The 120,630-nt window shown below is 48.2% G+C and overlaps 3 protein-coding genes and 2 pseudogenes across 3 annotated transcripts; 3 read left to right on the top strand and 2 right to left on the bottom strand.

Annotated features, from left to right (window-relative positions):
* The first annotated feature begins 951 nt into the window (after window positions 1-951).
* On the top strand, window positions 952-4,205 carry LOC125519758 (receptor-like cytosolic serine/threonine-protein kinase RBK1). The gene is made up of 7 exons (XM_048684516.1): window positions 952-1,583; window positions 2,049-2,303; window positions 2,645-2,799; window positions 2,887-2,966; window positions 3,161-3,296; window positions 3,498-3,647; window positions 3,727-4,205. The coding sequence occupies exons 1-7, from the start codon at window positions 1,178-1,180 to the stop codon at window positions 3,886-3,888; spliced, it is 1,344 nt and encodes a 447-aa protein (XP_048540473.1). The 5' UTR covers window positions 952-1,177; the 3' UTR covers window positions 3,889-4,205.
* A 211-nt stretch (window positions 4,206-4,416) lies between these two features.
* Window positions 4,417-6,647, bottom strand: LOC125519761 (fructose-1,6-bisphosphatase, chloroplastic-like). The gene is made up of 3 exons (XM_048684519.1): window positions 6,095-6,647; window positions 5,390-5,786; window positions 4,417-5,023 (listed from the first exon to the last, which is right to left on the bottom strand). The coding sequence occupies exons 1-3, from the start codon at window positions 6,512-6,514 to the stop codon at window positions 4,623-4,625; spliced, it is 1,218 nt and encodes a 405-aa protein (XP_048540476.1). The 5' UTR covers window positions 6,515-6,647; the 3' UTR covers window positions 4,417-4,622.
* LOC125519760 lies at window positions 6,557-71,516 on the top strand (annotated as a pseudogene).
* LOC125519759 (F-box protein At5g49610-like) lies at window positions 48,297-50,396 on the bottom strand. The gene is made up of 3 exons (XM_048684518.1): window positions 50,063-50,396; window positions 49,913-49,976; window positions 48,297-49,795 (listed from the first exon to the last, which is right to left on the bottom strand). The coding sequence occupies exon 3, from the start codon at window positions 49,779-49,781 to the stop codon at window positions 48,507-48,509; it is 1,275 nt and encodes a 424-aa protein (XP_048540475.1). The 5' UTR covers window positions 49,782-49,795; window positions 49,913-49,976; window positions 50,063-50,396; the 3' UTR covers window positions 48,297-48,506.
* Window positions 71,517-99,809: 28,293 nt separating the features above from the next.
* LOC125523854 lies at window positions 99,810-101,463 on the top strand (annotated as a pseudogene).
* The last annotated feature ends 19,167 nt before the right edge of the window (window positions 101,464-120,630 follow it).

The following is a 120,630-nucleotide window of genomic DNA, read 5'->3' as shown; positions in this document are numbered from 1 at the left end:
GATGATTATCGTGCTTTAGTAAGCAGATGCGGGATATCTTTTTTAGTAGTAGTAGCAATAAAAAATTAAGCTATTTTTTTTGGTCCCATTTCGATCCTCAAGAGTTTCAATTTGTGCCGCCACACGTGTTCCCAGGACTGACGGAGAGTTTAGTCTTTTTTGGAGAGATTATTGATGTCAGTTTTATGATCCTGGCTCTGTTTCTAACAGTTTTATATATTTGCTTGAGCTGTCTCTTGTATATCTCCAAATAAAAGACTGGCAGGTTGTCAAATTCACCCAAATTTAATTTACCTCATTTCAATCCCAAGAATTGAATTTGTGCCACCACACGTGCTCCAGGACTGACCAAGAGCTTAGTCTTTTTGAGGAGAGATTATTGATATCAGTTTTCGGATTCCGGCCCTATTTCCAACAGTTTTAAATTTTAGGTTGAGCTGTCTCCAGTATCTCTCCAAATAAAAGACTGCTAGCATGTCAAATTCCCCAAAAATTTCCCCATCCCCTACCAAAATCCCCGAAGTTGACATCCACATTTCTTTATCAATCCGCACCCACTTGATCCTACATGTCCCTGCATGGGTGAATTCCATTCCATTCCGTTCCGTTGCAGCCTTGGACGGGGTAGGCGCAAGGAAAGCATCAGTTTTGGAGGGGGTGGTGGTGCAGATGTCAATTTGTTAGGGGGCGGGGATCCCTGCATGGGGTTGGCAAATCAACATGGCAGCATGTGCTTTTCATCGCCGAACCAGAGGAGCACAAACGTCCCCCTATCATGAATCATCATGGAATGGAATGGAAAAATAGAATGGGGCCTTGTGTGTGACAATGATTTGTACCTTGCGGCGACGGGCAGCGGGCTTTGTCTTGTTTTTCATGGCTGGTGGTTGGTTTTGTCCATGAATAGAGACTTCGGTTTTGTTGCCATGCAGACTTGTTGTGGCTGCTCCTGCTGATTTGTGTAAATCTTGTTTTTTTGTCTGTCCGGTTAGTGCAAGGAGCGGCCCAGGAAGAGAGCAGGAGAAGCTCAGGCGAACTTGCCGATGCGGATTGCGGCAGCAGTGGTTCGGTAACTGATGCCGCTGTACCGAGTGAAGATACCAGTGAGGGGCATAGCAGTGACAGCAGCAGCAGCCAGTGTGCCGGTTCTGATGGAGGTGGCAAAGAGGTGCCTGAAATGTTCTCCAAGAGCTGCAATGATGAGAACAGCTTGTGCACCGACCAGAGCTCTCCCCGCGCCGTGCTGGACATATCGGTGTCCGGCAGCGTGGACTCTGACGAGAGCTCCTCCGTCGAGCAGCCGGCGGAGCCCAGCCGCAGCGTGCAGCCGCTGCAGTGGAGGAATTTGATCAGTGGGCTGATACTCAGCAGGAAGAAGCTGATGGCCAGGGCGGTGACGTTCCCTCAGCGGTCCAAGAGCACGGGGCTTAAAAGGTACCTGGGGAGGATGCGGAGCGGCAAGAACCAGATGGACTGCAGCGTAATCGCCCCGGAGATCTTCCCCGAGATCGAGAAGTGGAGGCCATCATGGAGGAGCTTCGACTACGACGAGCTCTGCGCTGCAACTGACAGATTCAGTTCAGGTAACATGCAACACTAACTCCTATGTTGCTGTCATTCAGTGCCCTTGATAATTGGGCTCTGTTACTATCATTGCAAAGCTTGTGGGATGTGGCTTTGCCGTAAAGAAATGGGTTTATAATTGTACTCCCATGATTTCACTGAGTGAAGGGGGTTTGAGGTCCTAATCATGAACTGTTCCTTAGGTTAATGATGGTTGTTACTGGTTGCTAGTTGGAAAATTCAAGTACCAGACCACATTATTGTCATCAGTTGTCACTCTGTACTAGTTTCTTTAGCTTGTCCAGTTTTCAAGATTGTGGTACCTCCAACAATTGTGACCATATGATGTGGAAACCTAATACTAGTTCTATTTCTTCCTTCCAAGTAGACTAAAAGTGCCATTATTGGCCAGAATTAATTACTTTTTTGTGTCTTAATTATCTCTAAACATTTTTGCCTGACATCTGAATGTACGATATTACCAGATAATTTGATCGGAAAGGGAGGGCACGCTGAGGTGTACAAAGGACAGCTTGCTGATGGACAGTTTGTGGCGGTGAAAAGGTTAACAAAAGGCGGCAACAAGGAGGACAGGATCAGCGATTTCCTATCCGAGCTTGGAATAATAGCGCACGTCAACCACCCAAACGCGGCACAGCTCTTGGGGTTCAGTGTGGAAGGGGGCTTGCACCTGGTTCTTCAGTTCTCACCACATGGAAGCTTGGCTTCTCTTCTCCATGGTACAGTCCTCTGAACAATTTGTTAGTTAGGCAATGAATGGTACAGTTGACTTGTTGCGGTGGCTTCCAAAAAAAGGAGAAATAGAGCAAATATCTTGCCATGTACGCCAACACAACGTGAACACTTAAAAAGTATCTTAAATGCTGATGTCCGTTGAGTGCATATTAAGCTCATAATTTGCATTTATGTATATACTTATTGCACCATCACTTCATGTAGTACTTCTTCAGTTGAAAACATATGCATGATCATACCCTTTTCTAATGAAAAGGACCACTCAAATAAGAGTGTACTTTAGAGGTGCTGTAATTGTAATGACTAATGGAGCTTGGCTGATCAGGTGCAAAGGGAGCCCTCAAGTGGAAGGCCCGGTTCAATATCGCACTTGGAATCGCTGAAGGGCTATTTTATCTACACGAAGGCTGCCATCGGCACATAATTCACAGAGACATCAAGGCTTCAAATATTCTTTTAACTGAAGATTATCAACCTCAGGTACGTATTACTGTTACACTAGCCCTAGCCCATTCTACTACTCCTGATGATGTAAACTGATGCATTTTTTGCTCCCTCATTGCACAGATTTCAGATTTTGGCCTTGCGAAGTGGCTTCCTGACAAATGCACCCATCAGGTTGTATTCCCCATTGAAGGCACATTCGGGTGAGTTTCATATATTTCTGAATACTGCTCCATGTTCATGATGACTTCATGCTTCCCACCAGACTGGCTGCTTGCATCAGTTGATGCAGAGCCCAGAGCTTTCCTCTTTTTTTTTGAAAAGAGAAAAAATCTTCCTAGTGGACCAAAACAATGTGTCATTGTTATTTCAACTTTGATTTTACCCCCTTTTACAGTTATATGGCCCCAGAGTACTTCATGCACGGGATCATAAATGAGAAGACGGATGTGTTTGCATACGGAGTATTGCTTCTTGAACTAGTGACAGGGCGGAAAGCCGTGGACTCTTCTAGACAGAGCCTGGTGATATGGGTGAGTATAGCAGATTGCTCTGATATACTACTTCACAAGTAGATTCCAATTAGCTCACTGAATTATTGTTTGATCATATAAATATAAATAGAGCAAACTGACTCAACTGTAGTCCTAAAATGTGCATGGAAAACATAAAGCCGGATAGTTACATACTTCTGAACCCTTTGGATTCATAAATTTCTTTTGATCATTTCAAAGGCAAAACCGCTGCTCGAGTCGAACAACATGAAGGGGCTGGTGGATCCTTCTCTTGATGTTGGATATGACCCAGAAGAGATGGCACTCACCCTGGCAGTGGCGTCCATGTGCATCCACCACAGCGCAAACTTGCGGCCTAGCATGAAATCGGTGAGTGATTTGGGTGTCCCTGTCGCCTCAAGTGCAAAATGAGTTCTGTAAACTGACGAAGTGATGCCTTTGGTTGCAGGTGGTCCGTTTCATGAAGGGAGATAGGGAATCACTCGAACTGATGGGAAAGCCTAGACCCACAAAGCCCCCAATGTTCGACTCCTGTGATTCAGAGGACTACACTCGCACGAGTTACCTCAATGATCTGGACAAGCACAAGCAGCTTGCGTTGGAGCAGTGATCTTTTTAGCCGACTTTGGACAGATTCGGCATCTTTTTGTACATCGTGACTATCTTCATTGTGATCCTCCCGCTTTCCAGAGATGTTTATAGAGTGTATGGATAGATGTGAGGGATCAATCTGTCGTTTGCCTCCCTGTCGCTGATCTAAGGTGTCATTCTTGGCTTCCAATGGTCACTGTGTGCTGTGGTACTGTGACCTGTATGGCCAGGGCCAATGATGTTGGCTGTATGCCTGTATGTCACAATTCCTCATATGGGAACATGCTTAGAGATAGAAGAGTGGAATGTATTTTGGTCATCTGCAGGGTTTATTCATGTGTCCTTTGTTATAACCTTCCATTTTCGCAGTTTTGGGCTTTCAGCACTAGTGTTTGATGAATAAGTTCAGTTGCTGCATAAAAATTGGTTACTACTACAGCTTACATGGATCTGCTAATGCAAGGGTTGCCAGAAAAATTGCCTTAAATATTTAACATTGGTCGCTCGTAAGTTATATATTCCCGAGAGTAAAATGTATGGGCGTTACAAAAAAAAAGCCATATTGCATATTTTGTTTTCACAGTGAACTACATCAAATTCTTCTGACCTCCACCGTGCAGTACTCTGCAATTGCCTAGGCAAGAAGGCAACAAAATAAAATACAGAGACAATACTGTGCTTGCAAATGTAGATTTTGCCATATACATCTGTTACCTCATTACAATACCTGAAGCTATCACCTCATGCTTAACATTAGACATCGTATCCAGGATTGACCTTCTGCTGGACATCTCCGTAGCTTTCTAGCTCAAGCATGTCCTCCATGCTCCCCAGGAACAATGGCAGCCTCTGGTGCAGCTTCACAGGCTGAATGGACAGGATTCTGGTTTTGCCATCTGAGCCTCGCCCCCCTGCCTGCTCGGCAAGGAAACTGAGAGGATTTGCCTCGTAAACCAACCGAAGGTGATCCCTCGGGTTCATTGCGACTCCACCGTATATGATCGTCCGATGAAAGTCAGCGACCAGCGAGCACACGTACCGAGCAGAGTACTTCTTGGGATGCTGCCCCTTGCCTTGTCTGATCGTGTCGATGTACTTCTTCAGGCCCTCTGGCCAGTCGAAATACCGCGCATCATTCACTGAATATATCTGTCCTGACATTGTGTCCAATTACAGATTTTGAGAGGAATATAGAAGTAACTGTCAGACCATGCATTCTTCTAAAGTTACAGGGATACTGGATAGCTGAAGTCGCAGAAGGAACAATTTCAGATTTCAGATAAGAAAAATTATCCTATAATACTACCTTCTAAAGTTACTCGTGTAGTCGTGTTGATGCCCATTGAGCACTATAAATTCAGAAGTCTGATTTGCTAAAGCTTGTAGTACCGGTGAAACTGGAACTAGGTAAAAAGAACCAATCAAGATTTGATAAGTAAGATGATCAGAAAACTAATAAATAGCGATATACATATTTTCCTATTGCGAGAAATACTGATATACATATGCATCTTACTTACCTCTGGGGGGTATTTGCATGGACGGATGCGTCAAAACAAATTCTCCTGTCGATCTATCCAATGTGAATCCATGGGTTCCTTCGCCGAAACTGATGCAGAAGATGGTGGCAGATGAATAAAGGATGTATCCAGCAGCGACCAAGCGTGAACCACTCTGCAGCGAATTGAGCTGAGCTTTCTCCTCCAAAGGGAGCTGGTCGAGTTCCACCAGCCTATCGTATATCCCGAATATCGTTCCAGTGGGGATCGACACCTCAATGTTGCGAGAGCCATCAAGCGGGTCGGTGACAACAACGTAGGGACCGTCGTCGCACATCCAAACGGGGAGATCATTTTCTTCGGATGCCACGACTGCAACTTTTCCAGAGCTTTGGAGCGACGACAGGATGATCTCGTTCTGAATTTAAAATGAAGTTAGTATTCAGGTTATTTGGATTCACTACCATTCAGGCCAAGGTGCATATATTGCCATCAGAGATATGTACAGTCTTTGAACCGAAGCAAACTAATATAGTAGCAGAAACTTGTAGCAGGAGCAAAAATGCAAATCCAGTAGCTAAAGCATTGAAACAATGCATGTATTCCCAATCCAAACCCTACATAATTCAGTGTGCCAATGCTTGAGCTCTCCAGGCCTACTGCTCTTATCAAGCGCCGATCTCGCAATGACACCAAAATCAAACAACTCGTGGAACCAGCACGCACCGACAATTCGTCGAGCGGCTTGGGCGCGTCACGCCCTGCCGCGGAAGCAGCCGTTCCACCGGCCGCCGGCTTGGCCCGCGAGAGGTCGGCGTTGCCGGGGGACGCGACGAGCGCGGCGATGCGCTTGCAGGCGGCCTGGATGTGTGCGACGAGGACGGCGAGGTCGGCGGGCGCGCCGGCCCGGCCCATGTGCTCGAGCAGCGTGGGGTGCGAGCCGTGCGACGCCATACCGCCGTCCCCGGCGCCCGCGCCCGCGCGCGGCGGCCGGGCGAGGAGGACGCTGCTGCGGCTGCGGCGTGCGAGCGCCGGGTGGAGCGGGCGGGGGCGGGAAGCAGGCGGCGGCGGTCGTCGGTTTGAAGTTGGCGGGAGCGGGAGGGGGAGGAGGAGGGGCGGGCGGAGTGTGTGAGGGGATAGCGTCATGGCTTCGCTGGCCACCACCGGTGGGTGGTGGGTGGTGCTCGATGGATGGCGATGGTGACGACCCGTGGGAGAGACGCTCCTTCACTCCCCTCCGCACGTTCTCCAGTCTCCCTCCACTCTTTTTTGTCCTCCCCCGCGGATCCCTCGCCCCATTCCTCTCCCTCCCGAGCTCCTCTTCCCCCGGAGCCTCCTCCTCCCAGCCACCGTGGCGGAGTTCGAGCGCGCGCCGTCGATCGAGCCCCGATCGACGCCCGATCCAGCTCCGGATCGGCGGAAGGCGGCGCTTCCGGCCAGAGGTCAGTGGAATTGGAGAAATTCTTCCGTGTGATCTTCCATATATACGTGCTCTGCAAACGTGCGTGGGCTGAGAACTGATAATCAGTAGATCTCGGCGCCTTGATCATCGGCTAAAACTCAGAATTTTGCTTTCTGACAGAGGGAGGGAGGAAGACCATGCGGCCGCTCTGTCTGAAGAACACGGAAGCAATGGTGCTTTTGCTGGCGCGTGAGGAAAACCATGAATCCACACGCGGCGCCGTAAGTGTCCAATGCGTGCTTTTCATGGGATGATCGACCGCGTTAGGATTGCATGCGGTATAAGCTGCTCCTGTTTATCTCTAGTTAGCTGCTAGCTAGCGCCAATTTTGCGTAGAGATGTCAATTTTACATCTTTTTCATGGCCGACCATGAACCATGAGAGGCTGACCATGAACGAGGTAGAAATTGTTCGCTACAAGTATGAACAATTTTACATCTTTTTCATGGTCGGCCTCTCTGCTTCAGCTCAAGCATGATTCTGCTATTGATGCAATAACATCAATTCTTCGGCAGCTGCTTCTCGCAAAACTCGAGAATCCCTAATTCCCATGAGAGTTCCCTGATGAAATGCTTACACCAAATAATGAGATGAGTTTAAAATTGGCTTGTTTCTAATGAGAGGCTCCACAAGCACAACTCCAAAACTATAAACATCACTCCTCCCAGTCAGTTCATACTCCCTGTCTAAGTATAACCAATCCTACCATGCATGTACAATTGTCGCCACAGGAGTATGTTCGAGTAATACAGACCTTAAATCACCCAAGTCAGATGCCTTTGTATAAAATTGTCATGTAACAATATATTGGCTGATTTGACATCCCTATGGAAAATTGGCATTGTAGCAGCTAAGTAGAGATAAGCAAGAGCAGTCGCAGTTTCTACTGCAATCCTAATGCGATCATCCCATGAAAGCAAGCACTTAACACTCGCTTAAGTGTTTGAAGGACATAGTGTTCCATTAGATATGAACTCATAGACCAGCAAAGGCACCAATGTTTCCAAACAACTACTCATAGACAATTGTTCTGGACTGACTTCCGAATTCAAGATAAAGCCTCAAACCTGGTGGATACCGGGCGTTCTCAGGCCATTTGCCGTCCGAGTCGTCGTTGACTGTTGTCCTGCTAATGGTTGGTGCAATATGTTCTCACTGCCATGTGGGCCTTTCTCTTGATCTGGCGGACAGTGTCACAGGATTACCTCGCCGGCAGGTGGTCCTTCCTCGGGCGTTGCATGTGGTTGTCTTGCCTTGCCATCATGGCTTTCGCCTCACTTGATTAACATATTGGATTTTTACAAACATTAAAAAGGTGGAGAAATAAATGCCCATGCTCAGAACTATCATGCTTAGGCTAAAATTAGCCCTGGAGTACATATTTCCTTCAAAATGTCTGCGAGCCCATCTTTAAGTGTGGATCATCAAGAACTTCTGATTTTATTGCGCAACTAGATATTACTCGCTCCATCCTATAATATAAAACGTTTTTTTTGGCACTACATTAGTGTCAAAAAACGTCTTACGTCACGGAACGGAGGGAGTACTTTTTTTTAATACTTTTGTTGCTTCTTCGCTGTCCTTACAAAGGTTAAGTAATACTCCCTCTGCCCCACAATGTAAGATGTTTCTTAATACTACACTAAAAAACGTCTTGCATTGTGGGACTGAGGGAGTATTTTTCTTTCATTCCTCCCAATAGTGAAGTGTTGAAGTGCTATATTTTATTTGTTTCCATATGAGTTCTGGAGTTGTTAGGTCATGTCCTGATTGAATATTTGTCGCGTGTTCTGTTCTTGAATAGCAAAGAGGTCTTCCCACGTGGAGAATAACGACTACTTAAATCTTGTTGATTGACAATCTAATAGAGTTTTATATGCATATGCATATTAATTAATGTATGCTCGCTGCAGATTTATCTTCTATGTGTTGGAAATATGAGCAATTTACCAAATGATTTTATTAACAGAAATACTAGATAAAGCATGACTAATATAGTAGAGATAAAACAAGTCATGCGTTCTGACAGAGAGAAGGTAAATAGCTTCTGCATATATGAACCGTAGCCTATCATATCTAAACCAGACAGTATAGCAAGTAGCATATATGAAGTAGAACCTATCACGTGTAGGACAAGGACTAGAACAAGGAACTGCGGCAGAACCTTTAACAGGAAATGACTCGAATAGTGGTCAGTCGAGCCACAGGTGAGTAAGTATCAAAGAAGTCTTCACCTTCCTTTTGGGTATATAACCCTTAGCCACGAGCCGAGCCTTGTACTTTTCAATAGTACCATCAGGCCTAAGCTTCTTCTTGAATACCCATTTGCATCCTATAGGTTTGCACCCATAAGGACGATCAGTTATCTCCGAAGTTTCATTTGCCAAGATGGAATCCATCTCGCTACGAACCGCTTCCTTCCAGTAGTCAGCATCTTCAGATGCATAGGCCTCTGAAATAGAACTGGGAGTGTCATCTATGAGGTACACAAGAAAATCATCACCAAAGGACTTTGCAGTCCTCTGTCTCTTGCTCCTAATAGGAACTTCATTGTTCTCCTCCACAGGACTTTCAAAGTGTTCCATCGAAATTGTGGGTTCGGTAATTGTAACTGGTTCCTGATTCGATGAACTAGGCATCTCCTGATTAGATGAGGTAGCCATATCCTTCATGGGAAAGATATCTTCAAAGAAAGTCGCATCATTCGACTCCATGATCGTACCGACATGTATGTCAGGTACCTCAGATTTTACAACCAAGAATCTATAGCCAATGCTATGAAAAGCATATCCCAGGAAAACACAATCCACAGTCTTTGGTCCAAGTTTCCGCTTCTTTGGAATTGGAACATTGACTTTCGCCAAACAACCCCATGTTCGTAGATAAGAGAGTTTTAACTTTTTCTTCTCCCATTCCTCGAATGGAGTTATCTCTTTGTTCTTTGTGGGGACTCGGTTCAGGACATGACATGCTGTCAATATCGTCTCCCCACCATGCCTTGGAGAGACCCGATGTGTCTAACATGGCGTTAACCAAATCAGTTAGAGTACGGTTCTTTCTTTCGGCCATCCCATTTGACTGAGGTGAGTAGGGAGGCGTCCTCTCATGGATTATACCATGTTCCGCACAAAAAGCATCAAACTCATTGGAAAAATACTATCCACCACGGTCGGACCTAAGCCTCTTGATTTTTCGGTCAAGTTGGTTTTCCACTTCAGCTTTGTAGATCTTGAAAAAGTTCAAAGCCTCATCCATAGATTTCAGAAGATACACACGACATTATCTAGTGGAGTCATCAATTAACGTCATGAAATATTTCTTTCCACCTTTTGTCAACACATCATTCATTTCACATAGATCTGAATGTATGAGCTCTAGTGGTGCAAGGTTTCTTATTTCCGCAGTCGTGTGAGACTTACGAGGTTGCTTAGCTTGTACACACACTTGACACTGAGATCCCTTGACGATGGAGAAACTAGGGATTAAGTTCAACTTCGCTAGTCGTGACATGCAACCAAAGTTAACATGACAAAGACGTGAATGCCACACGTTGGATTCACTATTGTTGCAAATATGATTAACAACTTTATTGCAAACGGCTGATAAGGATAAACGAAACAAGCCTCCTGACTCATAGCCTTTACCAACAAAGGTTCCATACTTGGATATTACAAATTTATTTGACTCAAAGGCAAGCTTGTAGCCATCTCTACACAGAAGAGATCCGCTAACAAGATTTTTATTGACGGAGGGGACATAATGCACGTTCTTCAGCCGCACGATCTTCCCCGAAGTAAACTTCAGATCGACCGTGCCAACACCACGAACAGAAGCACTTGAACCGTTGCCCATCAGCACGGTTGAAGTCCTTGCGGCCTGATAAGACAAAAACATGGAAATATCACCGCATACATGCACATTAGCACCCTGTCAATCAACCAGTCAGGAGAATGACATACTGAAAGAATAGTGGGAAATATACCATACCCAGCATCCTTCATGTCAGTGTCTCCAATGACAACATTAGCGGTCTTGCCGCCTTTCCCAGAATGACGCTTGTCATAGCGATTAGGGCAACTAGGAGCCCAATGATCAGGATCCCCACACACATGACAAGCACCTTTCTTCTTGTCATTCTTCTTCTTGAAGTTCGTGTGTTGCACAGCCTTGTTCTTCTCCTCAAACTTTGCTTTACCATCAAACTTGCCCTTGTTCTTGAACTTGTGGGGCTGGAAGTTCTGCTTCTGTACCACATTGGCACTAGATCCTCCCTCAATACCTCGAGCACGTGTGTCCTTTGCTCTCGCCTTTTCTTCCACATCAAGAGTGCCAATGAGATCCGGAACGGAAAACTCCTGCCTCTTATGCTTCAGTAAGGTAGCAAAGTTCCTCCACGAAGGAGGAAGCTTAGTGATGATACCTCCGGCAACAAACTTGTCCGGTAGCATACAACTGAAGTGCTCAAGTTCTCTAGCAAATGACTGTATCTCATGAGCTTGCTCAACCACGGAGCGCTCTTCAGTCATCCTGTAATCATAGAATTGATCCATGATGTACAGCTCAGTGCCAGCATTCGAGACCCCAAACTTGGCCTCGAGTGCATCCCACATATCTTTTCCATTATCAATTGACGCATAAGCATCAACTATGTTCTCACCAAGAACTCTCAAGAGAGCAGCCTTAAACAAAGTATCCATTTTCTGAAAAGCTTGTGCCTGTTGAGCATCAAGCTCTCCTTCAGGTTTGCCGAGAGTGGCGTCATAGCAACTCATGGTTTGAAACCATAAGACTGCTCTCACACGCCACCTCTTATAGTGGATACCCTCAAACATAGGAGGTCTCATGGAAGCAGCAAAACCACTTGGGGTAAATTGCCTATAATAAGGTTTTTGGATTGTTGGAAATATGAGCAATTTACCAAATGATTTTATTAACAGAAATACTAGATAAAGCATGACTAATATAGTAGAGATAAAACAAGTCATGAGTTCTGACAGAGAGAAGGTAAATAGCTTCTGCATATATGAACCGTAGCCTATCATATCTAAACCAGACAGTATAGCAAGTAGCATATATGAAGTAGAACCTATCATGTGTAGGACAAGGACTAGAACAAGGAACTGCGGCAGAACCTTTAACAGGAAAGACAAGAACACGTACGGGACAGCAGCAGCAGAAGCGCTGGACTTGGGGTCGGTGTCCTCGCCTGCCATGTCGTCGAGGAGGTCGTGGACGTCGGGGAAGAAGTCGTCGTCGGGGAAGTAGTCGTCGGCGACCGGATCGTCCGTGATGAAGCGGCCAGTAGTCGCGCTGAGCGCTCCCCAAAAACCTTATCACCCTTCTCCCGTACAGGACTCAAAAGGTGCGGTTTCGGAGGCCTACTGTCCCGACCTGCGGTGCACGCCGCAAGACGGGATGCGGAAGAACGTAGCAGCAGCGCAGTGCTCAGGAACTTGTGGCGAGAGGAGGAAGAGATTCTGGTGCGTCTCTCTGAGAGGAGCGACCTCCCTTTTATAGGCGCAAGAGAAGGAGGCAAGAGGCTGCGCCGGGAGCTGAAGGGAACGCGGGAGATGAAACGAACAGACAGCAGCCGAAGAGTGCAGCGTTCGTATTCAATATCCACTACAGCAAAAACTTTCCAGCTCCCGAGTGACCTTTCGTGCCACTGTTTGGGTGCTTGCTTAAGTCCGTACAAAGACTTCAGCAACTTGCACACTTTCCCTTCCTGACCATCTAGTACAAACCCATCTGGTTGTTCCATATAAATTTCCTCGTCCAACTCTCCATTTAGGAAAGGAGTCTTAACATCCATTTGATGAACGAGAAGACCATGCGAGGCAGCTAGTGAAAGTAGAACTCGAATAGTGGTCAGTTGAGCCACAGGTGAGTAAGTATCAAAGAAGTCTTCACCTTCCTTTTGGGTATAACCCTTAGCCACGAGCCGAGCCTTGTACTTTTCAATAGTACCATCAGGCCTAAGCTTCTTCTTGAATACCCATTTGCATCCTATAGGTTTGCACCCATAAGGACGATCAGTTATCTCCCAAGTTTCATTTGCCAAGATGGAATCCATCTCGCTACGAACCGCTTCCTTCCAGTAGTCAGCATCTTCAGATGCATAGGCCTCTGAAATAGAACTGGGAGTGTCATCTATGAGGTACACAAGAAAATCATCACCAAAGGACTTTGCAGTCCTCTGTCTCTTGCTCCTAATAGGAACTTCATTGTTCTCCTCCACAGGACTTTCAAAGTGTTCCATCGAAATTGTGGGTTCGGTAATTGTAACTGGTTCCTGATTCGATGAACTAGGCATCTCCTGATTAGATGAGGTAGCCATATCCTTCATGGGAAAGATATCTTCAAAGAAAGTCGCATCATTCGACTCCATATGATCGTACCGACATGTATGTCAGGTACCTCAGATTTTACAACCAAGAATCTATAGCCAATGCTATGAAAAGCATATCCCAGGAAAACACAATCCACAGTCTTTGGTCCAAGTTTCCGCTTCTTTGGAATTGGAACATTGACTTTCGCCAAACAACCCCATGTTCGTAGATAAGAGAGTTTTAACTTTTTCTTCTCCCATTCCTCGAATGGAGTTATCTCTTTGTTCTTTGTGGGGACTCGGTTCAGGACATGACATGCTGTCAATATCGTCTCCCCACCATGCCTTGGAGAGACCCGATGTGTCTAACATGGCGTTAACCAAATCAGTTAGAGTACGGTTCTTTCTTTCGGCCATCCCATTTGACTGAGGTGAGTAGGGAGGCGTCCTCTCATGGATTATACCATGCTCCACACAAAAAGCATCAAACTCATTGGAAAAATACTCTCCACCACGGTTGGACCTGAGCCTCTTGATTTTTCAATCAAGTTGGTTTTCCACTTCAGCTTTGTAGATCTTGAAAAAGTTCAAAGCCTCATCCTTAGATTTCAGAAGATACACACGGCAGTATCTAGTGGAGTCATCAATTAACGTCATGAAATATTTCTTTCCACCTTTTGTCAACACACCATTTGTCGGTGTCAAAACCGGCGAATCTCGGGTAGTGGGTCCCGAACTGTGCGTCTAGGCCGGATGGTAACAGGAGGCAGGGAACACGATGTTTTACCCAGGTTCGGGCCCTCTTGGTGGAGGTAAAACTCTACGTCCTGCTTGATTAATATTGATGATATGGGTAGTACAAGAGTAGATCTACCACGAGATTAAGGAGGCTAAACCCTAGAAGCTAGCCTATGGTATGATTATTGTATATGGAGTTGATTGCCTACGGACTACAACCCTCCGGTTTATATAGACACCGGATAGGGTTAGGGTTACATAGAGTCGGTTACAATGGTAGGAGATCTTGAATATCCGCATCGCCTCCACGCCAAGGAAAGTCCCATCCGGACACGGGACGAAGTCTTCAATCTTGTATCTTCATAGTCCTGGAGTCCGGCTGAAGGTATAGTCCGGCTACCCGAACACCCCCTAATCCAGGACTCCCTCAGTAGCCCCCGAACCAGGCTTCAATGACGACGAGTCCGGCGCGCAGATTGTTCGGCATTGCAAGGCGGGTTCTTCTCCAAATCTTGTGTACCTGTAGGAATAATGTCCGATTTTTGTAATGTAGTGCTCCTCGGCTTCCACGCCCAATAATGGCCGTCTTCCACGTGTCAAACGAATGCGAAAAGCCGGGGCATTTTTACATCCACACCCCTAGCCGTATAAACGAGCCGCCTATTTAACGGGATGGGGATTTAGGTCCAAACCACATCTTCTCCTTTCGCGAGTTATCATCAGAGCGCTTCCAGCAAAGGTCCATTCCAACATGACCAGCCGTCGCAGCTCCTCCCCTCGCCCCTCCGGTCCCAAACCCGGGGACTGGGAGAGTTGCACCATCCCGCATAGCGAGTTAGTGTCGCTTCAGGCCAAGGGATTTCTCCCTCAGGCATACATGGTCCCGGTCCGAGCCGGTCTCGCCTACAATGGCGGAAAACAAGCGGAGAGCACCCCCAATCCTTCTAAAGGAGAGCGGGTGTGCCTCGTCCCCTATCTAATAAGGGGACTGGGGTTTCCAATTCATCCATTTCTCCACGGGCTTCTGGAGTTCTATGGCCTCCAACTGCACAATCTCACTCCCGCCTCCGTATTGCATATTGCGGGTTTCGTCGCCCTTTGCAGGCTATTTTTAGGCGTTGAGGCTCATTTCACGCTGTGGAAGAGGTTATTCTGCCTGGTGCCTCGTTCTCAAGAGGGGTCTATATACCAAGTGGGCGGAGCCGAAGTATGGCGCATCGCCGGGACCGGATACCTATCCGGAACCCCAAAGAAGGCGTCCGAGGACTGGCCTTCGGAATGGTTTTACATAGATGATGTCCCGCTACCGGACCCTATCCGGGTCGGTCTCCCTGAGTTCAATAGTGCTCCATTGAAGAAACGCTTGAGCTGGCGTCCGCGGAGCTCTCAGAGAGAAAGTGACAGAGACGTCCTTTACCTGATGGGCCGGATAAGACTGTTGGCTCATTCCGGACTAACCATGATTGGAGTCATGGCCGCATGCATTATGCGGGGGGTGCAGCTGCTTCAATATAGAGGCCACCCCATGTGGGATTTCAACGGGGAGGATGACGCCACACGTTACGGTCGTAAGGGGCCGGCCTCAGCCGCCGCCTTAGTAAAGATCTTATCCTCTTTGTACAAGGGAGAAAAGGAGGAATTCCTCCGCGTCAACCCGCGGGCCGGATTCAGTATGTACGATCCTCCAAGTTGGGTAAGTGAACAATTGCGCTTGCCCGTTTGTTTTATACTCCCATGGTTAGATAGGTAGTCTAATGACTTCAATGCAGGAACTTGCGACAGGAGGTAAAGGATATAAACAGCCGCCCTCCACAGCCCGAGGACCCAGAACGGTCCCTCAATCCGGACTCCGAAGAGGATCCGGACATATCGGTGGAGCTTATCGACGGGGTGTTCCATCAGCTAAGCAAGGACAATACCTTGGTAGCCATTACGGCGGATTACCCAGGGTTAATCCCGGCCTCCCAGGTGACAGAAACCGGGGTCTTATTCCCTTGAAAGAGATTCCACCCTCACGTAGCCCGGTGTTTCTGATGACAACCGTGTTTTGCAGGGGAGATTTCGAGGCAGGAGGCCGAACCTGCGGCGGCTAGCCAACGAGGGGCCGCAGGGCCCCGTGGGGCAAAAAGGAATGTAGTCCGGACTGAGATGCCGGCGCAAAGGTATAGTGCACCCTCTGTTTCCCTGGTTTATTCTGTCAGGGCATATTAACGTTCGTGCTATCTTCAGAACGAAGAGACCTCGCCGGACTACATCCGGAGAGGTTGCCAATCGCGCCTCCACCAGCCAGGCTCCAACGTCTGGCCAGGAAGCGGAGGCGAGCACAAGGCGCGCACCGGACGCTCCTCCGACAGAGGATGCGGACAGGCTGTCTGCCACAAATTCTGAAGTGGAGAGTGCCATGAACCACAGGCGTCGCCGGACAATTCTACGCGACGCTTGTTTCTCCCAAGAGGCTTTAGATGCCTTTAATTCGGGAGATGCGTACCTCCGTGCCGCTCAAAATGGTTTAGCCAGAGCCACGGAGCAGTATGTAAAAGACATACGGGTAAGAAAATTTTGGTTAAATATATATATGCCAGTAGCCCCCGAGACTTGAAGCAGTTAGAGCAACTGATTTAAGGATCATTAATATGCAGGTTCTTACAGAGAAGAATACCGTACTGTCCCAGGAGCTGGAAAAGTGCAAGGCCCAACTAGAGGCCGCACTAGCCGTAGCAGGGGAGCCCAAAGAGACCCCCTCAGGTAAGATACACTTCGAAAGATTAGTATTGTGCGGTGTGGGTGCAAATCTGACAAATCATATTGCAGATGGCGCCGGACTCGATCCGGACAAGCAACAACTCTTACGCTGTAGCGACCCGACCCGAATGGGTCAAGTCTCTGTGCTTAAGTGTCATCCCTGGATCGATATGCTGACACACACAGTACTCGAAGGATTTATAACAGAGGTAAATCACATGTATAAAGTAACGTAAATACTATTACCTCAATCCATATAGCGGAAGCAACAAGGTTGTGGATTCCCATCAACACCAACGGCAAAGTTGAGTGTAGAAATCGTAACCCTAACGTATCACTAACTCGTCGTAAGAAACCTGCAACATGAGACGTTGCAGCCCGAATCGGGTCAGTACATTGAATGTACTGGCAAATTCACTGCCTGCAATGATGATAGAAGATGATTCGCACTCAAAATCTTGATAGATCTACTCGTCACACTCCGTTCAATCTATCGATCAAGCAATAGTAACCACACATAAGCAATCACTCAAAAGATCAGAAAGATCGAAGAAAATTCGGAAAACATCAAAACCAAGCAAATAACTCTTGCAACATAAAACAATTTCTAACAGTACCAAAATTAAGTGAATTTGGCCTTATCAGAAAGTTTAGGTCAAGAGCTTCGATTTGCAAAAAGAATCAACTCAAACGGAGCTACGAAACTCAAGTTATGATCAAACGAAGTTTGAATTCAAATCTGATCTAATTCAAATTTTAAACTTTTCAAAAACATGTTTGAGTTGGATTACTGGATAGAGGAGATCATAACGAAGAAGTGGGCGTTGGTTTCGTTGGATTTGGACTAACGAGTAAAAAGTTATGAGGGTTTGAAGTACAGGGACTAATCTGTGAAGAAATTTATCGCAAATAGGTCCCTGGCCGAAAATAACAGAAAAAGAAAAAGTCTAAATAGCGAGTGTTCATTACCGAACGCTAGCGAACGAAAAATCGTTCGCTGCGAAGACCTAACCAGAGAGCATTTACTAAATAACTTGATTTAAAAGGAAACCGGGTTTTAAAACAGAAAACCAAAGAAAAACCTAAACCCCCCCCCCAAAATAAACCGGACCTGGCGGTTTACCGGATTAGCGGTTCAGGTAGGGAAAACCGAACGGCGACGATCGACGGCAGCAGCGGCTCCGGCGATGGTTGGCGGTGGCGCGGGACGGCGGCGCTGGCGGCGGAGAGGTGCGGTGAGGTGGCGAGGTCGCAGCGGCGGGCAACGGCGGCGCAGGCGGCGGATCCAGGCGCGGCGGAGGCGTGCAACGCAAAGAGGCGGCGGCTAAGTGCGGCGGCGGCGACGGCAGGCGAGGCGAGGCGGCGCGGCGAGGAAGGAGGAGACAGGGCCCGGGGCGGTGCATTTATAGGTGGGGGGAGGAGGCGCGGTTGGGGGGGTAGGAGGAGGAGTCCCGGCGGGAGAAGGCTCGGTGGAGCCGTGGCGGCGGGATCCGCTGGAATCTCGCGCGGCGGGTGACGGGGCGGGCGCGCTGGCTGGGTTGGCCTGGCAGGCTAAGCTGGGCCGGCCCAGTTCGTGGAGAGAGTTTTTTTAAATAACACAGACTGGAAAGAAGAAAAAACAAAATAAAATAAAATATTATATAGGCATATAATATAACAAAATTTTCAGAAAAAGATTATCTACAACGTGAACATTTTTCTAGCATTAAATAAAATACGCACAAATTCTAATAATTCAAAGAGTGCTACTAGTCTATTAAAATCCAACAAAAATCATTTTAAAAATACCAAAACGATTTCAAATTAATTTTTCTCCAATTTTCTATTGTAGGGAATCATGTTACCCTAATTTCCATATATTTTATTTTTGGAGAAAAATAATTTGAATAAAACTCAAATAACTCCAAAATGAAAATAAATTCAAAAGAACTTTGAATTTAATTCTTTGAAACTCCCAACTCATATTTCATAATTTGAAGAAGTCATTTTATCTTCTCTCGTGAAAATCATAAAGTTTATGAATTGAAATATTTCCAAATGAAATCCAATTATTTTCAAATACCCTTTCATTTAATTTAAATGGAAGAAGTCATATCATCTTCGCTCAAGGGTTTTGTATTTGTAAAGAATTTGAATTGATGGAGATCAGAAAGCAAATATGAAAGTTTGGGAAAGTCCTTTTATTCCCTCTCATTTAACTTTCAAAAAGTTTCGAATTCACTCACTTTCAGACAATCAATCAAACAATCAGTCAAATCTATCTTTTTATTATAACATTCCAAAATTTAGAATTTTGGGATGTTACAAACCTACCACCCTTAAAATGAATCTCGTCCTCGAGATTCGGAGAGGTTAGCAAGAAAATAGGTTTAGGGTTTGGGGTTCTCCTCAAAATCCATCAATCATCACAGGGGTCTGGGGTGCTACCACCCTTAGAAGCATGGTTACAGCTCCATCAAAAACTCATATACTTCATCCATATTGTTAACAGTGTCGGTCTTCTCAAATCCTCGGAAAATTCCTTCTCTGGTTCATCCGGTAGTGGCATAACCTTTTCCTAAATTCTTCTGTCCTTTCCTCTTGGTAAGGTTATTCCGAGTTTGGGTCTTCTTAGCTGACTAGTCTGGCGCCAAAACTAAACAACTATCGATATCTCATGGTGGTCAACAATTTATGGTTTCTCCTGCAGGAAATGGGTCTGGGTTGATCCTCACCGTATAACCTACGGTTGGCAAAAAGCTGCCGTGTACAAGGGAAAAATTCTTATACCATTCTAAGGTTTAAACAAGGTTTAATATTGTTGTCTCTCTACTATAGGCAAGTCACTCAGATTTACCATCCCATATATCAAGGCGAATAATAAGAGTAAGTCGGTATGGTGATCAATCCATCCCGCACCCAAATCATTACCTTGTATATGGTTTAGCGAATCTCGCATTCTAACACTCGGTCATCCTCACAAGCATTGCAGAATTTCTCTCGTCGATGAACGAAGTTCGGATAAATCCATAGATTCTGCAAGCCAAACAAACATCTATCGTTCCTTCACCACTATCAGGTTTTGCGTTACTCCTATAAGATCGTCTATCGATAAGGGCATATCCCCTTCTAGGGTTTTTTTCCTTCAGCAAGAGTGTGTTTGCTTCTTGGCAGGTCCTGGGACCTGTGGGTTATGGCACACCTCATCACTTGTAGTCATTGAACTTATCATCGGGCAACTTATCGTTATTCCAACATCCAACTTCCAGCTTCCTAGAATACTTAGAATCCATCCAATTGTATTGTCTTCTTCCTTCTATTGGCTCCAAACGAAACGTGATTACTCACACTCATCATGGAATTTCCCATTGATCCATATTTCCAACATCATACCTCCTTTATATCCAATAGTACTTCATCTTTTCATCCTCGTGGGGTATCCCTCATACCGAGATAAAAACTTATACTTATGAAGTCCAATTCCACTTCATGGAACATCATTATCCTTTCCAGGGTCAAGCGTCCTTACAAGGGAATACTGGCCATCTCTGCATGGCACTTCTTCAACTGGGAAACGTGAAACACATCATGAACTCCTAATAGTCCTTCGGATGACTCCAACTTGTTGGCCACTTCTCCCATACGCTCCATAACTCGGTATGGTCCTACAATTCTCGGGGCTAACTGTCCCTTAACTCCAAATCGTTTAACTCCTCGCAAAGGGGTCACACGAAGACATGCTCTGTCTCCAATTTCATAGACTACCTCCTTGAGTTTTTGAGTCTACGTAACTCTTCTGCCTGGACTGAGCTACCTTCAGTCTATCTTGAACATTCTCTTCTGACTCCTTGATCACATTTGATCCAAACAACTGACGGTCTCCAACTTCATCCAACATACTCTTGGGGTATCACACATATCGAGACAAAACTCGTATTCATTTTGTCCGAAATCCATTACAGGGTACTACCACCCTTAAAATGCACAAATCTTCCATAGACCATATTTCTCTTATCCTCAGTATGGTCAAAATTCTCCTTCATAGAGTAACAACTCATAAAATCCATATCAGTACCAACGATGCTAACTTTATTCATTCTCAAGTGATTACAATTTCTCGCTTTTCCATTACAGGTCTCAACTCAACACCTCAATATAAAAGAAAAATGTTCTCACTTCTACTACTCCATTTCTTTTGTTGCAAACTCAACTATCTAGCACAAGTTTCCTTCTCCTTGGGGCATTCTCTAGCAAAGTGCCCTGCTCCTTTACAACTAAAACACATTACTTCTGACAAGTTTCGAGGTTTCCTTTTTGGGCAATTGTTGAGGTAGTGCCCTGACTCCTTGCACTTATAACAAGTGACATGACTCAGAACCTTCCTGAAATCCAATCTACTTCTCTTTCTGGACTTTTCTATTCCCATCAGAGCTTCTATCTCCTGTGGGTCATATTCTACTTCCTCTGTCGGGAATTCTACTAGATCCCCATTCAAACAATTTTGGGAGATGTGTCCTTCTTCTCCACATGAATAGCAAGACTTAATGCAGGGTTTACTCGAGTCCTCTTTAGATGTGTCCTCCTTCATCACAATTTCTTCTAAAATTTCCATGAGGGCTCCTTTCATTTCTTATTTCTTCTGCTGGACGATTCGTTGTACCATGGGGTAAATGTGACACTTAGCAGGATAGTGGGTAGTCCCTTCACACATGAAACAAGTAATCTGCCTAATTGGGCATTCTTCAACTGGGTGACTTCCTTCGCAATTAGGGCATTCATCCTTGTGTTCTTTATGGGTGTGTCCTATTTCTCCACAAATCTTGCATGCACAAGGTTTCTTCATATCCTTTCCATAAGGCTTCAACTTCTGGGACACAAACTGAGACTTTAGCAAGGTCAACTTAAATTCTTTCCAAGTGGTTACTCCTTGCCATCCATTGATGGTTTGATACATCCTCCACCAAGTAGCAACACCTCTTTCAAAGCATTGAAGAGCATGCTGGGCCATATCCTTTCTGACTATAGGGTTGTTCTCCATATGATCCTCCATGTTCTGAATCCATTGGTCTGTCTCCAATTGACTCATTGGTCCCGAATATACAAGCTCATCTCCACTCATCCTCTATTGGGTCCATGGGTTTTGGGGTGAGATAAGAGAGAGGGAGAGGGACGCACACAATACAAACAAAAGTTTTGAAAAGACAGATTTTTTTTATTGTGGCTGGCGGGAAACAACAAACAAATGACAGCTCACAATCGTCGCATCTAACGTAGGTGTATAACAGGGGTTTGGTCTTCTAAGGTCAATAAATCTTCAACGTCTCCAAATTCTTCAAACCTTGTTCATGCCTCCAATGGCTTCTTCCGATCATGCTTGTCTTCTCAAGTTCTTTTGCCAGATCATCTCTGTTGACGTGAAATCTCTCGTGACATCCTTTAATATTCCGGAGTTGCATTTCAAACTTCCGGGTTTCAACATCCTTGACATGAGCCATGATCATACTGTCTTTTAGTTCTTGACAATTCTCCGGTATCTCGAGGTTGTAGCTTCTCCAGCTTGGCTACTCTCATCTTCAGGATCCTGAGTTCCTCATGAAATACTTCTTGTCTAATACGACTTCCTGGGGCTCCATTTTAAACTTCTTGATGTACTACTCCAGATCCTGGTGATACACCGGCTAGGGCTAAAACTTCATCTTACTAATAGGTGCTCCATCAGCCTTCTTCCATCAAATCCATTCTGAAGAAATGCATCCTTAACTCAACACGGTGACAATAGCATCAGCGGGCGATGACATCACGGATAACCGTGTTTCCCTTGTCATTGCCATGAGCTATCTTCCATAATTGATATCCCCTGCCTTAGGGTTTTCTTTGACAAAAATTCGAGTTCTCATGCTCCTTGTTTCAGTCTTTCTCCAATACACCTTGATCTCGGGTATTGACAACTTCCATAATCTGTTAAGTTCCATCAGGGTAGCCTTCCTAGGTCTTACAAATCTGGGGATTCTTCAGAGCCTTCAAATTCTACTTGTCTTCGGTCTTCAACCGTTGTAGTTTCCACTATTCAGATGCACGGAAAATACTCTTCATTTCGAAGTGGTCTTTGTTGTCTGATATCTTGTACTTCTTGGAGTGGTCTCATCAGTCGAATCTTCGTGTGGTCAAAAGGGGAAAGGGGTATGGTCTCACAAAAGGGAATTTTTGAATAAGCTCAGAAGAGAAGAGAGGTAAAAGATCTTTTTGAAAGGGAAAGTTGTAGAGAAAAATCTTTGCTATGGGCTTGCCAGTTTCTAGGGTCACGTCCTATAGTCAACATGTGCTCTGATACCATCTTGTAGCGACCCGACCCGAATGGGTCAAGTCTCTGTGCTTAAGTGTCATCCCTGGATTGGTATGCTAACACACACAGTACTCGAAGGATTTATAACAGAGGTAAATCACATGTATAAAGTAACGTAAATACTATTACCTCAATCCATATAGCGGAAGCAACAAGGTTGTGGATTCCCATCAACACCAACGGCAAAGTTGAGTGTAGAAATCGTAACCCTAACGTATCACTTACTCGTCGTAAGAAACCTGCAACATGAGACGTTGCAGCCCAAATCGGGTCAGTACATTGAATGTACTGGCAAATTCACACCATAGAGAAAAATGATGAACAATGGCTATCACTATGTGCATATTTGGCTGGTGGAAAAGCTCTATGGTTATAAGGTTTTTGCGTAAAGCCAATTTTTCCCTACTGCAAAGGAATAAATTTATTTAACTATCATGGTGGTTGTTGAACATTGAGAATGGTTGACAGCATTCTCAATCCCAATTGAGTAACATCATTAAACCCAACAATATTCATTAGAAGTAACGTGATGAGATTCACATGATATTCAAGTACTAGATACTCAAGTTGTCCATAACCGGGGACACGGCTAATCATGATTAGTTTGTACACTCTGCAGAGGTTTGCGCACTTTTCCCCACATGACTCGATCGCCTCCGTTTGTTTTCTCGCACTACACGGTGTTTGAGAAACGGATGACCGAGACACAGTCTTTCAGAAGCGCTAGCACCTTACATGTGGGGTAGACCGTACCACCTACAACCCCTACATCTGCTAGTCCACCCCGTAAGAGTTCGCACAACTTAGTCAACTATGCCAGAGCCCATAGTAGCATGTGACTGCACACGGAAGTTTCTAGCATGAATTATCTTATGATCCCTTTGAGCCTGGGTGGCGGTCCAAAATAAAACAGGCAAGTCCTGATAGACATCAGGTGCCTCAATCCACCCAGACGTGTGTTTAAGTGGCCACCTTAGATAAACCATTAAAAATTATCAACTCACATCTGTCATGGATATCACTCACCCAATCCACGTCTACTAGCATAGCATGGCATAATAAGCAAACGTAGAAGTAACTCCCAAAGGTTTGATAATAATACAGGTAATAGGTACTACCTCATCTACTTCCCATCCCACAATTTAATTAGATCCTAACCATGCAATGTGTGAGGATTGATCTAATGCAATAAAACTGGGTTGCAGAAAAGATATGATCAAAGTGTGAACTTGCCTGCAATGTTGATGAAGATGATTCGCACTCAAAACTCTTGATAGATCTACTCGTCACACTCCAGTCAATCTATCGAAATCAAGCAATAGTAACCACACATAAGCAATCACTCAAAAGATCAGAAAGAATGAAGAAAACAATTCGGAAAACATCGAAACCAAGCAAATAACTCTTGCAACATAAAACAATTTCTAACAGTACCAAAATTATGTGAATTTGGCCTTATTAGAATGTTTAGGTCAAGAGCTTCAATTTGCAAAAAGAATCAACTCAAACGGAGCTACGAAACTCAAGTTATGATCAAACGAAGTTTGAATTCAAATCTGCTCTAATTCAAATTTTAAACTTTTCAAAAACATGTTTGAGTTGGATTAATGGATAGAGGAGATCATAACGAAGACGTGAGCGTTGGTTTCGTTGGATTTGGACTAACGAGTAAAAAGTTATGAGGGTTTGAAGTACAGGGACTAATCTGTGAAGAAATTTATCGCAAATAGGTCCCTGGCTGAAAATAACAGAAAAAGAAAAAGTCTAAATAGTGAGTGTTCATTACCGAACGCTAGCGAACGAAAAATCGTTCGCTGCGAAGACCTAACCAGAGAGCATTTACTAAATAACTTGATTTAAAAGGAAACCGGGTTTTAAAACAGAAAACCAAAGAAAAACCTAAACCCCCCCCCCAAAATAAACCGGACCTGGCGGTTTACCGGATTAGCGGTTCAGGTAGGAAAAACCTAACGGCGATGATCGACGGCAGCAGCGGCTCCGGCGATGGTTGGGGGTGGCGCGGGACGGCGGCGCTGGCGGCGGAGAGGTGCGGCGAGGTGGCGAGGTCGCAGCGGCGGGCAACGGCGGCGCAGGCGGCGGATCCAGGCATGCGGCGCAAAGAGGCGGCGGCGGCTAAGTGCGGTGGCGGCGACGGCAGGCGAGGCGAGGCGGCGCGGCGAGGAGAGGAGAGACGGGGCCCGGGGCGGTGCCCTTTATAGGTGGGGAGGGGAGGCGCGGCTTGGGGAAGGGGTAGGAGGAGGAGTCCGGCGGGGAGAAGGCTCCGGTGAGCCGTGGCGGCGGCGGACTCCCGCCTGGAATCGGTCGCGCGGGGGTGACGGGGCGGCGCGCTGGGCTGGGTTGGCCTGGCGGCTAGCTGGGCCGGCCCAGTTCGGTGGAGAGAGTGTTTTTTTAAATAAACACAGACATGGAAAGAAAGAAAAACAAAATAAAATAAAATATTATATAGGCATATAATATAACAAAATTTTCAGAAAAAGATTATCTACAACGTGAACATTTTTCTAGCATTAAATAAAATACGCACAAATTCTAATAATTCAAAGAGTGCTACTGGTCTATTAAAATCCAACAAAAATCATTTTAAAAATACCAAAATGATTTCAAATTAATTTTTCTCCAATTTTCTATTGTAGGGAATCATGTTACCCTAATTTCCATATATTTTATTTTTGGAGAAAAATAATTTGAATAAAACTCAAATAACTCCAAAATGAAAATAAATTCAAAAAACTTTGAATTTAATACTTTGAAACTCCCAACTCATATTTCATAATTTCAAGAAGTCATTTTATCTTCTCTTGTGAAAATCATAAAGTTTATGAATTGAAATATTTCCAAATGAAATCCAATTATTTTCAAATACCCTTTCATTTAATTTAAATGGAAGAAGTCATATCATCTTCGCTCAAGGGTTTTGTATTTGAAAAGAATTTGAATTCATGGAGATCAGAAAGCAAATATGAAAGTTTGGGAAAGTCCTTTTATTCCCTCTCATTTAACTTTCAAAAAGTTTCGAATTCACTCACTTTCAGACAATCAATCAAACAATCAGTCAAATCTATCTTTTTATTATAACATTTCCAAAATTTAGAATTTTGGGATGTTACATACGCCGGCTAAAGGCCGGTGAGAGTATGTTGACAAAGGTGAGGCGAGAGAAGAATGATCTTCAGGATGCCAATTCCAAGCTGGACGTCGAACTTAAAGATGTTCGTGGCCAGCTGTCGGACTCCACGAAGGAGAACCAGCGGCTTCGACGCGGCATTTTTAGTAAGTGCTTGAACGAACTTTGAAAAAAGAGTTCGGCGAGGAAGTCGACTAACAGAGTAATGTCTGTAGGTATGCTCACAGGTCGTCCTGCGGAGGAGATGCCCGGTTCTACGGGTGACCTTCTTCCCGAACTCTTGCAACTTCACGAGCGAATTCGGCGGGCGATGCGGGGTATTGCCCAAGCCTTATGGCCTGTCCACTTCGTGCCCGAGGGCCTTGGAGAGCTTGCGGAGAAGCTGAAGGGAGCTCGGCGGCGCTTTCGGTTGTGGAAGATATCGGCCTGTCGACAAGGCGCTAGGGAGGCCTGGGCCATGGTGAAGACCCGTTTTACGAAGTCTGACCCAAACCACATGACCGAGGTCGGACCCGTGGGGCCTGACGGGAAGGAGATCCCTCTAAGCTTAGTATACGGCCAAGTAGAGTTGGCCGCGAAGTATTCCCAGCAGGACTGTAAATTAGATAGCCTGTTAGATGGTATAGAAGAGGAATACAATCAGTCAGAATGACTGTGTAATTTTGAATTGACATGTGTAATGCCTTCTAGCCGGATTGTAGATCGTTTGTCGTTGCCGACCTTTTCGCTTCAACCTCGGGACCTGATGGTCCGGAGTGTGTCCGAATACCCTAGCGGTTATATAAGAACCGGGGTATGCGTGGAGACCAGGCGTAGGGGTCATCAGTGCTTTATCAGACAAGTGCCCAACTAGTTATGTTATATTACATGGTTAGTAAGAAACATCTTCCAGAGAGAATAGTTCCGTTAAGGGTTCCTTTCGCTGGGAGGCATGCCCTAAGGTGCATTCCGGACTGCGTGAAGAGAGGCAGAAAAAAGCATCCGGGGGCGCATAAAATGAGTAAAAAGATCATCTTTTATTTCACCGACCGAATATTTCCTAAGAACGCTAGCTTTCGGCTTCACCCAGTCTGAGGTACACATCCGGCTGACCCGGCAGTAACAATCGTAGAGGTGCTCCCTTTACCTCCTAGCCGAACAATCGGGAACGTAGGGGTAAGCACAGGAGACAGGCAACCCAGCTTGGCCAAAACTTAAGTCATATCGATGCATATAATGGTGAAGAAAAAAGGTACATGCAGAAGTTTGACGCATGTGTTGGGCGTGCAGCCCGTATAAATAAGCTTCTGTTAAAGAAGCCCCCAGGTTTAATGAGCGCGAGTGGCGCGTCACTAGATGAGCCTTTAAGGGCTATGAAAGAAAAAAAAGGGAAGGAGAGAAATGTAAGACAGAAAAATACAAAAAAGGGATGGACAGAGGAAGGAGACGAACACAGAGTCCGGCGCTAGGCATAGAATCTTCGGAGACGGGTGGCGTTCCACGGGTTCGGCTCGAGTCGGTTGTTCGACGCGTCTCGCAGGCGGTACGCCCCACCATTCAGGACTTGGTCGATTATGAATGGACCTTCCCACTTGGTCTTGAGTTTGTCCTTTTTCTTATCTGGCAGGCGTAGAACTAGTTCGCCAACATTGTAATTTTTGGCCCGTACTTCTCTGCTTTGGTATCTTCGGGCCTGCTGTTGATAAAATGCGGAACGGGCTTTTGCCACATCGCGCTCCTCCTCCAAGGCGTCCAAGTTGTCCTGCCGATCGAGCTCGGCTTCTCTTTCTTCGTACATGCGCACTCTAGGTGAGTCATGAATTATGTCGCAGGGCAGAACTGCTTCTGCGCCGTACAGCATAAAAAATGGTGTGTATCCGGTGGTGTGATTTGGCGTGGTCCGCAGCCCCCATAGCATGGAGTCGAGCTCCTCTACCCAGTGCGTGTTAGATTCCTTGAGGGACCGCACCAGTCTAGGTCTAATGCCGCTCATGATAAGACCATTTGCACGTTCGACCTGGCCGTTGGTTTGTGGGTGATAGACGGAAGCATAATCGAGCTTGATGCCCATGTTTTTGCACCAGAGTTTTACCTCGTCGGCGGTAAAGTTTGTACCGTTGTCGGTTATGATGTTGTGGGGGACGCCATAACGGTGTACAACCCCGGATATGAAGTCTATCACAGGTCCGGATTCGGCCGTTTTAACAGGCTTGGCTTCTATCCATTTGGTGAACTTATCCACCATGACCAGTAAGTATTTTTTCCTATGGGTTCCACCTTTAAGGGGTCCGACCATGTCAAGCCCCCAGACCGCAAAAGGCCAGGTGATGGGTATAGTTTGGAGTGCGGTTGGTGGCATATGGCTTTGGTTGGCAAAAAGTTGGCAACCAGGGCATCATTGGACTAGGTCCTGAGTGTCTGCTCGGGCCGTCGGCCAGTAAAAGCCTGTACGGAAAGCCTTGCTAACAAGGGACCGAGCAGCGGCGTGGTGACCACCGAGTCCGGCATGAATTTCAGCCAGGAGGTTCCGCCCTTCCTCTTCGGAGATGCACCTTTGCAGGACTCCAGTAGTGCTTTTCTTATAAAGTTCTCCCTCATGGACTCTGTAGGCCTTAGATCGCCGCACTATGCAGCGGGCCTCGTTTTGGTCCTCCGGGAGTTCCTGCCTAGTAAGGTAGGCTAGGACATTGTTCTATCCATGGGGCGATAACCGCCATTATTACGTGGGCTGAAGGTGTAATTTCGTTGGCAGAGCCTCCAATTGTGTCAGATTGTTCGGCGTCGAGTGGTGCGGCTGGGTTCGGGCTGTTATTTGCGGGTTCCCCCTCCCATGTTACGGATGGCTTGAACAATCTTTCCAAAAAGACGTTGGGGGGGACTGCATCGCGTTTTGCTCTGATGCGTGCTAGGCCGTCCGCCGCTTGATTTTTTTCTCGGGCTATATGGTGAAACTCCAGCCCTTCGAACCGAGCTGACATTTTTAGGACGGCGTCGCGGTAAGCTGCCATTTTTGGGTCCTTGGCATCAAAGTCTCCATTTATTTGGGATATCACGAGGTTTGAATCCCCGCGTACCTCTAGGCGCTGGATACCCATGGATACTGCTATCCGGAGGCCATGTAGGAGGGCCTCATATTCGGCTGCATTGTTGGAATCCGTGTACATGATCTGGAGCACATATTAGACTGTGTCTCCTGTGGGGGACGTCAGGACGACGCCGGCCCCCAGTCCGGCCAACATTTTGGAGCCGTCGAAATGCATAATCCAGTTTGAATATGTGCCGTACTCTTTAGGGAGCTCGGCCTCCGTCCATTCTGTGACGAAGTCGGCCAAAACTTGCAATTTAATAGCTCGCCGTGGCTTATAGGTTATATCGAACAGGAGAAGCTCGATGGCCCATTTGCAATCCGTCCCGTTGCATCGCGGTTGTTGATAATATCGTTTAGTGGCACTTCCGAGGCTACTGTTATGGAACACTCTTGAAAGTAGTGTCGTAGCTTCCGGGATGCCATGAATACCGCGTATGCAATCTTTTGATAATGCGGGTACCGTGATTTGCATGGAGTGAGGACAGTGGACACGTAGTAGACCGGCCTTTGAAGGGGGAATTTGTGTCCGTCCGTTTCCCGCTCGACAACGAGCACTGCGCTGACAACTTGGTGTGTTGCTGCAATGTACAATAACATTGGTTCGCCGGTGATTGGCGCGGCCAGGACTGGGTTTGTTGCCAATATGGCTTTTATTTCATCAAATCCAGCCGTGGCGGCATCCGTCCACTCGAAGTGTTCGGTGCGCCGAAGGAGGCGATAAAGGGGTAGTGCCTTTTCTCCCAAGCGGGAGATGAAGCGGCTTAAAGCCGCCACGCATCCGGTTAATTTTTGTATTTGTTTAAGGTCCTTTGGGACATCCAATTGTGACAAAGCTCGGATCTTGGCTGGGTTTGCTTCAATTCCTCTACCGGATACAATGAAGCCCAAGAGCTTTCCGGCTGGAACGCCGAAGACGCATTTTTCTGGGTTGAGCTTGATGTCATATTTTCGGAGGTTATCGAATGTAAGCCTCAAGTCATTTACTAGGGATTCGAAATGTCTTGATTTGACGACCACATCATCCACATACGCCTCCACTGTTTTGCCGATCTGGTTTGCCAGACATGTCTGGATCATCCGCTGATATGTTGCGCCGGCGTTTTTCAGGCCGAAGGGCATTGTGTTGAAGCATAATGGGCCGTATGGTGTGATGAATGCTGTTGCAGCTTGGTCTGATTCTGCCATCTTGATTTGATGGTAACCGGAGTATGCGTCGAGGAAACACAACAAATCGTGTCCCGCGGTGGCATCGATAATTTGATCGATACGGGGGAGGGGGAAGGGATCCTTTGGGTAAGCCTTGTTAAGGTCTTTAAAATCGACACACAGGCGCCAGGATTTGTCCTTGTTTGGTACCATCACCAGGTTTGCTAGCCAGTCCGGATGTTTTATGTCTCTGATGAATCCGGCCTCTAATAGCTTGGCTAGCTCCTCTCCCATAGCCTGTCTCTTGGGTTCGGAAAAACACCGAAGGGCTTGTTTGACAGGTTTAAATCCTTTTAGGATATTTAAGCTGTGTTCGGCCAGCCTGCGTGGGATCCCTGGCATGTCTGAAGGGTGCCAGGCGAAGATGTCCCAGTTCTCTCATAGGAACTCTCGCAGTGCGGCGTCTGCATCAGGGGTCAGTCGTGCCCCGATGGAAGCTGTTTTATTGGGGTCCGTTGGATGGACCTGGAATTTGACTATTTCGTCAGCTGGCTTGAAGGACATGGATTTGGATCTCTTATCGAGTATCACATCATCCCTGTTAACCGTGGAGCGCAGCGCAGTCAGTTCCTCGGCCGCTAAGGCTTCGGATAGCGCCTCAAGGGCTAATGCGGCCGTCTTGTTTTCGGCGCGGAGTGCTATGTCCGGATCACTAGTTAGAGTGATAATTCCATTCGGCCCGGGCATCTTAAGCTTCATGTACCCGTAATGGGGTATTGCTTGGAAGATTGTGAATGCTTCCCGCCCTAGTAAAGCGTGATATCCTCTCTTAAACGGGGCCACCTGAAACGTGACTTCTTCGGACCTGTAATTATCCGGCGTGTCGAACACCACATCTAGTGTGATTTTTCCTGTGCAACGCGCTTCCCGACTGGGGATTATTCCTCTAAAGGTTGTGCTGCTTCGCTCGACGCGGTTCCAGTCTATTTCCATTTTTTGAAGGGTTTCCTCATAAATGAGGTTCAGTCCGCTGCCTCCATCCATGAGCACCTTGGTGAGGTGAAAGCCGTCCACTATGGGACTGAGGACCAACGCGGCTGGTGCTCGGGCTGTTCGGAATCTAGGTTCATCACTTGAGTTGAAGGTAATGGCAGTGTCGCTCCATGGATTTATTCTTGCAACTTGATAGACTTCGCCGAGGCTGCGGAGTGTTCTTTTTCGCACATTGTTTGATGCGAAAGTCTCGAAGACTGGGAGAACGGTACTGGTGTCCTTGGGCTGGCTTTCTGCGGCCTCCGGAATTAAGAGGTTCTCGCCGATTTTGGCCACCTGCCAGAGTATCGAACATGCTCTAAGGCTGTGAGTTGGTGTGGCGACCTCTGTACTGTGAATTCTACAGGGTCCATCAAGCCATCTTTCCAGTACGGTTCCATGCTCTGTAGAGGGTTTTGGCTTTTTGGTGTTTATCCCGGGTGTCCTGTGATAATGCACCTTCTTAGTTCGGACGGGATTACTATTCAAGGCCGGATTATCCCAAAAATTTATTTCGGTTTTCCAGGCGCTTTCCATCGCACAGTGTTTTTGTACTATGGATGCCAAGTCAGCGAAGCGTGTGATATCACGACGACTTACGGCGTTAAGGATTCCCTTGTCCGTGCAATTACTGCAGAAAATTGAGATTGCGTCTTCCTCGCGGCAATCCTTTATCCTGTTCATAACCAGGAGGAATTTGGTCCAGTAATGATGTACTGTTTCCTCGGGCCTCTGCCTGATTTGGGAGAGATCGCTTATGATCGGGTGGGCGGGTGTCGTTGAATCTGAAACCTCACCCAATCCAAGATTCGGAGGCCGAAGAGTTTCCGAACTCTGAAGTTCGGATTCTTGGATGTTGTCCAGTGAATCTGGCCCGTTGCCTGATCCTAAGCTCAGATCTTGAGTTACATATCCCCCTCCGCGGGTATCCGGCTTGGAAGGGTCGGGAATTCGGACGTAGATAGTCCTTAAAATAGATGAAGGGTCGCCGCACTGCGTCTCTACCACGGCAACGTGGTGGGTGACTTGGGGAGAGTTAATTTCTCTTAGATCGGGTTTAAGCCCAACCTGGTCGTAATCCGTAGCGACCCCTAGGGCGGCGATGCGACCCAAGAGCTTGTTTACGGAAGAGAGCTCCATTGGATCTAGCTGCTCGACGAGCTCCGAGCTGACGTGTAGGTTGCTTTTGATGACCCGAGAGGTCACCGTCGGCGCAACAGCCGAACAGGCGGTCATGAGGAAACCACCTAGCCGGAGGGTTTGGCCGACAGCCAAGGCTCCCTTAGCAATGGCGCTGTCTTTAAAGATGGGAGGAGGCATCCTTCCTAATTGTGATGGCATAGAGGAACTCTCAATGAAAGCAGCAATGTCGGTGTCAAAACCGGCGGATCTCGGGTAGTGGGTCCCGAACTGTGCGTCTAGGCCGGATAATAACAGGAGGGAGGGAACACGATGTTTTACCCAGGTTCGGGCCCTCTTGATGGAGGTAAAACCCTACGTCCTGCTTGATTAATATTGATGATATGGGTAGTACAAGAGTAGATCTACCACGAGATTAAGGAGGCTAAACCCTAGAAGCTAGCCTATGGTATGATTGTTCTATATGGAGTTGATCGCCTACGGACTACAACCCTCCGGTTTATATAGACACCGGATAGGGTTAGGGTTACATAGAGTCGGTTACAATGGTAGGAGATCTTGAATATCCGCATCGCCAAGCTTGCCTTCCACGCCAAGGAAAGTCCATCCGGACACGGGACGAAGTCTTCAATCTTGTATCTTCATAGTCCTGGAGTCCGGCTGAAGGTATAGTCCGGCTACCCGAACACCCCCTAATCCAGGACTCCCTCACCATTCATTTCACATAGATCTGAATGTATGAGCTCTAGTGGTGCAAGATTTCTTATTTCCGCAGTCGTGTGAGACTTACGAGGTTGCTTAGCTTGCACACACACTTGACACTTAGATCCCTTGACGGTGGTGAAACTAGGGATTAAGTTCAACTTCGCTAGTCGCGACATGCAAGATTTTTATTGACGGAGGGGACATAATGCACGTTCTTCAGCCGCACGATCTTCCCCGAAGTAAACTTCAGATTGACCGTGCCAACACCACGAACAGAAGCACTTGAACCGTTGTCCATCAGCACGGTTGAAGTCCTTGCGGTCTGATAAGACAAAAACATGGAAATATCACCGCATACATGCACATTAGCACGTGTGTCAATCAACCAGTCAGGAGAATGACATATTGAAAGAACAGTGGGAAATATACCATACCCAGCATCCTTCATGTTAGTGTCCCCAATGACAACATTAGCGGTCTTGCCGCCTTTCCCAGGATGACGCTTGTCATAGCGATTAGGGCAACTAGGATCCCAATGATCAGGATCCCCACACACATGACAAGCACCTTTCTTCTTGTCATTCTTCTTCTTGAAGTTCGTGTGTTGCACAGCCTTGTTCTTCTCCTCAAACTTTGCTTTACCATCAAACTTGCCCTTGTTCTTGAACTTGTGGGGTTGGAAGTTCTGCTTCTGTACCACATTGGCACTAGATCCTCCCTCAATACCTCGAGCATGTGTGTCCTTTGCTCTCGTCTTTTCTTCCACATCAAGACTGCCAATGAGATCCGGAACGGAAAACTCCTGCCTCTTATGCTTCAGTAAGGTAGCAAAGTTCCTCCACGAAGGAGGAAGCTTAGTGATGATACCTCCGGCAACAAACTTGTCCGGTAGCATACAACTGAAGTGCTCAAGTTCTCTAGCAAATGACTGTATCTCATGAGCTTGCTCAACCACGGAGCGCTCTTCAGTCATCCTGTAATCATAGAATTTCTCCATGATGCACAGCTCAGTGCCAGCATCGGAGACCCCAAACTTGGCCTCAAGTGCATCCCACATATCTTTTCCATTATCAATTGACGCATAAGCATCAACTATGTTCTCACCAAGAACACTCAAGAGAGCAGCCTTAAACAGAGTATCCATTTTCTGAAAAGCTTGTGCCTGTTGAGCATCAAGCTCTCCTTCAGGTTTGCCGAGAGTGGCGTCATAGCAACTCATGGTTTGAAACCATAAGACTGCTCTCACGCGCCACCTCTTATAGTGGATACCCTCAAACATAGGAGGTCTCATGGAAGCAGCAAAACCACCTGGGGTAAATTGCCTATAATAAGGTTTTTGGATTGTTGGAAATATGAGCAATTTACCAAATGATTTTATTGACAGAAATACTAGATAAAGCATGACTAATATAGTAGAGATAAAACAAGTCATGCGTTCTGACAGAGAGAAGGTAAATAGCTTCTGCATATATGAACCGTAGCCTATCATATCTAAACCAGACAGTATAGCAAGTAGCATATATGAAGTAGAACCTATCATGTGTAGGACAAGGACTAGAACAAGGAACTGCGGCAGAACCTTTAACAGGAAAGACAAGAACACGTACGGGACAGCAGCAGCAGAAGCGCTGGACTTGGGGTCGGTGTCCTCGCCTGCCATGTCGTCGAGGAGGTCGTGGACGTCGGGGAAGAAGTCGTCGTCGGGGAAGTAGTCATCGACGACCAGATCGTCCGTGATGAAGAAGCCAGTGGTCGCGCTGAGCGCTCCCCAAAAACCTTATAACCCTTCTCCCGTACAGGACTCAAAAGGTGCGGTTTCGGAGGCCTACTGTCCCGACCTGCGGTGCACGCCGCAAGACGGGATGGGGAAGAATGTAGCAGCAGCGCAATGCTCAGGAACTTGTGGCGAGAGGAGGAAGAGATTCTGGTGCGTCTCTCTGAGAGGAGCGACCTCCCTTTTATAGGCGCAAGAGAAGGAGGCAAGAGGCTGCGCCGGGAGCTGAAGGGAACGTGGGAGATGAAACGAACAGACAACAGCCGAAGAGTGCAGCATTCGTATTCAATATCCACTACAGCAAAAACTTTCCAGCTCCTGAGTGACGTTTCGTATACCCGTAGTGCGTGGCAAAAATTTAGATATCGGCTCGGCTCATTCCCGCAACCCGTGGCGCGGCGCGTCGTGACGAGGCGTGGCGTGGCGTGGCGAGGCGGGCGGCGGAGGAGGAGCGCGCGTGGATATCCCTCTTGTTCTCATGCTCGTACAAGTGGGGAAAGAACCTCCCTTATAAGGAGGTCCAACTCCCACTAAACTAGGAATGTGGGACTAAACTTTAGTAGTATCCCTTGCCTTGCACAAATGGGCTAAGTGGGCCTCTAGGATTTATTAGGAATTTCTGAAATAGTTATTGGGCTGCCCAAAATAGACTAAATTCCAGCAATCCCCCACCAGATCCCAGAGGCACACAGAAATTTGCCTTTGGTTCCAAAACACTGTTTTATATATCGGTACTGCAGTGGAGACCGTTAAGTTGAACTTCCACCTAGAACTCTATGCTACACTAGTAAGCAACTTGAACAGTGGACTGGGCCTTGAACTGCAAGTTTTCTGCGAATCTAGCTTCACATAAAGCCTTGACCAATACGTGGCTACCGTGGATCTTCCCCGCGGGTGGAGCTTATGCGTCATACTCCGTGACCTTTCATGAGTTTACTGAAGAGAACCCTACTCTCATAGATTGCGACGTTTGACAATTAGACTCATATAGGTGTGTTCTTCAAAAGATCTTCTGCAGGATAACATCTCTGCTTAAATAAGCCACTTAGAACACATTAAGATATACATCAACCTGCCATGCAAATTAGGAGAGTATTGCATCTTCATGGAGTGGTATTATAAATAGTAAGGATACTCTCCTCTCAGTTGACCAACAGCTTGCCTTCCACATCTAATTCACGGGATCTCCGATCACAAAGAATAGGTTACCACTTTGAACAACTCATATTGTGGGTCTCATACCCATCTCCCTCGATGCATTATCTATCACATTACATGATAGACCCTTAGTAAAAGGATCTTCCAGATTTTTAGACGTTTGGATATAATCCAACGCAATAACTCTGGAGTTTTTCATTTTCCTAACAGACTCTAACCTTCTCTGAACGTGTCTTGATGACTTCATGTTATCCTTTGAACTGCTCACTTTCGTGATCACAGTTTGATTGTCGCAGTTCATAAGGACACCCGGTACAGGTTTCTCAACAACCGGCAAGTCATTCAAGAGCCAGCGAAGCCAATCTGCTTCAACCGTAGCTGTATCTAGTGCTGTGAGTTCTGCTTCCATTGTTGGCCTCGTTAAGATGGTCTGCTTGCAAGACTTCCAAGAAACAGCGCCACCTCCATGAGTGAATACATAACCGCTCGTGGCCTTTATCTCATCAGCATCTGAGATCCAGTTTGAGTCACTATACCCTTCAAGCACCTTTGGATGCCCGGTGTAGTGAATTCCATAATTTGCAGTGCCTTTCAAATAACGCAAAACTCTTTCTAGAGCTTTCCAATGCACATCTCCTGGTTTTGAAACAAACCGACTCAGTTTGCTAACAGCAAAAGAGATGTCAGGTCTTGTAGCACTGGCTAAGTACATAAGCGAGCCAATAATCTGAGAATACTTCAATTGGTCTCTAGAAATTCTTTGATTCTTTCGAAGCAACACACTAGCATCATATGGTGTTGGAGAGGGCTTGCAGTCACTATAGCCAAAGCGACTCAAGATCTTTTCCACATAGTGAGATTGAAGCAATGTAATCCCACCATCATTGTCTCTCAACAACTTGATGTTCAGAATGACATCAGCCACTCCTAAATCCTTCATCTCAAAACAACAAGATAGGAAATCCTTGACCTCCTTAATAACATTCAGATTGGTTCCGAAAATCAGTATGTCATCAACATACAAGCACAGGATAACTCCCTCGCCCCCACCATGGCGATAGTACACACATTTGTCAGCTTCATTCACAACAAAGCCTGCAGCTGTTAAAGTTCTTTCAAACTTCTCATGCCACTGGTTGGGTGCTTGCTTAAGTCCGTACAAAGACTTCAGCAACTTGCACACTTTCCCTTCCTGACCATCTAGTACAAACCCATCTGGTTGTTCCATATAAATTTCCTCGTCCAACTCTCCATTTAGGAAAGTAGTCTTAACATCCATTTGATGAACGAGAAGACCATGCGAGGCAGCTAGTGAAAGTAGAACTCGAATGGTGGTCAGTCGAGCCACAGGTGAGTAAGTATCAAAGAATTTTTCACCTTCCTTTTGGGTATAACCCTTAGCCACGAGCCGAGCCTTGTACTTTTCAATAGTACCATCAGGCCTAAGCTTCTTCTTGAATACCCATTTGCATCCTATAGGTTTGCAACCATAAGGACGATCAGTTATCTCCCAAGTTTCATTTGCCAAGATGGAATCCATCTCGCTACGAACCGCTTCCTTCCAGTAGTCAGCATCTTCAGATGCATAGGCCTCTGAAATAGAACTGGGAGTGTCATCTATGAGGTACACAAGAAAATCATCACCAAAGGACTTTGCAGTCCTCTGTCTCTTGCTCCTAATAGGAACTTCATTGTTCTCCTCCACAGGACTTTCAAAGTGTTCCATCAAAATTGTGGGTTCGGTAATTGTAACTGGTTCCTGATTCGATGAACTAGGCATCTCCTGATTAGATGAGGTAGCCATATCCTTCATGGGAAAGATATCTTCAAAAAAGTCGCATCATTCGACTCCATGATCGTACCGACATGTATGTCAGGTACCTCAGATTTTACAACCAAGAATCTACAGCCAATGCTTTGAAAAGCATATCCCAGGAAAACACAATCCACAGTCTTTGGTCCAAGTTTCCGCTTCTTTGGAATTGGAACATTGACTTTCGCCAAACAACCCCATGTTCGTAGATAAGAGAGTTTTAACCTTTTCTTCTCCCATTCCTCGGATGGAGATATCTCTTTGTTCTTTGTGGGGACTCGGTTCAGGACATGACATGCTGTCAATATCGCCTCCCCCCACCATGCCTTGGAGAGACTCGATGTGTCTAACATGGCGTTAACCAAATCAGTTAGAGTATGGTTCTTTCTTTCGGCCATCCCATTTGACTGAGGTGAGTAGGGAGGCATCCTCTCATGGATTATACCATGTTCCGCACAAAAAGCATCAAACTCATTGGAAAAATACTCTCCACCACGGTCGGACCTAAGCCTCTTGATTTTTCGATCAAGTTGGGTTTCCACTTCAGCTTTGTAGATCTTGAAAAAGTTCAAAGCCTCATCCTTAGATTTCAGAAGATACACACGGCAGTATCTAGTGGAGTCATCAATTAATGTCATGAAATATTTCTTTCCACCTTTTGTCAACACACCATTCATTTCACACAGATCTGAATGTATGAGCTCTAGTGGTGCAAGATTTCTTATTTCCGCAGTCGTTTGAGACTTACGAGGTTGCTTAGCTTGCACACACACTTGACACTTAGATCCCTTGACGGTGGTGAAACTAGGGATTAAGTTCAACTTCGCTAGTCGCGACATGCAACCAAAGTTAACATGACAAAGATGTGAATGCCACACATTGGATTCACTATTGTTGCAAATATGATTAACAACTTTATTGCAAACGTCTGATAAGGATAAACGAAACAAGCCTCCTGACTCATAGCCTTTACCAACAAAGGTTCCATACTTGGATATTACAAATTTATTCGACTCAAAGACAAGCTTGTAGCCATCTCTACATAGAAGAGATCCGCTAACAAGATTTTTATTGACGGAGGGGACATAATGCACGTTCTTCAGCCACATGATCTTCCCCGAAGTAAACTTCAGATCGACCGTGCCAACACCACGAACAGAAGCACTTGAACCGTTGCCCATCAGCACGGTTGAAGTCCTTGCAGTTTGATAAGACGAAAACATGGAAATATCACCGCATACATGCACATTAGCACCCGTGTCAATCAACCTATCAGGAGAATGACATACTGAAAGAATAGTGGGAAATATACCATACCCAGCATCCTTCATGTTAGTGTCTCCAATGACAACATTAGCGGTCTTGCCGCCTTTCCCAGGATGACACTTGTCATAGCGATTAGGGCAACTAGGAGCCCAATGATCAGGATCCCCACACACATGACAAGCACCTTTCTTATTGCCATTCTTCTTCTTGAAGTTCGTGTGTTGCACAGCCTTGTTCTTCTCCTCAAACTTTGCTTTACCATCAAACTTGCCCTTGTTCTTGAACTTGTGGGGCTGGAAGTTCTGCTTCTGTACCACATTGGCACTAGATCCTCCCTCAATACCTCGAGCACGTGTGTCCTTTGCTCTCGTCTTTTCTTCCACATCAAGACTGCCAATGAGATCCGGAACGGAAAACTCCTGCCTCTTATGCTTCAGTAAGGTAGCAAAGTTCCTCCACGAAGGAGGAAGCTTAGTGATGATACCTCCGGCAACAAACTTGTCCGGTAGCATACAACTGAAGTGCTCAAGTTCTCTAGCAAATGACTGTATCTCATGAGCTTGCTCAACCACGGAGCGCTCTTCAGTCATCCTGTAATCATAGAATTGCTCCATGATGTACAGCTCAGTGCCAGCATCCGAGACCCCAAACTTGGCCTCGAGTGCATCCCACATATCTTTTCCATTATCAATTGACGCATAAGCATCAACTATGTTCTCACCAAGAACACTCAAGAGAGCAGCCTTAAACAGAGTATCCATTTTCTGAAAAGCTTGTGCCTATTGAGCATCAAGCTCTCCTTCAGGTTTGTCGAGAGTGGCGTCATAGCAACTCATGGTTTGAAATCATGAGACTGCTCTCACGCGCCACCTCTTATAGTGGATACCCTCAAACATAGGAGGTCTCATGGAAGCAGCAAAACCACTTGGGGTAAATTGCCTATAATAAGGTTTTTGGATTGTTGGAAATATGAGCAATTTACCAAATGATTTTATTAACAGAAATACTAGATAAAGCATGACTAATATAGTAGAGATAAAACAAGTCATGCGTTCTGACAGAGAGAAGGTAAATAGCTTCTGCATATATGAACCGTAGCCTATCATATCTAAACCAGACAGTATAGCAAGTAGCATATATGAAGTAGAACCTATCATGTGTAGGACAAGGACTAGAACAAGGAACTGCGGCAGAACCTTTAACAGGAAAGACAAGAACACGTACGGGACAGCAGCGGCAGAAGCGCTGGACTTGGGGTCGGTGTCCTCGCCTGCCATGTCGTCGAGGAGGTCGTGGACGTCGGGGAAGAAGTCGTCGTCGGGGAAGTAGTTGTCGGCGACCGGATCGTCCGTGATGAAGCAGCCAATAGTCGCGTTGAGCGCTCCCCAAAAACCTTATCACCCTTCTCCCGTACAGGACTCAAAAGGTACGGTTTCAGAGGCCTACTATCCCGACCTGCGGCGCACGCTGCAAGACGGGATGGGGAAGAACGTAGCAGCAGCGCAGTGCTCAGGAACTTGTGGCGAGAGGAGGAAGAGATTCTGGTGCGTCTCTCTGAGAGGAGCGACCTCCCTTTTATAGGCAGAAGAGAAGGAGGCAAGAGGCTGCGCCGGAAGCTGAAGGGAATGCGGGAGATGAAATGAACAGACAGCAGCCGAAGAGTGCAGCGTTCGTATTCAATATCCACTACAGCAAAAACTTTCCAGCTCCCGAGTGACCTTTCGTATAACCGTAGTGCGTGGCAAAAATTTAGATATCGGCTCGGCTCATTCCCGCAACCCGCGGCACGTCGTGACGAGGCGTGGCGTGGCGTGGCGAGGCGGGCGGCGGAGGAGGAGCGCGCGTGGATATCCCTCTTGTTCTCATGCTCGTACAAGTGGGGAAAGAACCTCCCTTATAAGGAGGTCCAACTCCCACTAAACTAGCAATGTGGGACTAAACTTTAGTAGTATCCCTTGACTTGCACAAATGGGCTAAGTGGGCCTCTAGGATTTATTAGGAATTTCTGAAATAGTTATTGGGCTGCCCAAAATAGACTAAATTCCAGCAATCCCCCACCAGATCCCAGAGGCACACAGAAATTTGCCTTTGGTTCCAAAACACTGTTTTATATACCGGTACTGCAATGGAGACTGTTAAGTTGAACTTCCACCTAGAACTCTATGCTACACTAGTAAGCAACTTGAACAGTGGACTGGGCCTTGAACTGCTAGTTTTCTGCGAATCTAGCTTCACATAAAGCCTTGACCGATATGTGGATACCGTGGATCTTCCCCGCGGGTGGAGCTTATGCGTCATACTCCGTGACCTTTCATGAGTTTACTGAAGAGAACCCTACTCTCATAGATTGCGACGTTTGACAATTAGACTCATATAGGTGTGTTCTTCAAAAGATCTTCTGCAGGATAACATCTCTGCTTAAATAAGCCACTTAGAACACATTAAGATATACATCAACCTGCCATGCAGATTAGGAGAGTATTGCATCTTCATGGAGTGGTATTATAAATAGTAAGGATACTCTCCTCTCAGTTGACCAACAGCTTGCCTTCCACATCTAATTCACGGGATCTCTGATCACAAAGAATAGGTTACCACTTTGAACAACTCATATTGTGGGTCTCATACCCATCTCCCTCGATGCATTATCTATCACATTACATGATAGACCCTTAGTAAAAGGATCTTCCAGATTTTTAGACGTTTGGATATAATCCAACGCAATAACTCTGGAGTTTTTCATTTTCCTAACAGACTCTAACCTTCTCTGAACGTGTCTTGATGACTTCATGTTATCCTTTGAACTGCTCACTTTCGTGATCACAGTTTGATTGTCGCAGTTCATAAGGACACCCGGTACAGGTTTCTCAACAACCGGCAAGTCATTCAAGAGCCAGCGAAGCCAATCTGCTTCAACCGTAGCTGTATCTAGTGCTGTGAGTTCTGCTTCCATTGTTGACCTCGTTAAGATGGTCTGCTTGCAAGACTTCCAAGAAACAGCGCCACCTCCATGAGTGAATACATAACCGCTCGTGGCCTTTATCTCATCAGCATCTGAGATACAGTTTGAGTCACTATACCCTTCAAGCACCTTTGGATGCCCGGTGTAGTGAATTCCATAATTTGCAGTGCCTTTCAAATAACGCAAAACTCTTTCTAGAGCTTTCCAATGCACATCTCCTGGTTTTGAAACAAACCGACTCAGTTTGCTAACAGCAAAAGAGATGTCAGGTCTTGTAGCACTGGCTAAGTACATAAGCGAGCCAATAATCTGAGAATACTTCAATTGGTCTCTAGCAATTCTTCGATTCTTTCGAATCAAGACACTAGCATCATATGGTGTTGGAGAGGGCTTGCAGTCACTATAGCCAAAGCGACTCAAGATCTTTTCCATATAGTGAGATTGAAGCAATGTAATCCCACCATCATCGTTTCTCAACAACTTGATGTTCAGAATGACATCAGCCACTCCTAAATCCTTCATCTCAAAACAACGAGATAGGAAATCCTTGACCTCCTTAATAACATTCAGATTGGTTCCGAAAATCAGTATGTCATCAACATACAAGCACAGGATAACTCCCTCGCCCCCACCATGGCGATAGTACACACATTTGTTAGCTTCATTCACAACAAAGCCTGTAGCTGTTAAAGTTCTTTCAAACTTCTCATGCCACTGTTTGGGTGCTTGCTTAAGTCCGTACAAAGACTTCAGCAACTTGCACACTTTCCCTTCCTGACCATCTAGTACAAACCCATCTGGTTGTTCCATATAAATTTCCTCGTCCAACTCTCCATTTAGGAAAGCAGTCTTAACATCCATTTGATGAACGAGAAGACCATGCGAGGCAGCTAGTGAAAGTAGAACTCGAATAGTGGTCAGTCGAGCCACAAGTGAGTAAGTATCAAAGAAGTCTTCACCTTCCTTTTGGGTATAACCCTTAGCCACGAGCCGAGCCTTGTACTTTTCAATAGTACCATCAGGCCTAAGCTTCTTCTTGAATACCCATTTGCATCCTATAGGTTTGCACCCATAAGGACGACCAGTTATCTCCCAAGTTTCATTTGCCAAGATGGAATCCATCTCGCTACGATCCGCTTCCTTCCAGTAGTCAGCATCTTCAGATGCATAGGCCTCTGAAATAGAACTGGGAGTGTCATCTATGAGGTACACAAGAAAATCATCACCAAAGGACTTTGCAGTCCTCTGTCTCTTGCTCCTACTAGGAACTTCATTGTTCTCCTCCACAGGACTTTCAAAGTGTTCCATCAAAATTGTGGGTTCGGTAATTGTAACTGGTTCCTAATTCGATGAACTAGGCATCTCCTGATTAGATGAGGTAGCCATATCCTTCATGGGAAAGATATCTTCAAAGAAAGTCGCATCATTCGACTCCATGATCGTACCGACATGTATGTCAGGTACCTCAGATTTTACAACCAAGAATCTATAGCCAATACTATGAAAAGCATATCCCAGGAAAACACAATTCACAGTCTTTGGTCCAAGTTTCCACTTCTTTGGAATTGGAACATTGACTTTCGCCAAACAACCCCATGTTCGTAGATACGAGAGTTTTAACCTTTTCTTCTCTCATTCCTCGAATGGAGTTATCTCTTTGTTCTTTGTGGGGACTCGGTTCAGGACATGACATGTTGTCAATATCGCCTCCCCCCACCATGCCTTGGAGAGACCCGATGTGTCTAACATGGCGTTAACCAAATCAGTTAGAGTACGGTTCTTTCTTTCGGCCATCCCATTTGACTGAGGTGAGTAGGGAGGCGTCCTCTCATGGATTATACCATGTTCCGCACAAAAAGCATCAAACTCATTGGAAAAATACTCTCCACCACGGTCGGACCTAAGCCTCTTGATTTTTCGATCAAGTTGGGTTTCCACTTCAGCTTTGTAGATCTTGAAAAAGTTCAAAGCCTCATCCTTAGATTTCAGAAGATACACACGACAGTATCTAGTGGAGTCATCAATTAATGTCATGAAATATTTCTTTCCACCTTTTGTCAACACATCATTCATTTCACATAGATCTGAATGTATGAGCTCTAGTGGTGCAAGATTTCTTATTTCCGCAGTCGTTTGAGACTTACGAGGTTGCTTAGCTTGCACACACACTTGACACTTAGATCCCTTGACGGTGGTGAAACTAGGGATTAAGTTCAACTTCGCTAGTCGCGACATGCAACCAAAGTTAACATGACAAACACGTGAATGCCACACATTGGATTCACTATTGTTGCAAATATGATTAACAACTTTATTGCAAACGTCTGATAAGGATAAACGAAACAAGCCTCCTGACTCATAGCCTTTACCAACAAAGGCTCCATACTTGGATATTACAAATTTATTCGACTCAAAGACAAGCTTGTAGCCATCTCTACACAGAAGAGATCCGCTAACAAGATTTTTATTGACGGAGGGGACATAATGCACGTTCTTCAGCCGCACGATCTTCCCTGAAGTAAACTTCAGATCGACCGTGCCAACACCACGAACAGAAGCACTTGAACCGTTGCCCATCAGCACGGTTGAAGTCCTTGCGGTCTGATAAGACAAAAACATGGAAATATCACCGCATACATGCACATTAGCACCCGTGTCAATCAACCAGTCAGGGGAATGACATACTGAAAGAATAGTGGGAAATATACCATACCCAGCATCCTTCATGTTAGTTTCTCCAATGACAACATTAGCGGTCTTGCCGCCTTTCCCAGGATGACGCTTGTCATAGCGATTAGGGCAACTAGGAGCCCAATGATCAGGATCCCCACACACATGACAAGCACCTTTCTTCTTGTCATTCTTCTTCTTGAAGTTCGTGTGTTGCACAGCCTTGTTCTTCTTCTCAAACTTTGCTTTACCATCAAACTTGCCCTTGTTCTTGAACTTGTGGGGCTGGAAGTTCTGCTTCTGTACCACATTGGCACTAGATCCTCCCTCAATACCTCGAGCACGTGTGTCCTTTGCTCTCGTCTTTTCTTCCACATCAAGACTGCCAATGAGATCCGGAACGGAAAACTCCTGCCTCTTATGCTTCAGTAAGGTAGCAAAGTTCCTCCACGAAGGAGGAAGCTTAGTGATGATACCTCCGGCAACAAACTTGTCCGGTAGCATACAACTGAAGTGCTCAAGTTCTCTAGCAAATGACTGTATCTCATGAGCTTGCTCAACCACGGAGCGCTCTTCAGTCATCCTGTAATCATAGAATTGCTCCATGATGTACAGCTCAGTGCCAGCATCCGAGACCCCAAACTTGGCCTCGAGTGCATCCCACATATCTTTTCCATTATCAATTGACGCATAAGCATCAACTATGTTCTCACCAAAAACACTCAAGAGAGCAGCCTTAAACAGAGTACTGCTCTCACGCGCCACCTTGCCTATAATAAGGTTTTTGAATTGTTGGAAATATGAGCAATTTACTAAATGATTTTATTAACAGAAATACTAGATATAGCATGACTAATATAGTAGAGATAAAACAAGTCATGCGGCGCCGGGAGCTGAAGGGAACGCGGGAGATGAAACGAATAGACAGCAGCCGAAGAGTGCAGCCCCGGTCGGGGCGGGCGGCGGAGGAGGAGGAGCGCGCGTGGATATCCTTCTTGTTCTCATGCTCGTACAAGTGGGGAAAGAACCTCCCTTATAAGGAGGTCCAACTCCCACTAAACTAGCAATGTGGGACTAAACTTTAGTAGTATCCCTTGCCTTGCACAAATGGGCTAAGTGGGCCTCTAGGATTTATTAGGAATTTCTGAAATAGTTATTGGGCTGCTCAAAATAGACTAAATTCCAGCACTATGTATATGATCTTTATTGATTTCATGAGAAGGGTTTGCACATTTGGACGTATAGTGCTGTCGCTCCCCAACAGAGGTGAGCTAATTGATCTTGGACTTGAGTTTTTCTGGTATTCTAGCCAGGGATTCTGCAATTACAAGAAGGATACTTCTATGGTGAACTAGCACAAACAGCTCAGACTTGAATTCAGTGTCCATGCTAAACAATCATTTAATTGCCATTCTATTAGTTCTGTTTTCGGTGGAAGTATGAAAAATTGATCATCCTGAGTACTCCGCCACCCGCCTCTGTTGTGGTCCGTAGAGAAACAGTTTTTTCTCCGTATATGATGGCTCTTGTAATAAATGTTGGTTTCAGGAAACCCCCATCAAATAATCTTCTAAAATGACTTAATATCCTCACAGAACGCGGTAAAAAAGCTCGGTCTATGCCTTTTGGGAACTTCTATGACTACTGAATATCCTGACGAGACTGACGGACATAGTGACTGAATTCAGCTCTATTTCAGGCCAATCGGTAGGGCGCTTGGTCGAGGGCTGGCCATAGGCTAAATGCATATGTTGGTCTACTATGATGATGCGCCCGTGGTAAGCTGCTTCACATCTTCTGCTTATGTAGAATGTTGTGTTTGTGTCAGCCGAAACTGATGCAAAACCATGTGTGTGCTTCGTGTCTGTAGTCAACTGAAATTAGCTCTGTCGTGCCACTAGTGCAATGCAGATTTGGTTATGACCAGATTTGATTCCCCTTTCTTGCAACTGAACCTACCTACCTAGTTGCATTCAATTTACATATCATGATAAATTTGCTTATACACGTGCCAATAAATAAATCATCATTTGATCATATCATATGTGCCACCCAAAAAATGCTATATGCCACTTCGAAAGCAGAAGTGCTCTGCTCTGCGCCCACGACCATCCAGAACTGACATGATCTACTAGTATAGTACTTATCAAAAAGAAGAGCTAATAACATAAGACAATGCTCTGGTAGTAGTACTAACAAAAACGAAGAGCTAAGAAAAAGAAGACGGAACATATATCACAGATTGATTTGTATCCAACCCTCCACAAACTAAACTTCAGGCAAGCATGAAAATACTGGATACCAATTGATTTGTATCCCAAATTTGGTGATGCCGCGAGAAACGTGTGGAAGGGCAACAGATAAAAGATTCCTGCCTTGAGAGGTCGATCATTTTTGTCAACAACTAGATTGCAAATACAAAAGCGTGTACCCAGTTTATACCAGCATTTTTCATGTTGGGAAGACATCATATATTTTCTTTTTTATAAAGATGCAGACATGCACAACAAATTTCAGTGCTTACTAAATCCGGGAGTGTGCTTGGGTAGAAAATACCGCAGGCTTCCAACATTGTTAGGATATAAGCAACGGGGAATGCACAAGCTTGCACTGATATATCCCCCAAGATACGTTTGATTTTGAACCACAATCTTTTTCTCAAAGCTAGCCATGATGAAGTGCTTTTTGAGGGAAAGTACTGAATTTCACTGGTATGGTTGATTGATCAAAAACAGCACTCAAGTGGCTGGATTTTCCATGCAATCTCAGACATGAACCACATGAAAGTATATTTAAACCTACAAATCTTTATCTAGACAAAGATGAACCGGACAACCAGCACACTGAACTTGATCCGAGAGAGCACATTACTAACGTGTTTCTACCCGAAAAGCACCAGATCCTGAACATGAAAGCAGCACGTAACAAAGACAGGAGAGATGACCAAAGTCAAGGGAGCAAATTGGTTGCCCAAAATTTCAACAATGACCATACTTAATTAATCAGGCACAACAAATTGGTGCTAATTAAGTGACAAATACACACAGCTACACAATGCACGCATGCCTGACAAAAATGTTTCAACAAAAAAAGCAGGAGCAGCTAGTTCTAATTAAGTGGCCAAACTGGGTTAACAACGAGGAACAAATTGGGGCCAATCAAGTATTAATAAATACACACAGCTAGGCAATGCAAGTATGTCTGACAAGAATACTTCAACCAAAAAGAGCTGAGCCAGTAGGTGGTAATATATTGATCACCAAACATAGCCTATCAGCTGTGGAAGGAAAGATCCAGACTAACCATTTCAAAAACTAAAAATGCCATTTGTCTGACAAGAGCGTTTTTCTCAAAGAGGAGCATGAGCAAGAGTCCAAGTCTGAATCTCTTATTTTAATGACAATGCGGTTCATGCTTCTTAACACTGCAAACTGAAAGTAAATGTTGGGCACAAACAGTAGAGATATATATAATAGCATAGATAGATACTCTTGTTCAGCACATTATAACAGTGTTCAAGGCATCATAATAGGCGACAACTGATGATAGCATAGGTGCTACTGGGACTAATAATACTTACGAAGAGCTAAGAACAGAAGGCATGACTCATACAGGATAGGTAGATGCTCCAAGGGCAAAACAAACCAGAAAGAAACCCCGAACTATCTTCAGAAGTCATGCTCTGTGGAGAATGGAAAATCCTCATCTTCTCCTTGCATCTCACTGGACGGAACCGGCATAATGCTCTCTTGGAGGCGATGGTCGGTAAGCTCCATACAATACTGTTTCTTACCAATGGTCACCAGTCCTAAGAACTTGCCGTCAGTGTCGCAACGCAAGACATGTTTATCATTAAAGCTGACGAGCAGCTCGCGCTCATTAAGCGGAGTCATCCCACTGAGAAATCTCACTGTTGAATCAAGTGGTAGATTCCTTTTACTTGTCTCTTTGGGAGAAGCTGAATCAAGTAGCCGTGACGCCTCTATCATTGACACGTCGATCCGGTACTTGAAGGCCCAGGTTTCAGCCTCGTAGTCCTGCATCACCCAAACATCCATGGCGGTGGTGGCGGTGTTGAGATGAGCCGACGTGCCTAGAAAAGCAGGCGTGCCCTCCATGTCAAACAACCTGTTCATGATGCTGTTGTGGGCAGGGTTTCTCATCCAGCGGAATGACTCGGCTTCTGTGTCGAACACAATAATGTCCCCGGTGCTGCTGCTGCCAGGAAGATTGGACTTGTACAAAAACCAGTGCAGATTGCCACGGTAGTGGACTGGTGAGGACCGGCATAGCGCACAGAGTAAGGAGCGCGTTTGTTCCGGGGAAGGCGAAGGCAGTGTTGGCATGACGACTTGGATGCTCCTCGACTCGTTGGCTCCCACGGTGAGGACGTACAATGTGGCTTCTTTCTTGTCAATATGGGACAAGAGCAGCCTGTATTTCCTGGTTGATTTGTGCTGGTAGAGGCCGTGTATGCAGATGTGATTGATGCTGGAGGAGCGCGGCAGAGGAGGGCGAGGAAATGGCAGGTGAGCGTGCTTGCGGGTGGTCGGGTTGCAGATGTAGAACCGGTCTCCCCGCGAGACGATGAGGAAGCCGTCGCTGGAGGCATGGAGGCGAATCTCGCAGCAAGATTTACGGCAACTGCAGAGGAAGGGCCAGATCTGCTGGCCGGTGGCTCCGGCGGCAGCAGCGTCACGGAGGGTGACGAAACTGGCTAGCAGCCCGTTCCCGTCGATGATGGGGAGCGACGGCTGCCGGCGGCGGTACTCGGCCATGAATTCCGGCGTGAATGTGGCGCTGCGCCACGACGTGCGGACCATGCGGCAGCGCCTGATGTCCTTGGGCGGCAGCGTGATGAGGATCTTGCCGAAGATGATGTCGTCGGGCAGGTCGTCGATCACGGCCGCGCCTCTCCTGTCCGGCATCCTGCTCCGTCGCATCGGGTTCGGGTCACCTGAAAGGAGAAGCGGCAGCCGTAAGAAACTCCCCAAGACGGAGCGCTGCGCCGGCGGTTTCGGCGGCCGGATTCAATCGAGGGAACAAGTTGGCGAGGAATGAGAGACGGGTTTACCCTGGGAGACGGCGGCGAGCAATGGCAGCCGGTGCTTCCCTCCGCCGGATCCGGTTCCGGTGAACTGAAAAGAAGCAGCAAATCAATCTTTCCGCTCAACAAAGATGGTACAGACAGGTAAAACGCGCTGAGCAAGGCCATCCTGCTCACCTCCGCGCGCGGCAGGAAGACGGTGCTCGATCCGGCGAGAAACTCCCGGTGAGATAGTGTGGGGAACGGTGGTCAAACTAGCTGCCTCTCCTTGCAGTGGCCAGTGGAAACGGCAGAGAGCCAGCTGCTTTGATGGTAGTGAGATGAGACAGGACATCGAAGTTAGACAGGCCACATTTAGTACAGCTTCATTTACTGGCTCGGTGACAGAGATGATGGGACGACACGGCTCCTAGCCTTGTATAGGAGTGTAGAAAAATGGGACCGCCTAGATGTCAATCGACTGAAATTCGGGGTCAATCACTTTTTCCTAGCAAAGGGATATACTTTATTTTACTCTGCGTTTTAGATTTGTGTCAAATTAAACATGATCCAGTTTGATTTAATTTATATTAAAAAATATTAGCACAATATGAAACTACATTTCATAACAATCCAACATTACTGATTTGGTATTGTGAATGTTGACTTTTTTTTATATGTTTGATCAAAGTAAAAATAGACATTGGTATAACCCTTATTGACAAACCGTGACAAAATTTGCACACGGCTTACACAAAAATTACGTTTCGTATATTATGCAAGAATAAGCATATAATAGTAGAATTTTCAAAAAAATGAAGGAAACTTCATTATTGGCATTGGTATAACCCTTAAATAAAAAAGGAAATAAAAAATAGAAATAATGAATTTTTCAAACAAAGAATGAATTAGTGCCATTATTATTACCCCTAAAGAAAAAATGAAACAGAAACTTTGGAAAAATCAAAATAATAAAGTTCCCTGAATAAGAATCAATTAGTGGCACCGATATTACACTTTAAAACAAAAAAATGAAATAAAAATGACAACAAATTCAAAAATATGTAGTTTCAAATAAATAAAACCGAATAAAATTAAGAGCATGTAATTTTCTAAAAAAGTATGAATTACTGGCATTGGTATTATTCTTTAAGAAGAAGAAAATGATCACAAAATCTAAAACTGACAATGAAAATTTTCCAGACAGATAAACTCGACAAAGCGAAGGATTTTTTTTTCTATGGGACTGGCTACGTGCCCGTTGACTGATTCTGTTTTTAGAGTCCGTCATTTTTTCTTTATAAGTAGGATCCATTGTGCGGTGGCAGCGCTTGGCCTGGCGGCGAGTACAACTGTTTGCATGCATGTCATGCATGAATGATGGTGGGTCCCACCTACATGCATCCATTCACACTTTTTGCCGGATGAAAATGAGTACATGCATCTAGAAAAAAGAGAATTTAGCTAGAAATTACCACAAAAATTAGAAACAACCGGCTGTTAATCTGGTGGGCCCGTAACTTAAAACGTAAAATTGACTGATGGGATCTAAGTCATAGAAAAGCCTAGGCTGGCATTAATTTAGCCTTCCCACGTCTCTATCATAAAAGGAAGGCTAAAAAAACTGGGCCTTTTGATTCACCTATCTCATAGATTAATGGACGTGTCTAATGGGTGGCCGGCTGCCCACTAGTGCAACCGAGCGGCCGGCTGAAAAGGGAAACCTTCTGTCCCCCACAAAACAGAAAAAGAATGGGCCATCAAACCGACCGATCGACCGGCCACCAAACAAACCGATCGAGCGGCCATCAAACAGAAAATGCCTCACGTGGCCATCTGTCGGGGGTTTGGTGCGACATATGCCAACGGATGGCTTATCATGGTGGGGGCGAGTAGAACGTCGTCGGTGCCTAGAAACGGGATGAGGCGAAGACATGCACGCCAGCGAATCTTACCCAGCTTCGGAGCTCTCCGGGGAGATAATACCCCTACTGCTGTTCTGCGGGGTCTCGGCATGATCACTATGGCCAAAGTGTTTACACGGTTGCTCCTTAAGCTGTTTCCTGGTGGTAGGAGAGGGCAAGACTAGCTCTCTCCCTTCTATATGATCTGGTCTAGAGCTAATGGGTTCCAACCCTTTGCATGGGTGCCCTGGGGGTTTATATAGGCCTAACCCCCAGGGGTACAATGGTAATCCGGCAGGACGCGGGCCCAGCCGTCAGTGCCTCTGGCCTTCGTCTTCTCTGCCGACCGTTGGAGCCCGCCGACTGGCGGGCCCCGCCGACTGGCGGGCCCTGCCGACTGGCCTGGTACGGAGCCGACAGGCCGCGTCCGCCGCGGGCGGGTCTCGCCGGCTGCTGATTACTGTAGTCGTGCTTCTGATGACGCGGGCTTGATCATGAGGTCGTGGCAACAGCCCCGCCGCCTGGCGGGTGATCACTGTTGCCACTCCCCATCACGTCTTGATTAATGGCGCATGGGCCCCGGGGGAGGGCTCGGCCGACTCTCCCGGGCCGACTCCCGACGGGTCCGACTGGTGGTTCTCCTGCCGTCTCCCGAGGTCTCACTGACTGGTGGGGCCTGCTGCCTCCAGGCCGTACAGACAAGTCGTCGTGGGTGCAGGATTCGGCCCTGCGGTGCTGATGTCAGGGCCGGTATGGCAACAGTGCCACGCCGCGCGGAGATCTTCCGGGGTACGGCGTGCTGTGGCCATGCCTGCCCTTGGTGAGGGGCGGGGGTGGGCTTCGCTGTAGCCATGCCCCAGCATCGTCCCCTTTGATGAGGTCATGGGGTTTGTTGGAGTCGCGGGCCGACTCCCCAAAGCCGGCTTCTCTGGAAGTCGTCCCTGGGACTCGGCCGTGAGCGGGCAGTCGGTCGCCTTGCCGTCGACTCCTCAGGAGGCGGCTCTTTGTCCTGGGGTCTTGAGGGGCGCAGCCTGCCCCGATGCCTTGAAAGGTTATGGGATTCGGGTTGGCCTACCCGTGGCCCATTACTCCGACAGTAGTCCCCGAAGCTGGTGAGGCGCCACGGACGATCGGCCGAGAAGCCTCAGCAGTTTCTCTTTCCGGGTGCTCAACACATGGTCTTTGATTGACTTCTGCCGGGCCGACTAGAAGGAGTCGGACTTGCTCAACTCGGACTCACTTAATTCCGACTCTCTCAGTATTTCGAACGTCGCGGCGGGATTTAAGTGGCGTGCTAGCTAAGCCTCCAGTCCGCCGCCCGTTCTAGGCCTGTCACGCGAGGGCACGTGGCTAGGCCGTCCTGTCAGCCTACGCGCGCGATGGGACAGGCCCATAGGCGGGGCCCGCCACTACCGCGCCTCGGCGCCCGAGCGGATCCGCTGCGGCCCCGGTGTACGGTTGGGATTCCCGTGGAGTTACTGCACGTAGTAACTTTATCGTGGATCATGGGGTCCTGGGGTTGTGGGCGCAGTAAATCCCCACGTCCGCCCCCTCGGCTTCGCAGCCCACGAGGCTATAAGTAGGGGGAAGAGGGGGGCACGCGCGCCTCCTTCCCACTACTCCTCGTTCTCTTCCTCCTTGCTGCTCCTCGCTCTCCTCCTTCCTCTTCTCTTCTTCGCTCCGTCGCACGCCCAAGCTCCGGCGAACGCTGCAGCGACAGCTCGCAATGAGTTCTTCCTCTGCCACCGCGCCTCCCCCAGTGCGCTCCGGCACCTGGGACGGCTCCGAAGTTCATGAAGACCACATCGAGTTCCTCTACCGGACTCGTCGGCTTCCCGGCGAGGATCGCGTGCAGGTGCGTCTTGCGCCGAAGGGGGAGATTTCCCCTACGCCGCAGGAGGGCGAGCGGGTTATCTTTCGCTCGCACTACCTGCGCGGGTTGGGGCTGCCGGCGAGCAGTTTTTTCCGGTCCTTCCTCGAGTTCTACGGCCTCCAGCCGCACCACCTCACCCCCAACGCAGTGGTACTGCTGTCCGCCTTCGTGGCCATGTGCGAAGGCTTCTTCGGAGTCCTCCCCACCCTCGAGCTCTGGGGGGAGTTTTTCTTCTCCAAGCTCGGCACCCAGGCCGCGGGCGTGCCGGCTCAGTGCGGCGCTTTCATCGTCGTGCGAAGGTCGGGGGCCGACAATCCCTTCCCCTCCATCTTGCTGATCAAGTCGGTGAAGATGTGGCAGAGATCCTACTTCTACGCCAAGAACGCCTCCACGAGGGGGGACTGGGTCAACTTGCCGGCTTTCGAAGCCGGCCCGCCGGCTGGACGACTGCCCAACTGGTCGTACCGGGCCAAGTCACTGACGCCTGCGGGAGCCAGCGCCATCACGCGACTCCGAGTGCTGACGCAGTCGGAGGGTCTGACTGGTCCAGACCTGCTGGCCGCCTTCGTTTCGCGCCGAGTTCTCCCACTCCAAGGCCGCCCCCATATGATATGCCAGATGAGCGGGCACCACGACCCAAGTCAGATGTGCACCAAGGACATGCCTCACGAAGAGGTGGCCTTCATGGTTAACTACCTCTCGGACAACAGGCTCCTGGAGGATTGGCGGTTCGGCAAGGAGCCGTACTCCCGTGCCAACCCCTTGCCCGTGGTGAGTCGCCTTTCCTTTCTTTCTTTGGATTGTCTTCTTCTTGCCGAGTTTTGTTTTGACCAGCCGGCTTTGGTTAGAATCCCCTCCTCCACCCACCAGCCAGCACCTCGGGGCCGACTCGCGAGTTCCCCGCCGACCGGGCGGAGAGCGACGTCGACGACCCCGATCTAGGGACGACGGCTTTGGAGGACGACGCCGAGGGAGGAGGAGGGACAGTAGGCGACTTCAGGCCTTCGGCCACTTTCGCCGACTGGCCTGACGACGACGCCGAGGGAGAAGTCGCCCCTCGCCATCGGCCAGGAGCCAGCCAACCTGGCGCGGGCTCTTCTGGCGCGCCGGGCGCTCCAGGCAGCGGAAAGAAGCGCAGGGCCGTGCCGACCTTGCTCGGCAGTCAGACGAAGAAGCCCAAGGGTTCGGCTGCGGCGACCCGGCGGGACGAGGCGGCCGCGAAGGCCATCCGCTTCTGTAAGGAAGTGAAGAAGCCGCCATTGGTCTCCGCGTAAGTATTCTGTCTTCAAAGTTTTATTCTTTCTTTGTGACTTTGTCTAAGTCTCTGCTTGCCCCTCTTGCTTCAGGGCTCCCCTCTCTCTTGAGAGGGTCACCGCCGCCTCCGTCATGGGGTCAGCGGAGACGTCCGCCACCACTCGGCGGATTGACCCCGCTGTTGACCTCCGGGAGGCGACGGAGCGGAATGCGCAGGAGAAGCGCAACGAAGAAGAGGCCCTCCGCCTGGAGAAGGCGGAGGCCGACAGGGCGGAGGCCTCCGCCAAGAAAAAACTGGCGGAGGCCGAAGCCGCCGCCGCGGCGAAGCAGCAGGCCGTGGAAGCCGCACGCCGCCAGTCGGCGGTTCTCGTTACCCCGTTGAACTCTGCGCCACCGCCTCCGGAGTTCACGGGGCAGACTGAGGAAGCCGGTGGGGAGAACCCCGTCGTGGAGGGGGAGGACGGTGACCCCTCTACGCCGAATGTGAGCGTTCCGCCGGCGCCTCCGCCGTCATCTGAAGGTGCATAGGGCGAGCAGCCGGCGGGCCCTCCGGTGCCGCCGACCGAAGACGAGGCCGTGGCGAGGCTACTCCTTCAAGTCGGCTCGCCAACGCGCCACCGTCTGGAGAAGGCGATTTCGGCACCCCGCCCCCTGGAAGCCTGCGCCGCCAGCTCGGCGATCCCAGACGCCGAGGCGACGAGCGCCGCGCCCATTGGGTGGGTGCGAGGAGGCGGCACAGGGCCGCTGAACCAGGCGCTTCTGCACGTCCAGGCGAAGCTTCGTGCCGAGGGCGACGCTCTCCAGAATTGCACCAAGGCATACCTGGCGTCGCGGGCAGCCGTCCGGGTATGTTTTTCCTTTGGCCTTTGTTTTCCTTGTTCCTCTCTGTGGGTGCGCGCCAGCGCACCCACTGGGTGTAGTCCCCGAGTTTCGGGCTGGCTGCTGAGTAGGCAGCCCGGAACTCCAATTGATGAACTTTGGGTGTTAACTTTTTGTCTGAAACGTTCGTCGCAGGATTACCACAACCTCCGCGTCACTGCCTTCAACCGTAACATTGCAGAGCTGGGCAAGCGGACCGCTGATCTGTCGGAGAGCCGGAGTAAGTCCTTTTCCTTCTTCGCGGGGGCGCGCTGGCGCACCCGCGGGCTGTAGTCCTCGAGATTCGGGCCGACTGCTGAGCAGTCGGGCCGGATCTCCCCGGCGACCTTCTTTACTGATGACTTGACGCCTTCTTTCTTTCTTCTTCTCAGGGGCCAACGCTGCTCTTCAACAGCAGTTGAGCGACGCCAACTCTGCTTTGCACGCCAAAGAGGAGGAGTGCGGCAAGCTCGCCATGGAGCGCGATCTGGTGGCCACTCAATTGGCAGAGCAGAAGTAGCTGCTTGTGAAGACGCAGAGGGAGGCGGAGGAGACGGAAACTGCCCTCCTGGCCGAGTTCGCAAGCGAGCGCTCCTCCTGGTCTGACAAGGAGGCGCTGTTGTCCTCCGGCTTCCACGAGATTGAAGACATCGTGATGGTGAGTTTCTTTATTTTCTTTCTTCGAGCTGCCGACTTAAATCGTGCCGACTCCTGGTTTTTGACTTGCTTCTTCGTTTCTTCGTGTCTTTGCAGACTTCTTCCCTGGGCAGTCGCAGGCCGCCATCCAAGCCATCAAGGTTGACCGTGAAGGTCGGAGGGCGGAGGGCGCAGAGATTGCCGTCGATGCCCCCCGAACTCTTGACGAGCACATTCTGAGCATCGAGGCTCGCCTTCGGCCGGCTCACCGGATGCTGCGCCGGCTTCAGCGTGTCAGTGCCCAGGCAATTGCCGCCCTGTGGCCGGATATGCAGGCTCCGCGCACCCCCAGCCTGACGGCCGACTGGCTAGAGGTCGCGACTCGTCGTCTTGAGGCCTGGAAGGGCTCTTCGGCCCGAGCTGGAGCACGCCGGGCCTTGGAGTTCGTCAAGGCATGGTATCCGGGGCTGGACCTAGACCGGCTGGCCACGCTTTGGTCGGAGGCCCAACCGGAGCTGGCAGCCGCGGAAGACGCCCTCGTCAAGCGTGCTGCGGCGATCACTGAGTACACCGACACCAGCATCTTCGTCCCCGAGTGGTCTGAAGATGGCGACGAGGTATCGCCGGAGTGGTTTGGGATGAACCCAGACTACGGCGAGGACTCGGCGGAGGTGATTGGCTCTAGCGTCGAGGAAGAGGGCGAGGCGGAGGACGGAGGTGAGGCGGAGGCACCAGAAGACGGAGCAGACGGCCAGTCTCAGCTCGACCGTGCCTCTAGCAATGAGCCGCGCGCGACCGACCCGACTGCCGCCAGAGGCGATCAAGCCAAGACTAGCCAGCCGGCCGCCCCGACGCCTGGCGCTGGCGCCTCCTCCGTCCCTCCAAATCCGTCTGCTGCTTCTTGAGCTGCCGCTGTATCTTTGTTTTGTCTGCTTCAGTAGTCTTTGAAGAACTTGTTAATTCGCACCATTCCATCCGCGGGGTGTATTTTGAACCTCTGCTCGAAAATTCGGCCAAGGGCCTATGTTATGTAAATATATTTATCTGAGTTCTATCTTTTCTTGCTCATTGCTCTTTTGGATTTTTTCCTTTGCCGCTTTCTCTTAGTTGCCTGCCTTGCCAATCGGATAGCCGCTCTGCGGACTGTCGCTGGATCAAGTGCTAGGCTACTTTGGGAAAGCAAATACTTAGCCGTTCTCAAGATTTTTTGAGCAAGTTAGATAGAAGACGGCAATCCGACTATCCGAGAGTCGGTTTGCGAGAAAGGCTGGAAGCCGTCTTGAGCTATGTTTTATGCTTTGAGTCCTTAGCCATTTTTCATGCGAATGCCCATTCTACCTTACTGCTGCCCACCATACAGTCGCTCTGCGAGCTGCGGCTTCTGATAGGAGACGGTTTAGGCGTTTACACACTACTTGTCCGACTGCAGGAAGTATTTCATAGTGCAAGGCGGCAAGTCCCCGGGCCGACTTGTCGAGCCCGGTGCCAAACGGCACAAAAAGGAGTAACATACTCGCAGTCATAATTTTTATCATACAGACAAAAGAGGGCAGTCCCCGAGCTCGCCTCGGGGGGCCCGAAGTCTTGGTACTTTAATACAAAAGGTAGCGTGGTACATACTGCATCAACTGTAAAATCTTCGGAGGAGATTTGCATTCCATGGCCGCTCTATCTCCTTGCCGGAGTCGTCCCTCTTGCGTGCTCGGGGCTTCTGAGCATCGATCAGGTAGTAGGAATCGTTGCCCAGTACTTTGCTGATGATGAAAGGGCCTTCCCAAGGCGCCGACAGCTTGTGCTGGCCGGCTGTTCGCTGGATCAGCCGGAGCACAAGGTCGCCTTCTTGGAAAGATCTTGGCCTGACCTTCCTGTTGTGGTATCGGCGCAGGCTCTGCTGGTAGATGCTGGACCGGCTGAGTGCCAACAGCCGGCCCTCTTCCAGCAGATCGACGCCGTCTTGTTGTGCTTCTTCTGCTTCCTCCTCGGTGTACATGGTGACTCGTGGGGAGTTGAACTCTATGTCTGTTGGGATGACGGCTTCGGCACCGTAGACGAGGAAGAAGGGCGTGAAGCCGGTTGACTTGTTTGGAGTCGTGCGCAGACTCCAGAGGACGGCTGGCAGCTCGTCGAGCCAGCAGCCAGCCGAGCGCTCCAGAGGCTCGATCAACCGAGGCTTGATACCGGACAGGATGAGGCCGTTTGCTCGCTCCACTTGGCCGTTTGACTGCGGATGGGCGACGGACGCTAGGTCCAGTCGGATGCCCTGTGTTGCGCAGAAACGGGCCAAGGCACCTTTGGCGAAATTTGTGTCATTGTCGGTGATGATGCTGTGTGGTATGCCGTACCAAATTATGATATCGGAGATGGAAGTTACGGCAGTCGGACCGTTCAGCTTCTTGATTGGCTTTGCTTCTATCCACTTGGTGAACTTGTCCACTGTGACAAGTAAGTGAGTTAAACCACCTCGTGCTGTTTTGAATGGTCCCACTATGTCTAGACCCCAAACTGCGAAAGGCCAGGCAATGGGGATGGTCTTGAGTGCAGAAGCTGGCTGGTGCGGCTTGGAGCTGAACTTCTGACACCCTTTGCATTTTGGACCAACTCCTTGGCTTCTTCCAAGGCAGTTGGCCAGAAGAAACCGTGTCAAAAGGCTTTGGCGACGAGTGCTCTTGAAGCCGCATAGTGGCCGCACTCGCCTTGATGGATGTCTTTGAGAATCGCTTGGCCTTGCTCTGGCTCTACGCAGCGCTGGTTGACACCAGTGACGCTGCGCCTGACCAGCTCTCTGTTGACTATGTTGTAGGCTGCCGCCCGGTGTTGTATTTGCCGAGCTAAAGTTTCATCAGTCGGTAGATCTTTGTTCACCAGGAATTTGAGGATGGGCTGGGCCCATGAGGGTGCTGCTATTTCTTCGACTGCTAGAACTGCGACTTGGACGAGGGCGGTTGGGCTGGGAGGCGGCGGGTTGGAGTCAATAGCCGCTTGCTGGGTTGATGAAGTCCCCAGGCCGACTGGCGTGGTCCTTGGGCCGGGTTCTGGAGTCTTCGAGTCCGCCACCGCAGTCCCCGGGCCGGGCTTGGCTGTGGCAGCCTTGGGGTCTTCCGCCAAAATCCTTGTTCCGACTGCTGGAGCTCTGGAGTCGGATCCGACGTCTTCGGGAGGAGCCGGCACAAAAATGGAGTCTGATTCTGGTGAAGGCTTGACAGACGGCTTGAGGAGGCATTGAAGGGCGACACCAGATGGTATTGCTTGGCGGGTAGAGCCGATTCGTGCCAATGCATCTGCTTGGTCGTTGTCATTTCTTGGCACATGGAGGAACTCGCACCCTTCGAAATACCCGCTGAGTTGCTGCACGAGGAAACGGTAGCTCGCCATGTTTGCATCTTTCGCGTCCCAGTCGCCAGATGATTGTTGGACCACTAAGTCTGAGTCGCCATAACACAAGATCCGGTGGATGCCAAGCTCTTTGGCAAGCCGGAGCCCGTGAATGAGCGCCTCGTACTCGGCGACGTTATTGGAGGCGGCAAAGTGGATTTGCAGCGCATATTTGAGCTTGTCGCCTTTGGGAGAGGTGAGGACGACGCCGGCTCCCAAGCCAGTGCGCATCTTGGAGCCGTCGAAATGCATCCGCCAATGGGTGGAATCAGGTGCTGGAGGTAGGTACTGGGTCTCGCCCAGTCGACGAGGAAGTCGGCCAGTGCTTGTGACTTGATGGCGGTGCGGGGCTGGTAGTGGATGGTGTAAGGAGCCAGCTCTATGGCCCACTTGGCCACTCGACCAGAAGCATCTCGGCTACCGATGATCTCGGCAAGTGGGGCCATGCAGACCACCGTGATTGGATGCTCTTGAAAGTAAGGCTTCAATTTCTTGGCAGCAAAGTGTACGCCATAGCACATCTTCTGGTAGTGGGGGTAGTTCTGCTTGGAGGTCGACAGTACCTTGTTCAGGTAATATACCGGTCTCTGGACAGGTAGTGCCTTGCCTTCCTCCTTGTGTTCCACTACAATGACCGTGCTGACTACCCGGTTGGTGGCGGCGACGTACGGGAGCATAGGTTCCTTGGGAGTCGGAGCCGCCAGGACGGGTGGAGTAGTCAACATCTTCTTCAACTGGTGAAAAGCTTCGTCCGCCTTATGGTTCCACTCGAAAAAAGTGGTCTTCTTCATGAGTTGGTACAAGGGGAGAGCTTTCTCGCCCAGCCGACTGATGAATCGGCTGATGGACGCCAAGCAGCCGGTGAACTTCTGCACGTCCAACAGTCGGCTGGGTACCTCCATTCTCTCAATGGCCTTGATCTTTACTGGGTTGCATTCTATGCCGCGTTCAGAGACCAGGAAGCCAAGGAGCTGGCCGGCTGGTACTCCGAAGACACACTTCTCGGGGTTGAGCTTAATCTGGAACCGGCGCAGGTTCTCAAAAGTCTCCTTGAGGTCTTGCAGCAGTGTCCCACGCTTTTTCGTCTTCACTACCACGTCGTCCACGTAAACATGGGCATTCCTGCCGAGCTGCTTGAGGAGGCACTTCTGCATGCAACGCTGAAAGGTGGTGCCGGCGTTCCTTAAGCCGAACGTCATGGTGAGGTAGCAGAAGGCTCCAAACGGCGTGATGAAGGCGGTTTTCAGTCTGTCAGCCGGGTTTAGCTTGATCTGGTGATATCCTGAGTATGCATCCAAAAAACTCAACAGCTCACATCCGGCTGTGGAGTCTATCACCTGATCGATTCTTGGTAAAGCAAATGGGTCCTTGGGGCAGGCCTTGTTGAGGCTCGTGTAGTCAATACACATTCGCCACTGCATGTTCTTCTTTAATACCAGGACCGGATTTGCTAGCCATTCTGGAAAGAATACTTCCATAATGAAGCCGGCTGCTAGGAGTCGGGCTATCTCTTCTCCGACAACTCTTCTCTTCTCTTCTGATAAGCGGCGCAGGGGCTGTCTGACCGGCTTTGCATCAGATCGGACATGTAACTTGTGCTCGGCGAATTCCGTCGGTACACCTGGCATGTCTTTGGGGGACCATGCGAAGATGTCCCGATTCTCATGGAGGAAATCGACGAGCTCGCCTTCCTATTTGCTGTCGAGGTTTGCACCTACGACGGTGTACCTCTCTGGGTGCTCCGGGTCCAAGGGTATCTTCTTTGTCTCTTTGGCCGGCTTGAACGAACCCTCAGCCTCCGACTCTTTTGGGTTGGGTGACACCTCAGGCTGCTTGCTGGCCATCGCCACAACTCGCTCAAGGAGCCGCTTCTCAGCCGCGATTACCAAGGACTCGGCCAGCCGACTGCTCTCTGCTGCGCAAGCAGACGACTTCCGGTAGTCGCCAGCCACAGTCAGAATTCCTCTGGAACTGGGCATCTTCATCTTGAGGTAGGCGTAGTGGGGGACCGCCATGAACTTGGCCAAGGCAGGTCGGCCAAGCAGCGCATGGTATGTGCTCTCAAGATCCACCACCTCAAACCAAACGGGCTCTCTACGGAAGTGATCTTTGTCCCCAAAGAGGACATCCATAAGGATCTTGCCGATTGGCGAGCAGGAAAGCCCAGGAACAATGCCGTGGAAAACAGTTCGGCTGTTCTGAAGTTGTCTTTGCTTGATCCCTAACTTCTCCATGGTGTCCTTGTACAGGATATTGATGCTGCTGCCCTCGTCTATCAGAACTCGCGAGAAATGAGCGGCTCGTCTGTCTGTAGCAAAGGTGGCGTCCAGGACCAAGGCATAGGAGCCCGGACTCGGCATCACTTCTGGGTGGTCAGCCCTGCTCCAGCTGATGGGCTTCTCAGACCAGTGCATGAACTCTGGCGTCTCCGACGCTACTGCGTTCACCTCTTGTCGCTGCAGCCGCCTGCTGCGTCGATCATCAGCCACACTGGTGAACACCACATAGGCTCTATGCTCTTCAGGGTATTCGTCTTGTACTGCGCCGACTGGCCTGACAGCCGGCTGCTGGGGCGGGGGCGGAGGCGGCTGCCCAGCAGGCGGGGGAGGCAGGAAGTCGTCTCCCTTGGCGATCCTGGTGAGCCAGTGGCACTTCCAGGTGGTGTGATTCGACGGCTTTGCGCCGCTGTGGAACTTGCAAGGTCCATCCAAGGTCTGCTCATAGGAGAAGGCCGGCAACCAGTTTGGCTTGCCGCCTTTCTGTCGCTTGGGTGGGGGCTGCTCTTCTGGCCGCTGGGCTTCAACGGCCGCGACCTGCCGGCTGCTGGAAGCCGGCTGCGGGGCCTTGCGCTTGTTGTCGCCCTGCTGTTGTCGCCGGCCGGTGTCTGCCGCCGGAGTTCTTGGAGCTTGAGGAGCCACTTTGCCAATTGTGCTGATTTGAATTTCCGCCTTCATGGAGGAGTCGGCCGTGGCGTACTTGTCCGCTATGATCAGCAGCTCGTCGAGGGTTTCTGGCTCATCGCAGAGGAGCTTGTGCTTGAGGAGGGTGCCTTCTCTGCACCCGACTGTGAAGTACTCGATGTCCCGCACCTCGTGCACGCCCTCGCAGGAGTTCCGGAGCTCGGCCCAACGCGTGAGGTAATCGCGAGTCGACTCGTCGGGGCCTTGCACGCACAAGGAGAGCTGACGAGGCTTGGGAGGACGCTTGTACGTGCTGGTGAAGTTGCGGACGAACGCTTCAGTGAAGTCGACCCAGCTGTTGATGCTGCGGGGCTTTAGGCTATTCAGCCATGTCCGGGCCGTGCCCTGGAGCATGAGCGGAACGTACTTTACGGTGACACGCTTGTTGCCGTTTGCTATGCTGACAGCCATGGAGTAGTCGACTAGCCAGTCTTCCGGCTTCATGGAGCCGGTATACTTGGGCGTGTCTCTTGGGAGCGTGAACCTTCTGGGAAAGGGTTCGTCCCGAATGCGGGGCCCGAAACAAGGCGGACCCAGCTCATCTTCTTCTTCCAGCGCTAAGGATCGGTGGAGTCGGTCGATCCGGTGGCGGGCGTCATTCTCCCCAACTCCCTCTCGGCGGCCAAGGCGGTCACCGAGAGTCGGATGGTCAACAGGCGGCGGGGAGACTCGCCTCTCCTTGCGGGGAGGGGGAGGCGGACAGTCGTCCCGTCGTTCCACTGCTCTTGGGCGGCCGTCTCGGTCGCGCTCTATGGTAATGCGAGTCTGACTGTGGCTGACAGTCAGCTCCTTGTCTCTTCTTCGTCGGGCGCCGCCAGTCGGCGTCCGAGATGTCGCGCCTTGATCTCGGTGAAGGTCGTCGACGGGCCGTTGAGGCGCTTCCGTGTGGCATCCGGCCTCGTTCTGCGCGGCGGCCGCGTCGAGAAGCCGCTGGACTCGTTCCATCATGAGGCGGCATTCTTCGCCCTCGAAATTGTCCAACTTGTCCGCCGCTGCCTCGGTGGCTCGGATGTTCTCCGCTGGTGTAGCGTACACAGGGCAGCTTGCCCCAAACAGGTTGGCGATGGCTACGCCGCGCTGCCGGACCGCGCCAAGGCGGCTGGGCCCCACCGAGGCCGGCGAGCCGCCGACGGCGCGATCCATCTCCCGCTGGTAGGCCTCTGACAAGCGCCTCATGTTGGCTAGCTTCTTCGCGCCTTCAACGAGATGAAGGCGGCGCGCCTCCAACGTCTCTGCATCAGCGTCTTCCGGAATGGGCGCAGTTAGGTCTTGCAGCGCTGCGCCGAGCGAGTCGTGCGCTCCTCCGCCGGGGAGCTCATCATGACTGATGACTAGCACCTCGGTGACGGTGCTTCCGTTGCTCTCTGCGTGGGGGAGAGGTTCGTCGTAGACCACCACATTGGTGGGGAACGCGTCGAGCGACGCGGTGTCGGAGTCGACCAACATCGGGTCGGTGGAGCCTACAGACTCCAAGTCTAGGGCAGGCTCGCCAGAAACGTGGAGTTGATCGAGGAGGCCCGCGAGGAGGTTCTCGGGGCCGCCCGTGCCTGCGTTGGATGCAGGTTCATCGGAGAGGCGGATCTCGCCGACAAGTTCGACCAAGGAGCTGACCGCGCAGGCGATCTTGACGCCGCTTAGCGCGTCGGCGAAAACTCCGTCTGGCGTGCCTGGCTGGCTGCGCTCGCCAGGGAGGAAAAGGGTTCCCGTCCAGAGCAGATCTCCGGGCGGCGGTGCACCAGGCCCCACGGTGGGCGCCAAATGTCGGGGGTTTGGTGCGACATAAGCCAACGGATGGCTTATCATGGTGGGGGCGAGTAGAACGTCGCTGGTGCCTAGAAATGGGATGAGGCGAAGACATGCACGCCGGCGAATCTTACCCAGCTTCGGGACTCTCCGGGGAGATAATACCCCTACTGCTGCTCTACGGGGTCTCCACATGATCACTATGGCCAAAGTGTTTACACAGTTGCTCCTTGAGCTGTTTCCTGGTGGTAGGAGAGGGCAAGACTAGCTCTCTCCCTTCTATATGATCTGGTCTAGAGCTAATGGGTTCCAACCCTTTGCATGGGTGCCCTGGAGGGTTTATATAGGCCTACCCCCCAGGGGTACAATGGTAATCCGGTAGGACGCGGGCCCAGCCGTCAGTGCCTCTGGCCTCTGTCTTCTCTGCCGACCGCTGGGGCCCGCCGACTGGCCTGGTACGGAGCCGACAGACCGCGTCCGTCGTGGACGGGTCTCGCCGGCTGCTGATTACTGTAGCCGTGCTTCTGATGACGCGGGCTTGATCATGAGGTCGTGGCAACAGCCCCGCCACCTGGCGGGCGATCACTGTTGCCACTCCCCATCATGTCTTGATTAATGGCGCGTGGGCCCCGGGGGAGGGCTTGGCCGACTCCCGACGGGTCCGACTGGTGGTTCTCCTGCTGTCTCCCGAGGTCTCACTGATTGGTGGGGCCTGCTGCCTCCAGGCCGTACAGACAAGCCGTCGTGGGTGCAGGATTCGGCCCTGCGGTGCTGATGTCAGGGCCGGTATGGCAACAGTGACACGCCGCGCGGAGATCTTCCGGGGTACGGCGTGCTGTGGCCATGCCTGCCTTTGGTGAGGGCGGGGGTGGGCTTCGCTGTAGCCACGCCCCTGCCTCGTCCCCTTTGATGAGGTCATGGGGTTTGTTGGAGTCGCAGGCCGACTCTCCAAAGCCGGCTTCTCTGGAAGTCGTTCCTGGGACTCGGCCGTGAGTGGGCAGTTGGCCGCCTTGCCGTCGACTACTCAGGAGGCGGCTCTTTGTCCTGGGGTCTTGAGGGGCGCAGCCTGCCCCGATGCCTTGAAAGGTTATGGGACTCGGGTTGGCCTACCCATGGCCCATTACTCCAACACCAGCTATCCCCAGCTCGCACCCATGCCCCCGCTCGTCCCCATGCCTCAGCCCCTCCCACGCTGCCTTCTTCTTCTCCACGCCAGAAGCAGATCCAACAGAATCGCCCCCAACCCTTCTTCCTCCTCCTACACAGTCGCCATGGGAGCCCCAAAGTAGAAGGAGCTGCTTCAAAAAAGAAGATCTAAAGGACAGGGTGGTCAGAGCCATACCAGGCAGTAAGATCAAGTAGGTAAGCCCCCTCTGCCCCTCTTTACTTCCCCCTTTCTTCTACTGCATAGGCATATGTAAACCCCCTTCTCCATGGATCTAGAACAAATCCATGGAGAAGCTGCTTCAAAAAAGAGGTGAATCTAGCACATCACACCAGCCTACTTGATGTTACTGCTGGATGTGTTAAACATGCCAAAAACTACTTGATGCATGCCAAACAAGTTTCTACCACCTGGATGTGTTAAACAAGCCAACTAAAAACAAGTTCTCTGGCCAATTAAAACATGATTAAAGCCAACTCAACAAAGCATTGTAGCAAAAAACTAAACATGCATTCTACCAACTTGTAGTTATTGTTTGCAAAATGAACAAAAAATTGACTGCCCAATAGATATGTGCAACGAAAAATTCATAAATGTGCAACTGAACATGCATCCCAGCCAACTGAACCTATATTCTGGCAACTCGGCATGCATGCTAGCCAAATCTAAAACATGCATTGTACCCCACGTGTTTTCTGGCCAACTAAAAAAACATGTATCCTGGCCAACTAAACATGTATCCTGGCCAAGTAAACATGTATATTTGGCAATACATGTTTGTGAGTGAACACTTTAGAAAAACTGTAGTATATGTGCAAATAAAAAACATGTTTTCTGGCCAACTAAACATGCATGTTGGCCAAAAACTGAGAAAATGTATCCTGACCAACTGAGACATCTATTCTAGCCAACTGAATGCATTAACTGTCCAACTGAACATGCATGTTGGCCAAAAACTGAAATAAATGCAACCTGGCCAGCTGAGACATCTATTCTAGCCAACTAAAAACATTGAATGTCCAACTGAATATGTATGCTGACCAAGTGGGAAAATGCATCCTGGCAATTGAGACGTCTATTCTAGCGAAAACCAGAAATCTGTAGTGCAACAGGAAAAACACAAGAACTTTTGTCCATGGCTAATGAAGCCACAAACCATATTAACATATTCACACATATAATCTTGTCCCACACATATATTCTGGTCCCACACCTATTGCAAACCATATTAATTTGTTCAAATATACCAGAACTAGAAACATAAACGGCGATGAAAAACATATAACTATAATCTGTCCTCCAATTCTTCTTTCTTCTTTCACCTGGATTTTCCTTCTCAAATGTAGCATCCAATTATGTGCAGAAAAATCTGAAAAGAGCTCCTTGCGAAACGGAAACCTACAGATCATTGCAACAAAACAAAGGGAAAAAGTCTGAAAAACTCTGTAGCAAAAAGAAGTCATGCTCTTGCCAGTTATTTACTGCAAACTGTGCAACTAACATAACAAATATGTGCAAACAAAAAATTTCATAACTGTTATAATAAAGATTATGCTACGGTCATGTTGCTTTTGGAACTAAGATTGTCACAAAATGGTGTGCAACTGCCTATTTACTAAGTTTTTAGGTTGTTTGAAACACTCTTTTTCTGTGGTTACCAACTGATGACATCAATTTCTTCTTTTTTATATGTGCAGGGAGTGTGTGGCAGCATCCAAAAATAAGGAAAAAAATGCTTGATCTCAATGAGTTTCCTCCAGATCTCAATGAGGTTCCTCATGATATGGATCAGCAGCAACCCAGCATACAACAAGGAAATTGGACAGAAAATGGTCGATCTGTTTACTACACGCAGGCACGTCGTGATGGTAACCCTACGGGCCATGACAATGTGGCAGGCCAGTCATTAGCCCGTGGTGCCCCTGTAGTGGTGTCTTTGCAGTCAGAGAGCCATACTCTTGATGACATGAGAACCGAGGCAAATGTTCCTGGTCCAACCAGGACTGAGCTAGAGCTGGGGCTGTTGACGGAGCTGTGCAAGTAGAAGAAGGAGAGGATGAGGCTGGTTCTCAACCTATGGAACCCTATGTTGGCATGAGGTTTGACAGCCTTCAAATTGCTAAGGATCACTACAACAGCTACGCACTACGGATGGGTTTCTCTATCAAGATGAACACCTCTAGACGGACACCTCGCACCAATGAATTGATAAAACAACAGTTTTGCCGCAACAAGTTCAAGAAGCCCAAAGCTGATGATAGAGGAGCCGAGGCTCCTCCTGTCCTGGACCCTATTCTAGATCCAAAATCTGTTAACAGTGACGAGGAGATGGAAGAAGAACCTCCAATATTTGCTGAAGAGGAGGCTGGTACTAGTAAGAAGAAGAAGAAGCGCAAACGCGAGACAATAAAGCAGACTGAATGCAAGGCGAAAATGTTGGTGAAGCTGATAAATGGGCGATGGGAGGTGACGCACTTTGTTCGTGACCACAATCATCCGCTCGTGAACAAACCTTCATTGTCCAAATACTTGAGATCCCACCAAGGCATCTCACCTGATGAAAAGGAGTTTCTGGGCATCTTGTATAACTGCAACTTGACTACAGGTGTGGTGTTTTTCTATATCCCTTAAAGAATTAAGTTTCCCTCTAGGCAGTCCAGTGTGCAACTGTTATGGTACTACTGTGCAACTAAAATGGCTTAACTGTGCAACTGGTGTCCAACTTCCCATGCTTTTTGTATATCACTTTTGGTGCTTCTTGTGCAACTAGATTGTCTTTACTGTGCAACTACACAATGTCCTGTATGCAAAAACTGCAAAGTGTTTTTAAAAAGGTGCAGCTAGGTGTCCATTTCCTGCGATTATCTTTTGTGCCAACACATGTCCTATTACTGTGCAGCTGGATGTGCACATTTGTGCAACTAAAAAAGGATATACTGTTTGTTTTTGTATTATGCAGGACCAATGATGCATGTAATGGCAGAGTTCTATGGATCTGAGATGATGGTGCCGTTCGGACCAAAGGCAATAACAAATCTTTGTACAAGTTTCCGTAGAGATGACACAAAGGAGGGTGATCTGATTGAGACAATTGCGCACTTCAAGGATATACAAAAAACCGATCCAGACTTCTTCTATAAGGTGAAATATGATGAAGAGGACAGAGTTGTCAACATATTTTGGGTGGATTGCTTAGCTCGAAAAGCTTATGCGGAGGCGTACCACGATTGCATATCGTTTGACACCACCTACATGACCAACATGTACAATATGCCATTCGCGCCATTCATAGGAATAAACCGACATGGCCAATCTTTCACGCTGGGTTGCTTGTGAGGTAGGAGTTGGCATCGAGCTTTGATTGGGTCTTTAGAGCATTCCTAGAGGCTATGGATGGCAAACCTCCTGACAACTTCATCACCGATCAGGATGGTGCGATGAGGCAGTCAATACAAAGCATCTTTCCAACCACCATGCACCGCTGTTGTCGATGGCACATCATGAAAAAGGCTCAGGAAAAAGTTGGTTGGCTGCTGTGCTGGAATCCAAGACTCTCTGATGATTTCAACAAGTGTATTGACTTCAACTTCACTATAGACGAGTTTGAGCAGAATTGGGATGGGTTAATGATGAAGTATGAGGCTATGACACACACGCACTTTGAGAAGTTGTACGAATACAGGTCAACTTGGGTGCCGTGCTACTTCAAACACAGGTTCTTCCCCTTCCTCCAGTCTACACATCGTAGTGAGGGGTTCAACGCCGTCCTGAAAAGATATGTGAACCCACACAACTCAATGCTGAACTTCGTCAAGCAATATGAAAAAATCCAGAACCACATCCTTGCCAAGGAAGGCTGCAATGATTACAGGACAGAACACCTTGAGATTGAGTTGTGGTCCAACTTCCCAATAGAGAAGCAAGCTTACAAAACCTATACTAGGGACCTTTACCGCAAGTACAGAGAAGAGTTTGAGCTGATTGAACATTATAATGCATTCCAAGTTGGTGCTGATGTATTTGAGCTCAAACCGAACCAGGAATTTGTTGCCAAATATGGTTCTCGAAACTACTTGGTGCAGGCAAGGGTGGAGGAGGGTTCCTATTTGTGTGAGTGCTGTAAACTGGACAAGGACGGCATCCTCTGTTGCCACATCCTCAAGGTGTTTACCCATATTGGAGTTGATGTCATACCGGAAAGGTACCTGCTAAGACGGTGGACACCTACTGCTGTACCTAGTGCGCCAGGGACTGGTTATGAGCAACCAGATGAAATGCCTACTCAATCAAAGAAGCAGACAAGGGAGATGAACATGATATACTATTTTTAGAAACTAGCAAAGTTTGCGAGTGGTTCTGATACAGCACAAGCTATTGTATACAAGCATATGCGTGCGACACGTACCGAGATCGGCCACCTGAACAAGTCCAAGAAAAAGAAAAAACCGACTGCTGCAACGGGGCCATCAGATGATGGCAACCCTCGAGGACCTCCTCCACCTCCAGGAAGCAATTAGGGGGCTCATCATCCAGGTAATTACCTGCCCCAACTCCTGATCTAACTAGGTGTGTAACTTCAGTTGCACACATCATTGTGCCCAGATACACACACCATGGTAGCCACTTGGACAGAACAGGCTGCCTAGTTGCGCATGCTGTGTTAGTTCAAGCATCAAGATAACACAACTAACTTATTTTTCCTGTTCTGGATATAGGTGATGTCAACCCTCAAGAACCTCCTCCCCCTCCTGGCTATACACGACATCCTCCGCCACCTCCTCCCCCGCGTGCTCCTCCCAATGGCCCTACAGGCAACACTCAGGGGGCTCATCGTCCAGGTAATTACCTGCCCCGAACTCCCCATAAAACTAGGTCTGTAACTCTAGTTGCACACATCATGGTGCTCAGTTGCACCGAATAGGCTACCTAGTTGTGCACGCTGTGTTAGTTCGAGCATCAAAAGATAAACACAACTGACTTGTTTGTCCTGTTCTGCCTATATGTGATGCCAACCCTCAAAGACCTCCTCCCCCGCCAGGCCCAACTAGCAGTGCCCTGCGTGCTACTCTCAATGGACCTACAGGCAGGACTCAGGGGGCTCATCACCCAGGTAAGTACCTTCACCGATGCCAAACAAAAACCAGGGTGTGTGACTTTAGTTGCACATATCATAGTGCCCAGTTGAACAGAACATGCTGCCTAGTTGCGTGCGCTGTGTTAGTTTGAGGATCAAGCTAAAAATCTAACTTGTTTTCATGTTCTGCCCATAGGCGATTACAATCCAAGTACCATGACGGGCAGGTGTTTTTTTCAACTTAACTTGCACACAACAATCAGTTAGTTGCACAAAATGTGTTGTGTGGTTGCACAGAACATCAGTGCTGGTTGCACAACAACAAAAATACTAAACTTTTTATATGATTATTACACAGGTGATCATGACGGTCCTACTGCCCCATTAGAGGCTGCATCCCTTGCACAAGCTTCTGATGATTTTGTGTCCAGGGATCCTCCAAGGTCTACTACAAAGGGTAGGGCAAAGAGTCGATGGTAAAAATCGGCACTGGAGCTACACCCAAAGAAGAAAAACAAATGCAGCCAGTGCCAATCTACAGAGCACACTGCTGGTGTGTGTCCACTCAGACTCCTGTGATTCTGTTTCCTCATTTGTAACTTTGGAACAAAAAAGGAAAAGAATGATGTTTGTTTTAGCAATGTTGGGACCAAGTGGACACATTCAGCATCTATGATTCCTCTTTATCTAATTTATGCTCCTTGAATTAGTTCATGCACTGTGTAAAAAAAGTTGCTATTTGTGCCTTTGTTGACAACTGGTTAAATATTTAGTTGTTGAACAATTGTATATCCAGTGCTCCTAATGTATCAACAAAAGTGATGATATTGAGTTGCAAACGCAATTACTAGTAGTGTGCAACTACAAAATCTGCTTAAAAAATTGTACAAACCAGCAACTTCCTCCATGGAGCAGAAAAAAAGAAAAATAGTACTGACCTACTCCTTGTTGTATCTCAGCAACTTCCTCCATGGGGCGGTGTTGTGCACGCTGGTGACCCAATCATATGCCAGCTTCTTCCTGATGTTGACTACTTCCTTAGGGTCGTAGTTGGGCAGTTGGCTACCATTCCACTCGGTGGCGTTAAGCAGTGCGAGCAACCCACACTCATTACTGCAAAATGGGCAAAAAAAATTTGTCACATAAAATTAAAACCAAATAAAGGTAATGCACTCTGTGCAACTGCTTATGTCCTACTGTGCAGCTGCTTCTGTTCTACTGTGCAACTGCTTATGTCCTATTGTGCAACTGCTTGTGTTCTACTACAACTCATTATGTGCCACTGTGCAACTGCTTACGTGCCAGTGTGCAACTACTTATGCGCCACTCTGCAACTGGCTAGATAATCCATTAGAAACTCATAAAAATGATAAAACAGATTGAAGACTAGTACTGTGTCTTAAAAAAATTAAAGATTGCTCATGTAGAAAAATTTAAAAACTACAAAATGATGGTATATGATTGAGAAGGAATGCCATGCTTATTGTCTTACTTGCCGAGCTGCTTCGGTACGTCAATGTCAATAATCTGGAAGTGCTCGATGCTGAACTTTGGGTAATGCTTCCTCCATAGCTGGCGTACTGCCCCCGCGATGGTAGAGGCGATGGTCATCAGCACAATGTTGTCCAGCGTCCTGCTTGAGTCAAGAACTTCAAAGCGTCCGTCCCTCAAATTGACATTGAAGACCCAATAATGCCTCCCTCCCTCCTTATCGGTTACATCAGCGCACTCGAGCACTGGCAGCATGACCTGCAACCGTGAATGATTTCAGACACAAAATACAGGCTGTAGCTAAGAAAAAACAGTAAAAGACTTGGTCAAGTTAAAAACAAGTTGCAACAAGTATCTGCCAACTAACAGATGTGTCATGTGCAACTAGACATGCTGTGGGTGCCAACTAAAAAACGATTGATCATGTGGGCACAACACTCACCAAGTCTTTCTTATCGAGACGGTTCTTGTAATCAAACTTCTTCTTTATCTCATTCACATTGTGGATTCCTTGCTGTAAATTTATCTGCAGAGATTATAAAACATGGCTCAAAACTCCTTAGTAGGTGAAAGGCCTCCCTCAAATGGTCAACGAAAAAAGTGCTACAGAACAAAGATGAGGGTAAAAAGAAGGTTTTGGAAAAACTTACAGAAAACCTCAGTGGCATAACAACCTTCTTTGACCCTTCTGGTAAGTTATCCATGATGTGTAAGATTCCAGTCTCAATAACAATTTTTGACAACAATTGAACCGGCTTCATCGAATCAACTAACTCCTTTAAAGAAATGTAGAAAGCACCATACCTGATTATCTCAGGGCTGATTATTTTTTTGAAAGCAATAAAAAGACAAGTTAGCTCGAAGGGTCATAGCAGCAAAAAAAATATGTATGAAATTGAAAACAGAACAGTGTGCAACTAAAATCCCTATTCTGTGCAATATGCTATGCTTTCTATGCAACTAAGTGGCTAGTCCTGTGCAACTGAAAAAGATATGTATGTAGGATGTGGGGAGTTAGTTTACCTGGTAGCTTCATCATTTGCTCCTTTGTGATGCCTGACCCAATACAAGAGGGCAGCGTAAAGCTTGTTCACTGCCTCATTGGAGCTGAAAGTCTTCTTCTTGTTGTAGTCAATGAATGGAGACCTTTGAGATGCTGCGGGCCTTAATACCCTCCTCTGTCTTCGTGCAATAGGTGGTCCCAAAGAACTGCTCATGCCAGCTTCTGGTTCTGCGCATATCGGGGTGTGGCAATTCTCTGGTGAACCAACATCTAGCTCTTGAGCTATTGCCTTGCCAGCATCAATAGCAGCACATCCTTCATTCACAGCTGCTGGGTCCAACTCACACTCATCAATGCAAATCACACCGGCTTCCGCTGTTTCTGCTGCTGGAGCATCACCATCTATGCCAAGGTTAAAAGATGGTGCATCGCAGAACCCGTCACCATGATAAGACTTTGATCTGCGTAAGGGTTCAAGGACCAGGGCATCTCCTTGCGGCACAAACACGGGTGCATCGTTCACTGACTTGGTTCGCAATAGTGTTGTAGTTGGCGGCCTTGGAGGCTTGCACCTACTTATAATGTTGAACACCTCCTCTTGTGTTAATGGTTGCTGAAAGTCAGCTCTTGGGGACGGCACTTTGATAGTTGGATCACCTCCTTTTGTGTTTGGCATTGAAGCATCTCTATGAGTAGGCACCTTGGGGCTTGCAGTTGCAGTGGTGCCTTCCTGACCAGCTGTGGTGGTTTTGACTGTGACCATGCTACTAACTGACACATCAGTTGGCACACTGGTATCTGTAGTTGGCATCTTTCCAGTCTGAGTTAGCAGCAACCTAGCAGAACTTGGCACCCCTGCATCAATGGCTGCGGCTCACAGTTCTCTCTCGTCTCTGAACCCCAAATCTTTTGTGGCGTGTTCCCCCTTTGTGCCCCTGGCAAACTTGACAATCTTCTGCTTAGGTGGTTTTGGTGGGATTGTTGAAAGGGGAGTCTTCCCCTTGATCTGTTGAACTTCTCTGACATTGGTTGGCTCTCTACTCACTACAGTTGGCATATCAGTTTGAAGCACAACTTCCTTTACCATATTTACTTCAGCATCTGCACTCACCATCTTCTCCTTGGTTTGCCATGGATGCTGCCTTGCTCTTGCTGGAGCTTAGGTCTGGGAGCTGCTTTAAATATTCCTTGTATTTTTCCTTTGAATGAACCGAGTCAAGACCCTTTCCTGCTTCCTCCATGTCAATTTGATTCTTTTCAGCTTCACTTGATAAGAACAGGCTCTTGTCACTGGCAAAGTTGATCTTCTCACACATATCTTTGTCGCTGAAATCTGGCACAGGAAAGGTGGTTGGCAAAGCTGGCTTCAAGTTGCAGAGCTTGAACATATCAATGCTGCCCTGAGACTCTGCTTCGTCATTTTTCTTTGACTTCGGCAAATCCTTGTCTTTCCAGCAAGTTTTGTCAATCAACATCTGTAGTGTGCTCCTGCTACTCAATGAATTGTTGCTGCTCGCAGGGGTGGCAGAAGTGCTAGTCCTCCTGAATGTGTTGCCACCTGTACCACTAGAACTAGGAGCGTTGTCATCATCATCGTCATCGCTGCTGTCGCTGCCTCCATTGGATCCCCTTTATCATCACCATAACCATCCTCGTCTTCTTCATCATCGTCTTCTTCCCTCTCACTGCCATCAGCTGCTGCGCCTTTGTCTTCTCCTCTCTCACTGCCATCAACTGCTGCCCCTTTGTCCCCATCCCCCTCTTTGGCCTCACCTTCTTCTTCCTCCTCCTTTGCCTCACTATCTTCTTCCTTGTCCTCCTCCTCTCTTTTGTCCTCTTCTTGTTTGTCCTCCTTCTCCTCCTCCTCCTCCTCCTCCTCTTCCTCTTCCTCCTCTGCATCTTCTTCATTGTTATCCTCATCCTTGTCCTCCTCCTCTGATTCATCCGCATCTGTGTCCTCGTCGTTGTCAGCATCTGTCGCTGCTTCCATTTCCTCATCTTCTTCTGACTCATCCTCAACAAACTCTTCTTCTTCTTGTATAGTTGACCCCCGTCTCTTTCTTTTTGGAGCACGGCGTGACGCCCCAGTTTGCATTGATGGCTGCTGTACGTAAGGATCAATATCTAGTTCCTGATCATCGATCTTGGCAACTGCTTCAATGAAGGTGCCAACCTGTTCAGTTACAGCCTTGCACAGCTCATTGACCACTTTCGCAATCTTTGCCTTTTTCTGCATCAACACAAAAGACTCAGTACTGATTCAATTAGAAAAAATAATAAAAAGTAAAATGTCTGTAACTGACCATGATGTGATAAGCAAAAATGACTAATACACACTTTCTAGCCAACTAAAAACATGATTCTAGCCAACTACACATGCACTGTGGCACAAACTAAAAAACATGCATTCTGCCAAAAGTTGATGACAATGGTTGTAAATGAACACTTTGACTGTCCAAAAGAACATGTGTAACTACAGAAGCTTATATGTGCAACTGAACATACATCACAGCCAACTAAATTCTGTATTCTCGCAACTACAAAAGTTATACATGTCCAACTGAACATACATCCCAACCAATAGAAAAATATTGGTAAGTGGTACAAGTTTCTGTATGCAAAACACTAACCTGCGGATTGTAGGTTATTGGTAACTTGGATGCCACGAATGCTTCAGCTTGCAAAATTCCACCAAACAGTGGTGTCTGCTCCATGCCTCTATACTCCTCTTTAAGCTGATGTGAAAAAAAAGAAACAAAAAATAACAAGGTTATCAAAATAGATTTGTGTGTTGAACGAAACCACACATTACAACCTGTGCAACTACAACAAGATACTGGGTAGACAAATTCAACTATACATATATGCAACTGAACAAAGACACAAAAACTGTGCAACCCACATGGCACCTAAAAAAAAGTTTCTACCAACTGATGCAACACATCTGTGCAATAAGATTAGTAAAACTGTGCAACTTAAAAAAGATGGTGTGCCAATTTAAAATGAACATGTGTGCAGATTGCCAAACTTAAAGCTACAAGCTGTGCAACTACATGCATTGTTGTGCCAACTGATGACAGTTTTCTGTGCAATTTCCAAAAAAGTGACCAGACATCAAAATAACATAGAAGGAAGACACTGTTGAAAAAAACAAAAAAGAACTCACTTGTAATTTGCCGAACACACCAGGAGAGATAGTATCCTTCTTGATCACCTTGGCAATTAGAGTACTATCCCATGCATTCGATCGTATCACGCAGTTGCTTACTGGGATGTCATGTACGAGCGCATCAAGGTATAGTATCTGCACCAGACCCAAACAAAAGAAAAAGGCAAGTTCAATTATTGTTATGAGTATTTCAGCAAACTATAACTGCACAGAAAGAACAAGAACAGATGGAAAAAGTGGTCGTTTTCACTAACCATCAAGTGATACAAGTAGCAGCAGACAGTTTGCTTCTCCTGGTCCATGTTCCGAAAAGCTTCGTTAATGTGTTCTGCTACAAAGAGGCAGATGTTTGTATTCTTTAGCATTTGATGATCTAGCACAAGTCCATAACACTTTGGGCTGAGCTTCAAGGCCGTGGTTGGTGCTAGAAAAGTGCTGAAGGCAACCGCAAGCCAGGCCATAAAGAATGTGTCATCCGTTCTTCCAGCCATATCCTGAATCATCTTGAGCCATGTAGTGATCTGGGGATGAGAATTTCCAGTTATGTTGAAAGCCTGTCTGAATCTCCTAGTGGCATCCTTGTCAACTAAATATCTGACTTTTTGACCCCTGTTTGGGAGATCAAATACCCTCTGAACACTTTCAGCATCGACACGGATCCTTCCCCTTCCTGGGAAAACCATTTCAGAGGTCTGTGGCTGGTAGGACTACACTAGGAACTTAGTGAGGTCCGCTGGAAGTGTGTCTGATAAGTTCAATAGCCCCCCGAACAACCTCGAAACTAGCTCTGACTTCTATAGTGGGGATAGAGAGGTGTTGAAATTTGCAAACCGCGCTGGTGATGCCCTTATCCTGCCTGCTTGTGATGGTCGCTCCACATCTTCCCCTGCAGCCACCTCAACTCCTTCACCACTGCCCTGTTGATGAGAAAATGAAAACATTACACAAACATTAAACACAAGAGAAAAAACAAGAATGAAAAAAAAACTAGCAATCATCATTTGGATCAGTATTAGAATGAGCTATATATTCATAAAATGGATCATGCCAACTAATATGATTTATTTGTGCAACTAATAAAGCTCATGAGGATAACTGCAAGACTGCCAGTGTGCAACCTTCAAAAAAAATAAAAAAAGTACAAGACCTGGCAGCTACAAAAAGTTCTAGTGGATGTGCAACAATAAGAAATGATACTGCAAACAAGAAAAACAGTAACTAAAAAAGGTTTGCAAAGAACTATTCAAATAGATCATAAACACACACAAAAAACCCACATACCTCAGCATCTGCTGCGGAAGATGCGACAGCTTCTCCAGCAACTGCTGCCTGCACAAAAAATGACCACTGATGTCAACTATGAAAGATGCCAACTAGTCAACTACAAGATGCCAACTAATGCCAACTAATGTCAACTGTATTTAAATCAATATGACTAGAGATGTCAACTACAAAAGGTTGTTATTGACAAACTAAAAACAAAAATAGTGGTGCGAACTGCTGCATAATTTCATCACTATCTAAAAAAGCGAGAAAAACACTTATATTCGAGATTTTACTTACCCTAGAAGATGACTCAGCTCCCTTATCAAGTGCTGCACGTCTAGTCCGCTTTACAACACGGAACTGATCAGCATCCTAAGAAAAAAAATAAAAAACATGAGCATGGGAAAAAACAAAAAAAATGTTATATGACCCAAACAAAACCAAAAAAATTGGACTTGTGTCATCAGCATGCCACTTACCTCAACATCCTCTCCCTGCTCAACAGTCTGCGCAGGTCGTGGCTGGCGATTAGCAGGACGCTTCGAGTTTCGGCGAAGCGGCTGACTTCCAGAACGCTGATTAAGCAACCAAAAGAAAACATGAAAAAAAAGACATTAGCATACATGCATAAGTTGAAAACAAGTCAAAAACAAAAGAAAAAAAGTGAAAAAATACATCTCCTTCATTGCCATCCGCATCTCCTCCTATTATAACCATTTTTGCCCTGCGGCAGAAAATACAACAAAAAAACATAGTTAGAAGATGTGGACAACCAACTACTACAATGATGCAGCCAACTGTGCAGTAAACCTTGTGCAAACTGGACATCAAATAAGCCAACTAACTTTTTTCTGCCTAGTTATTACTTGCCAACTGTGACAAGTAATACCTAGGCAGAAAAAAGTTAAGTAAAGGCAACAAGCTCAGTGAGATAACTTATTCTGAAAAAGCGTCCCTAGTTGAACATGAGGGGAGATACATGAAAACAACCACATCCACAACAAAAGACTTGCACATTGAAAAAAATTAAAATGGAAAATTGGCAAGCATTGGTACTAATTTGCACAAATCAAGGGGTCCTAGTTGCACAAAGCAGGAGAATAACACATAAACCACCACAGCCACCACAACGCTGGTGGATTGGGTAGACTATATTGGAAAACTGGCAAGCATTGGTGCTAAAATTGCACAAACAAGAGGCCCTAGTTGCACACAGCAGAGGGGGAAACAGCCAACAAGTAAAAGTGTATAACATATGCAACTAAGTAAAACCAACTAAGTAAAGTAACTGGCACAAGTGTATAACATATGAACAGCCAACTAGTAAAAGCGATGCAGCCAACTGAGCAGGCAACTTGTGCAACTGAACACCGTATAGACAACCACCTAGTACAAAGACAGTGAGCCAACTGACCAAAACAACTGCTGCAACTGCAGAGCATATGGACAGCCAAGTACTATATGGACACAGCCAACTGAGGAGAATTTTGTGCAACTAACCACTTAAATCTCTGAACACCAACTACAAAATCAGCCAATGCATTGCACACAACATTGCACACATCTAATACAACTTACAGAATAACTAAGAATCATGAACAGATCTCAAATCTCTGCAAAATTGAACGGAACATGAACTAAACAGCCAAATCGCCCTAAAATCGCGCAACGAGCGCCGTGGACATGCATCCCTTCTACCTAACGACTACCGCGTACCCTGGCCAACTACACGTTGACCCTGTCCAGCCACCCCCGTGCCGTGAACTACGCCTCCAACGATTCCCCTGCGAGGAGAACCACCCGCAAGCCGTCGCCAAACTGAGCACTCCGCCGCGATGCCCCGTTCGGTGGAGAGGATGGCGAGGAGGAAGACGAAGACGGAATGGGGAGAGAACTCGCTGCAGCGAGGGATTTCAGGCCACCTTGTAGATCCCGACCACCGTTGGGCGCGTGCTACGAGATAGGAGAAGGGAACTCAACGTGACCAAAATCGAGGATAAGCGGGGGTAGTTCGCGCCGTTCCCGAACCCTAGAGAGCATTCCCCTCGCATTTCGGCACCATCCGCGCTCCACGAGATAGAGAGAGGGAGGAGAAGCATGTAGAAGTGGAGGGCGAGCATACCTCCGACGGCGAGGAGCACCGGTGATTCTCCCGCGAGGAGAACCACCCGCAAGCCGCCGCCAATCTGAGCACTCCACCCACCACGCCCCGTTCGGTGGAGAGGATGGCGAGGAGGAAGACGAAGACGGAATGGGGAGAGATAGCACGCTGCGGCGAGGGATTTCAGGCGCAGATTTCGAAAACCGCCGCCCACGACCCCCACTACTCTCTCCTCTACCGCTTACAGGTGGGCCTCCCACGTCCGGATGCGGACAAAACCGCCCACGACCGCGGTGCGCGACCAATCCAGACCAGGTGGCACCTGGCGGATCTGGGCGCGATCGCTCGCACGATGAACAGCCACGAGTCGTCCGCCCGACTTTGTTAGTTGGTGGCCGACCACTTTTTAGATTTTAGGTAGATTAATACATTGACTCTAGCGTAAAAGGAAGACTAAAAAAATAGGGCGATAGATGAGTTTTCCAATACGTGAGTCCATCAAAAATAGGGCTACAGCCTGCAGACTCCTGCCCTCACGCACGCCGCCGCCGTCGCTCTAGAATCCAGCCGAATACTGCATGGTTTCTCCCAAGGCCAAATCAGATGCAGCATCGATCAATCTTAGATTTAAATTCAAACTTGAGCAAAGCTTGAGGAGGGTCCCTACGTTTGTCTCCCAAGGCACATTAGCCAGCGCATCGCTCGATCTCGGCTTCAAGTTCAAAAGAGCTTGAGGAGGGTTTCATGAATTTTCTTCCCAAGGCATAGCAGCCACGTCGACCGGCTTCAACTTGAGGAGAGCTTAAGGAGGGTTTCATAAGAAGTTCGTTGACGGGAGCGAAGTCGTCTGAAATGGCTAAATCTGTCTATAAACATCAAAGATACATGCGCTCGGTGTCAGTATCAAGAACCAGCAGCCATGGAGTCAAGAACCAGCAGCCATGGAGTCGTCTGAGGCGTGGATATGGAGGCATCTAGAACAACTCACCCAGTTTCCGCTGTCGGCAGCGGCGGCATGAGAGGCACACAAAAAATATACAGAGAAGTTTACATCCATGAATCAATTCCCTGTTTTTCATTGTTCCTTTTCCCTCCTTTTGGTTTTGATTGCCATCTCCATGGAAATGCATCTCCCAGGCAGCCGTTGTAGCCTCTACCAAATTCACGTCTTCCAATAGAAGTGCTGTGAAGCAACAAACAAAATAACTGATAGGCATACAATACATACGTGTGGCCATCAAGTGAACTTTTGAGTGCTGTGTGCCTGTGTTTGTAGCCAGCCAAATCAATCAGCCAAAAGCCATTATGTGCGTGAGTGTGTTAGCAATGGGTATGTCTGAATATTATTGCTCAACTCGGCATGGGGTTACAGACTAAAAAGACAATGCCACCATTGCATGACAGACCTTGTAAGTGCCACGAAGCGCATGATATTCTTCTTTCTACTTAATTGCTTGATTTGAAAAAATAATTTGCTCTGTGTGCAGGAACACAGCGGTCGGGCAATCAGCACTTCGGCCGCTTGATCGATCAAGCAAAGCTTTTAAGCGTACATACAAGTAACTTTGCAATCAGGTGCTGTTGCTTTTTTAATTCCCTCAGCTAGCCATACAAAGGTTCAGATTTCTTTTTGGTGTATAGATAGAACGATATTGCCTACATACTGACACAATACAGTACTCCTGTAATATTCTATGAGGACATGTTCAGACACTTGTAACATGCCATTGCTAAGTTAACTCTATCTTACATTTTCCAGACATCCCCTTTTCAAAAAAAAACATTTTCCAGACATCCACTGCAATAAGGTTGCTTCAGTTTAATATAGCAACACTTTGCATGGTCTATATACCTAATGTTCTATATAAGCTACTGCTTATTTTGATGATTTCAAAATGCTTTCGTGAAGCTTTTGTTCACATCTACAAGATCAATCACCCTCTGCATTTAATTTTTCCTTTTCAAGAACAACTATTTAAATAATTATTCATTGAAATCAAACAAGTAAATTGCATACTTATATTTTTGTAAATTTTATTCTCATTCTACAAGTTTAGTCCCACCTTGCTAGCCGATGAGCGTCCGCACTGGTTTATAAGCCCCAGTGCGGTAGCTTTCTCGAGCTCCTCTCTATAGCAGGCTTCTGAGCCTAACTCTGCCATGCTGCCATGTGGGCCTACTGGGCCTTGCGGGCCTGCATCCTAGCCCAACTACAGGTTGAGTTTCTAGTTGTATGCAGGCCGCTGTGGCCCAGTAGGCGGGCTTTTTTTATTTAGTTTTTTTCTTTACTGCTTTATTTAATTTCTTTTATTTATTTCCGAGTTGTTTTTTGCTGTATTTAGAGTTTCTTTGTGAATATTTTTGCTTTAGGTACAAAAAATTATAAAGTTTCTGTTAGTGCCAGTAGTTTTCAAATTTGAATAGTTTAAATTTGAATTATTTGAAATTTGTGTGAATCACTAGTTTGTGAATAACTTAAATTTAATAATAGATTTTTCAGTGATTCTTTTTTTATGTTTAATATTAGTGTGTTTTATCATTATATTAAATTTGGTAATACCTGGGTTATTTAAAAAAAATGCCTTTGTAACATATGACTTTTCGTCCGAAACCCTGATACTTCAAAAAAGATCGTCCATTTTGTACACGAAGTGCATCCAATTTTTCCTGCAACCCTCTCAACTTTTTTGCATATGCTATGTGGGTAAAATGATGATACCATGCCAACTTTCAACCTTTCAGAGTTCATTTGTAGCGTTTTTCAATTTCAGGGTCATTTAGCTCAAAAACTCAGTAAATGCATGAAAAATAGCAAATGATGTCAGAAAGGGTTGAAAACTGATGACGTGGCTTTGAATGGTGCATACTGAACACAGAAAAAGTCTAGAGTTGAAATAAGTTTTAAAAAATGAAATGCCTTTGTAACAGATGAGTTTTCGTCCGAAACCCTGATACTTTGAAAGAGATTGTCCATTTTGTACACGCAGTGCATCCAGTTTTTGCCGTAACCCTCTCCACTTTCTTGCACAAACTATGTGGGTGAAATGATGATACCATGCCAACTTTCAACCTTTTCAGAGTTCATTTGTAGTGATTTTCAATTTCAGGGTAATTTAGCTCAAAAAATTCAGTAAATGCATGAACTTTCTGTTGGGGAACGTAGCATAAATTCAAAATTTTCCTACGTGTCACAAAGATCTATCTATGAAGAGACCAGCAACGAGAGGAAGGAGAGTGCATCTACATACCCTTGTAGATCGCTAAGCGGAAGCGTTCAAGTGAATGGGGTTGATGGAGTCGTACTCGTCGTGATCCAAATCACCGGAGATCCTAGTGCCGAACGGACGGCACCTCCGCGTTCAACACACGTACAGCCCGGTGACGTCTCCCATGCCTTGATCCAGCAAGGAGAGAGGGAGAGGTTGAGGAAGACTCCATCCAGCAGCAGCACAATGACGTGGTGGTGATGGAGGAGCGTGGCAATCCTGCAGGACTTCGCCAAGCACCGGAGAAGAGGAGGAAGAGAGAGGCAGGGCTGCACCAACGGGGAGATTGAATCGCGTGTTATGGGCAGCCCTAGGCCTCACTATATATAGGGGAGAGGGAGGAGGGTGCGCCCCCTCTAGGGTTCCCACCCCTAGGGGGGGGGGGGGAAGCCCTAGATGGGAAACAAGGGGCGGCCAAGAGGGAGAGAGAGGGGGCCGCCCCCTAGGGTGGGCCTTAGGCCCATCTAAGCCTAGGGTTTCCTCCTTTTTTTCCTCCTAGCTGCCCCTTGGGCTTTGTGGGAGGCGCACCAGCCCACTCAGGGGCTGGTCCCTCACCACTCTTGGCCCATGCAAGCCTCCGGGGTTGGTGGCCCCACTTGGTGGACCCCCGGGACCCTCCCGGTGGTCCCGGTACATTACCGATAAACCCCGAAACCTTTCCGGTGACCAAAACAGGACTTCCCATATATAAATCTTTACCTCCGGACCATACCAGAACTCCTCGTGACGTCCGGGATCTCATCCAGGACTCCGAACAACATTCGGTAACCACATACAAACTTCCTTTATAACCCTAGCGTCATCGAACCTTAAGTGTGTAGACCCTACGGGTTCGGGAGACATGCAGACATGACCGAGATGACTCTCCAGTCAATAACCAACAGCGGGATCTGGATACCCATGTTGGCTCCCACATGTTCCACGATGATCTCATCGGATGAACCACGATGTCAAGGACTTAATCAATCCCGTATACAATTCCCTTGTCTATCGGTATTGTACTTGCCCGAGATTCGATCGTCGGTATCCCGATACCTTGTTCAATCTCGTTACCGGCAAGTCTCTTTTACTCGTTCCGTAACACATCACCCCGTGATCAACTCCTTGATCACATTGTGCACATTATGATGATGTCCTACCGAGTGGGCCCAGAGATACCTCTCCATTTACACGGAGTGACAAATCCCAGTCTCGATTCGTGCCAACCCAACAGACACTTTCGGAGATACCCGTAGTGTACCTTTATAGCCACCCAGTTACGTTGTGACGTTTGGCACACCCAAAGCACTCCTACGGTATCCGGGAGCTGCACAATCTCATGGTCTAAGGAAATGATACTTGACATTAGAAAAGCTTTAGCAAACGAACTACACAATCTTGTGCTAGGCTTAGGATTGGGTCTTGTCCATCACATCATTCTCCTAATGATGTGATCCCGTTATCAACGACATCCAATGTCCATGGTCAGGAAACCGTAACCATCTATTGATCAACGAGCTAGTCAACTAGAGGCTTACTAGGGACATGGTGTTGTCTATGTATCCACACATGTATCTGAGTTTCCTATCAATACAATTCTAGCATGGATAATACACGATTATCATGAACAAGGAAATATAATAATAATAACCAATTTATTATTGCCTCTAGGGCATATTTCTAACACTTTCGAGGCACATAGCCTCGCTAAACATACTTTTGGTCTGTAGTTCGGGCGCTATGTGTGGCTCTTAAACCCACTGGACTTACATTTGTATCACCATGAACTTGTTTATTCATCAATAAAGTAAAGTATGTTTAGACTCAAAAAAAAATCGAGCCCAGGCGTCGCCGGTATAGATGAGAATGTGTGTACGCGGGGATACAGGAGAGAGGAAGCGCCCAATCTCTGTGAATGGAGCGAAGGTGATAGATGGCATGAATCTAAGGCGAGGCTCGCGAGGGAGTCAACTGACGCCAGTTGCGCGAGGGGATCCAGTGTAGGCGCGGGATGTGGGTCGGGCCGAGGCACCTGAGGGACGAAGGGGATCGAGCGGAGGCGCGGGAGGCGGGTCAATCGACTATGAGAGGCAACGGCAATGATGAGGCAAGAGAGTTGTTCAAGTGATTCGTGCCCTCCTCCTTCCCGCTCAGTCCGCATCCTGGCAGGCAAAAATTAGAGTGGATCCCTCCACCTCCTGGGATGGCGAAAATTAGAGTGGATGGTGAAGTCGCATGTGATCTCAATGAAGGTACATTTAGTGCAGTTTGCAGGGATTCAGCCGGAACATATATGGGATCTTCAGCATCCGGACTAGGGGAATTTCTGACCCAGCCACTCTGGAGACAGTAGGTACATTTAGTGCAGTCTGCAGGGATTCAGCCGGAACATATATGGGATCTTCAGCATCCGGACTAGGGGAATTTCTGACCCAGCCACTCTGGAGACAGTAGCTTGTCGTGAAGCTCTGGCGCTAGCCATGGATCTTGCGCTATCACATGTGCTGGTGGCCTCGGACTGCCAAGGTGTGATTCATGATATCAAGAACAATACTAGAGGAGTTTATGCAAGCATTATAAAAGAGATTTTGGAAACATCTAGAAATTTTCAGCATTGTTCCTTCATCTTCGAAGGACTATCTCCATGAACTTGTTTACTCAATAAAGTAAAGTATGTTTATAGACTCAAAAGAAAAATATCCAGCACAGGCGTCACCGGTATAGATGAGAATGTGTGTACGCGGGGATACAGGAGAGAGGAAGCGCTCGATCTCTGTGGATGGAGCCGAGGTGATCAATGGCATGAATCTAAGGCGAGGTCCGCGAGGGAATCAACCGACGCCAGTTGCGCGAGGGGATCCAGTGTAGGCGCGGGATGTGGGTCAGGCTGATACACCCGAGGGACGAAGGGGATCGAGCGGAGGCGCGGGATGCGGGTCAATCGACTATGAGAGGCAACGGCAACGACGAGGCGAGAGAGTTTGTCAAGTGATTCTTGCCCTCCTCCTTCCGCTCAGTCCGCATCCTGGCAGGGGCCGCACAACCCTCGCTTATATCCCTCTCTCTCTGCCGCCTCCATGCCTCTATATTCTCATGCAGCCCCTGTTTCGCTCATCTGTTCCATTTGAAGGCGAGTGGAAGATGGAGGATGAACACCAGATGTTTGGAGGGCAAGACGACGGCCACCTCGACTGGTAAACTCGCACAGCGGCCAGCTGGTTGAACTGACATCCTTGGCACGCTGATATCCAAGACGTCCATGGTTGCCATCAGGGTGGACGACACAAGCAGGCTTTTTGGCCCGCTCGTGGCCCGCTCGGTCCAGCCCGGCTTGGTCCAGGCCCGCACAAAAAAGTAGCCAGTCCGGTCTGTAAAATGTGGACCGAAAAATATTTGCGACTAACGAGAGAAACATGTTTGATCCGATAGTCACGGCCCCATCCCACAATTAACTCCACGTTCAATTTTGGCTCTGCGAATTTCTAATACAACAAGTTTGGCTCTGTTCTAGTGAGGGAGGGGCGATGACGGCGGTGCGCCTTTGGCTCGCTAGAGTGCTTGTAGTCGTCGTTAGATGGTCTACGGAAATGGATGTGATTTTTATTATCTTTGTGTTCTTTGTACTACCATGGCAAGATGAATAGATCGGAAATTTGCTCCCAAAAATAAGAATATAGCAATTAATGTGATGATCTAAACATTTATGTGGGAGATTTCTTCATGCATGTATGTGCTCTATATTACGAAAATTTCTCATTGGCATGTGGCAGAAAGTGAAGACCAAAGGTGCACCTTAGATTTTCCCTCGACTATGACACTATGTTGTGTATTCATTGATCTATTGTTATTTAAAAAGTTGTTTAAAGATTTTCCTTTGTTGTCGTCAATAAACCTATTGAGCCGGAGGCCCGACTGATTAAAATAACCTAAATCAACAGCCTTAGTGGTTCGATTACCAATCCGGTTTTGAAAATTATGGCTAATATTGACAACTAAATTCTCGGCAATATTCTGGGCTACACTGTTTATGTGGCTAATTTAGGAGTGAACCTCTGTTTTTATCGGGTTTTTGTCAGTCCTTGGCTTGTTGCTATCCCTTTGTGTTGGACCAAGGCCTTATTCACTACCGGAATCGCACCCTATGCTGACGGCCAGGGCCGTCGGCATAGCCCTGAAAGGCCGTCGGGACAGGCCTATGCCGACGGCACCCGTCGGCATAGGGCCGTCGGCAACATATCCGTCGGCGTAGCCAGGAAAGCCGTCGGCATAGAAAGGCCGTCGGCATAGGACCTATCCCGACGGCGTCCGTACATCTATGCCGACGGCCCCGGCCGTCGGCAACGTTATCGCCTAACGGTGGCCGCCGTCAAGTGCTGACCAATGCTTGCTCGCCATGTGGCAGCTCTATGCCGACGGCCTGGCCGTCGGCATAGCTGTCGGCTTAGGTTGAAACTATGCCGACGGCTAGACCGTCGGCATAGACCTGCCACGTGGCAGCCACTGGGAGCTCCTGGAGCAGGCCTATGCCGACGGCTTAGCCGTTGGCTTAGTTTGAAACTATGCCGACAGCTAAGCCGTCGGCATAGGCCTTCCACGTGGCAGCCACTGGGAGCTCATGGCAGCTCTATGCCGACGGCCTAGCCGTCGGCATAGTTTCTGTCTGTTTTTTTTTCTTTTTTCTGTTTTGTTTCAGCTCAATTCATTTGAATATATACAGCACACAACAAATATATGCATCACATAACAGCTGGCCCAGCAGCATCACAGAACAAATTCATCATCACACATCATAAGAAGCATCGCAAAGCATAAACATATAAGTATCATCACCACCAAGCATAAGAATCTCACAAAGAACAATAAGAAACGCATATAAGTATCATCACCACCAAGACCGCCACAATGTGACCCAAAGGCTTAAGCGTCAGGACGTCGAGCACCACGGAGGTCGTCACCGCCAAGACCGCCGAAGCCCAGGTCGTCACTGCTACCGGCAGCGCTACCGCCAAGACCGCCTCCGCCTCCGTGGATCGGAGTGGTCGGGCTCCGTGTCTCCGGAGTGCTGCGAAGACCACCGCCAACGGTAGATCCACCTGTTCCCTGGATGTTGAAAAGACATATGCACGGGATATATGACTGTGTTGAAAGGCATGACATGCTTTGGGTGAATAGATTGGGGATGAACTAACCGGCGAGGGGCCAGCGGTCTGTGCCAAAAACTCCTCAAAGCTCATCAGCACTGGTTGTGCTGGAGGGCATTGTGCTGGAGGGAACTGAGGACACCTGCCGGCCGCCATATCCTGAAAAGCCTGCTGCATCTAGCTTCCCTCTGCACTTGGTGTTCATAAAGCCTCTGATGCCACGCCATGGTCTCCTGGCGTGTGTACTCCATGTAGGCCTACGGTATGACATGATGGAACTCATAAAACTACTAAATGCGGAAAATGAAGTGAGAAATGAAGATAAGAGGGAAAATACTTACAGATTGTTGCTCCTGAAAGAGGTACTGTGTACTAGTCACTGGCTGGCTCGTGTGCTGGCTCAGGCTCGGGTCGATCCGACGAAGCTGTGTGTAGGAGATACTAGGAGTGATCACAGCATCGAGAACCGCCTCCCGACCGTGCTCCTTGGGCCCCATCCTCACCACCGCCATGTCGTCCAGAGGCGCCGCAATGGGGTCAGGTGTGTCAGGATGTAACTCCAGATACGCTTCGGAGTAGGCCTTCTTCCTCTCTGCGGTCTTCTTGCCGTAGTACTTGGGCTCGCCAGGCTTGGGGTCCTTCCGCGTATGGGCGATCTCCCATGCCTGCATGTGTGAGAGCGGCCGCTTCAGTTTCTCCTCCTGCACCACCAAACAGAGGTTAGTCATACATAAGAAAGTGATGGTAAATAGAAGAAGAAGAATGTTTAATGGGGTTAGTCATACATTAACTGCCTTGTGGAGATAGTGGTTTCGGTTTCCCTGAGCATGTACTACCTCCGTCCCTCGGTTAGCCTTATTTTTGGTTCTCATAGCCGCCCAGGCTCCAGCCTCATCACACCAAAGATCCACCAGTGCCGCCCAGGACTCGTCTTTTCCATAACACCAATTTGGACACACCTACATAATAAAAAAGCATAATGGCATGTAGGTGTGTCCAAATTGGTGTTATGGAAGCATAAAGCATAAAGCATAATGTACCACAAGGTAATGAAAGCATAATATATGAAATCATAATGAAAAATCTTTTATACTTATCGCCAAGAACTTGGGCCTCTCCAAGGTAATGCCCATCCTCCGCGCTTCTTCCTTGGTCATCTTCACACCAAGATAGTCGTGGTAGTATGTGGAGATGGCCACATAGCGCACCTCGTACTGCATCTGGCGGGCCTTCTTCTTGCATTGGCGCAGCACAATCTGGTCCGCTCTAGCCCTGTGCTCCGGAAGAACTCGATAGAATTTCTACAATCATGCATGAAACAAGAATGGGAGAAGCCATGAGTTAAATCATTCATAAAACTAGAATGGACTTGTGCTTCTGAAGAGAACTCACCCAGAAAGTAGTGATCACGGCCTTGGCATGGGTCTCATGGTCCGCGTGACGGGCCGCTTCCCAGTGGTCCCAGCTCGTGGCCAAAACCCGACGGTCCGGCTGCCTGACTGGATCAGGACAGTACAACCCCGGCCAATATAACTTCAGCAAGACGGTGATGAGGCCGTTGGGAATACGGACCCCTTTAGAGTATATCCAGTTGCTGCAAAAGAATGAACTATTAGCATGTCACAAGAAAAATAAATAACAACAGGAATAAGCATGTGACAAGCAACATAATGAACCACTTACTCTTTTCCCGTGGGCTCAATGAGCCACTTCTGCTCCTCAGTAGCAGGAACCTGCTTTGGTAGCTTTGCGTTGCCACGCAGCCACCCCTTCGTGTCAACCCCCTTCCCGTCACCACCATCATCCCCGCCACCACCCTCCTCCTCGCCTGCCTCCCCCTCCCCAACCTCCTCCCCAACCTCCTCCTCCTCCTCCTCCTCGCCTGCCTCCTCCTCCACCTCCTCCTCCTCCTCCTCCTCCTCGCCTGCCTCACTAGAGGAGGGTACCTCACTAGAGGAGGGCCTCGAAGACAACACCCCTAAGTCGGTGAGGGTGCGCTCTTTCTGGCCGCGACCCCCTGTAGTGGCTCTCCCCCCAGCACCTCGTCCTCTAGAGGCTCTCCCCCCGCCCCCTCCTCCTCTAGGGGCACCTCTCCCTCGACCTTCCTGTGAGGAGTCATCGTCAAGTAGCCGAGGGGGAGGATTACGTGCTCGACCACTCCGACTAGGCAGGCCGACGACCTTGCGTAGGAAACCCACGCCGTCGGCCTTCCCCTTGCCCATGTTCCACGAACCTGCATTGAAAAGAGAAAAAGCAATTAGTAAATTAATGAAATGAAGGAAAAGGCATGATAATAAACACATTAATAAAAATGCATAAAAAGGCATATTCCTAAACTATAGAAAAAAAATACTTGAAACGTACATCTGCTAGAACCCATATGAATCATCACTGTTGTAACCTCTTTCTCGGTCCGTCTCATCATCACTATCAATCATATCATCTTCGTTGTCCGACGGAGGTGGAGGCTCTTCCTCGTCGTCAGCGTCTTCGTTTAACTTTTCTAGCATAAGTATGTCATTTTCATTGACGATGGTCTCACCATCATTTCGTGCATCGTGGAAGTTTGGGTCCACATCATCATCACCCAATGGTCTAGCGTCATCGTTTCTAACCACATCATCATCATCATCATCAGGTTGCTCTTGTTAGAACACTCCCTCGTATGTCATGGGGTTAATGTTGTAGTAATCGTCTTCATTCGGGTCTGGTAGCTTACCATGTGGCGACACCTTGAACACAACTTCCCAACCCTTTAGATACACTTTCTGGCATGGGTAAGGCAGAAAATATACTTGTGTAGCTTGGGTAGCCGCAATGAAGAGATCGGATCCGGCATAGACGGTTGATGGTTTAACTTCGACCAAACCAATGGAAGGCGTATGTTTTACCCCCTCCCGCGGATCGAACCATCGGCATTTGAACACAGGCAGACTTAGGGTCTCACGCCCCTGGCGGAATTTAACCTCATATATATTTTGTACCCTTCCGTAGTAGTCTACTGAATTTTGACCGGGGGTGTACACTCCAGTATTTATAGTTTTGGGATCGGGGCGGCTGTTTTGGTGCTCCTCTGTATGGAAGCGATACCCATTCACATCATACTTTTTACATGTCATGACGGCAGGGTCAAAACCCATGGAAACCCATCTCAATTCATCATCCATAGATATGTTCAGATCTTTTCCCTACAAGTATAATGGAAATTGTTGCGTGCATTAGTTCGGTTAACTAATAAATGTTGAAGTAGGTATTTAATAGGGGAGTGTGGAAAATTACTTTCTCCATGAACCAAGCAACAAAATTTTTACGTCCAGGCTTTCCATGACGGAGAAGAGTAAGTGCCTCCGCCTCAGTAGGAGGATTCACTCCCGTCCATTCCTCTTGAACGAAATCACTAAAAAAGATAAGCGGTGTTAGACCGGGACTAAGTGAACATGAAACATGATGATGTGGAAGACATAAAGGAATGGTGTAGTGGTATTACCTCATCCACACTTCCTCAACTTCCTTGATGTTGTGCAAGATATAGAACATGAGGTCCTCCCACTCTTGTCATGGCATGTTATAAGATTTCGAGGCCCCAGCCCTCCCACCTTGCGCGTTGAATAGATCGAGCCTGGGTTGATACTTGGGCTCTTCTATATTGTATCGAGGCACCTTGTTATGCAGATGGGGAACGTGGTCTGGATAGTATGATGTCCTGAGGTCTGACACCTCCTCTAGGATAACTGCCTCAGCTATGGAAGCTTCAATCTTAGCTTTGTTTCCACATTTCCGTCGGAGATGCTTGTTCTGCCTCTCAGGGTCGTACTGCCAGCGATTTTGCACAGGGCCCCCAACAATACCTCGTTCGCGAGGTGCAGAATGAGATGTGTCATCGGAGTAAAGAAGCCTGGCGGAAAGATCTTCTCTAGCTTGACTATCAACTCCGGTGCCTTCTTATGCAATTTTTCAATCACCTCTTTACTTACTTCTTTAGCACAGAGCGTGCGGAAGAAATGGCTAAGCTCGGCAAGCACTCGCCAGACATGCTCGGGGACATAGCCTCGAACCATCACCGGCATTATCCGCTCAATCCATACATGGTAGTCATGACTCTTCAGGCCGGTCACTTTGCCCGTTGAAAGATTGACTCCCTTACTTATATTCGATGCATAACCATAGGTGAACTTCAAAATTTGTTTCAGCCAGATAAGTACTTCTTTTTTTTCTGGCAGTTTAAGGACAAAGTCAGCATCTGGCTTGAACCAGTTTTTTCGACCGCCTGTGGGAGGCTTCATGTTCAGGCGTGGTCTATCACAAATTCTCTGTTGATCGGCTCTAGCTTTTACGTTACCTTCGTCTTATCAGGAATGTTGAGGATCGTGTGGAAAAGTGACTCTGCCACATTCTTTTCGGTGTGCATCACATCAATATTGTAAGGAAGTTTGAGGTCCTTGAAATAGGGAAGCTGCGAGAAGGGGGTAATGTGCGTCTCACCATGTCCCTCGAAGCCTTTGGCTTTGGCTTTGCCTTTGCCTTTGACTTTAGGCTTGAGAGCTTTTAGCTGAGCAAGAACATCTTCCCCCGAAAATGTTGGAATCTCGGTTACTTCATGAACAACCCGGCCTTTCGTGAAGTTCTTCTTGTCTTCCCTGTCTGGATGGTCTGGAGGGAGGAACTGTCGATGCAGGTCAAAGGCTACATACTTGCCACCCTTACTCAGCCAAATCATTCGCAGAGTCTGCATGCACACTGGGCATGGCATCTTACCACTTGTACACCATCCGCAGAATAGAGCATAGCTGGGAAAGTCATGCATGCAATAGTGCAACCAAACTTTCATCAAGAAATTTCTCTGCAGATCCCGGTCGTATGTCAACCTCGAAAAGTACCAAGAATGGTGCAAAGCATCCACAAGCGGCTGCATAAACACACCCAATTGCTTCCCCGGGTAGTCAGGCCCCGGAATGATGAGCGACAAGAACATGGTCTTCCGTTGCATTAGGGCACCGGGAGGAAGATTGAGCGGAATTACAAACACAGGCCAGCAGCTGTATGGATTGGACGACATACCATATGGATTCAACCCATCACCTGATATGGCTATTCTGACATTCCCAGCCTCGGCTGCTTCCTCGGGATATTCTTCATCGAATGACTTCCATGCTTCCCCTCCCGATGGATGTATGATTTTTTTTGGATTGTACCTTATACCTTCCTTGTGCCACTTCATCATTTTGGCAGACTCCTTCGTGATGAAAAGGTGTTGCAGTCATTTTATAAAATCAAGATACCGAAGAACCTTAACGGGGATGGTTAGCTGCTTTTTCTCACCATCCTCACTGACCACCTCAATGTACCGAGACGAACCGCACTTCCTACAGTACTTGTCATCCGCATACTCGTGCCTAAACAAAAGGCAATTCTTCGGGCAAACATCTATTTTCTCATAATCCATAGAGAGTGCCTTCATGATTTTCTTTGTATCGTACATGCTTTTCGGCAGTTCATGACCCTCAGGGAGGCTGTTAGCCCATACTCCCAGGAATGCTTCGAAGCATTTCTGGCTACAGCCGTACTCAGCCTTCACTGCAATCAGTTGCGAGATGGCATCCAGCTGAGATATTTTCGCACCCGCATAAAGAGGTTTCTTCGACGAGGCCAAGACCTCCAAGAAGGCCTTTGCGGTTGCCTCCGGCTCCTGCGGTTCATTCTCTGAAGGTGTCGCATTTGCCGTTTCTGCAACAATGACATCATCTAGCATGTCCCTGACCCCGTCGTCCTCATATCCATCGATGCGTTGTCGCATCACCTCCTCTCTACCACGGTCCTGCTCGGCTATGTTTATCGGCGGCATGTCAAAGTTTGGCATATATCCGTGCGTGCGAAGGTGCTCACTCATGTCCGTCTGATTTCTACGGTGACGTCTGGCACATCTCGCACAGGGGCATGGTGGGATAATTCTCATTGGACGACGGAATATCTCCTTCAAATACACATCGGTTTTCGCGATCCACTCTGATGTTACTCGATTCCGACGGATAAAACCACTGTACACCACTGATTATCTTCCATCCTCTGCTTTTTTGCAACCCACACAACATAATTAAGGATTCACTTAAATTAATGGCATCAAATTTTCAGTTTCTATCGCGTTTAATCCACCTACATCTCTAATAGGTAAAGATGGGTCCTAATCCCACCCGAGGATGTGTAGATTGAGTACGTTCTCCATTCTACCCCGTTCCGAGACAAAATTTCGGCAGCACCTCCCCGCTGTTCTCCAAATACACGTCTCGGCAAATAGCCGAGAGAATGTGCTTCGGAGAACAATGGGGAGGCGCCGCCGAAATCCTGTCTCGGAACGGGGTAGAACATGGAGAACATACCCAATCTACACATCCTCGGGCTGTCCGTGGAAAGCGCTGGACAATCCGAAAGAGCTGCGGTGATAAATATGCAATTGAATGCATATTTATCGATGCAACCCTTTCGGACGGGAGACGCCTAGGTTACGCCAGTTGACTTGAGAATGAAATCTAGTGACATCAAAAAATGGAGGAGATGGACTTGTAGCTCACCTTCGGCTGTAGGGGAAGGAGTCGAACAATAGAGGGATGCTCAGGGAACAAAGCGTCGGACGACGGTCACTTTAATGAAATGCAACACCACAAAGCCTGCAAATTCCATCGGACGACGGTCAATTTATTTTTGCATCATGTAGGCAAAAAAACTAAAAACATTAACAATATATTCATCATCGTCATCACATATTCATCATCACCATTATCACCTATTCGTCATAATCATTGATTAATCCATCGAACCAATTTTTTTTGCAAGATATGCAACATATAGCATCTCATCTAACCAAATTTTTTTACACATACTAACTATCTAACTATCTATCTAACTATCTATCTAACTATCTACCTATCTAACTATCTATATAACTATCTATCTAACTAGGTATCTAACTATCTAAATATCTATCTAAATACCTATCTAACTAGCTACAAAATTACTGAAAAACACTAAAAATACATAAAATTTTCACCTTCGAGAGGGCCGGCCGGAGTTGGGGTGGGGAGGCGCGGAGCCGGGGCGGGGAGGCCGGCGGGGGGTCCGGGGCGGGGCGGCGGGGGGGGTCGGGGGCGGGGTCTGGGCCGGAAGGTCGGAGGCGGGTCGGGGCGGGGCGGCCGGCGAGGCCGGCGCGGGGCGCCGGAGTCGAGGCGGGGCGGCCGGCCCGGGGTCGGGGCGGGGTGGCTCGGGGTCGGGGCGGGGAGGCGGCTGGCTCGGGGTGGGGCGGCGCGGGTCGGAGCGGGGAGGCGCCGGCGGGGGCGTGCTAGGGGCGGGGCTGCGCGGGCGGTGGCGTGCTCAGGGCGGGCGGCGGAGGAGGTGGGCGGCGGCGGTTGGGGTCGGGGTCGGGCGCGGTTGAGGAAGAAAATGAGTGGAGGAGGTCAGGTGCGGTGCGGATAAAGTTGGCCGTCGGCATAGGACTGGGCCCAGACGTCAGCAGCTGGGGGAGTTGATAACGTGCACACATGCCGACGGCCCGGCCGTCGGCATAGATGGGAGGCCTATGCCGACGGCAAGGCCGTCGGCATATATGGAAACCACAATTTTTTTTAAATAGTCCCACCTCGCCGAGGGGAAAGCAATTTGACCTGTTTAAATAGTTCACTAATCCATACGTTAGAAGCTCCGGTATTCATTAGACTTATATGAAGAAAACGGACAATTACTCTGAAACTTTCAGTGCCCGGGCAGCCGGCCCGGTGCCCGGGCACAAAAGGTTTCAGAGTGATAGTACGTTTTCAATGATGAATACCGGAGTTTTTAATCAATTCAATTATTACATTTTTAGATTTTTAGTTTACTATCTGTGTGGGACCCGGTACTCGGTGCGACGACCGTGACACCGGGACCCTGGGAGGTTAGGCGCTACGGGGGCCGTAGGGGGTAGCAATGCCACCCGAGCATCGCACCGGGACCTCATACATGCCGTATAGTGTGCTGGCATGTCCGAAGAGGCGGCACGCGTCTCCGGGGTGTGCCCCCTCACACGGACGGCACCTGGAGGGGGGAAACGGACGCGTCGGGTCTACAGGGAGGGGATCTTACTGTGGGTTTGGGCCGGATGTTGCTCTAAAGTGTTCGTATGGGCTGACCTAACACGACCGGGTGGATAGTTCCACTGGTCAAAACCCGTCCGTGCAAAGTCAAAGGGCTAGATCCCGTGGTCAAACGCTACAGGGTTAGGCGGGACGGGGGCCCTGGGGGGGGTAGCAATGCCACCCGAGCGTCGCACCGGGCCCTTATACATGCGGGGTGGTGTGCTGGCATGTCCGAAGAGGCAGCACGGGTCCGTTTCCCTCCTCCAGGTGCCGGCGGCGGCGCCGTCCGTGTGAGGGGGCACACCCCGGAGATGCGTGCCGCCTCTTCGGACATGCCAGGACACCATCCCGCATGTATGAGGGCCCGATGCGACACTCGGGTGGCATTGCTACCCCCCCAGGGCCCCCGTCCCGCCTAACCTTGTAGCGTTTGACCACGGGATCTAGCCCTTTGACTTTGCACGGACGGGTTTTGACCAGTGGAACTATCCACCCGATCGTGTTAGGTCAGCCCATACGAACACTTTAGAGCAACATCCGGCCCAAACCCACAGTAAGATCCCCTCCCTGTAGACCCGACGCGTCCGTTTCCCCCCTCCAGGTGCCGGCGGCGGCGCCGTCCGTGTGATGGGGCACACCCCGGAGACGCGTGCCGCCTCTTCGGACATGCCAGCACACCACCCCGCATGTATGAGGGCCCGATGCGACGCTCGGGTGGCATTGCTACCCCCAGGGCCCCCGTCCCGCCTAACCCTGTAGCGTTTGACCACGGGATCTAGCCCTTTGACTTTGCACGGACGGGTTTTGACCAATGGAACTATCCACCCGGTCGTGTTAGGCCAGCCCATACGAACACTTTAGAGCAACATCCGGCCCAAACCCACAGTAAGATCCCCTCCCTGTAGACCCGACGCGGCCGTTTCATCCTTCAGGTGCCGGCGGATGCGCCGTCCGTGTGAGGGGGCACACCCCGGAGACGCGTGCCGCCTCTTCGGACATGCCAGCACACCACCCCGCATGTATGAGGGCCCGGTGCGACGCTCGGGTGGCATTTCTACCCCCCCAGGGCCCCCGTCCCGCCTAACCCTGTAGCGTTTGACCACGGGATCTAGCCCTTTGACTTTGCACGGACGGGTTTTGACCAGTGGAACTACCCACCCGGTCGTGTTAGGTCAGCCCATACGAACACTTTAGAGCAACATCCGGCCCAAACCCACAGTAAGATCCCCTCCCTGTAGACCCGACGCTTCCGTTTCCCCCCTTCAGGTGCCGGCGGCGGCACCGTCCGTGTGAGGGGGCACACCCCGGAGACGCGTGCCGCCTCTTCGGACATGCCAGCACACCACCCCGCATGTATGAGGGTGCGGTGCGACGCTCGGGTGGCATTGCTACCCCCCACCCCCCCACGGCCCCCGTTCCACCTAACCCTGTAGCGTTTGACCACGTGATCTAGCCCTTTGACTTTGCACGGACGGGTTTTGACCAGTGGAACTATCCACCCGGTCGTGTTAGGTCAGCCCATACGAACACTTTAGAGCAACATCTGGGCCAAACCCACAGTAAGATCCCCTCCCTGTAGACCCAACGCATCCGTTTCCCCCCTCCAGGTGCCGGCGGCGGCGCCGTCCGTGTGAGGGGGCACACCCCGGAGACGCGTGCCGCCTCTTCGGACATGCCAGCACACCACCCCGCATGTATGAGGGCCCGGTGCGACGCTCGGGTGGCATTGCTACCCCCACGGCCCCCGTCCCGCCTAACCCTGTAGCGTTTGACCACGGGATCTAGCCCTTTGACTTTGCACGGACGGGTTTTGACCAGTGGAACTATCGACCCGGTCGTGTTAGGTCAGCCCATACGAACACTTTAGAGCAACATCCGGGCCAAACCCACAGTAAGATCCCCTCCGTGTAGACCCGACGCGTCCGTTTCCCCCCTCCAGGTGCCGGCGTCGGCGCCATCCGTGTGAGGGGGCACACCCCGGAGACGCGTGCCGCCTCTTCGGACATGCCAGCACACCACCCCTCATGTATGAGGGCCCGGTGCGACGCTCGGGTGGCATTGCTACCCCCCCACGGTCCCCGTCCCGCCTAACCCTGTAGCGTTTGACCACGGGATCTAGCCCTTTGACTTTGCACGGACGGGTTTTGACCAGTGGAACTATCCACCCGGTCGTGTTAGGTCAGCCCATACGAACACTTTAGAGCAACATCCGGGCCAAACCCACAGTAAGATCCCCTCCGTGTAGACCCGACGCGTCCGTTTCCCACCTTCAGGTGCCGGCGACGGTGCCGTCCGTGAGTGGGGGCACAACCCGGAGACGCGTGCCGCCTCTAATTTGGACATGGCACCACACCACCCCGCATGTATGAGGGGCCGGTGCGACGCTCCGGTGGTATTGCTATCCCCCAGGGCCCCCGTCCCGCCTCTTCAGACATGGCACCACACCGCCTCGCATGTATGAGGGCCCGGTTAGACGGGAGGGTGTACCTGGGGGGTAGCAATGCCGCTAGGTGTTGCTTTGGGCCCTCCTATGGTTGTGAAAGCGTGGTGGCTAGCGCAGGCACCCGGCACGCAGCTCCGGGGTGTGCCCCCCATCTCCGGCGTCGCTGTGGGGCACGGCGCGGCGGCAGCAACGTCCGTGAGGGGGGCAATCGATATACCATCTGGGTATGTTTTTTTTGTGTTAGACAAGGCACATTTATGTTGTGAAAAAAACAGGGAAAAGTAAATAAAAATAAGTAAAAAAATAAAAATAAATAAATAAATAGAGATATGCCGACGGCAAGGCCGTCGGCATACCTGCGCACATGGCCACGGATCGATGACGTGCCTAAGGGCGCGGATCGGTGATGTGGCAACATCCATGGGCCAGACCTATGCCGACGGCCAGGCCGTTGGCATAGATTTGCCACCCCACGGACAGGCGAGCGACGCGGATCGATGACGTGGCGGGCGACGCGGATCGATGACGTGGCATCTATGCCGACGGCCGCCGTTAGCCCGTCGGCGTAGATTGACGCCGTCAAAAGGCCGTCTCCGTCCGGGTAGCCGGGCCCATGAGATATGCCGACGGCCTTCTCTATGCCGACGGCCACCGTAGGCATATTTCTATCGACGCCGACGGGTGAGCTTTGCCGACGGGGGCCGTCGGTATAGATTGATATACGCTGACGGCTTTTCTATGCCGACGGCCTGGGCTGGGCCTTCGGGATAGGCCAATCTATGCCGATGGGGCCCGTCGGCATAGGTTCGGCCGTCGGCATCGCCAGTTATTCTGGTAGTGATTGGTATCCCCTTGTGCTGGACCTTGTATCTGTGGCTTGGCAATGTACATGGGCTATTGCCAATGCTACTCTGGGCCAGTTCAATCTCTTGCTAATTAATGTACTTGAAGTGCTGCGTATCTCCGAATGGATTTCTTTAACCATCGAGTTATTAATTGACGGGGATTAGAAGATAGATAGAGTATGCATATCCAAAAACCAGATTTCCTCCAATAAATTCCACAAACATCAATGGATTTCATCTGTACACATAGCTTCACAATTTCCACCACTCGTGCATCTCATTATAAGCAAGCACCATCGGTCCAGTCTGTACTCCATGGCGGCCAAATTACTTCTAGCACTAACCCTCCTGGGCGCCCTCATGCCATTCTTCCATGGCATCACGGCCTCGACTTCGTTGTCGCCGCTCAGCGGAAGCAGCGGCAGCTTCAGCCTCCGGCTCGCCGCCAACCACCAAGCGACGCATGACTTGGCGAGCCTCCAGCGCGCCAAGGACCATGTAAAGTGCCGGATCACCAACCATCTCCTTCCGCCGGGCACCGCCACCAACATCACCGTCAACGCCATAAGTCCGCCCATGTGCCCACTGGCGGACATGGTGTATGCCATCATGGTGGTCGTGGGCACGGAGCATGGTTCCCATGAGTACGAGCTCGCGCTGGACATGGCCACCGGGCTGACCTGGATGCAGTGCGTGCCGTGCAACCCCTGCAGGCCGCAGTTCAACCCAGTGTTTGACCCGTCTAAGTCACCGACCTTCTGCCATGTCCTGGCCAATGATGGTGTCTTGTGTCGTGCGCCTAACCAACCGCAGAGAAGCGGGCATTGCGGATTCCACATCGGTTACCGGAGCAGCCGTGCATCGGCTACGGGATACCTCGCCAAGGACGTCTTCTTCTTCCTCAAAGGCAGCGACGAAGGTGGTCTTGAGCAGCAGAGCATGGCCTTCGGCTGCGCCCACCGCACCGTGGAATTCAACACGCAGAACGCCCTCGCCGGTGTCCTTGGCCTGGGGATGGGGAAGTCCCTCATGAATCCGCCGACCGCTTTCACGGACCAGCTCAATCAAGGCCAAGGCATTCGCTTCTCCTACTGCCCGTTCACGCCAGGGATATATGAGCGAATATAGCTTCCTCCGGTTCGACGCCAACATCCCTAGCCAACCACCGCCGGGCGTGCACCGCCAGAGCACACACATCCTTACGCCGACTCAGAAGAGCGGTCATTCGTACTATGTCAACCTTGCCGGGGTCAGAGTGGGCAACAGCCGGGTGCCGAGTGTCACGGGGGAGATGTTCCGGCGTCGCAGGAGTGGGGTGGGCGGGTGCATGATCGACATCGGCACGAAGATGACGGCGTTCGTGCATGCAGCGTACACCCACGTCGAGCAGGCGGTGCGGCTCCACCTGCAGCACCGCAGGGCACACTTCGTCCAGCTACAGGGCCACCACTTGTGCGTCCACCAGCCGGCACCGCACCATGACGTCCTCCCGAGCATGACACTACACTTTGAAAATTGCGCGTGGCTCCGGGTCATGCCGGAGCATATGTTCATGAAGATCGTCGACGAGGCCGGCCACCAATACCAGTGCCTCGGCTTGGTCTCGGCTTGGGACATGACGGTCATTGGTGCCATGCAACAGATCAACCATCGCTTCATATTTGACCTCCAAGCCAGCAACCCCACTCTTAGCTTCAATCCGGAGGCCTGCCACCTCGACGCAGGGCCCCCAAGATAAATCTCATCATGTTGTAGTGTCGGTCGTTGCGAATAGATTTATATTGCAATAAACACTGAGGTTTGGACATGACAGTAGACAGTTTTACCTTTTTGGAGCTGATGGATATTGGACCACTCTTCCAACCGGAAGGGTAGGGTTAGGTTTCAGTTTTGGCTAGATGGAAGGGAAGAGGCTAATTCTGTATACCATGTAAGATTGATCTCGTGGAAGCGTTCCAACTCCTCCATAGAGGAGTCGCGTGAGGTTTTATTGATCAGAAGCCCTGTCGTGGCTTACAGCCTTACATGCAATACCAGATCGCTAACGATACAGGCAGTTACAGAAGACAGTACGAGAGGTTTGAAGGAGGAGATAGATCAGGAGTTGAGATTACATGCGTACAGGACTCTAATTCTAACAGAATCCAACTGCAGTTCTACCTACATAAGCAAAGGCCAAGCAGCGCACTGGGGAACTAGCTTGCAACGATCGGAATCAGTCGGATCGACGAGCAGCGCCATATATAGATCAATGGAGCCAGCCAGCAAGCGCTTGAACTCTGACGCCGGCGTAAGTGTCGAGCTGCCGCCGGACGTGGCGTGGGATGTCCTGCTGCGCTTCCCGGCCAGGGCACTCTGCCGCGGCCATGCTGTCTGCCGGTCGTGGCGCTCCTTCCTCTCCGACCGAGTGAATTGCAGAAAACCATCACATTTGGGGCTTCACTTGTAGAAAATCACAGGGTCATTGATTTTTTGCAAAAATCATCGCAGATTCGGTAAACTTGTTGCAAATAGCACTAATCGGACGATTTGCTGTGTTTGATCACTTTCTGACAAGTGGGGCCGGGTTGTAAGGAGCTGACTTGGCAAAAAAAATGCATACCCCCCCTGAATTTCACAAATGCACCCTTATTAGAAAATTTAAGAAGCAATCAGCCCCTCCCCCCTCCCCCTCTTTCACCACCGTCCTCTGCCTCCTCCCAGGCGGCGGCGGCGAAGCCGGACACCAAATCCGGCGAGGAGCCCACTCCGGCGACCTCGTCGCCGCCACAACACGTCGGCGACCATTGCTGCCCCGCCTACCATCCCTTCCTACTCCCTTTTTCCTTCTCCTCCGGGACGACGCACACCTCGCCTCTACCTGGCCCAACCGCTTGCAACCACGACCATGTCTACAGCGCCGGATTCTGCGGCGGCCCGCAGCCCCGCCATGCACAGGCACACATACCCACACCGCCGCCAGCCAGTCCCCCACGCACACGCCTAGGCAACCTTGCCCCAGGTGGCTGGCCAGTCCCGCGCGCACCTCTCCGTCGAGCTCCTGCTCGCCGGCTGCGCGCTCACCTCAGCTCCGAGCTCCTGGTCGAGGTTGGGAGCGAGGCGATGAGCTGGGTGACGAGGGACCGTGCTCAGGTGCGGGCGACGCAACCAGGGCAGCGACGGGGCGCCGGCGCGGCGCAGGCGGAGGAGAGGGCGACTGGGCGGCAAAGGCGCGCGGCAGCGGCGAGCTGGGCCGAGGGTGAGGCCAAGGGGAAGACAGGGCAGTGCGGTGGCGGTTGGCGGTGGGCGCGCGCGTGGCGCAGGTGGCGCCTGCGGCGGCGAGGGGCAGAAGCCGGACACCAAATCCGGTGAGGAGCCACTCCGGCGAGGGGCCGAAGTCGAGGTCGGGCTGGTCAAGGTCGGGGACAGGTCTGGGAGGAGGGGCGAGGGAGTCGATTGCTTTTTGTTTTTAGATTTAAGGAGGTGTATGTAAATGTTTCGCCAAGTCAGCTCCTTACAGCCCAGCCTCACTTGTTAGAAAGTGATCAAACGCAGGAAATCGCCTGATTAGTGCTATTTGCAACAAATTTACCGAATCCGCGGTGATTTTTGCAAAAAATTAGTGACCCGATGGTTTTGTGTAAGTGAAGCCCCAAATGTGGTGGTTTTTTGCAATTCACTCTCTCCGATCCGGTCTTCGTCAAGGCGTACGCTTCCAGGCGCCCGGGCCTCATCCTCGCCCTGGCCGTGGACGGCGACCGCTTCGACATGGTGGACCTGTTGTCCGGCGACGTCGTTCAGCGGATAGACGTCCCGGTGGAGGACGTCAGCGCGCCACACGGGTACCCTGGCCCGCCGTACCTTTTCCGGTCCAAGAATGGCGTCATCCGCGTGATCGATCCCGAGACCCGCGCCTTCTCCACCTTGCCCTCCGACGACCTCGATAAAAGCCCACGCTGGCGCCGCGACTACGAGACATGGGCCTGCCACACGGTCGGGGTCGCCGGCTCCGCCGGCAAGCGCAAGGTGCTCCGCGTGGTCACCCGCCGCGATTGCGAGAGCTGGCGCGTCAAGCAGGAGTGCCACGTGTTCACCCTCGGCGACGACCACTACGGGCGCTGGAGGCGGAGGCGGAGGCCGAGCCCGCCAGCCCGCGTCTGGTTCGACTCCGGCATACACGACGTTGTCATCCAGGGGGTCGTTTACTTCTTGGCGGACCAGTACAACCCCAACTCTCCCGATGATCCCGACATGAACCACGTCGCGTCGTTCGACCTGAACACGGAGGAGTGGAGGCCGGCGACGCTTCCAGGCCCGGTTTCGATCGACACCAGCGACGGAGATTGCATCATGATATTGGCGACGCTAAATGGCAGTTTGGTTGTAGCTCATAACGACGGCGATCATCCCGACGTGGACCTGTGGCTCGCGGAGGACCTGGAGAAAGGTGTTTGGGCCAAGCAACCCTCGACGGACTATGGGTATCCCCGAGCCTTTGTGGACGGACACTTGAAGCTCCTGAAGAAGTTGGAGGACGGCAGGGTAGTTTATTCCGCCCCGGTGAGTTGGGGCTGTGGGTGGCAGACAAGGATTTTTGATCCAAAAACAAATCAAAGTGAAGATGTGCCGCAGCTTGGAGCTTGTAATGTCATCGGTATATATGAATGACTATCAAAGTGTAATCATCATAAAGAAAAACTATCAAAGTGCAGAAAACACTGGACAGTATAAATTGTTACGAGAAGTTTATATTTTTAAAGTGTGATCTTTTTTCGAAAGAAGTCCACATCACCCCAGGGTTTCACAAACCGGCTAATTTACCCCCTAAAGTTTAAAACCGGGTACTTAACCCCCTGTCTTTCTCAAAACAATGTGAATTACCCCCTAAACCTGATTATAGTGGTTTTGTGAGGTGGTTTGCTGACGTAGCAACGTTGCGAGGGGCCAGGTCGGCAGAGTTCTTTCTTCCCTATCCCATCTGCCTGCAATCACGTGTATACGGCATCGTTCACATCCTCTCACCTAAACCATCCTTGGTGCCGGCGTGCCAGTTTCACCCCGACATCGAGGTCCCCCGCGAACAGCTCGACGTTGAGGTACTCCATACTCGCTGTACAACATCAAATAGTTTACAGCAGCCGACAAGGAGTCCTAGCATGATGGAGCTCGTCCGGCGTGGTTCACTAAGCACCGCACGCTTTGATTTTTCGTAGGATGTGGTATAGGTGCACCACATCCCTCCCATTCATCCTCTCCTCGAACCCCGGAGTCATGCACTTCTCGACCTTCACCTTGAAGTCTCTGCCCTTATGGAGTTGTGCAGGCGGCCGGGACACACATCTTGCTCCTGAAGGTGGAAAACATGACGGCGCTGTCCGGGATGGAGGAGAGTCACTCTGCCGAAATCTCCTCGACCTCGCTCTGCGGCAGCTCCGGCATGTTCGTGCCGGTGACGAGCACCAGCCTGCCGAGCTGGGAGACGAGTCTTGATCACGAGCGAGGGCCTGACTGGCCTCGAGCCCAGCGAGGAACCGAGGACGCCATGGTAACATGCATGACTCATATTTGTGAACACATAGGTGATTTTGGCAGCCTGGTGGTGAGGGAGGACAAAGGTGATGCTCACGTTTGACGTCCTTGAACTCGCTGATATACACAGGTACACACATCATGTGGAGGAATTCAGTTAGATGTGCTTGGACAGCGGCAAGCCGGATGAGTCAACGCTCCTGGGAGTCCTAGCAGTATTCTCAGATCGGCGATGGGTAGCTGGAGCTTCGATGATGCACTCCGCGCCTGATTGAAGCGATGGCTTTCGATGTGTGACACTTCGTGTAGGCTGCACGGCAACCCGGAGATGATGCGGTTCACCATCAAGAAGCTGACAGAGTTGAAAGAATGGACCAGCAAGCTACATGGTGATGTCGGCATCCAGGCGCTGCACACGACGCCGGCGTGGTGTAGGCGTGCAGCTGAGGATGGACAAGGCCAGGTGCAGTTGGGTGCAGGTCCGAAAGGACAAAACCACCTGCCAAAACCACTCTAATCAGGTTTAGGGGATGATTCACATGGTTTTGAGAAAGGCAGGGGGTTAAATACCCGGTTTTGCACTTCAGGGGATAAATTAGTCGGTTTGTGAAACACTAGGGGGTTATGTGGACTAATTTCTCTTTTTTCGGATGTGAAATCCTTTTTCTGCAAAGTGTGATTGTCGGTGTTTACAATTAATTAGTGTCAATCTGTCTAGGTTAAGTTCTGAATGTTAGCTTCATAACATGTGACATCAGATTAACTTGAGCAAAGGATTAATCAACTATATATGGATGAACAAGAAGCATGCAATATATGATAAGTGTGATTTTATCCCCCTCCCCCTCCTGCATTGCTCCCGTGAGCAACCAGCAGGGCAACGCAAAGTAAAAAATGAAGCGCCAATCAGCTGGCTCTCCCTCCGCGCGTAGTTGTTTTTCGTGGCCTGGCCGTCCGTAAGTGTAGCATCGTTGCACTAAAAATCTAGAGCATGCATGAACTACCCGTGACTCTACTAATATGAGGTGGACAACGCAGTGCTAGGGGCCACTGTGAATCCTTGAATCGTGAGCCGTCGGATGGCTCTATCCAATGGCACCTATGTTGCAACGCAGCTCAATATTTGAAGGCACTAAACGTGGGCTGTCTGATGAGGATGATCTAACGATCTATATGTGTTGCTACTGGTATACTATATAGGAGTATAGATTCATAGTTCACTTTGGATGAGCAACACTGTTACTTTTTTTTTGGAAAAGGATCAGATATATTTATTATAAAAGTTCACCGAAAGTACAATATCTTAGAAATTATAAAAACTAGATGATATCCCGCGCGTTGCTGCGGGAATTTGTAGCATCTTATTTTATTACGTGAGTAGATTGTAAACCATGAAATAAATTAAGGAAATGTATAAATATATGTTTTTAACCTTTAATGGAATGATATGAAAGGTTACAAATTTAGTACATTGTGGTAGATAAATGCATTGGTAATGTGTTGGTCTGCTGCATATTGAAAAAAGAGGGTTGATCATATTAAGCTTAATTAATGACAAATATTCATAGCATTCTTACCTTAGTAGTTCTTTGTTGAGTAACAACCTCCACCAAGAATTTAAGATGCCACCCGTAAATATTTGTTGAATTGTTGTTGGAGAAGCTAATATCACTGGGTGCACTCTGTGGAAAAAAAATTCGGTAAACTTAATGAAGCTTCCACTCCCTCAGACCACTACACATGTGGACTGCAATCTATCCCCCAGTACACATGTAGAATATAACATATATAGATACCAATCATGATCTACATCATTAGGGGAAATAAAATTACCTGATCTAGAACTCTGATATGCATAAATAAAATAAAAAACACCATTAGGGAATGGCTTATAAACATTTGAAAAAACATGCATAAATCATGAACTATCGTTGATATTCGTACTAGGGGGAAACAACATAGATAGAGCAGCCTCTCAGATCTCAATATTGACACTGAGATCTCAATAGTTCCTTTATTTAGACACGTGACAACTTATACAATTAAGTATAGTTTGATCTTTTGTTTCAATGAATGAAAACTGAACACCTTTAGCATGGACTCAGCCTACCAGATACTACATGAAAATTATGCACGCTACTTCACACACGACATACGCTAGGCCGATGGTTACACGATGGCTAATCCAACAGCTTTCTGCAGTTTGGTCATATGCATAGACAGTGAGATATGCAGGATCGTGCGTGTATCGTGTGTGAAGTGTCGTCCATGTAGCAACGTTAAAAAATTATAGGATTTCAGTTCCGGTGGTTAAGTTCCCATTTTTGTTTTACTGTCTTTTGTAATCCTTCACATGTATACCAGAGGAAGGTTATCCTGTAATAGAGTAGGCTAACATAATAAGGGAGTAGCAACTGAGATTTATGCGGGGCAACAAAAGTAATTACCTATATCAACATGTCACTGGAAATCTCATCAAATGCAGTCAACCGGATATAAACTGAAGCAATGTGTCAGATATTGTGCAAATCCAAAGAATTAAATAAAATTGACAAACAACAATCCAATTATATTAACATGTATGGATCAGGTTTGTTTGTCTTTCTCCCCAGCTGCTGGAGCTTAGTTCCCAAAAAAGAAGGCAAGCATCACCTAACAGAGAGTCGCTCTTGGAGGTGTCTTCAACCTAAAGAAGCCGCCTCCCACTGAATCCAAAAGATCGACCACAAAGAAGCATGTCAACAATGGCTAAGCATGTCAATGGTGATCTCGTAAGCGCAACGATGCATGCTCACGTGATCTGCTAGCCCAGAAGGTGTATGGGGAAGACGTCCTCGAAACCGAGAGCGGCCGCTCCAACATCAGGATTTTGGGTGGTTGGCCATGGAACGAAGCCTATCTCACATCCCACTGCCGGAGATATTGGACGGGAGACGGGTGCTCAGAGGATTGCCGGAGGCGGCCCGGAGCACATGACGATTTGACTGCTGCTCGACGATCTGGTTGGGCGGCAACGAACAGCGGCCCTGCTCGCGTGCCAGCGCCCAGAGAGGTGTCAGAGGCGAGGAAGGCCGGCAGTCATGCGGGAGGAGCAGACTCAACGGCAAGATCGCCCGTCGGCCTTCGTACTGCAGGGAAATTGATCTTTCTTTCTTATTATGGGGAGAGAGGGGCGGCCGGATGGGCTTCCACGGCTGCGTGGAGAAGCCTCGCTCTGGGCTGTGTCGTGCGTGGTCTGTTCGATCGGGTTTGATCGAACAGCGAGCGCGAGTCCGGCGCAATCTTGGGCCGGCGTGTCGATCACCAACGTTTTCCTACTTTTTATGAGGGAATCGGTTCGGCTGCTGCTGTTATGAGTGAAACGGAATCATCGTATGAAATAGAGCGCCATGTTGTTTGGTTGTTACGATTAAGAAAAAGCATGAAACAATTGGGTGAAACTGAGCTGACGTGTCACCTGTGCTGACGTGGGATGGCTGCATGTCAAGAGGATTATAGTAGTGGGGGTGAACTATTTAGGTATTACAGATTACACTAGTAGAGTGTCCGTGCGTTGCCACGGGCTTCTGAAATAGTTTGTTAAAATCATATAAAGATAATGCATGCTAAATATCGCAGGTAGAGACAATATAACATGATCACAATTGCATAATAATTAAAGCCCAATTCACTTGTAATGTAAACTCATAACAAATATATCAAATTGAGAACGTATACGTATAAAATAATGATCCAAATAAAAAAATGTTACAGAATATTGAGATCTACTTGATGCGCTCAAGAAATTCTCGCACAATATCAGGCAAGTTGTCCTTAGCTTCATTCGCACGATGTTTGAGCAAGTATAATAAAAACCGCTTCCTCAACTCATACCCATCCTGCAAAAGCAATATACGTAGTTAGCACGAATACTTCACATGAAAGATTTAAAAACATGTGTAACGCACAATACGCACCGCACAAACCGGCTGCGCAAGGTCTTACCATTCCACCAAAGCATAAAATGAACGACATAAAAGCCTAACAAATCCTTGCAATTTACTAAATTGTTATTGTATTAAATATCGTGATAATAAAATTAAAGTTTGTATAATAAATTTATTACATGTCTACGCTCGTTGGAATACCATTAGGAAATAAACGTTGCCATTTTGATATATCAGAATGCCATCCTGGTTGCTTTATTTCGAGTGCTTTTTTGAATTCCCTCGCAAAACTTTTAAATTTCACGAAGTGCCTCAAAATTTTCATCTCCGTCGTTTGTGTATGAATAGGGTCCAGAATAGATACACGACATGCCTCGGACATCTAGTAGAATGCCCGTGCGTTGCTACGGGCTACAACGTATATAAATGAATCAAATAAATGATTAAGATATTTGACAAGCTCGAAGCTCATTTCTTCTTCCTACGTTTGAGCGTGTTCGAATATCAAATGGGCGCCAGTGGGCTCCTCAAAACTCAATAGTGTGGACAGTTCAGGCTTCCTCAAATCAAGCTGCACATCAAGATGCCCTTCACCAATCTTTTCATATAATACATATTATATTACTACAAATGCTTCCACCTCATGATGGCGCGAGTCGGTCTATTGCTTTGTTTAATATGTTCTATATAACACAAAACAAAGAATGAAAATAATACATTTTAATAGCATGATCAACATATTGCGCCATGAATCAAATGCAATCAGTGCATACAAATTGATCTGTTCTCTAGCAAAAATCTACCGGATTTTCAATATCCACCATAAATCTACATATCGACTATTTTTCACATTCTTCTCGGCTAATATTACAACCAGTACTATGGTGTATTGTCCTTCTTGAATCCTCGACAGCTACCATCGTGTCCTCCTCCATGAATTAAACAAATGATTAAGTGGCATGAATAAGTTGGTGGTAAAAGTAAATGGAGTCATTTGCTACATTCTCCCTCCTCTATCCCAAGGATCTCATAGAAGAAGATGAATGGAAGCACTTACACATGACGATGGCTGCATTCGAAACCATCGGCAACTAAAGAGGAGACATGTGTGTGTGGAAGGTGGTGACACATCCGGACCATCCTAGGCCCCGCCCTACATTCTACCTACTTTAGCCACCCAAATAGATCTCTAACATGGTTGCACATATTTCTTCCGTTTCTACAATTGTCCAGGATGAATTATGCAAATGAAATGTTGCAACATGAGGTTGCAATTACCACATAATACTAATGTCTTCCTCCCAATGTTTCCCTCTTCCTCCATTCCACCCTGGCCATCCCTCTATATCCACCACCACTTTTTATGCCGGTGATCTCGAGCACCCTTCGACCCGTCCACCTCCACCTGCCTAATCGTCTGTCGCCGCTGCCCCGTCCCAGCATCTGCCCATCGCCGATTCCTCTAAACCCTCCCACCATCTCTAATGCTGGTGATCACCTATACCTGCCTAATCGTCTCAACACCGCCCACCCAAGACGCCACAAACCCTGGCCATCCCTATAAGCCCCACCAGCATCTCCGATGTTTTGGTGACCTCTCGCGCCCCTCACTCGAACCCAATAACCCCCGCATCTCCACCGTGTGTTTCCAAACTCATCTTGATAAACGCCAATGGCCTCAAGCCTGCTAAGCTGCAACCAGATCTCTGTATATATCATGTTGAACATTGATGGTTTTATTTAGAGAGATGAAAATGATAAACTGAGACACACTTACTCGAGAAGTCTTGAACTGAGCATCGAGCATTCATGTAGCTTCATGAACGTATTGTACATGTATGTTATATAGAAATGCCAAAATCATCCTTGTCAACATTGAGAAGAATGAAACATATTTGATCCTCTTACAGATTGCAAAAGTATATTTCCAAATCTCTACAAATTATCAACCAACTTATGCTTGTACTCTTCCTCGACTACTATATGTTCTAAGCCGCTATAACAAACTGTCCTCCATCACCTCTTGCAAATCTCGCACCGTCCAATCCTTGATGCACTAAATTGACTTTCAGCACGACCATTTCTTTTCCCTCATCACCCCTGCTCGGATGAAGAGGTGACTGAAAAGAAAATGATTTAAGTACATCAAGCAATCAGATCAATGCCATGAGTCATACTGGTATAGATGAATAACTAAATGCCATTTACAATTATCCTGAAGGGGATAAATAGAAAGTTTAAACAAAGTAAATACTACAACATCATATTAGAGGTTAGATATCTTTCACTTCGTTTTACCAAAATGATGAACACTCTTACAGTAAAGGGAGTCAGTGGTGACAACGGGAGGCACATGTGTAGTTGGCGACAAGTGCGCATATGAGATGGGGGCGGGGGGAACTTAGTGTGTGCTCCTGTAGCTGCATGACGGAAGAAGTAAAAAACTCAGTGTGCTTGGTCCATGCAACATTAAAAGTGCATCCCCCCAAAAAAGCAAAAACTCAGCTTGTTCTCATGGTTCTTTACTCTAACACTTGCTTGGCCATGTTGCTCTTTCTCCTATGCCTTTTTGCTGGACATCACAAATACACATGCGAAAAGAAAATCTGGAATATAATGACTATAAAAATTTGGAATATAATGCCACAAGACTTGCGAATTTTCTTTTAACTATGCATCTCTACTCTCCCCCGTTCGCGAAAATATGTTGTACTCTAGCTAGCATATATAGATCATACACGTTCTATTGATTAAGGGGGTCACTAATCAGTGGAGAAATAGGTATAGAGAGAGTTATGGGCGAGAAAGGCGCAGGCACCATTGCATATGTAACGTATTAGTGTAACAAGCATCACTATTATATACCTTGAAATGTACAGGTACAACTCCACATTGCAGACCACCCAAACGTGTCACAATCGCTATATTGAGCTGATAAAGCAAAAGAACAACCAGTTAGAACTTGTAGCAGGGTGCGTTGCAACGGGCTTTTTAAAATTTGTAGTACAAATGTAGTTCTTCTAAAGAACTATATGATCTTGGTATCTATAGAGGTAGAATAAATAAATACAAATAATTAGAGGCATGGCTATCCTGTGTAAAGTTAATACAATAATCCTCATAATATTTTGCTTCTAATAAATTTGCAGTAGGCTTTTAAGCTACTGTTTAAGATCTCCGATAGGAAACACTGAATCTCACCAGCAAAGATCAAATCCATGCTTCCTTGTTGGAGGTATAAATAAGTGTAACTCTAAATTGATGCGCTTTTGAAATCTTCTACCTCATAACATCATAATTCCAGTGATTGTACCACGTATTTTTTAGAACTTATACATAAGCACTTATTCACCCAACAACATTTTGTAGGTGGTCAAATTTAAAATCGAAACATACTCTTACGACAAAAAATGTAAGGTGAATGAGAGTAAATGATGAACCTTTGCTAGGAATCTTCCACCGATCTACTTCAAAAGTTATGGTTTCAGCAACATAATAGTATATGATATACTTGCAGATACTCATGAGTTTTACTCTATATAATATAGCAACAAACACGGCGGAAATTCGATATGGCTCATATTAGCATATAGTACTATTATCTGCACCACTGGTCCACCTCGAGATCCTTGCACACAGGTGTATTCTCTCATGTATTGCGATCAGAGGCGTAAATATCAAACATCGACCGCGATGTTTGTCCGTTGCCATTTAATGCGATCAACAGCGCTGGTCTTATACGGTCTACTCGCAGGCTTGTTTTCCTGGACTGGAACCACAACACAGCTGGACCGCTCGACAGTCCTGGCGAGTCTTACGTCATAATGCACCGCCCCCTTTTATTTACTCCATACTCTCTACTCACCTGCAGGCCCATCTCCCCTCCCCCACACCCCCCGGATCCCCTTTTACTTCGCGTTGTTCTTGCATCTGCATCCATGGCGGAAGTGTTGGAACTAATCTTGTTAGTTAGTATTTTATCATGGTTATTTCTTTGTGTTATTGAGTTAGGCATGCAGATTAGATCAGAGTGTGTGGACGGCAGGTTAGGTCATGCCAAGTTGTGTGTCAGCATGGCGTCGTGCATGTGTTGTAGTGGCACGAATGTGTGTGTCGTTGCATTAGCAAGTAGTACTCTATCTGCATGGATACGTATTAGTCGGTCAGCTGGCTGCATGCGCCCATACACTGCGGAGGTGTGTGTGTATCCATCGATCTCCTGGGCCATGCCAACAGCTTCTGCTTCCTCCAATCCGCTCGCTGTCAACACCACTTCCCCACCTGATCCCCGGCCCTAATTTGCAGCCATGAAGTGCTGAGCGACATACATATCCAGTCCACCGGTGCAAAAAGGCCCGGAAACAGATACTACAAGTGCATCCTATGGAGCGTAACATCTCTGAAGCAGCTAACCCTCGACTTGATTGCGTGTTTGTCAATTTCTTTTGGCTCACCACGTTGCTGAGATTTTTAGTTTTTTATCCATATTTGCTCAGTCTATACGAAGCCACTTCTTCGAATGGTGGCAGGACACCTACCCTGCCATGCTCGATGCTGTTAGAGATCGACAGCTGCTTGAACCTCCTTCACCTGCGTGGTTGCGTCAGTTCGATCCCATTGTGACTACTCGAGCGAGAATGGACACCGCATCCTCCTGAATGACTCACACATCTCCACCTATGGATTCCAGCAAGCACCACAAGGAAGATCCATATCCAACGGCGAATTACACAGGATCTTTCTGATCTTGGCGGCACTCAACTTGGTGGCTCTTTTGTATATGATTGTATCGTCTTGATCCTGGGGTTGGTTTACATAAGGTGAGTCATTTGAGTGGTCTGTCGCACTGTTAGGATTTAGGTGATAAGTGTGTGTCCTAGCGCTAGTTCTGAAGTCCAATAGCACTATTTGTGTGCACTAAGATGAATGATCTTTAATACTACTGTTTTTTGACTGAAAATGTGTTGGAATTAATGGGCTTTATACAAAGATTGGGCCCAAATTAATTTTAGATTTAGAGAGAAGTCAAGGGAGTGGACAGCCATGTGGGAGTTTAGTCCCACATTGCTAAGGGAGCAAGAGTTTTACCTGCTTATAAAGGGGCCTCTCATGGTTTCATTGATTGGGATGACTAAAGATGTAAGTGTACACCACACGCGCACACACGCGCGCGCTCGCTCGTATTTCGCATTTATTCGCGTTTAATTACGCGTGACTTGTGACTGTGCTTTGGCAAGGCGAGCGCGACCGTGGCCTAATAAAATGCATTTTTTGTTATTTTTATCGCGTAGTTTTACTCTTATCCACCCGCGTCTGTCTCACGCACGAACCGAGGATAGACTCGCACGTTTGCATGTGGTTACAGGTTCGCTCGTGATGGAGATATCCCAGGGGGCGGATCCTAGGATATAGGCAGATCGTGCTGCGTGGGGTTTATCCATCCGAGTCTATAAGAGGGAGACATCCTTCTCGCCAGAGACACTCGAACAAAAACACAACCCTAACCCGTTCTCATCTGCGCCGCCGCTGTTGACCTTCGCCGATCCTCTCCCTGCCGTGCAGCAGGGCGAGGAGAGCAGTAGTTTCCGGACTTTTCCCGGCATCGGCGACCTGCATGGGTAGCCGGGCGATAAAGTTTCTGGGAAGTGCATCCGCACGGCTGCTCAATCTTCTTCGACTACGTCTGTCTGCACTGCGATCAGTTCATCATCAACTCTCCATCGACATCCCCGTTTTCACTGCGATCTCATCATCAACCCCGTTGTAAGATATCCTTTATGATCGGTTATATTTACGTGATCTTGTTATGGGACTTCAGTCCATGTCGATTTCATTTACCCTGCTAGATTTCATCTACGTGATTGCATGTATAAATCTGTTAGATCTGTCCTTGTCATCAGTCTCACATAAATTCGGAATTATATTAATTATAATACCTGCTATATTTCCAACAAAATGTCCTAAGATGCATTAGGAAAAAAATCCCGGTAGAAGCTCCGCGCAAGGTCACAGCATCCTCTGTCCATCGCATTTAGACGCTTTGGAGCGGGCATGCATGCCACGCGTAAATACATCAACACGCAGTGAATTTGCCATCAAATCCCGATCCGTTCCTCCTCTCATTTGCCATCCCTCCGCCCGCCTCAGTTGACGAACGGCTCGCTCACACACGGAGTCGCCACTGACTACGTCATGTTAGCCCCTGATCCTTTCAGTTGTCCACCGCTATGCACCCCATTTGTGTTGTTTTGCTCCTCATGGATCGTTGATTTTCCTGCATTCTTTTAGCAGATGTCTTGATCCACTAGTTGCGAGGAGGATGAACAAGGGGCCAAGATCAGCCAGCCGGAAAGGAGTCATGAGACGACAACCATCCAGAAAAAAAATTCTGGACCGCGGTCCATGTACAGAGCGTTATCTGTACCAGCGGTCCATGTCGTCAACTGCAACCCAGTAGGCACAGGCCCCAACAGCGTGCCCCCTCCGTACGTCCTGTAGTCGGCCCGTGTATCTAGGCTAGCTGTACAACCCACGCAGAATACAGCATTTTCAGGAGCTCGCAGCTACAACATTGAATGTGCTAGCAGCATGTCAGATAAGGTTGATATGTGGTCTAGATAATAGGACCATATGATAGTATGACCCATACACGGGATAAATTTTCTTACCTTAATATGAATCAAATACTGATAATTTATCCAATATTTTTTAAAAAAATCCAAATTTTCTACATGCAATGTATAAACTAAATTGGTCATGTCAAATTCTGATCGGCAAGAAATATGGGACAAGTTTTCAAACAAGAAACATGGGTATACGCCACGCCGAGGGCACCATACGAATCAGTCGCAAAGCAAGGCGAGCGATAGGGGAGAGGGTGGGTGTGCCATAGGGTGAGGTCGAGTGGGGCAGTTGTGTATGACAAGCGGTAGATGTGGGTATGTTTCAGTCGGCTGGATATAAGAAACGAAAAAACGTTGTTGCTTCCACTGTCGGCTCCCCACCTTTCACTATGGCGAGCATTAGGGGGCGTGGAAGGTCGTCGAGTGGGCGATGCCGTCAGCTCCTCAGCACCCATGAGCTCGGTCTTATCCAAGGCCTTGCTAACGTGTGTTCTCATCCTTCTCTGCGGCCGCCACGCCTGCCTCCCGCACCATCATCTTCAACCCCACCCACGCCCAATCCATACTCTTCGACGTTGCAACCGATCCAATCCAACAACACTGGCGGCGCAGCCAATACCCGCCGTCCTGATTTACCATGCCAGGGGGGCGCCATCGAGATCGGTTGATGGAAGAGAGCATGCACACATAGCTCATTATGCAAGAAAGGGTCTATAGAAGTACAATCCGCAAGCCATTGACCTTAGAAGAGCAGTTACGTGAAAAGCTCAAAACAACATACTCACTTGTATGCCATCTCGCCTATGCCAAATCATAAATCTTGGTATTGAATCTCCCTGCATACAAAATAAAATGAAGTTAGATAAGAAAACTGGTGCAATTTAACATGAGGATTGCATAGCTCACCATGTGAGAACAATCAATTAAGCAAGGTTACATGTCATTTGCATTTCTTTATAAACTTAAGGTGATGGAAGCTTTGCGCACAATAGTAATTACTGTTGCTATGTGTATAATGGTTTTCTTATAAAGAAGCCGCAAATAACTACGATATCATAAATGTAGCGTATTTACTATTTACAGTGATTAGGCACACACACACACCTCCAAAAAGCAGTCACAAGGATCAATAAAAACACCTTATCTTCTTTTATTTCATCAAATTCCATTTCTTTTGGCACAAGCTAGCGAGTTCTTGCAGTTTGAATAACAAGCAGGTAGCTGAAACTCACATCAAACTACTGTTCCAACTATAGAAATAAGCAACTAAAAATGAAAAAATGGAGATGCATATGCTTGTTCAAATAAAAAAATCTCCTAAACTAAATTTTCCTAATAAAACCTCCTTGGATAGCTTATTCTAATTAAAATGTTGAATATCAAGTGAGCAACATGTTCCAGAATAATGATAATTAAATGAAAGCAATTTGCTAGTTAATACTCCCTCCGTAAAGAAATATAAGAGTGTTTAGATCACTACTTTAGTATTCTAAACGCTCTTATATTTCCTTAAAGAGGAAGTACGTACAGTTGCAGGAAGGTAAGTGTGCATCTACAGGACAAAAGAAGAAAATATTTAACGTCAGGGCTATGAGATTAACATACCAGCACCATTTCCTGTTATTTCTAATTCAATAAATTTGGTACAAAGCTTTTATGAAGCTGCCCTTAGGACCTCAAGGTTAATTATCCCTCTATTTATCACTATCCAGGTATTCAAATTCTCTAAAGCCCATCGTCTCTTCCTCTGACAAGTTTCTGAAAAATGTAACTATAACAGAAGAAATGAGAAGATGGGTTATGTAGTGCAGACTGTACTACCAAGCAAGCAAAGAAAACAAAGTTTGAAATTCAGATCGTTTCAGTACCTTCAGGCAAACCTCTTCAGCATGCATAATAAACCTTATTCAGCTTGGTACTCACAAATGCATTGATTTTGAAAGAGCAAACCTTTCTTGCATCGAACTTGAATTTCTTTAAGATGCGATTGGGAACACTTGCTCATGTCCAGCATAGCCTATGTCAGGTCTGCACAAGACACCTAGCCAGACATCGAACTTGAATTGGCAGAATCAGCCTTTTCTCGTCTGATGGGCTGTAGTTTATTCAGATTTTTCTTTTCAAAATGACATCGCTCAGTACAAATTTAGCCTGGCCAAACTGTTAATCTGTGCCATGCATGTCAATTTATCTATAAAAATCCTTTATAAAATCAATATTAACAAAGCACAAGGAAGCAACAATGTGCGCATCTTTGACATGCATGAATGGATAAGAAAGATATTACAGGATCACTAATAATAAAGAACGAGGAAGCATCCACATCATTTTCTTTAGATACATCGATATCAGCGTCAACCTATGTCTTGGGAGGGCAGTCCAAAATCATCCGAAGATGGCGAAAAACATATTTGGCCGCCAAAAATATTTCACAAATCATATTGCACTAAATATATAAAATACTCCCAAATACAAAAGAAGAAAAGGTGCATGACTGACAGCCCCTATTTCAATTACGAAGCATTTTCATCTGCCCCACAATTCAAGTTTCTAAACAGAATATTAACTTCCATATATAAAGTTTATAGCTCCCAAAGTATCTTGACTGTTGAGTAGATAACTCATTAATCACAACTACAGAGAAAAATGAATAATCATGTAATTAGTGTAATAATTATTGCTCCGAAGTGCCTTGACTTCTGAGTGTTAACTACTAAACAAATTTTCCACATGGCCAAAACAATATACAGGATAGAGATATGTGCATTCCTTAAGTATCATCAGATTAAACAAATAATACAAGAAGTGGTTTAGTTTGAAGAGGGGGCACTGGTACCTTACGCTGTTCCAAGAACCACAGAGGACTTGCAACGGCAGTGGAGCACGTTCCCGTCCCCAACTCAATCCAACGCAGTAAATTGTTGTTCCCGGAGGAAGGAACATACATGAGTCAAAGTAACCAGCCTGCTGTTAAAAAAACAGATTCTTACAGGAAAGGACATACAGGAAGGAACGTTCAAAACCTGAACCTGAAGGGCTCGACGATCGGCCTGGGTGCTGGCCTGAATTGTGCGAGACACGGCAGCGTCCAGCGGTGTTGGCGGCAACGCATGGGGAGAAGCCGCTTGCAGCAGGGTGCCGGTGGGGAGGCAGGGAGGCGACGTCTACGACGGCCGGTGATCGGACCATGGGTGGCGGCATGGATCGATGGGGAGGCTAACGAACGAAACTAACGACGACCTACGTACTAACGACCCCCTCGGACGACGGCTGCGGCGGCGGCAACGATCGATGGGAGTGGGCAGCGAAGGATGAGATCGATGGTGTTTTTTGTGGCAGCGGCGGGGAACCCTAGGCAGAAGATCTAGAGGCGGCGGTGAAGGGATGGAGGGGCGCCGGCTTTGATGTGCGAGGGCAGCGGCGAAGGGATGGAGCGGCGGCGGCGGTGAACGAGGGCGGCGGCGAGGGATGGAGCGGCGGCGGCGGCGAACGAGGGCAGAGAGTCGTGCGCGAGAGTGGTTCTCGCTCGATGGCATGAGTCGTCGCTCATACGTGCGGGCGATAGGTTTACGTTTTTTTGTCGCTGGTTAATCATCGTAGGTCTTTTTTTGTTGGTTAACCATCATAGGTCTTTTTTCGTTCGTACGTGCATGGGTGCGGGTTGGGGTCTCAACATGAGGTTTTTTCGGTTTGTGGTGGCTAAGTTAGAGGTGGGAAGAGGTACCAAAAAAAACCATAGGAGGTGGGACTAAAAAGAATCTGGAAACGAGACTACCAACTGCTCCATTAGGAGTAGAGATTAAGATCTCGAGGCCATCCAACCACCACTACTGCCGACAGAAAGCATGGTCTAACACAACTGATAGAGACGCCGACAGTTTACACTTTGTCCATCCATAATTCTTGTACATAATTTAATATCCAAAAAAATTGTGTACATTTTTTATTTAGAATAATTTACTTTTAGTATGTAATAAGGATTAATATAACATAAATAAGGGTTAATGTCTGGTAATGAGGAAATTAAGTCAGGTCGATGATACGTTTCGAAGCGTTTTGCCGAGTTTGCGTGCGCTCTATTAATATTGCCTGGACACTTTGCATTACAGTGTCTCATGTGCTCCTTCTCGGCTTCTCCTGTGGCCTGTATAGTTTGACCAGTTTCACGAACTTACGAAAATTCTAGAGCATGCATGAACTATCCGTGATTCTACTAATATGAGGTGGACAACGCAATGCTAGGGCCCACTGCGAATCCTTGAATCGTGAGCCGTCGGATGGCTCTATCCAATGGCCTCTAAGTTGCCACGCAGCTCAATATTTGAAGGCACTAAACGTGAGCCGTCTGATGAGGATGATCCAACGGTCTATATGTGTTGCTACCGGTATACTAAGTATAGATATAGATATAGAAATAAAAATAGTATTCCACGCATGACCTACCGTGCGCGCCAACGTGGTGTGGGAGGTCCTGCTGCGCGTGCCCACCAGGGCGCTCTGCCGCAGCCGCGTCGTCTGCCGGTCCCGGCGCTCCCTCCTCTCCGATCTGTCCTTCCAAGGGGTTCGCAGAGGAGCTGGACAAAGGTCTTTGGGTCAAGCAATATAGTGCCACACCACAGGAATCCATGGTATGTTATCCCCCGGACTTCGTGGACGAGAACCTCAAGCTCTTGAAGATGTTGGCGGTTTATTCCATCCCGACGAGTTCGGAATGGAAGGGCCCAGACTACTGGCGGACGATTGCTTTTGATGCACAAAACAGTGAAAGTGAAGATGTGCCGCATCTTGGAGCTTGTAGCGTCCTGGGCATACATCTAGAGGAAAACCGTTTGTGCTCAGAGAGTGGATGAAATGGTGACTGGATGCTCGTTAAGCCTTCGTATTGATGTTGCCTGTTAATTGACGAGGTCTATAAAATTTGTGCAGGGAAGGTTACGCGCGATCTGGCCGTATTTACACGGCATGCAGGTTTGTACCGGCAACAGGAAGTCCCTATCTGTCGGGGCTCACTGCAGTACTTGTAGTCGTCATTAAGTGGTTACGACGTGGACATAATTATTATTA

This window comes from Triticum urartu, chromosome 7 (genome assembly GCF_003073215.2).
Source record: "Triticum urartu cultivar G1812 chromosome 7, Tu2.1, whole genome shotgun sequence".
NCBI classification, from domain to species: Eukaryota; Viridiplantae; Streptophyta; class Magnoliopsida; order Poales; family Poaceae; genus Triticum; species Triticum urartu.
Note: the sequence above shows the minus strand (reverse complement) of the source record. Positions and strands in the feature narration are given on the sequence as shown.

What these genes read in the sequence shown, in the direction of transcription:
- LOC125519758 (XM_048684516.1), top strand. Translation starts at nt 1,178, where the DNA reads ATGTTCTCCAAGAGCTGCAATGATGAGAACAGCTTGTGCACCGACCAG. An exon ending in AACTGACAGATTCAGTTCAG is followed by an intron (nt 1,584 to 2,048) that starts GTAACATGCAAC and finishes CGATATTACCAG; the next exon opens with ATAATTTGATCGGAAAGGGA. An exon ending in CTGAAGATTATCAACCTCAG is followed by an intron (nt 2,800 to 2,886) that starts GTACGTATTACT and finishes CTCATTGCACAG; the next exon opens with ATTTCAGATTTTGGCCTTGC.
- LOC125519759 (XM_048684518.1), bottom strand. Translation starts at nt 49,781, where the DNA reads ATGCGACGGAGCAGGATGCCGGACAGGAGAGGCGCGGCCGTGATCGAC.
- LOC125519761 (XM_048684519.1), bottom strand. Translation starts at nt 6,514, where the DNA reads ATGACGCTATCCCCTCACACACTCCGCCCGCCCCTCCTCCTCCCCCTC. An exon ending in AGCCGCTCGACGAATTGTCG is followed by an intron (nt 5,787 to 6,094) that starts GTGCGTGCTGGT and finishes TTTTAAATTCAG; the next exon opens with AACGAGATCATCCTGTCGTC. An exon ending in CATGCAAATACCCCCCAGAG is followed by an intron (nt 5,024 to 5,389) that starts GTAAGTAAGATG and finishes ACACAATGTCAG; the next exon opens with GACAGATATATTCAGTGAAT.